The sequence below is a fragment of the Gossypium arboreum genome, chromosome 7 (assembly GCF_025698485.1).
Source record: "Gossypium arboreum isolate Shixiya-1 chromosome 7, ASM2569848v2, whole genome shotgun sequence".
NCBI classification, from domain to species: Eukaryota; Viridiplantae; Streptophyta; class Magnoliopsida; order Malvales; family Malvaceae; genus Gossypium; species Gossypium arboreum.
Window position 1 is genome coordinate 101,547,424 of NC_069076.1, and position 123,009 is coordinate 101,670,432.

The 123,009-nt window shown below is 31.9% G+C and overlaps 7 protein-coding genes and 2 pseudogenes across 12 annotated transcripts; 5 read left to right on the plus strand and 4 right to left on the minus strand.

Moving 5' to 3' along the window:
- Positions 1–7,371: 7,371 nt before the first annotated feature.
- Positions 7,372–32,611, minus strand: LOC108489150 (nuclear pore complex protein NUP205). 2 transcript variants are annotated; one of them, XM_017793463.2, is made up of 46 exons: positions 31,798–32,611; positions 31,360–31,517; positions 31,159–31,254; positions 30,700–30,774; positions 30,487–30,591; positions 30,248–30,358; positions 29,123–29,282; positions 27,108–27,193; positions 26,846–26,968; positions 26,519–26,746; positions 25,897–25,986; positions 24,966–25,121; positions 24,338–24,454; positions 24,036–24,242; positions 22,921–23,022; positions 22,621–22,764; positions 22,166–22,296; positions 21,973–22,092; positions 21,092–21,215; positions 20,369–20,566; positions 19,477–19,595; positions 19,239–19,389; positions 19,005–19,117; positions 18,832–18,913; positions 18,600–18,686; positions 18,411–18,488; positions 17,649–17,852; positions 16,897–16,989; positions 16,706–16,819; positions 16,423–16,593; positions 16,268–16,323; positions 16,115–16,187; positions 15,828–16,018; positions 15,618–15,744; positions 14,140–14,217; positions 13,372–13,536; positions 12,247–12,411; positions 12,031–12,165; positions 10,745–10,888; positions 10,151–10,273; positions 9,931–10,026; positions 9,684–9,821; positions 9,417–9,517; positions 9,065–9,184; positions 8,123–8,255; positions 7,372–7,603 (listed from the first exon to the last, which is right to left on the minus strand). In XM_017793463.2, the coding sequence occupies exons 2-46, from the start codon at positions 31,498–31,500 to the stop codon at positions 7,520–7,522; spliced, it is 5,655 nt and encodes a 1,884-aa protein (XP_017648952.1). In that variant the 5' UTR covers positions 31,501–31,517; positions 31,798–32,611; the 3' UTR covers positions 7,372–7,519. The 2 variants fall into 2 exon arrangements, with proteins under 2 accessions (XP_017648952.1, XP_017648951.1); XM_017793462.2 differs by lacking the exon at positions 31,798–32,611 and having other exon boundaries at positions 31,360–31,789.
- A 15,126-nt stretch (positions 32,612–47,737) lies between these two features.
- LOC108488480 (protein NRT1/ PTR FAMILY 6.2-like) lies at positions 47,738–51,564 on the minus strand. The gene is made up of 6 exons (XM_017792754.2): positions 51,114–51,564; positions 50,906–51,008; positions 49,574–49,791; positions 48,917–49,464; positions 48,496–48,836; positions 47,738–48,419 (listed from the first exon to the last, which is right to left on the minus strand). Exons 1-6 carry the CDS (start codon positions 51,114–51,116, stop codon positions 47,887–47,889), a joined length of 1,746 nt encoding a protein of 581 aa, XP_017648243.1. The 5' UTR covers positions 51,117–51,564; the 3' UTR covers positions 47,738–47,886.
- A 12,216-nt stretch (positions 51,565–63,780) lies between these two features.
- LOC108481017 (uncharacterized) lies at positions 63,781–64,194 on the minus strand (annotated as a pseudogene).
- A 5,147-nt stretch (positions 64,195–69,341) lies between these two features.
- LOC108453863 (protein FLX-like 4) lies at positions 69,342–72,313 on the plus strand. 5 transcript variants are annotated; one of them, XM_017753316.2, is made up of 5 exons: positions 69,342–69,725; positions 70,090–70,171; positions 70,252–70,892; positions 71,470–71,609; positions 71,731–72,313. In XM_017753316.2, exons 3-5 carry the CDS (start codon positions 70,342–70,344, stop codon positions 71,976–71,978), a joined length of 939 nt encoding a protein of 312 aa, XP_017608805.1. In that variant the 5' UTR covers positions 69,342–69,725; positions 70,090–70,171; positions 70,252–70,341; the 3' UTR covers positions 71,979–72,313. The 5 variants fall into 5 exon arrangements, with proteins under 5 accessions (XP_017608805.1, XP_052887157.1, XP_052887155.1 ...); XM_053031197.1 differs by having other exon boundaries at positions 70,342–70,892; XM_053031195.1 differs by having other exon boundaries at positions 69,342–69,754; positions 70,090–70,892.
- LOC128295460 (cytochrome c oxidase subunit 6b-2-like) lies at positions 72,151–74,904 on the plus strand. The gene is given in 5 exon segments (XM_053031045.1): positions 72,151–72,251; positions 73,913–74,059; positions 74,136–74,165; positions 74,167–74,215; positions 74,851–74,904. Coding segments are annotated over 5 exon segments (381 nt in total).
- Positions 74,905–77,761: 2,857 nt separating this feature from the next.
- On the plus strand, positions 77,762–80,813 carry LOC108466707 (ribosome biogenesis regulatory protein homolog; annotated as a pseudogene).
- A 2,999-nt stretch (positions 80,814–83,812) lies between these two features.
- On the plus strand, positions 83,813–85,953 carry LOC108456605 (adenine nucleotide transporter BT1, chloroplastic/mitochondrial-like). Its single transcript, XM_017755545.2, has 3 exons — positions 83,813–84,914; positions 85,105–85,266; positions 85,355–85,953. The coding sequence occupies exons 1-3, from the start codon at positions 84,354–84,356 to the stop codon at positions 85,823–85,825; spliced, it is 1,194 nt and encodes a 397-aa protein (XP_017611034.1). The 5' UTR covers positions 83,813–84,353; the 3' UTR covers positions 85,826–85,953.
- A 15,653-nt stretch (positions 85,954–101,606) lies between these two features.
- LOC108453228 (probable ethanolamine kinase) lies at positions 101,607–106,784 on the plus strand. Its single transcript, XM_017751222.2, has 11 exons — positions 101,607–101,910; positions 102,143–102,234; positions 102,571–102,677; positions 103,173–103,278; positions 103,617–103,739; positions 104,029–104,120; positions 104,304–104,388; positions 105,271–105,376; positions 105,492–105,558; positions 106,163–106,255; positions 106,342–106,784. Exons 1-11 carry the CDS (start codon positions 101,756–101,758, stop codon positions 106,468–106,470), a joined length of 1,155 nt encoding a protein of 384 aa, XP_017606711.1. The 5' UTR covers positions 101,607–101,755; the 3' UTR covers positions 106,471–106,784.
- LOC108453221 (F-box/kelch-repeat protein At1g55270-like) lies at positions 106,348–110,767 on the minus strand. The gene is made up of 2 exons (XM_017751210.2): positions 109,756–110,767; positions 106,348–108,528 (listed from the first exon to the last, which is right to left on the minus strand). The coding sequence occupies exons 1-2, from the start codon at positions 109,780–109,782 to the stop codon at positions 107,269–107,271; spliced, it is 1,287 nt and encodes a 428-aa protein (XP_017606699.1). The 5' UTR covers positions 109,783–110,767; the 3' UTR covers positions 106,348–107,268.
- Positions 110,768–123,009: the final 12,242 nt, after the last annotated feature.

A 123,009-nucleotide genomic window follows, 5' to 3' on the forward strand; every position in this document is an offset into this window, starting at 1 on the left:
AAACCCGCTTCCCGTAGGTAATCCTCTATCAACGGTGATGGAGGACCAGTCATGTTACGGATATAGCATTGCATTATCCGATCTACAGACTTTTATAAGAAATAATAAAATAAAAATTATTTAAATTTGCATAAATGACAGAAATCTTAAATAATATTTAAATATTAAATTTAGCACTTACCATTTGCATTTGTTCAACGGATATGTGTTTATCATCGAAGCGAATTAATTCTCCGGCCATTGCTAACACGATCAATTTTTTTATTTTAAAAAATAAATCTGTAATGACCCAAATTTTACCGTTACCGAAAAAATATATTTTCGGTCTCCGTTTCTGAAAATGGATTCATAAATATTTATTAAAAATATTTACTAAGTAAAATGAGTAGTTAATTAGAGTTTAATTAAGTGAATTTAATTTAATTAAGAGTAATTAAGTAAAAGGACCAAATTGAAAGTTGAATTATAGATTAAAAGAAAATAAAAAGAACTAAAAGGGCAATTATATAAAAAGTATAAATTGAGGCGATTTATCGAAGAAAATCTAAGATTTTTTTATGTTTAGTATATTATTATATAATAAAGATACTTTATGTTTTAATTATATTATATTATATTATATTATATATATAAACTAAAGAAACAAAAGAAAGGAAATAGAAACAGAATGAAACGAAACAGAGAGCAAGGGAGAAAAAGAAAGAAAGGAGGGAGAAAAGGAAAATTGAAGGTTTGAAGCTTTAAGCTTTAATAGGTAAGTCAATCAAGCCCTTTTACTTAATTTTGATGTTTTAGAAGTTTTAGAACAAAGTTTTGATGAAATTAAGTTGATATTTTGAAAGTTATTAGATTTCTAGATATTGTCCATGTTAAATAAAATGATGAATTAAGGGCTAAATTGATAGAAATTCAAGTTAAAAATGATACAAGGATTGAATTGTAAAGTGATTCATAAGTTTTATGCTTTAAGGACTAAATTGAAAGAATTTCGAAATTATGGTTTTATGATGAAAAATAGATAATTATGTCTAAGTTTGGTTAAAAATTGAGTAGAAATAAAGTATGAATTAAGATAGAAAAGTAAGTGAATTTAGTTAGGATTAAATTGAAATTAAAGTAAATCAATATTTTGTACTAAGACTATTTTGGACAGCAGCAGTAGTCTAAGTTTGAAAAATCACCAAAAATTGTAGAAATTGAATTAGAGGATGAATAAAATATAAAATTAAAGCTTATTGAGTCTAGTTTCTTATAGAATAAACGGTATAAGCAATTGAGTTTTAAATTATGATATATAATAAATTTTGTGAGATAAGGTCAGAATGAATTCGGGTTCCCCTATTCTGACTTTGGAAAATCACCAAAAATGGAAGAAATATAATTAGAGGCTTAAAGTTATTTGTTTAGAATCCATAATGAGTCTATTTTTAGGAGAAATCAACAGGAATATTATCCGAGTTCTGTACTGTGAGATAATTAATTTTTAGTAAAGAAGGAACGAAACTGTCAGAATAGCAGAATAGGGGTGAATTTAAAGAATAAACTGTACTTAATGGCTAAACCAAAATTCTGAAAATTTTATTGTAAGAAGATTTGTGAGTCTAGTTTCAGGAAAAATTAGCGGATCTTAATTTAGAATTCTGTAACTCAAGATATGAATTAGTAATATATTAATGATTATGAATTGCATTAATTTCGTAGTCAATGTGGTACTGAAAATCTCGGCTAAGAAAGGACAAGACAAAGTCAACGGAAGTTAGCTCGAAAATTACGGTTTTTATTTCTATAATCCGAACTTAGTTATTATTTGTTATATTATATACATATGGCAATTGTTAGTGTTAGAATTATGATGTTTTACAATTGGAATGGATTGATTTTGGTATGCGATGAATTTATTGAATTTATATTGATTGAAATTATTTTGATTGAATTTATATTGATTGAATTATATAATATATATGATTTATGTAGAAATTTGAATATTGAATGAATATTTATATTGAAAAATATATTGATTGGAAATATGAGGAAATTGATATGAATATATGAGATTGTGATATTTGAATATTTGATATTGAAAAGTGAATTGAATTGTATTGAATTATGAATTAATGTGAATAATTGAAATATATTGTTGAATTGAATGAAATTGTATGAATTGTGAAAATGGGTGAATATATGTGATTATCAGAATGGTATATTAATGAAAGAATTATTAAATTGAGAAAGTGAATGAAATACCCTATTAACTAGTCGGGCTGAGTCGGATATAATTGGCATGCCATAGGATCTGGAAGTGTACGGGATTTGCCGGCTTTACTGATCAGGCACTTTATGTGTCGTATTTTAGGCACCTCGTGTGTCATATCAGGCACCTCGTGTGTCGTATCAGGCACCTTGTATGTCGTATCAGACACTTTATATGTCGATAACGATCAGTCATCGTGTACCGCTTTTAGGCACAATGTGCCGTCATCGGTGTGCTTGGGTTGGAATCGTGTATCCGTCAAAGTCCGGGTTTGTTAAAGGGTAAATAAGTGAAAGATAAATCGAATAAATTTGATTGATCAAGCTATTGAAATGAAACGAGAAATTGAATTGAGAATTGAAAATTTATATGAAATTGAAAATATGAACCAAAGGTTCATGAAATGATTGGAGTTCGAATTGATGATATATGATGCCACTTGATGAATTGAAATGTGATTTGAGATATATGAATCGTATGTATATACTGAAAGCTATCAGGGATAGTAAGTTGATATGACATAAATGAAATTGACTGTTATTGAAATGAATTAAAATGGAATATGATTGATAAGTGTATAGTTGAATATAGTTTAATGATATTGAATTGTGAGTAAATTAAGGAAAGTTATACCGAGTAGTAAGTGAAAGAATGGAGTAAATAATAATGGATTTAGTTAAGAATTGAACAATTATGTTATTGTGTTTATTATATGATTTGTATAAAATTTATATGGTAAGTAGTTGAAATTTATCTATGAATAAATAATTGAATAATTGTAATTGTTATTATGATCTTAAGTATTTGTTATATTATTAATTATTCGAATTATAGAAATACCAGTGAGTATATCATACTCAGCGTACGGTTTGTTGCCGTGCGCAGGTTAAGTAAAGATAGTACGTTGAATCAGCATCCCAGGACGATCCCGAATTCATTAAGGTAAAGTATGTTGAGTATTGATAATGGCATGTACCCAGGATGTTTAATGAGAGTCATTTAGGTTGTAAAAGTATTGATGAAATGAGTAAATTATGGTTGACAACGGTATGTAATATGAATTTTGAAATTTACTAAAAATTAGTAGTGATTCTAAATTAGTCCCGAATTGAAATTACTGTTCATATTGGATCGCGAGGGCCTATTAAAGGGACGACATCTTAAAACTAGGATGTGTGCGAATATTTATTTTAATTAATGACCGGAATTGGACTATACTGACTGATGATGTCTCGTAACCCTGTTTCGGTGACGGTATAGGGTTAGGGGACGTTACAAAATCTAGAAAAAATAAAATTAGAGCTTTTTTGAAAAAAATTAACGAGAGTTTTGAGAGGAATTTAAGAGAAATTTGAGAGATTTGAGAGGAATTTGAGAGAATATTGAAAGATTGAAGATTGAAAGGATTTAAGTGTGAAAAAATAAAAGGGGTGGGGGGTTTTATAGTTTTTTTTGGACTGTTGGGGGGTTACCAACGGTCAAAAAAGTAGCTGTTGCTACTGTTCAAACACGGGGAAAACGCTTCCTCAAGGAAGCGCTTTGCCTACGTGATGAAAGCGCACCTCAAGGAAGAGTTTTCATCACGTGGCAAAGCGCTTTGAGAAGCGCTTCTTTTTTTCCCTTGACAATGCGCTGACGTGGACGCGTTTTGTAAAAACTGGCCCATTCCGGTTAATAATTTCTGACCTGGCCCATTTCGATAAATTTAAAAAAAAGGGGGCTTTTATTGGTAATTTGCCCTACATATTTTATAAAAAATAAAAATTTTGAGTAAATACAGGGAGCAAAAATGTGGCCTGTGATAATATAGAATTTATTTTGGAAAAATATTTTGACTATGTATTGACAAAATACCAACCTAAGTGAAGTGTAAATTTGATTTAGCACTCTGCCTCTATTTATAAAAGAAAATAACACGAGTTTCAGTCGAGTAAGGTGTAACTTGAAAAATAATATTTTTAATAGGAAAAACAACTCCCATTAGGGGAGTACACAAGGGGTGGCGACAATAATCTTTTATTGGATTAGGGTTTGCCACCCATTGCTCTTGATCGAGTCTTATATCTCCTCCTCATTTATCGGGTTCAATTATATGTATTATTTGATCTTTAAATTAACTCATTTAATTTATCTAACTCCAAAAATATACTTTTATGCCCAAAATATTATTTATCCATTAAATTAAATTAATTAATTAAACCAATTAAATTATTTTCTCTAACCCAATTTCATTCTCATTAAAGTCATGACGATTTTACCATACTATAATCTATGAGCGAGTTAATTTAATTAGCTTGTTCTTATTAAACTACAACTTAATTAATTTAATTTTTACTTCAAATTTTAATTATGATTTAGTTAAATAATAATTCAAAAAATTAATTTAATTATCAAGTCATCTCTTGTTCATAGTAAGAAAACGTATTCACTTTGAATAGTGATCCACACGATCTATTTCTCTAATTTGTTTTTTTTCACATTTTCATATCATTGATTCTATTGCAAACCATCAAGATTATACCAAGTTAATGAAAGGATTGATTGAGCACATATAATTAAAGCTCAAATAATTTGTAATTAAATTTCGACTCTTCGTCTATTATACATCATGACTGAGCTTTACACATTATATAACATTACAAAAGTTACTATATCAAATGCTCGTCCAATAAACTTGTCATATGTATGTTAACCTCATAGGACATCATTAATCCTTTTTGGATAAAATTTATTCTCCCAATATGATACTATTTTATCTCATATTAACCATTACATCTTTCTTTATGAAAAAGTCTATTACTAACACATAGTAATTAAATAATTCATCTTAGGATAAATGACTAGTGGCCACATTACTTTTCAATCTACCATGTAATGCTACTGATATGATATCATTTACCCTTATTGGGCTTTAAATTCTACTATATCATGCAAAAGTAATATACCTAACACACCAACTTTCGGCTCTATTACTAATTGAAATTAGGCTTTTAATACATCAATGCATATGAGTCACGAACATATAGTTCGTCACTTACTCAGGATTGAGGTTAGTCGTATTATGAACGTCACAAGTTAATAAATACATAAACAAATTTAGAATTTATTCTATTTAGGTCTTGTCCAAATCACATTTATGTATCTATCTTTTGGGAGTCATCCGCTCCAATATCTAAGATAAGGTATCTCTCCAATAGTACTGGATAGATGATGTAATAGTATTTTAATCGACTTTATCAATTTCGATTAGACTATAGACCTTTTTTAGATTACCTACTAATATAAGTTGTCTTCTCGCATTCTGATCCGACAACATAATACAACTTACTATTAGATAAAAATAAGATGATCAATAAGTCAATATTTGTTTTCATTATGTTTTACGTGCAAAAACCGTTAACAATATTATGCAAAAGATATTAATAATAATGATGGAATTTTATTAAACTAATTTGTTGAAAAAATTATAAGTACATAAAGACAATATTACTACACTAAGGACGTCAAATCCCAAACAGCACTGAGTTCCTCTTGAGGTTTCTCCAACTTGGTTATTTCTTCAGCAATGAAGGACTCCTTTGCTTCCACCTATTTGATCATCTTTGTATGTTCTTGCAACAACTTAGCATTCACATCATAGACTTGTTCCCATATGTCAAGCATAGTCCTACAAAAACTCTTCTCCAAATTCCCCTTCAAATTCATCATCATTGTCAACATCATATACTACAGTACAATAGTTGTGAATGCCACGTTGTTACTAGTGGAATCCTCATCACTCCAGGTGACAGACAAGGATTTTTTTTTTTCGTCTTTTCTAGAGTATTCGCATATCAGCGAAAATGTGCCTAAATATGTGGCACTCATGACACTAGATTCCCTCTCTTTCTTCTCTTTCTTAGCCTCTTCTGTGAACGCAACTCTATTGAATTAATTTCCGAGAAAACCTTTAGTGGTCTCAAACTTCTTAAATCTTTTGGACTACTACTTGAAAGCTTCATTGAAGTTCTAATTAAGCAAAGCTTTTAATTCCTGAATATCTTCTATTACAGTGGACCTTAAAATGGTCATTGAGTTCATAACTTGCAAAGCAATACTCTTTTCTCCTTAAAATTAACTCTTTCCGACTTCAACAAGATTTAACTCAAATGTTTGTAAAGATTCAATCAATTCATTAATCCTTATGTTGTCTATATCCGCCACTTCTTTGATGGCAGTGAATTTAATTGCAAATTTTTCAATAGAGATACCAAAACTTTTCTAACTAGTTTTGAATTGGAATATTCATCCATCAGTGCAAACGTTTGAAGTATTCATTGATGCACTCAAATCAAACTTTGTGAAAACTATTATTAGAATGCTATTTCTTCCCCCCAAGCATAACTCAATTTTATTAAATTATCTTTTTAAATAAATTTTAGCTAATTTTATGATTTCAACCAAATACTTTCGAGTGGTCACGCACAATTTTCTATTGGAACATAATATTCAAATTAAGTATTTAACATAATAATAAACAATTAAAAATATTATATTTTCTAAAATTATTTATGCACCAACCGATGCATTATATTCCAACCGACCAAAATTGATTAAAAGGTATAGACCAAAATTTTCATCAATGCAAAAAAAGTGCTACTGCGGCAGCGCGCATAGGCCGATACAACAGTGCAAAACCGAGTACAACGTGGTCAATTGCCCCTAAAACAATTTATGGCTTAATTCATTCCTAATGGTTTAACATTAAGACCCCAAAAATACTACAAATAACAAGATCAATTTTTATAAGTAAAAATGAAATACATAAAAATGATATCTCTTACTATTTTCTGTATTACTAGGAAACCAACCAAAGTATTTATGCAAAACTGTTTGTCCTGTTTTAACTCCTGAGATATGACACGTGAAATGCTTATACTAGATTTGAAATACAACTTGTTTAAATGCTGCCCACTTCTCCTTGTGTTCTGTCAGAAAACAAGCTTCGGAATCAGAAACGATGGGCAGCTTCGTTCAAATTAAATGGCTGCTTGGGCTTAATCTTATACCCCAACAGAAAACATGAAATTAGTTTCAACACCTATATTCAAATTGTATTCTTCTCCAATACGCTAAAGAAATTTTAAAAAAAATTAAATAATAATAATAATAGAAAGCGTCAAATGCACGAATTGTTGTTACATTCCTAATTTACAGACAGAGGGCAGTGACTGGTAATGTGAACAATTTCGATTACCATCTTTCGAAATACCCTCACTCATTAAACCATCATCCAGCAAACTTTTGGATCGCCATTTCTTTCAGTGAAGCCACTGATCTGCGGAAGACCTTAAGGTTGTGACCTACTTTTTCCTGAGAAGATGAGAAACAACAATAAAAATGAAGTCACCATGTTCCAACAATGAAAACCAAGTGCAGAGATGTAGCTGAAAATGAAACCATGATAACACAAGCCTCAAAGAAATCCAAGGCGAATATAAATTTTTGGATAAACTTTAGACTAAGTGCCTCCATTTCTTTCTAATTTCCCAAAAAAGTTAAAACTCATTGACTGAGTTTCAAGTTCATGACACCGCCATCTTTCCAAACAGACTAATACAAAAAATTTTAACACTGACAGTATTGCCAACTTTCTTTTCATGTCAGTAGCCAACCTGGTGTTCAATGTCAATTTATCAGTAAAGCTATTAATTCAGAATTTCAACCACTACAGTAGATAAAGTAAAGACACATTGTTCCATGTCTAATACTAATTCTCATATGGCATGAGGATATTTTATGATAACAACAGGAGCTCGAGCTCCAAGAAGGAAGATTGTGCATTCTAGGAAAAGGAATGAGGTCTATACAGTGATCAGGGAAATGGCTTACCTCACTTAATAACTCGAGTCGTTCTAAAAGTGGAATTAGCTTTCCGCACAGCAAAGAAATTTCTTGCCCAGAGTCAGGCTTGGAACCATATGTAATGGTTTTCATGCTTCCATTAGTATTGAATACACCAGAGCTGCGATGAAAGCCAGGAATTCAATCTAAGACAACTTGCAAAACAACACAAGTATTGGAAAAGAGAGCTAAATGAGAGAAAACATAACATCAATATGCTGTGCCTGACATTCGGATATCAACTGGCCTATAAGGACAAATCATGCTATAACTGAACCCAAAAAAAGGGAAGAGAGGAATGTGGATGGCAGAGGCAATTTTTTTATAACTATTGTACATTCTAACTTAGATAACTTAGTTCTAAAATATATTATCTACTAGAACTGTTGATCACTCACTATCACAAAAGAGAGCCAGATAGAGAGTTAAAGAACTTTCTTCTACACTTCAAAATCCTACAAATACAGGATTTCAACACAACTTTAACACCTCATCCAACTTGCTTCAATACTCTTACATACAACAGTCTTAAACATCTCATTCCTTGTGGCTTATCACTACTAAGCACCAAAACCATTCAACAAAATAAGATTATTAAAAAAACTAGAGGACTACCCGATATGGGTTCACCAATTTTTGAAAATTACAGAATGATCAGAACCATGTACAACACAAATACTCTTACATACAACAGTCTTAAACATCTCATTCCTTGTGGCTTATCACTACTAAGCACCAAAACCATTCAACAAAATAAGATTATTAAAAAAACTAGAGGACTACCCGATATGGGTTCACCAATTTTTGAAAATTACAGAATGATCAGAACCATGTACAACACAAACTAAGTACTGAGGAAAATAACATCACTCATCAACAGTGCACAATGATAAGGTTTATTTCAAAACCAAGGGGCAAAAGACAAAGCACCTATCCTGAAAATGGATTATGATGACATTCAATATATGCTCCACAAGAGGAAGTAACAGAGAAATTAGCTGATCCCTATTACCAGCTACTTGGCACATTTCGACCATTGCTATATATCGCCTGTAAAACATGAAAACCACATCATCAAAAAATAGAATACATTGAGGATGCACCAGAACACTATTACCACCACAAATAAATGTAATTTCAAACCCATAAGAATATCTTGTCTTCAATTGAGAGAAATTTCTTTAATTTCAAATGCATGTTACAAAACCATCGCTAAGGAAGTTATATATATTAAATAAAACAGAAAAGGCAAAAGCAAAGCAAAGACAAAAAAAATTGATACCTTTTTTGTATGTCATCAGATGCCGAAACCAAATCTTGCCTAACACACATATTTATGACTTCATCCACCTCCTGCCTTGATAGTTCATTTATGTCTCGAATCTGCAAACTCAAGAAAAATTAAAAAGTTAAAAAGTTTTTACTTCCAAGGGGTGAAGAGAGAAGCAATGTAAATGCAGAAAGGATATCCAGGTGCAAAGAACAACGGACATAAATGGCATAAAAAAAATATTGAGATCTTTCACAACTTAATTCAATCCAACAATACCTTATTCAGAAGTAAAGATTTTTCCTCAGCTGCTCTTTCGAGGGAATTTATGACACCATTCAGAAGCGAACAAAGTAAATTAAGTGTTGGCTGCTGCAGGCTAACAGGAGAATGGTATTCAGGAGAGTCATCTGAAACCTGCAACAAGTTGATGGATGAGGCATATTTTTTTTGTATTAAAAGAGTATGCTATAATTAAAAGATATATATATATATATATAGATGAAAGAATTTGCTTCAAACATACCTGCAGCCTGAGGGATTTCTTAGTGACCAAAAAGTAGAGATAAGAACTCAGGCTAAAGCATAATTGAAAAACATTGAGTTCTGACTTCCTCCGATTCTGTTAACCCGTGGAAAGAAAAAAAATAGAGTTCCAAATTCATTAGGTTCTAATCATTTGAAAAAAAAGGATAAAAAATACATGTGTAGCATCTGCAGCACCTTCAGAAGAGACATTAGCATACCTCCGGAGATCTTGTTGAGATTGAAAGAAAGGGTCTGTCTGAATCACAAGAGAAAAGAATATGCATCATACTGAAAAGCCCTTGAACAAAACCATATTCGCCACTTTCTTCATAAGGCCAAACCTATAATGAAAAAAAGGGAAACATGTGTCATCAAATCAAAAGTTTATGATGATATCATGAATCCTTTTCTCTTGTATATTCAAACAGAAAATTTACATGGCTATTTATACTAAAAGAGTAGGGCTATCTAAGGAAACGTAATCAATACATTAAATCAACAATCCTAATTTTAAGCTAATCTAATCCCTAAAAATCAGTAATGAGATTAGCTAAGATAAGCTGTCAACAGTTTATTTTATTAATACAAAAGAAACTACTATCAACAAGAAAGATAAGAAAGATGATCAATATGACATGAAGTCGAGAACCACTAGAAAAGAAGGTAGGGAGGTAGTAATTTTGAATCTTTTAAAGCCATATACCTCCAAAGTGTCCAAAAAGCACCAATCAAGCAGATAATTGCTACCTGATTGCAAGTATAAAAATTTAGAGCCAGATAATATTACAGCAGCACACATCAAAGGTTCTTACTTTGCTAAGTATACCAACAACAAGATTGATCTGCTCCATCAACAAGTCATCAGCTCCAGAAACATCTTCCCGAAGAACGTGATCAAAGACCAAATGATGTCCTTTCACAAAATCAATGACTTCACGAACAATTTTATTCTTCACCTATAAAACAAAGCATACAGGAATAGGAGAAAACCCGCATCAGGCACAACAGAGAATGAAGATCAGGAAAATGACTAATATGAACATAAGAAAGAAAATAAATAGTGGCTCATGAAAATTTGAGAGAGGAAACAAGATTGAATGCAAGGTAATCCAGCTAAAATCCTAGCAGCAATGTTTCTGCTCTTCCATATGTCTCAGATGCTTTAGTTCAGATGAACATGACTTATTGCAGATGTCAAACAAGGGAGTCATAAAGAAGCTATCAATCAAACTCAATTTCAAATATTAAGGAGCTTGAACTCATTCCTTGAGCTTTAGTTTGAAACCATCATAAGCTTGATAAAGATTAATTTAACAATAACGCCAATCATTATTAATCATAATCAGAAATATGACAGCAGCAAGAAGAGTGGCTTAGGATAAAAGATTTGAAGCCAGAGCTCAACTCTTACACTCAAGCTTGAAATCAACTTTGAGTAACAGATTATTATAATACCAATAGCAAGAACCTTAAATGAGTTAAGGCGTTTAATTAGGTTTGGTTATTATTTATATTACATGATCTCTGCTTCCTCCAAAAGCAAAATCATATTTGATTAAAAAATCAAAAAATTGCATAAAATAACACCAATTCTAGCTTAATGACTCAGTATAGAAGCAAAATTATGGTTCTTATTATCCATGACAGTTAAACCACAATTTTCAATCCTTTACAACTACTTCATGCCTTTGATCCACATGCACTTCTTTACTTTAGGTTTGTGAAACAAAAAGGCAAATATAAGTAACAATGAAATGAAGCCTTCAATAAATAGAATACCAAGCTCGAGCGATGTCAATTGGAACCATCTAAAAACTGCTATGTAGCTAGTGGGATAATATTATTTATTATGGTTAGCTTACAAACATGGATACATGTCCAGTATGAGTCACTTTAACTTTCTGAGAGTTTTACCTCAGATTCAGAGAGTCATACCCTCATCCTCATATCTTCTTATGTAATGCAAAAACATTAAAGAGGTGAAAACTTTGTTGAATTCTGCAGTTAAACCAGACTCAAAGGATGGATAGGAATAGATTCCTTTCATTACAAGCAACAAGTGACCACACTTCAAAGACAATAAAGAGTGCCAACTAACCTCAAAAAACTCAGATGTATCAATCAAAGATGTCAAAGAGAACACCAGTCTCAATACAGGAGTTACAATCATTCGCTGTTTGTCAACGTCCACAGCCCCATCTCTCCTCAGCTTCGTCTCAACCCTCAAACTTCCCTGGTGGATAGTTTAATTTCCATCAAATCAAAAACTTCAGGAAAATAAATATCATAATAACCACAAATATTGCAATTTCACCTGTAAGTTAACTGCCCTGCATGAAGCAAGATGCTCCAAAGCACCCATAGAAAATAAAACCTGTGCCCCAGACTTCCCATATTTGTGGCAAATTCTCAGAAGCAAAGCGAGTTCAGCTTCAAGAGTACAAGCCCGTTGCATTGAGTCAAGTGAATGACCACCATCCTGAAACAATATTCATACAGTTCATAATGCAATGCATGAGACAAATGGAGCTTATAGAGGTTAAAGATCTCAGGTAATGCTTCTCCAGATTTTCCTTTTGGGGGTGGGGAGAGGTTGTCAGGAAGCAGAAGGGGGAGCAATTGGAAAACTGTTCAGGAGATAGGAACAAATCTATATTCACATACAAACAATTAACACAAGGGCAAGTACTCTTTTGCCGAAAACTTGTGTGCAAGTCAAAATGACCACAAGCAACAAGATGGAGAGCATTAAAAAAGTTTTAACATTTAAGGCCCTAGCTCCAGGAGCGCATAACCGGGCAAATGGCCTTGGTGAAAAAAGAATCATTGATTAATATCATTAATTATGGATAAAAATAACATGGCAGCATGCATAATGCACTTTAGCCAGCTAATACCAAAATAAATCTTTATTTCCAACTTGAGGACCAATCTAATCACATTTCCCCAACTAATCTTATGATGGGATGATGGAAACTATGCTAGTTGAGGGATTACAGTATTTAAGACTTCATATCTTACAGATTTTTTTCATATAATTAGATTGTTTTATATATTAATTAGTATTTTATTTCTTTCCAAGCATTACAATTTTTAGTGTTATATTTGGTATCTTGTTTTATTAGGGTTTTGAGTTTAGTTATAAATACCTATATTATTTTAGTTTTGAGTGGGCTTTTTATGATGAATATTTGAGTTATTGTGAATAGTGATATTGATTATTGAAATTTACTATTTCAATTCTTTCTAGTTTTCTAGCCTAGTTCTTCTTGTTCTCTTCCAATTTCATTTGTACTTCCTAATTGTTTCCATCTATTTCTGATTTTCCCTCTATATTTCTATATTTTATCTCCTCCATCTTCTCATTCTACATTTTTCATGCTTATAAACATAATATATAGCAAATAATTCAGCAACTAGTTTATGAGAATACACATACCGCAGAAGAAAAACTACTAATACTCATTAAGCAGGACCTCAAAAATCCTCTACTTTGAAGTTGACTTAAGAAATATCTCTCATGATCGATACAAACTACTGCATCCAGAACATAGAGTGATATGGTCTTGCCAGGTTCACTGCCATGAGTTGCATCCTTTATTACCTGCAGTTTGATATTGAATAGATATGAAACCAGAATGAGAAAGAAAAAACCACCAAAATACAGATATATGACATTCCCCCATATCAACCAGAATAAGAATACATTCTATAGAACAGCATGAATCTCCAGCAGAAAAATTTTACAATCAAGAAAACTTTTCAAATTAAGAAACTTGACCTGAAATAAAAGAATTATAGAAAAATTAAACTGCAAAACTATTTAAAACAGTTCATCTGTAAACAATATCAATAAAGAGAATAAACTAAGTTAAACCTGTAAAATAACAAAATCACTGCTCTGATTTTCACATGTATGAATCCAAAAAATATGTCACTAGTTTTTCAGGTTGATAGAATTCAAAAGCTGGAGAGATCAGTAGACTGCGTATATGAATTCAAAGGAGCTGTATGGATACACACAACAAACATATAGAGTATTCCAATGCAGACAAACCAGGAGTTCAAACTCTCAGAAATAACATATTCCAATTGAATTGCTAGATAAGATTAGCAAAACTATTGCAATAAATATTATCAGAGTTCCATACTGTTTTTTTTTTTTTTTTTGAGAGGGGGAGAAGGGGGGGGGGTGTTGCGGACTCACCAAGTCCAAGATGGCTTGAGCCTCCTTCCTTAAGATGGAAAAGTTGGCACGAGCTAGTTCTGCCTGTTCTTTGTCAATCTGCAAAATGTGGATCAGTGCCAATGAAGTATTTCTTCAATTAACTTAGGCTTAATTATATACTTGGCCCTTGAACTTGGCACCTTCTCCTATTTTGGTACCTAATTTTTTTGGACTACATTAGTACCCAAATTTTCATTCCACCAAACCTTTTCTTGTTTATGTAATACCATTTGAAAATTAAAAAAAAAAAGAAAAAAAGTTTAAAATTCAAATATATATATAAGAACTTTTTAACTTTTAAAAAAAAAACCTCCAAAATCAGCTGGAATATCAAGTCTAAAACTTTGTATGATTAAAGTTTCAACATTTTTATTCTGGGAAAAGAAATTGGAAGCTACTCTCTATCATAAGAACAAAAGAAAAACAAAACTGTGAACTAGAGCCCAAAAAGAATTTGAATTCTTCGTTTTATATATACCAACTAGAGGAATCTAAAGCGGTAAAAATCATGCAAGGCAGAGAGGATAACAACACTTCATATCGAACCCATAAAATTCCTGCCACATATATCTCATAGAAATGAAACATTAGGGGCTTCAGAGATTGATAATCAGAAATGAGGGTAAACAACTTTAAAAAACTATAAAACCCTCCCTGATAGCATTACGAAAAGAAAAGAGATATGTAAGGCTTGCAAAGTTGTTTTCTTGAGTGATTATTTATAAAAAAGTTGGTGACTTTTGATGAGATTTAACACTGGTTTAATCTCTATCTCGGTCAACTCATCCACGCTTTAGTCTCTGACAAGGTCTTATTGCAGGGACCTCAATCACCGACGATACAAAAGCTAGAACCGGCTTCAACCTCTCCCTTCCAACCACCATAAGTAGTACATATCTGACGGTTGTTAGAGTCATTGACGGCAGCAATTTGTATCTCAGTATGTGGATCAAAGTGGTGGACAGGGAAAGAAAAAGAGAACGTTTCAAAAACTTGCCCAGAATTTGTCTAAGGTTGATGATGATACCAGCGGTAGTGATGGAGAAGAAGAGTGTGAAGTTTACGGGTTTTAAAGTTTAGGGGGTTTCATTTTAACTAAACAAAAGTAAATAAAATAAATAAAATGAAAGTAGAATATTAAAATAAAATAATGAAAAGTTTTTTTATTTTAATTTATGAATTTATTACATCGTATCTTTTTCATTTTAAGTGATGACATGGCACGCCCTCAAAATGGCGTATCATCACTAATAAACGGCATTACAAAAATGGGGCAAAAGGTTTGATGGAATGAAAGTTCGGGTACTATTGTGGATCTATGGTCCCAAAAGGAAAAATTAAGTACCAACATGGGTGAAGGCGCCAAGTTCAAGAGCCAAATATATAACTAAGCCATTGACATAAAAACTGCAATATAGAGAAGAAATAATCGGAAAAAGGTTTTAGAGAGTACATACCTTCTGGAGATCTAACTCCTCACCATCTTGCTCATCAAGCAGCAACTGCTGAAGAACTGATGTTGGCACATTAGGAACAAGCATATGCTGACAATACTGGAAATAGCTCAGAAGCAAAGCATATTGACTGAAGACAGATACAACAGAAAGGTCAGATAACAACTGAACAACAAGCAAAGAAAAGCACCAGCTCTATAACAAGAACCATACCGCCTCCTCAATGCCTCTGATGATTCATTTCTCAAAATTGCCATGATAAGCTTAAACAGTAGTGAGTGGCAAGCACCATTCGATAATTGTTTCACCATGATAATATCAAGACATGTGATATTATCTGAGCTAAAACCACCAGGGAATAAGAATCTATCATCTCGTAGTTTTGCCATGCATGTAAGAGCAACCTAGCAACATTTCGTGCAGAAGGCAAGTTATTAGAACCGCTGCCATAAAAAGGAAAGCTAGGCAATAAGTTCACAAGTTTGAGTTCAGTAGGTTACCTGGCTCAATATAAACGCCATTTTCAATAAGCAGTCTGGAGAGGCAGAAGCACCGAGACATGCATCAAGAATCCTGACAATCAACAGAGAAATAAGCAACACTGCAAGTCAATTACAAGAAAGATATGTACTAGTGATGATAGGAAAGCATACTGATATAAAATTTCAGATCGATTTTCAAGCGACAAGATTCTTCTTGATACAGAAACCTGCCATAGCACATGGTACAGACATAGGGCATGAGAATATGAAATCTTTTTTAAAAAACAAAAATTGAGTATGGACAAACCAACTATAAGTGGTCAGACCTCCACAATATGTGACCAGCCAGTTAACATATGAAGTTGGGCAGCCTGTTCCTCAAGGTTTTTATTGTATCTCCATCCCCATCTCAACAACTGCTGAATTGTCTCTCTAACCTCATTCAGGTCGGCTTCATTACCAAAGTTACTCAACTGAGGATAAACAGAGTTGAACTTCTGAAATAAAAAAATTAGATCAAACTCAGCGAAATATATATACATATATAACATTAAAGCAACAAAACCTCTTATTTTGAGGCAAGTTTTCTTTTAAGAAAGAGGAGCAGACCTGCCAAAGTTTATCGCGAAGTGAAGCAAGATCAATTAGACGATCACCACGTTCAGAGTAGTAATAGATGCCACCCTTTCCAGAAGTTGATGGATTTCTTAGTATGTCCTCTACCTATGAAAGCAGAAATGAGCAATCACAGATGACAGGTAGTTTCAGAATCAGAGCTACAATCAGTCGGAGAATTTTACCAGTAAATTATATTTCATATTAGAAATAATTTGAGAAAGATTCATAGTGGTGTCTGGAGATCTGAATTGGACCACTTCAAGCAACTCTGACACCTGAAATTAATCTCAAATAAGTGCAACAATGTGAGACATCAAACCAACTTCCCACTCTTCTTAAAGGATATGACACTATTAATACACACCAGAAAATGCATCTCATGCAAAGTATAAGACTAGGATTAATAGCATAGATGGAAACAATAGTCAAAAAGATTCAAAACCCTGCCAATAATGGAACGTAAATAAAGGAACAATGCAACATGCATCAGCATGTATGCAACAAGCATAAAACATAGACTGAACTTTCAAAGGTTCCCAAAATTCTTGTCAAAGTTTCTTGTAACTGTTGATACAGCCAAAAATTAATAATTAAAAAAGCAAAGGAACCACCACTTTGAAACAAGCATAAAACATAGACTGAACTTCAAAAGTTCCCAAAATTCTTGTCAAAGTTTCTTGTGACTGTTGATACAGCCAAAAATTAATAATTAAAAAAGCAAAGGAACCACCACTTTGACTCATAAAACATATAACTGGGGAATCGAGAAGAGGAAAAACTACATCAGTAGCAATAGCAGTGAAAAGAACTACTAGAAACTGAAACTAAACTCACTTTTTGATAACCATCAACTTCCTTTTTTTTTTAAGATCATCAGCCATGTGAGGAAATTTATTTATTCCAAATTGCAATAGATACAAGTAACTGGTAATACCTTGGTCTTACTGATGGTTCTGGTTGCAGTATGTTCCTTGTTATTTTGCAGAATTAAGGACTGAGAGATTACATCAGTGCCAGTTTCAACAAAATCCAGCCCAAAAAGGTGAGCAAGGATACTCTGACAAGCCTCTCTATGATGGGGACTACTCATGTAAGCAGCATGTAATTCAACAGCTAAAAGTTTCAACAGCCATGCTCTCTGCCGAAGACAAGGAGCAAAAGTTAAGAAAAGTAGTACAATATAGCTCACAAGACATTTTCAAAAAATAGAACTTAATTCTGAATCTGTTGCGGATGAAGCTTGCACCATAATGACCACTAATCAATGTAAAATAATACCAAACAACTGGTTTCAAAATATATTTAACAAACTTCAGAAAGAAAAAAAGGTAAAATACAAAATTGTTTAATAAATGAGCTTAGAAAGGCCTGACACAAGACTAGGGTGCTTTAAGCAAAACAAGGATTATTTAATCTTGTTGGGAGTAAAACATAAGGCAGGTTACTGAAATGATTGTTATCAAGTATTAATCAAGTCAAGTGTGAAGGGCCAAGCTCAAATTATAAATTTAATTGAGAAGATAGTCAACTTCCAATCATGAGGGAAGTTGCCAAAAAAATTTTAATCCAGAAAACAATGCCCCATCAGATTTGCCTCAGTTGAATCTCACAATAAAAAAGAAAATGGCACTACAACTTGGTCAAAACGATGCAATAACAAAAGCATAAAACTAAATTAACCAGGAAAGAAAAAAACCTGATGCAGAGAACTGATACGAAGTGCCTGGTTGCTATTTCGTTTGGGAAGTGGAGCAACACCTACAGAATCAAGATGCTGCCACATAAAAATGCATAAGATTTAGTTCCTTGAAACAAGCAAGATGCATGAGAGAGAGAGACATCAATTAAAATCATTAAATCTTTAAATCATCAAAGCATGTTATACCTTTACAAAGAAATGGTATTTTTTGTTACTCAAAAGATCCAGGGTAGGTCCACATGTTAAAGGATCCAAACACAACTCGTAAAGAAGCTGCATCAGTGGACAAGTAAATTTTTCTAAGAAATAATCCCACTTCTTTGGAAATTTGAGAAGCTATGAATGAGAATAGATCTAATCTGAATGCAAGAAACTTTCCATTTAAGAAATCTAATATACAAGATAGAGTAGCTCTAACCTGAAAACCAAATTCATGAATCGATGCATTTACATCTGGCTTTGAAAGGTTCTCCAAGATTTCAAGGATAACCTTCAAACAGCTGTAAGATAATAATGAGTGTATTGCAGAAGGGTCCAAGCGAACATTTACATAAATAAACATGAATGTATTTGAAAAACTAGCAACAAAACCTGAAATGGAATTTTGGCTGCAAAAGTGTCTGCTCAATGGAGGTATCAAGATCAAACTTAAGCAGTAAATGTGTAATATTTGGTGCGGGCCGACTGACATTATCAATCAGGAGCTGAAAATATCACAAAAGTTACGCAGAAGTTCAAGACACTGCTCAAAGCACTTGAACTACTAAAGACCGCAATAAATAAATAAATAAACAAAAAATACACGCACTACAAATCCAGATTAACCTGCATTATCAGAATTCCAGGATCATCACGACCGTTCTCTATAACCTGACATTCTTGTGATCGAAACTCAAGGCAAGAAGCATAGTCCTCAATCAATGAAGTTGCAACATTGGATTTCAGCAGTAGCTGAACCAGCCCAACCATGCGAGAACTTCACCCAAGGTAGAATTAAAAATTTAAACCAAATTCCAAAGAATCAGAAAGAGAGATAAGAGAAATATTGTCCAATAGAACCAACCTTAGAATGCTCATGATTTTGATAGAGGATTGCTGAATTTGTGGTAGAAAATCATATCTGACATACTCCAATAAAGCAACAATTTGGTTATAATCTTGCGAGAGTACAACATCCAGAGGCTGCAAGGCAACATGCAAAAATTGAGGTTGTTTTCTTCCCTCTGATCTAGTCACACACGTAGCTAAAACATGGAAGCTACTATCAGGAAATATCAGTTGGCATCGCATGTGATGTAAAATATACTACTTTGGGTTCAAAAAGTTAGCTGAGAATACACTGCAAGTCTGCAACCAACATGAATAGGGATGAGATGTACGTTCATCAGCTAAATTCAAACGTATCAAAGAGTAATTTTTATGATGGCCAGATGTTTCCCCAAGGAAAGACATTCACATTATTTCACAATTATGCTCTTCAAAACCTTCTCCTAGCATTTTTACAGGCTAGCTCAAGTTTGAATTTGCATGCAAATCTTTTCTAGACACAGGGAACATGAGAGATAGAGAGAGAGTATAAAAAGGAAAAAAGCTCACAGATTAATAATAACCCATAATCAATTAAAAGCCAATGGCCTTAATTCAGAAATATAGAAACAATTGACTTTAGAAAACATGCACTCTTAAATCAAGCAAAGCACCTCATTGTTTCCAAAACAAACCACGGGTCATCAACAAAAATATGTGGAATTAAAAAGCCGGAGTCAGATATAGAAGTCATTACCAACTTGGTTATCACCAGAAAATTTTGCTTAGCATCCAAACCTCTCATAAAAAGTCAGAAAAGAATTCCAAATCTCAACCTATTTTTTTTGCAACTTAACAATATTCCACAAAGTCCATCCTAAGCTATAGAGAAGAAAAAACTAAAGATATAGCACAGTTGGAATAATTACCTGGTATAGAGGACGCCAAAAATCAGCTAAAAGTATATCCTTTTCCAAAACAAGGATTACAATTTCCAATGACAGCTGCACAGCCTTCTCTAGAAGTGGCCCATATACTTGACTATTTCTTTCAGCAATGATTGTATTCACCCCTGGCATAAGGATACTCATGATATTTCGGAAAACAGTTTTACCACTCATGAAATCCTGCCAAGAGAACATTATGTTTTTTTTGTTCTTAATATCAATGAGGTGAAAAAAAATCATATCATGAAAAATAAGGAAAATGTTAGGCAACAGGCACAAATCATTCCTATCAAACTTACTAAGAAAAAAACTATAAATAAATTTGAGCAAATTACATGCAAATTTTAAACTTGAGGAAATTATTCTTGAAGTCCAGCACAACTTTTGATGCAGTTTGTTTACAATATTAACCTTAGAAGCACTAGCACTAAAATGCCACCTTGGCAAGAAACAGATCACAGAGTCAAAGCAATAAGGGATAATTATACTAATATTGTTCAGAAGTATAATTTCCTATGCAGAAAATAATTAGATGGCAATTAAATAATTAATGGTTGCATTAGGAAACATCAAGAGATTGCACCAAGGATAAACAATTGTGCACCAAAAGTTAATAAGTTCACAGGTGAACTTGCTTCAACAGTCTTCAAAAATGGTTTTTAGCCATATAGGAAGACAGAAACAAGAAAAAGTCATGCAACATACTTTCAGCAACTCTAAGATAGGTAGCTGCATCTGAAGTGAAGATGGTTGCGTTACTGCTGAAAGTTGTGATCGGTCAATAACACTATCAATATCTTGTTCTTGAATATCATACATGCTAAGAATCCTGCAAGTTACATTACAAGTAATGCAAAAAAAAAAAGGGGTAGGGGAGTCAAATAAATACTCATAAATTTTGACAAAACAAAAACTGGCATTACTTGGGCTTAGTTAAGCATTGCTGTTGTGGTTGGGAAAAGCTTGGTTTGGAAAAAGTGCATTTAAAAAGTGTCGGTGCTATGAATAAGTGCTATAAGATTTTGTTAGTGTTTGGTATTGTTGTGAGAAGATAAAATGTCTAAAAAGGACATCATGTTAAAAACTGATATTATTAGATTACTAGGAATGATAATTCGATCAATTAATAGTATTAAAAATATATATAATATGTTATGAAAATAAATTTTGAAATTTTATATAAAAATATTTTTTAAAAATAAAATAAATTTCTTTCATCCGAACAATACTTTTATTTTAATAATTTTAGAATTTGTAAATATATCATAAGTGAATAATGTTTTGTATTTAAAATAAAATCTCAAAATATAATTTTATACAAATTATGCAAATATGTGATAATTAATCATATAAAAGTAAATACTTAAATAGTGTTTTTACCAACAGCAAAAGCACCTCAAACCAGCTTTTGCTTTTGGTTCAAAAAGCACTTTTGAGGCCTTTTGTTTAGCAATGCTTTTGCTTCCAAAAAGTACATTCGGACATTAAAAAGCAATGCTAAACAAGCCCTTACTCTACATGAAAGTACCAAAAATATCACAAAGGATTTCCAGAGTAAAACTATAGGAACTATAAGAGATACTCACATATGAAAATGCTGAAGACAAGCTACAACCAGTTGCCATTTCTCAGAAGGATCAGCATAGGCCCTTTGAGGGAATGGCCCAAAAACATGATCATATATGAACCTGAAGATGCCAAAAAATCTGCAAGAAACACACCATGAGAAAGGCAACAGAAAGAAAATTGAAACTAAGAATGCAAAGAAACGGTCAGTACCTACGCCCTCTATCGCTTACATCTTTTTCTTCAGCAATAAGAGCATTTAGTAGATTAAGGAAAGATATAGTTGAAGGATATTGTTCTCTCCTTGCTTCTATCTCATTCAACTCAAATTGCATATCATAAACCTGTGAATACAAAACTCAACATGAACACTATATGTATTGAATAAGCACAACACACTTCTCTTGCCAAAACTCATGGTCATATCATACTTATTTGCCTGGAAATTTTGACGGGCATATTTTAACATGAACACTTCATGTAAAATGAGCAGTTGCTTCAGGATAATTTGTTGGACTCATATGATTCTATTATTAATTTTGTTTGCAAAAAGTAAAGTATAGATCTCCACATCTGATACAATTTATCAACCACCTAACCAAACAAAACATGAAAGCCAATACCTAACACCTTCACATCAACCGTTAATACCAAATAGAAAAATTAACCTGGGCTGCCATTGGTTGGCCACTAATCCCAACTTGTGACCCAACAACAACTGGTAGATCATACTGCTCAAGAAAAGTCCAAATAGTATCTTTGAGGACTGGAGAGACACGAACAAAAGTAGCGATTGTGTTCCGCAACGCACCCTGTGAAAATATATAAATATTCTTAAAAGCAATTCCTTAAAACATCCAGCCAAAGCAGAAGTCTGGGAATCATCATCAATAAATTCAGATTAAAACGACATAAAGGACTTAAATAGGGAGAAAAGAAAAGACAAGGGATAAAATGATAGAACTAACCTTGAGATATGTCGGCACATTCTCATAACTAAGGAGCTTAAATAATGGTTCAATATCTGGAAACCAATTCTTTCTTTCAATAGGATTGCCATTTTGCACAACCTGTAACCAATCACAGATTACCAATTATTCCATCAATGGGAAAGACAGAAAGAAGATAATGTACAATTCAGTCTATAGGAAGACAAAGATACCTAACCTAGAACAAGTAAACATTATTAGTTTAGGACAAGAAACTCACAAAGATAAATAGATATGCATGCACAAAGAGGGATATGCATACAATATAAACCATGTGAGTATAAGCTACAAACAACAGAAACTGGAAAATGCACAACCAAAGAGATTAGCTTTTATAATCGCAATTCACCAATATATACACCAACAAGTTTATAATTGGACCTAAGCAGTTTTTACTTCTTGACGCACCCGTTCACCTTGTTTTGTAATATGATGAAGGAACATGGAGATTATAAAATTAAACAAACATTTATGATATGTACTGCAGTGACATCTTCTATAGGAAAGGTCAAGAAATCAAAATCAATGGAGAAACCATTTCTGAATTAAAAATTCTTTATAAATCTGGAGTACTAAAACAAAATTTGAAATCAAACCAAAAAATCCAACAAACTAGGACATAGGATGGAACAATATCTAAAGGAAATTCATACACCCAACCCAAGAATTTCGATCATATATGTTATCCATACTTTCTCCATAACATTAATCATTCAAGAAAATCTTAAAAGAAACAAGTGAAAATTTCTAGTACATGCAATTTAATATATTTTTATATGGGAGACCATAGGTGATGTCGAAAACCTTTGCGCAAGAGAAAATCTTACTAAATCATAAGTTTTAATTTGTTGGTGGTCAAGTATTTTCAAAGATCCTAGAAAGATGTTCTTGAGATAAATGAGAGAATGAAGAGGGCAAAAGAGAGAAAGCTAGAAAAAGCAAAGATATAAAAGGAAAAAAGGATGAACGGAGTGGCGGCCTCTATGGAAAATATAGGGGAGCAGCCAGCCAAACCTGAATACTTCACCGGAAGAATGAGCAAATAAACGTTAAACAACACACTAAAGATTGTTAAAAAAAGAAGAGGTCAAAACCTTCTGCAGAACATTCAAATATGCAACAAGAGCCTTTGCATCTCCCTCCTGGAACTCAGGTAACATGGCCCCAGCAGTTTGAAGAGACTGTTTATACTTCTCATCATAAATTGAAAGGCAATTAAATAATGTACTCCACCCTATAGAGCGGAATGCTTTACCCTGGAGTAACTCATAAACCTTTGAAGCACCTTCTTGACTAGAAGCCTGCAAAGGAAATCCGATCAAGAAAATCCATAGTGCAATAAACCCCATAAATACAACAACGGATGCTTTGCAAAACAAATAATAAAATTAAATACCAGGGTACTCAGCATGTTTAAGAAAGCCACAAGAGTTTGGAAATTAGTGTGATCCTCTCCAGCAAAATTCACAAATGTCCACAAGACATCATTGCCAGACAAGAGCTCTGGTTCCTTCTGAAAGATTCACCAAATGTTAAAAGTAGGCTAAAATGATATAAGAACTACAAAAAACACCAACATGTCAAAGGAGGAAGGCCATCTCAATGGGATTGAGAGAATATATTCAACCACAAAAAGGGAAGTTAAGCATCATTTCAAGATTCTTATTGTGCGTCACAAAAAATGGATTAATTTGTTTTTCACAAAAGAAATGACTCAATCTCATTACAGGGAGGTGCAGAACAGCAGCAAAATAAAAAAACACAAGCATATCCATTCATCAAACAGAAATGACTTTTTTTGTGAAGCAAAAGAGAGAGTAGTAGCTTAATCAGATTAAGAATTTAATAATCAGATTACCAAAAGAAACAACTTTCAATCCTTTATTTTCAAGTAATGAACACAATTCTTTTCCTTTTGGGTTTATAAACATCAACATTATACTGAATATCAATGTGTCCCAAATATACGTACAAAGCTTTTTGCTTTTGAAATGAATAGATCATACACAAACTGATGAACCAACCTGATAAATTTCACTCACAAACTCCAAGAGAGACACAAAAGGTAAAGGAACACCTTCAGCAGCTTGTTCACCTTGCATACTGCCATCATGCACAAAATCTCCAGCCATGCGATATGTATTAAGTGTGATCATAGCCTTCTCCTTAGATTCTTTTACCTACAGTGAAGTGTTGCAATTAAAAGGTCAAGCTGACAATGATGAAAATAAAATGGACTTTCCGATGTAAAAAGCAAATAAATCTAACACAAACATATTATAGAACTAGAAGTCAAGGATAAATCGAAACAGAAGGACAATGGTGAAAAAATTTTCTAAAGTAATTAATAATATGCCCTAGACCTAGTAAGTATTAAGCACACTCTTCTCCAAGCTGATTTTCCAAAAATATCTCCTCAAAGACATCATCAATGTGAAGTAATTTTCCTACAAATCAGGTCTAAGTAACAAAACGCATATAAAAAGCACAATGATAATCTATCATGCACAGAAAAAAGCCAATATTGTTAAATGAGATAAATTTAGATTCATTGCATCATTATCCTAAAATACATGAAAGAAATAAAAAATGTACATGTTTGTTATGTAAAATAGCATTTTACATACACTCAGTTCGCAATAAATTGATAAGTTGCATGAAATCAAGAAAATAAACCTAGTGATGCAGGTACTAAGCACAAACCGTGATAACAAAAAATTTATCTAAGCCACCTGCATATAAACAGAAATTGATTCAATGCCCACCTACCCCAACCCTAAAGTACAGGACAAAAAATTAAAGATACCATATTGAAACAGATATCGAAGTTGCCATAATTTAATATCATAAAAGGACTGACAACAGAATCTGACTGATATTAGTTGTACTCCATTCAAGTTTCTTTCAACATGCAAGCCATAAATGAGATCAGAAAATTTAAGAATTTGAACTAACCTTATCTCGGGCAACTGGGTGAGATAGAAAGCAGGTGATTAGCTTGTGCAAATAAGCATTATACATATATACCATATCCTCATCATCATTCTGCAAAAGTCACAAACAACAAGGTCAACTACCTTAATTATATGCTCTAAGCGAAAAATATAAAGCCCATCACAACATCCCCAAAAATTAAAATAAATTGTTGCTCTATCAGTCAATGAGGCCCTGGCACTATTGACAGAGGCCGAGATCCCAGACTTTGAAGGTCGGGGTTCAAGTCCCACCATCTGCAATTGTGATGTGTGAGTGTCCCTCCCACCATGTGCAAATGCCTTGTGTGGGTTTTGTCCGATTCTTTCCAGATTGGTCCGGCTTTTGTCCAGTTCTTTTTCCGCTGCGCATTGTATTGGTCAGATTCTACATTGTAGTTGGTCGGACATATATTTGTACCTGTCTTATACTTGTAATTGTACAGTCAAAATTTGTTGCTATATCAAAATGATGACAACAATTAAGAAAATGGAAAAATCAATATGAAAATCCACTATGTAAAGGGGGATGGTGCAGGTACTCCAAATTAATAAAAGCAAGAACCAGGAAATAGAGAACATGTTTTCAAAAGAACTTTATCCACCTGATATGCTGCACTTCGAAGAACCTTTTCCAGCAAAAAGTGGAACACATTCTTGGCAAAAACTGATTCCAAGCAAAAATTTATGTAACCAAATTCATTTGAAGACACAGTTGACACTGCCTCACCAAGGCCAATCTCATCATGTATTAACATCAAATGTACAACCCAAGCGAGCCTTACGCCACCAACAAAGCCCTCAGAATTTGGGTCATTTACCACAGCCATCACCTAAAATGTTCAAGTGTTTCAGGAGAATAACACCATGATTTTCGCTAAAAAAATCAAGTCAACAAGGGAAAAAGAAACTGAGACAGTAGTTCATCTTACAGTATCTTGGAATTCTTTTCTAAAAGAAGCATCATCAGAGAGGATGGATGATTTATCAGATAATGCACTAAGAGCATCTGATACGAAAGCAATGACAAGGAAGAAAAGAAGACTATGTGTAATCTGCATAGAAATGAACAATAATAAGTGTCTGGAAGCATACAGAAGCATGTGCATATATAATCTGTCTGCACATATTTGCAAGACGAGAAACATAAAAGGAAAATCTTTTCCACAGAAAATTATAGAGAAAATGGCATGCCTGATGTTTTATGGTGTCACTGCTCTCACTAAGTTCAGCAGCACTATCTTTTAAAACAGAAAAGACATCCTTAACATCTTTCGGACCTACACGATAAAAATGTATAATTAATTGTTAACATCAGAAAAAATAAAATATACAGGCTGTGCAGATTTGTTAAAATCAGTAAAATGTCAAATAAAAAGGTGGCGTGCAGAAGAAATGTAGACACAGTGTACATCCTGTGATTAGAATCCAGGTCTTAGAAGAAGTTCCAGTAATAGCCTAGTTCTTTTTTCCAGTATTTGGTATATTCATGGATTAAAATATAAAAGATTTTCCCTTTTTTGTATTAATTTTACCCCTTTTCTATCAAAATGAAAAACAAAGAATAGAGATTACCACATAAATTCGTTAAACCAAGACCAATAAGCTTCATAATAGGCTGCGATGGGAAAATGACCACTAAACAAAACATAGAACCTCATAAAACCATGAAAATCTTCTTACTTTGTGCAGTGTAATTTTGAAGTTGGCAGTTAATATTCAATTTGAGTTGAGCGTTCAGGATCCTACAACTTTTTCTTTAACATGGCTTTGTTTTTTTCTACCATCAGGATAACCAATATTAAGTTTTCAAACTTCATTCAAAAATTTGGGCAGATACTACCAGCATTAATCACAACAAAGGGGCAATGTATGGTCTCCTATGATAAGATCAAAGCAAATCTCATGCTACATTATCCTAGCCAACAATGCTCCCAACCTAGTTATAGTTTATGATGTTCAGTCTTTCCATGTTGAAAACCTTTAAATAACCACCAAACAGGGGGAAAGGTCTTGAAGAATCAAGATTTTGGTGGCAGAACCGGAAAATGACACAGAAGCTCCACAATATCACATGAAGCATACAACTAAACCAAAAGAAACCCAAGTCAAAATGAGAACATCACGGATGGACATAACATTTCCTACTAATTAGTTTATAACCCCCAACTCTATATCCTAAAGAAGCTACTCAAACAAAGCAAATAGCTCAGAAATTATTTTACTGCTGGTTTATAGGTTGCCCATCATTGTTAGTGTTACTTCACAATTCAAAAGCATCACAACTTGAAACTGAAATTACAAGAGCTTGAAGTTAGATTTTCTATGCAAGAGAATCTTAAAGTTAGAACCCTGAACTCTCAACATCATCCAGGATTCCAAGTTACAGCAGCAAAGGCCACACCCTACATTCGAAAATAACCCCTCATAAGAAAAGTTTATAACACAAGTTTTGCACTCAAACATACTTCAAATCCTTCAAAAGAACCATATCCATCTAGATTAATATCTACTTCCATCTTGTAGAAATGCTAAATTCCTCCTACACGCTGCATTACCAATTTTCACACACTATTGCAGAATAACGTAAACTATAGACAATGAATCAGCCAAAAAACCAAGTAGTGGGGTTTGCATAAAATAGTACCAAAAAAACAATTTCAACAAGAATTGGAAACAAAGCTTTTTGAGTCTAGATGGTCTAACCTCCTTGCACACTCCTTTCTCAGATTTTGATTAATGAACGGGACTAAATTTAATCAATTAATGCAAAAAGTAAAACTTTATGAGGTACATAAACCAACTATCACAAACTAAGCATTTCCCACTATGTAGGATCTACGAATCATCATGCATCATTGTTGGCTCTATACAAAGCAATATGCTCAATAAGATCAACATACATAACATCCTTTATAAATCCTCTTTGCTCTTTCAATCCTTATCATGACACGGGTACTATATCAAATCATATCTTCTCTACATGTCCCTCCTTTGCATGTTTGAAACACTATTTAGTAGTACTATTTTTAGCCAACAGACTGGAACAGTAACATTACTTTAGAAGCTAAGAAATGACATTAATTTAATATAATGCGGGCTATAAGGATGACATGCAGAAATCACTGAAAAAGCATGTCCTACCATTCAATCAAATGTGGATTACTGCCATATGTCACTGCAAAAAGTGCATTGAATTGTCTGCTTACCTGTCCGCACAACTAGAACCGAAAGGACAAGGCAATGTCCAAGTAAAAGCCGTTCCCTATAGACCACTGCTCGCCGCTCAACAAGGGCACCTCTAGAATCAAGAAGATAATGTTCAGAGAGAGGCCCACCTAGACCAGCTGGTTCTTCCCGATTGAGTTCCTAAGCCAATGACAATTAATTGCATTTAAAAGACCAAACAGAAAAGTACTAGAGCAAAGCTCATATTTAACGCCAACAAGAAAGGGAAAGTTATCCTAAAACCAATCACCTACGATTCACCAAAGTGAAATGAGATAAAGCTCAACTAAATGCATCTTTAAAATGACGGTTGTACTCAAATATGAAATCTCATAACATATAACCTGACACCACTTACAACTACTTCACAAAATAAATATGTAAAAAAGGTGGGTTTTCAATTCTGCAACTCAAACTATAAATCAAGTTGACAATCAGGCTAATTAGGCCATTCTATTCAGAAAAGAAAAAAAAAATGATTTAAAAAAATGATTTAGATTTAAAGAAAGTTAAACTAACCAGGTGGTAATGCTATAAAGTTCTATAAACTAGATTACAAAAGAACTTCACTTAGAAAATTTCCAATATAATGTACTTGTTAAATGCTCAGAGACATAGGTACATCATTCAGCCCATCAAATCCACTAGAAAACAGATCATATTCACGGTTATCTACATCATTGGGCATGCTCTATATAGTTCCCTGGCTCTATAACAAGTAGTTCAAGTAGTGTTTACTAGTAAAACTAAAGGAAAGAAACACATATATTATACATTTACCTTTAAGCTATATGATTCTCAAATAAACCACATATCTGATAGACATAACTATTAAGTCATTTATTCCATCTTATCATGAAAAATACGTAATGGACTAGTCAAATGAAGACCATCACAAAATCCAGAAATAATGATCAAATCAAATGTTGAACCATTCAGAACAATAATGATGGTTAGGCAGATTATGGACAATTGCAATGAGCTATCAATTCTCTCACAACTGGACAATATTAACAATCTAAAAGAAGAATAAGAATTAATGCAAAAAGACAGAGCCATTCTCAGAAGGCATACTACGAAAGCAACCATTTTACAAAGTTCCACACCTTTATTAGAGAAATCAATCGCTGTCTAAGTCCAGCATTGATAAGATCTTCCAGGTACTTCTGAATATCAGCCACAAGACCAGCTTCAAGTCCCGGATCAATCACAGCAGCCTAACAAAAAAAAAAAAAAAACAATTATCAGTTCTTACAACAACAGCAACAAAAAGAAAAAAAAAATGAAAGAACAGAATTGCAACCAAATGATGCAGGATGTTGAATGGCATTAGGGAGGGAATTACACTCAAAAGTGTATAGAGAGACATCATTATATCTCGCCTCTCAGAATACCAAAGTCCTGCTGCAAGGCGTAAAATCTCTAGAGGTCCTCGTCCAACTAAGCCCCACTGGAAATTTTTCATAATAAAACATAAATGCCCGAACAAAACATTAGTATACAAGCATGGAACAACAGAATTATTAAAAATTTGCACATACAGAAAGGACAAAGATACCTCTTGGTTGGCAGAAACAAGCAATTGAACGCAATCTATCTCATTTAGATAGAGCTCATCACTCAATTTCAATGCCTATAATCAAAAGTAGCATGGTAATAAGATAATAACATTGCAGATGATAAAGAATAAATGGCATAATCAACTTAGTTCCAACAACGGCGTCATAATGCAGCAATTTTTTCCACAGTGAAGAAATTACTAAAACTGAACCCAATGGAACCACATCAAGGTTGGTCAATGGACTCATGAAAAACAAAAAAACACATAGTAATTCCCTCTCCATCCAAGAACCACGATAAACAGTACCGACTAAAAGTATTTCACCTAACTTTTAAGCCAATTTCTAATTAACTGTCCAAAACAAAACCTAAAATCAACGCCTCATTTTCATAAGAAAAGAAACTGCAAAAGGAATAGAAAATAAACGGCAAAGCATTAAAGCAAAATTCAACTGACAATTTGAACATCTTGATCGTCAAGCGAGATTGGCGGAGAATTCGGAAGTCTCACTTCTTTGGACCGAACCTGCGCCCGGTCGGAGGGTCTCGGGGGCTACAAAATCCGCAATTTTTTTAAAGAATTAATAAAGGAACGAACAATTTAGTAGCAAACAAAAAAAAAAGAGCTTTCGTACAAATTGTAGAAGAAAGAAAATACCGGATAGGAGAGGAGAGATTTGAAAGAGGGAAGTAAGGTTCGAATGGCGTGAAGGAGCTCGATTCGCTGCGCCGGCGATGGAGGAAAAGGACTGACGACAGAGGATTCGATGATGGAGAGGAGTTGCTTTGGCGTCACCATCTTTGTTTAATGAAACCCTAAGAGAGAGAGGACGAGATCTTGGAAATGAGTAGCATATAGAGGAAAAAAGAATGAGAGGAAAACAGAGAAAGTGGACAAGTAAATGGATGTCGGAGGGTAAAAAAGGAGAGGGATGGACTCGGCAGAAAGGAGAAGACAGGAAAAAAATAGAAACCCTCCCTAAGCCCTAAAATCTAATCTAACGGGTCGAATTTAAAATTTTCCCGTCAGTTTGATCACAGGAGGGAAATTTTTTTATTTTTTTATTCTTTTATTTTATTGGTTATTGAACCTTACATGTAGCGAAGTCTCCGGTTAGGCAGCTGACTCATCATGCAGTTGCTTCATGACTTCATTCGGTGGCGTACAAAAACATGTGCTTCTACTTGATCGAGTAACGCCATCTTACTTAACCTATTAGCGACTCCATTGCATTCCCGATAGCAATACTTCATAGTAACAGTCCACGCTTTGGCCAACCAATCTCTAATCCTTTCCTGCAACCTTGGAGAATCTATAGAGGCCTCCTTTTGCAACATTTTGGCTATCCATAAATTATCGGTCTCAAGCAACAGTTTATCGATTCATAGACTTCAAGCTCGTTTCAGTCCTTCAAAAACCTGCCCAAATTCAGCACCATTCGTCGAGCATATGCCTAAAGGCTTGGCAAAGCCTTCCATCCAATGTCTGTTCTCATCCCGTATCACCCCTCTAGCAGCTACCACACATCCAACTGTCGAGAGACTCCATCCATATTTAGTTGTACACCAACTAGCAGGGGGAAGACCAACACAATTGTTGCAATACCCGAGCGACACCTGCAGACGAGTAAAGATTTTGTTCATTGCAACCGTCAGCTCATTACACTATCTAACACTCCATTGCAAAACACCTTCCTTAAACCCTAGATCAGGTTCAAAAATCCTCTTGCATATGAATTTCCAAGGCCCCCAGTGGATAAAACCAAATAGCAGCTTCCAATCAGGAATAGTCGAGAAGGAACTTGGTTTACAGTGATTGGTCATAGGCCAATCTTTATCATCCATAGCAAGGACTTCATGCAATTTCTCAGGGATTATGATTGATGACCAATGCCTAAGAGCATAAGGACACCACCTTAACACGTTTTATACTTTCAGCAGTATTTGGACACCAAGGACAATTTCCATTAGGCGCAATGGACCGTTGAAAACGTTCAAGATTAGTGAGTAATTTACCTTTGCACGCTAGCAAAAGCAAATTCTTCAATCTTGGCGGCCCTCTTTAATGCCCGAGATGCTTCCACAAATCACAGTCATGCACACTATCTTGACGTTGAAGGGATCGATATGCTGATTTTACTGTGAATATCTTCTTATCATCCCACGCCCAACCACAATCATCATCAGAATCAATTGCTGTTAGGGGCAACGTAGCTACTATTCTTAAGATCATATCCTATGGCAATAAATCCCAACACTTGCTCCACTCCTAATCATGGTTCGCTGCTACCATAGAAGCAACAGAAACGAAATCATGGGGGATAAGTTCCCGATTATAGCATAAATTCACAAAGGGGTTCTCTCTCAAAATCCACTTATCTTGCCAAAAATCAATATTTCGCCATTTCTCACATTCCATATTAAGTCTTCCTCGAGCTTACTAACAATTTAGCAGACCCCTCGCCAAAGACGCAAGCTATGGTGTACGTTGCGGTGAAAGGAAAACATCGGTCCACTTATATTTAGGACGAAGAACTCGCACTTAAAGATGGTTAGAGCTTTTGAGCAGCTAGAAGTCGATCTTCATCAAAAAAGAAGTGTTAATATGTTACATACAATGCAGACCAAGTCCACCTTCATTTGTTGGTTTGCAAACTTCCTCCCAACTCACTAGATTAATTCCCCTCTTGTCATCTAGCTGACCCCAAATGAAATTTCGAATGGCCCTGTCAATAGCATTACGTAAGACGTAATAACAGTTCAAATAGATATACCCAGGATTACTCTGCCCACCATCGAAATATGGTGAGCTTTCCAACTAGTAAGTTTATTCTGAATCCGTTGCAACAAGTACCCATAAGTTTCCCTTGTAACTCATTTGTGCAGCAAAGGAACACCCAAGTACCTACCTAAATCATTCACTTTCGAGAAGCCAATCCCACAGCTAACAGTCTCTTGCAACTCATCTGACACATTATTGGAGAAATAAATTTGAGTTTTCCGGATGTTCACCTTATGCCCAGATGATTGGCAAAACTCATCGATTACCTTGCTTAAGACTCTCATTTGTTCCAAGGAAGCTTCAGCAAATAAAAACAAATCTTAGGCAAAAGTAAATGAGATAAAGTTGGGCCTTCTCTACTCAACTTAATTGGCTTCCAATTACCCCTACTCACCTCCTCCCAAGTAAAAGAATGAGCCAATCTCTCCATGCAGATCACAAAAATGTAGGAAGAGAGAGGATCACCCTGTATAATGCCATGCAAGGGTATAAATTCATCCATAAGTACATCATTCCAATTAATCCATATTATAGGAGTTATGACACATTGCATAATAAGATATTTCAAATTTCCCAAGATCCCCACGTCAAACAGAGCCTCGTTAATAAAATTTCAGCCCTCGTTGATCATATGTATTTTCCATATCTATCTTAATAGTCATTCATCCTGTTTTTCCCAATTTTCTATTAATCGAATGAATAATCTCTTTAGCCCCAATAATATTATCAGAGATGCATCAATCGGGCATAAAACAAACCTGATTCGAATGGACCTAACTGTTGGAAAAATCTGTTTATAAAATAGTGTTTTTAAGCATGGTAAAAGTTTAAAAAGTTTCTTAAAATTGAGCATTGTTATATTTATAACAATAAACTCTTAACCAAAAACGGTTGAAAAAATTGATTTACAAAATAGTGTTTTTAAGCACGGTGAAAGTTTAAAAAATTTCTTAAAATCGAGCCTTATAATATTTATGACAATAAACTCTTAACCAAAATTATACATGTGCTTGAGTTAAAATCGATTTAGCTTTCTACCGAACAGTTTGTTAGATCTAGTGTCTTTAGTGTAGTATTTTCATCTACGTATATTTGTATTTTTCTAATAAACTAATTTAATAAAAATATTTAATAATTACTGTTAGAGTTGTGTGAATCAAATTCTAAGAGATTGCTTACAAGTCAAGTTAAACCAAATATATTTTTTTCTAGAAGATTTAGTATTTATTAGCATAGTTATTTGACCTACTAATTTAGTCTATAAATAGGTTCTTTTGTAACCTTAGAAAATACACCCATTAGAGATTAGAAATCATAACACATTTAGAGAATTTTGTGTTTACGTTTTGAAAGTTTTTTGTTTTTGGATTTTCGGGGTTTAGTTTTTATCTCCATCTTTTGTACTCTTCGTTCTTTTGTCATTATAATAAAATTATTTTTGCCCGTGATTTTTTATCCTCTTTGGAGGGGTTTTTTCATGTTAAATTTGTGTCTTCAATTTCTCAATTTATTCTGCTATTTTTCTTTTACTTGTTGCTTAATCGGGTCGATCCTAACAATTATATTAATATTATTGTATATTTTCCTCAATAGTTTTTGCACACAAAAAAATATATAAGCAAATGTTGGGTCACTAGTTATCTAACATTTAACTAATACTAAGCAATATTACGTGGTTTGATTGTAATATGAAAAGACAACTTATATTAATAGATAAAACTAAATAGGTCCTTAATTTAATAAAAAATGAGCAAATCGATTGAAAGACTAATGTCATATATCAAGTCTAATTAGGGAGATGTTTTTATCTTAAGCATCGAGGCAAATGACTGCCAGAAAATAAGATATAAATGTGATTGACTAAATTACCAGTACATCAGACAAGACCTTAGTAGAATAAATATTACATCTATTTATGGATCTATTCACTTGTGACGTTTATAATGTGACATACTTTAATCATGAGTGGATGATGGAATATGTATACGTGACTCGTATATTTTGATGTAAGTAAAAGTTTAAGTTCAAACAGATAATGAACCAAAAGTCAGTGTGTTGGGTATACGACTTCTGCAGTATGTAACATCACTCCAAAATAGCGGAATTAAAAAGCCGAACTAAATGGTAAATGATATCCTCTCATCAACATTACATGAAATATGAAAAACAAATGTGATCACAAGTCATTTGTCTTTGTGATAAATTATTCTATTACTATTTGATAGTAATTGACTTTCCATAAAGAAATATGTAATGGTTACATGAGATAAAATAGGATTATATTGGGAAAACGAATTTATTCCAAAAAGATTAAGGATATTCTATGAGGGTAACACACTTACGACAAGGTTATTGGACGAGTATTTATTAACTAGCTTTTATAATGGTCTGTAATTAGGGAGAGCTCAATCACAATACTTTAGTGAAATAACTTCGTGACTAAATAAGTTTATAATTAATAATAAAAAAAGTGTAACTTAATTATAAATTATTTGAGTCCTAATATATATGTCCAATCAATCCCTCCACTAACTCGTTGAAATAAAAAATGAATTGCATGAAGAACCAAATGGCAAGAAATGAATGGAAATGATGAAATTAGAGAAACGCGTCGCATTCACAAACGAATGTGTTCTCTCACTAAATGCAAAAATGACTTGAAAATTAATTTAAGTTTTTTAAATTACTATTTAATTAATGATTTACTCATAGATTCTTTTATGGTAAACTTATCATCATTACTTTGCGAAATTAAAATTGAGCTTAGAAAGTTATTTATTTGAAAAGTTAATTTAGTTAATTTAATTAATTAAATTGATTGAATAAATAATATTTATTTGGAGAAATAAAAAAAATATTGAGTTGAATTAAATTATAAAGTGTCGGATCAAAAGTTTAAGAAGCATGTATAAATTAACTCACTACATGAGAGGCCCAAACTCCTTCGTATGATAAGTGTGGGGCAACAACCCTAGTATTTACTAGGGTGTGTTGCCCATCCCTATTCTAACTAGAGTAGGAGTGTGTCTTCTATTTAAATAATATTATTTTACAATGACTTGTTCAACCAGTATTATTGTATCTCTCCCTATAAATAAATGGCATTGGTTGACCTAGAATTATAAGTTTCATACACTGCATTTCTGCTAGAAAATAATAAGAATATATTGTCTAAAAATGAATTTTGTTTTCTGGGAATTATGATATTTACAGGTTTATATTGAGAAAAAATGTTTTCTTCTGAAAGTAATTACATCATTTCTTTTTCTGTGTTGGTTTGTGTTGCTCAAGACCACACTTGGTGCAATTTGGGGTACAATGATAGTGAAGAAGGTCATTTAGTCGAAAGTTAGGATCAACTCAAATTCGTTTCACACAAAACACATATACATGTCGGTTAAGGTTCATTGCCATAAATGTCACAAAGTGGCTTGATTTTGAAAATTTTTAAACTTTCATTGTAACTGTTATAACCTTTTTCTTAACCAAATTTCTCCAACACAGTCTCATTTGCTATTTTTGAACTTCGAATTGCTTTGAGTGTGAACTCAAACAAAACAAATCAAGTACATAGAATGAAAACTTTTCTTAACTCTCAGTGAGAAAGTTAATTTTATCTATAAACTAGAAACTATTAATTTTTCTTAAAAAATAAAATTTATTCTAAAAATAAATTTTAACTATTTTTTGATAGAATAAGACGCTTAATAATATTTCTAAATAATTTGACTCATATTTCCTATCTATAGAGAAACGAAACAAGAGCTTTGTTTGAATAATGTCTAATTAAATAATAATAATTTAATATAAAATACAAGTTTTATGCTAAGTAGTACATATAGGGGGCGACGACATCCCTAAAGAATGGTAATGCCTCAAAAAAAAATTTATGTCATGTGACGTAATTTTGGGGTCGAATACTGAAAAAATTATGAGATAATTTATGGAATGACTTGGATAATAAATTTTAGGAAAGGAATATGACGTTGAAGACGAGATAAAGTGAAAATAATTGAAAATGTGACAAAAAGTACTAAAATTCAAATTTTAAAAAGAATTGTACTTTTCTTATTTTTATCGGAAGCAAGTCAAAGTGCGATTTCATTACTCATAGAGTTATAATAAAGATTTATGGTGAGTAAACTTAAATTGATTTAAGTATTAAATTTTGAAAAGAAATTACTAAAAGGCAAAATGAACATTTTTTTCCTAAACTATATGATATGCTTATATTATATATGCATGAATATACTTTTTCAATTTAATTTCATATCATTCTCATATAGCTATAAGATTGCAAAAAAAATGACACTAGCTCTAATTAACCAAAGCTTTCCATGATTTCATCCTAAAGAAAAATAAAATAATTAAAATTACAGTATTTTTCCAAAGTAATTCTTTAAGTCTTTTGAGTAAAAGTCAAATAATTTACGGATTCCATTAAAAATTCCAAAAACCCGCAAATTAACCTATTCGTCAAAAATAATCCCAAAACTTGAATAATTAAACAACAGAGGGTTTCACCGTTCGACCACTATCGTCAACCACCACCGGCTAACGCTGTCGTCAACCATGGTCGATTGACTTAATGCCAGGCATCCTCGACCATCATTGATCAGCTTACCGCCAGCCATCCCCGATCAACTTGCATACAAACTTAATAATTTTAATTTAAATATAACAGAAACCATTTTAGGAAAACAGCCTCGTGAAATTATATTTAATAATAAAACATTATTAAACATACATATTTATATTAGATGGTAGAATTAATTATTATTGATATAATTTATTACCTTAACAAACTTATTTAATATTACAACTTCGTTTTAATAACAAATCTTAAAATTAGAAATAAATTTAAATTTTAAATATTATTCTTAATACTTTATTGAAAAATATTTTATATTAATATTTTAATAATAAATGTATATTACAATTTATAAATATTTAGTAATAAATATTTTATAGTATAAAATATGAATATATGCTTATTTTAGCTTTATGTATTCTTTCCAACTTTAATATATCTACATCCACTCTTGTGTATATATATATATATATATATATAACTTCAAATTAAATTTTAATTAGGCAAGGGTTATTATTAAAACTATTATAAGACATTTTTATTATAAAGTAAATTCCAATTGTAAAAAGTAACATATTTTTCAATAAATATAATCTAAGCTATGCTTGTTTCACTATATATTTTTAAATATTTTAATAAATTTTGTTAAACAATAAAAAATATTTTTCATATAATCATCTAACAAGATATCAGCTTTTTAAAATATTAATTGTAACACCCCCACGCCCGAAACCGTCACCGGAGTCAAGCTTGAGGTGTTACTAAACTTATCTTACATTTTAAACAACTCTAAACCACTTATTTTAATTTTCAGAATAAACTGTTTTTCTGCATCATGGTTGCTTAAAAATTCATTTCTCGAGTTTCAAAACTCGAAATTAAGATCCGTAAATTTTTCATGAAACTAGACTCATATATCTATCTACTAATTTTTTTCTAGAATTTTTGACTTAGCCAATTAGTACAGTTTATTAGTTAAAGTTACCCCTGTTTCAGAATTCGACTGCACTGGCCTCTACTTACTACGAGCCACTTTTCTCTCTGTACAAAAATCATATGACTATACTGTTTGTTTCTATTAAAACTAGATTCAATAAGTATTCTAACCATATAAAGTACACCACCTAATTATTTTTGTAAAATTTATGGTGAATTTCTAAAGTTGGAACAGGGGATCCAGAAATCGCTCTGGCCCTATTTCACCAAAACTCAGATACCCTATAAAATACAAAACCTTTACCTGTTTTGCTTATTCCATATGAAAATAGACACAACGAGCTTTAATTTCATATATTATTCACCACCAACCCATGTCTCTAAAATTTCTTGTGATTTTTCAAAATCTCGTTATTTCTGATACTTGAATCTGTTTTTAAGTTACTTTTACATTTTTCTTAGTTTTCATGTGATAGTTACTACTTAATCATATATACTATTAAACATGTATATCATCAGCCACTCTATTCGCTAATCACTAGCAAGTATTTACACATCATTCATTGATCATATCATATCAAAAGAAACCAAGTTCCTATACATGCCATACACAAAACGAAACGTCTAACTATACTAATGTGATTTCTTCGATAGTGTGATCGGGTCTCCGACGTTTCCTTCGATCCCCGAGTGGCTTGACAAAAACTATAAGAAAAAGAAAATAAAGAGAGTAAGCACTAGGCTTAGTAAGCTTACAAGCAAATAAATTACAACATTCAACATAATGAATAATTATACATAATGTCACCTAGCCTCATAAACTTTCTTTACTTCTCATTTTCTACCTTCTTCTTTACTCACTTACCTTCTTTCTTACTTGACCTTTCACTATTCATAAATATAATCTACCTTCCCTTTTGCTGATAATTCACTGTAATTTAACATGTACAATGACCCGTTGAACCACTCGGAATACTAAGGATACTAGGGTCGTTCCTGTCTATCAATATCCTGCCAATGCCATGTCTTCGACATGGACTTACATAAATTATTCCTGTCTCCAATGCCATATATATATACATAATATGGGCTTACATGGCTCATTCCTGTCTCCAAAGCCATATAACTGATATGGACTTACATGGCTCATTTCTGTCCTGTCCTGTCCTGTCAACCCCAATACCCTAACATTCCTAAGGTTCAAACAGGGCTTCCTAATGCTTTTTCTCTGTCACTTCGCCTTTAATTCGACTTTAAATATTCAAAGAAAATAAGTATATAAATGCTGGAAATTGACAATAATAATGTAAAATAAAAGAATATTGCATTTATTTACTGTAAACTTACATCGATACAAAATGTGACTAAACTTTACAATTTAGTCCTTTACTTTTTCTTTTCCCCGATCTACTCCCAAATTTCGCTCTTCTTGATTATGGAGCTTGAAAGCTTGAAACAAACCCTAGCTATGGAGAACCCTTGAAATTCCGTGCTAATGAAGAAGATGATGAATTTTGTGTTATTTTTCCCTTTTTATTTCATTTAATATCCAAATGACCAAAATGCCCTTCCTTATTAAACTTTCAAAAATTCCATCCATGTCCTATTTTGTCCATGAACTTAGAAATTGGTCAAATTGTTATTTAAACCCTCCTAATTAATATTCCAAAGCAAATTTATACTAAAAACTTCTAGAATGCAAGTTTTGCAAATTATTCAATTTAGTCCCTAATCTCAACTTAAGCACTTTATGCATAGAATTTCATCACGAAATTTTCACATAATCATACAATCATATCATGAACCTCAAAATAATAATAAAATAAAATTTTCTACCTCGAATTTGTTGTTTCGCAACCACTGTTCCGTTTAGGCCCTATTTCGGGATGTTACATTAATAATTGTTCATAAATTATTTTACTGAAAGCATTTTCACTTTTCAAGGAAATCCAATACCTTTTCTTTAACCTCAGTTTAACCTTATTGTAAGGTGAATTAAAAGTTTCCACAACCTTGTTGATGTGTCATATTTCGATATGACAAATCATGCTCTTTAAGCATGTAAAGAGCTTGTTTTCATGTAATTAGTTGAGCCTTTTATCGTTTCTTCATATTTAGGGTAGATTTTAATTTCAATTACAATTTCTAGTCTGTTTTATGTTTAGTTGAATAAAAATATCAATTATATGTTTTTATGTACATACTTGAAGTTTAAGACCTTTTCAAATACTTAAATGAGGAGAGTGATGAGGCAAGTAAGCAGATAGATGCAATGTTACAACCAAGAGTTTTTTTTACCCTAAGTTCATGACATTACCTATGAATGTTGCAACATTGCTTGTTATCCATTTGCTAAGGAGCCTGCCCTTAAAGCTCCTACATTCAATCTTCAAAGTTGCAACTCTGAGCCCTTTGAAGTCACCGCAACATCAACCTCAGCCGTGGTGTGGAAGAATCGAGTAAGGTTACGACCACACCCTCTCAATTTTGCAACCTAGAGCTTCCTGATGAGAATGTTGCGACATTAGACATGATGTCGTGATGTTGAACTTAACGGAGTTAAAATCAAGAGGGCAACATGAAGACACTCTGGGTCAAATTTTCCATCAAGTTTATAATTAATTGTATTATTGTAATTGATAGGTTAAAAAACTTTTTCCCTATAAATAGTACTCTATAATAGCTTTTAAGGGGGGTTAGAAATTAGTTTTAAAATTTTTATGTTAATTTTATTCCAGCTATTGATTTTTTTCTAGGGCTTAGAACGGGATAGGGACTATTTTTGAAGGTTAGTATTTTTACTTGAAATTTATTTGTTTCTATTATTCAATTGAAGATTTTAGCAAATGGGCTTTCATCAATTTTGTGGAATGAATTATTCTTTCCATTGAATCAAGGAGCTTCTGCACAAATCCCAAACTTTTCTCAACTTTGCAATTTCATCCTTTTTACTTTGTATTAATTGTATGAAATTGAATTTTTGATGTAATTGTATGATGGATAGTAATTAAATTGCTTGGGTGATTGGTAGTATATTAAGTACTCAAATTTATATTTATATATATAAACTCAAATTCAAACCCAATACCAATCAAGCTTAAACTCAAACCTAAGTCCATTTTAAGCTTTATTCAAAATCCAATCTAAATAAAAGTAAACTCATTCCAAATTAATATATATATATATATTTGGATCGGATTTATCTTCGACTTGGGCCAAATTGGTCTTAGACTCAGGCTTTCTTGGGTTCGGGTTTTGTTGAGCTTGGATTTTCTCAAGTTTGAACTTTCTTGAACTCAAATTTTCTCGAGCTTAGATATTTTCTTGAATTTTTTAGGGCTCAAATTTATTATGAACTCAAGTTATATTAAACTCAAATCTTATGAATTTGACAAACTTTTGAACTCCGATCTGTCAACATCCATGTAAAATAACATTTCAACACCTGATATTAATAAATAATATTATATTGAACAATATAAAAGTAAAAAAATGTGACAGTAGTTAAATCTTCTTTTTAGAAAAAAATGAAAAATCCTATTAGATAAATATTTTACACATAATTAGTAAGGAAATCCTTTGAAGTGATGACATGATTGGAATCAAAATTACGGTTATCATCGACCATTTCTTGCTTTCAAATCAAGTTGATTTAAACGACCAAACATATATACAAGTTGTGATTTCAGAGGTGTACGTTGAATCTAAAATAAAACTAGGTTACTAGACTTGTCAACTCCTTCAAACCTACAAATCATCTCAGATGAGCTGCCCTCAAACCCTTTCTACAATTGTGTACCATAATTGGCCACGTAACTACGTATATCAATGGTTGCAGACCATAAGAACAAGTGAGCAATCCCTTTGCAGGAGAATAATATATCATCATCAATCAAACTGTCCATTTCTCACCCAGCTTTTGTCTCGTCAAGATTTGACACCAAAAGGCATAATAAAAAAAAGAAGGGAAGAAATAGGACGAATGTATACCAGTCATAATTCCATACTCAAAACTTGGGATAGTACGGGGTTTTTACCCAAATAACATGAAAAAGTTTTTTATTTATCAAAATAACATAAACCCACAATTATTGATAGAAATAATATGGAGGGCAAATTCGTTAAATTAGTTAACAAGTTAACTTTTTTTTTTTAATTAACGGAATAAGTCGATATCTTTTACCCAAATAACATGGAAAAGTTTTTTATTTATCAAAACCAACTGGACATATTTTTATTGACTTTGTAGGAAAATATAATAAAACATTTATTATATTTATGATAGTGTGTTTATAATATAAATATTTTTAATGTGTTGGAAAACTTTTATTTTAATATTTTAGTGCATTATATATTTTAAAATAAATTTAAATAAAATTAATCTAAAAATTCAAATATGAACTGGTCAATCGAGTCCAAGTTTACTTTTTTTAAATCAGATCGAGTTTAGGCAAAAGAGTAAGCCCATTTTTGGGTCGAATTTGGCCCATTTTTTGAAAAAGTGGTCTAAATACCTTGCTTAGGCCAACCCAAACCTGACTCGACTTGACCCATGAGTACGTCTATCTATAGTTGATAAATATTCAGTGGGTTAGAATTTGATTACCATACCACCCAAAGTTCGACCAGTCTGTAGGAAGTCATGAAAATCTTGAATTTGGTCTTCATCACATTCGTCATTGGAAATTTCATCTTAATCTTATTCTCTAAATTCATCAACATCGACATTTGGGACCTCTTTATCTTCCTTTTCTTATTTTATTTCATCTGGTAACCTTATGTTGTTTTCAAACTTGACGACTGATGGTTAGGTATAGTTAAGGTTGCCACCAGATGCTGGTGCCACACTACATTAAGGTGGATCAATCCAACCGGTGTTAAGATCGAAATCGTAGGGGTATTGAGCTCTAGGATTTTACTAATTTACTGGAGTAGCATCAATTACAACATCCGCCAATGATGTCCATTGAATATCTACCTCCACTTCAACACTGTTACATTCTAACTCATTATACAACTCAGTAGCATAGAGGTCCTCGTATTTGGTATGTACATATGCCATTGTATTCACATCTTCATCGCCAACAAGTTCCAAGGTATTAAGATACGAGGATTAGATGATATTGGATATATGTAGAAGAATCTTGATATCATCCTTCCACAACGGCGGGATATTTTCGCTTCAATCTTTCTTCTTACTTCATCAATCCTAGCATCACAATTGAACCTTACACCGATCTGTTGGTTGGATTCAAAAACAACAACAACTTTAGATCGATAAATTTTGCTTTCGTAGTATACATAAGCAACAAAATTTTTCACAAGTGTTTTTTCTTTAATATCTTAACAAATGATATATTTTTTTGGCTAAGTGAGGTCTTTTTTTTTTTTTAAGGTTATTTTGAATCTCAAACTGTAACTTTAAACCCAAGTTTTTTTTTTCTTTGATTCCAGCATTTCTTCTTAGATTCCCGCAATGAAAGGGCTTGTCAATGTCAGGGGAGTAGGGACATAGACTGGCATACCACAATTTCGCATTGGTGGTGCCGATTTGCACAGCAAATCGAGTGCCGATTTTCGCGCACATACTATTTGGGCTATTTTACTAAATTGACTCAAAAATTTTTAATATATACAAAAATGATCCAGGTTAAAAAACAATCACCAAAATCACTTGAAATGAACAGTAGAATGGGGTTTTGGACTGTCAATGGCTACAAGCAACTTGTATTTTGGACCCATGATTGCTTGATAATTGTGTCAGGCTTTAAAATTTTTTTTTTTTGGTTTTGGCCTGTCAATGGCCATCACCAAGGTATTTTTTTTAAAATCGTATCATACTGGTATACAAAAATACCAGTATTTTAAAAAAAAATTGGTGCTGGCCTGTCAATGGCCGGCACCAAGTACACAAAAAAAAATCAAATTTTTTTGATGCTGCCCTGTCAATGGCCGGCACCAGAGTACGAGTTTCAAAAAAAATATTTTTTTTGGCCGGCACCAAGTACAAAAAAAAATCAATTTTTTTTGGTGCTAGCCTGTCAATGGCCATCACACAACCGACTCATCATCACACAACCGAGATCCGAATCCGTTGCGAGAAATTCCTCCATCGTTCGAGGATATTTTTGGTGACGACATCGAGCCTCAACATTCGACACAATTCGGATCGTCCTCATACCACCTGGAGATGCATCCCGAAGCACGTACACTCACCATTGAGGATATTTTTCTATCGGCACCTCCGGTCACGCCATATCCATTTACTCTCGATTATGGTGTATATAATTTTTTTTTTAAAATTCGTACTCTGGTGTCGGCCATTGACAGGGCAACATCAAAAAAATTTGATTTTTTTTTGTACTTGGTGCCAAATTTTTTTTTAAAAAAAAATCATACTCTAGTGCCGGCCATTGACAGGCTAGCACCAAATTTTTTTTAATACTAGTATTTTTATATACCAGTATGATACGATTTAAAAAAAAATACATTGGTGATGGCCATTGATAAGCCAAAACCAAAAAAAATAATTTTTTAAAGCCTGACATAATTATCAGGCAATTATGGGTCCAAAGTACGAGTTGGTGGTGGCCATTGACAGGCCAAAATCCTATTCTACTGTTCATTTCAAGTTATTTTAGTGATTATTTTTTAACTTGAGTTATTTTTATATATATTAAAATTTTTTAGTCAATTTAATAAAATAGCCTACTATTTGATTCAAAAACCCGAAAATATGCTACTTTTCTTCGATATGATGTTGGAAAAAATGGGATCTCTTCTGACAAAAAAGATGGAAGGCTTAGCTACTTATTCCAATTTGTAAGATACCAAACATGGGGTGTAGAATCAATACAGCCCTGTTTAGAGATAGATATATACTGTGTTGTTTAGATTCTCCATTATTTTTTTTTAATAGCTTAAAAAGTATTTTATTTAATACATCTATTTGATATAATATGGAAAAGATTATATATCTTTTTATATTAAATAGGAATAGTATTTGATATACTTATAAGTATTTTTTAATATTTCACAAATAATTTTAAAATTTATCATATGTATTTTTTCAAAATATTTTACTATATTTTTATAAGACATACGTAAACCATGAAATTTACCTATAAAATTTAAAATTTTACTCATGATGTTTAAAAACTTTATTAGAAGTATACCAAATATTTTCCTCGTTTTCTTTCTTCTTTCAAAGAATATATTTGTGTTTAAATTTTATCCTAACTTATATAAAAGAGAAGCAGGGCCTATGATATCATAGATCCCAAATCTTTTATGACTTAGCTCATATTCCAATTCTAAATTATTTTGGAGTGGATAAGAGGATGTAGTTTCAAGCAAATTACCATTAATTAGAGTTTCTTTTCATTTGGCTTTTGAATTTTACATTAAATTTTAAATTTTAATATTAGCTTTTATTAAAATTAAATTATTTTGATTAATTATGAGATGAATTGAAATATAGAAAAAATAAAATAATTGAACATATTACGTCATGGAAAAATTATGTGGATGACATAATATCCACGCGTAAAAATTTAGATATAATTTTAAAATTATATATAAATTTATAAAATTTTAAGCACATAAAAGAACACAAACAACAACATATTATGAAAAAATAATATAAACAAACACCAACATATAAATGAGTCAAAGTAAACATAAAACAAATTGTTATGCATGGAAAATTTTGTTGGATTAGAATCTTTTCATTCTTTTTTTATATAATTTTAATTTTTATTATTAATCTCTATTTTTTTGGATAATTTTTAAAAATATTATTGGATTAAGTATACTTAACTACTAGATGCTACTTATAAAGCTAAAGTTAAATTTAATTGGTATATAATTTTAATATTAATTAAGCGATAAATAAGATGCTTAAAGTTTTATTCAATTAATAATTTTATTTTATATAAATAAAATTAGCACAATTTTAAAAAATTATTTTATAATAATTTTAAAATTAAATTATAATTATTTTAACTAATAATTGTAAATTAAATAATAATTATAATTTTACAATTTCCTTATATATTTTATTCTTAGAGTTCTATTCAAGTGATAATTTTATGTCACTTTTTATCTAATAAATTTAAATCAAATATTATAATTATTTTTAAAAGTCAAATTAGTAAGATAATGAAAATAAAAATCATTTATGAAACACTTAATTTTTAGTTTTACAAATTTATGTTTTTATGTATACATTATAGTTTATTTCATATTTTACGAAATACTTAGACATTTTTTATGTTTTGAGCTTAAAGTGAATTGTTAAAACTAAACATCAATAATAACAATATAGAATGATCATAAAGTAATAAAAATAAAAATAAAACACACGAAATTTTTTCGGGAAAAAATCACGAGCAGAAAAGAAGAAAATTTACTATTGTTGAAAATCGAATAATACAAGAAAAATCTACATTTATTATTTGTGGCTTAAGCCCTGCACAGATCAACTAGTTTCACCACTGTATTATTTCGTTAACAACAATTTGAGTCACGCAATTTTAACATTTGTATTTCATGGAATAGTAAGAAACTGGGCAATATAGACGGTTGTTTTATTTGGCATGAGTCATAAATTGATTTAGAGGTTGATATTGTTTTAAGCTAAGGGTAATCTCATCATGACTTATGATTTTCCAAGAAGAGTACAAAGTGGCGGCATATTGTGGTATAACGGCGTAGGGAAAAGAATCCTTGTGATGAAACTGAAACCTTGATTCTCTATTGATTGTAAAAGACAATAAGAGAAAGGAAACCAAACCCAAACCAGTTATTAATACACAAAAGAAGGCGATGAAACTAAAGTTACAACAACACCAACAAAATGCAATTATAACATGTTTCTAGCACTTATTCTCAGCAGATGAGCCATTGACAATGGTCTCCATCTGTAGGGCTGGTTTTGGGTTCTTTGGTTTATACCACACCGCACAAACAAGATACAGTACGAAGTTTATCACGCCTAGAACTGCTAAAAGTCCATAAAAGCAATCAAGTCTCCCATGGTTTATGTTATCCGCTAGCCATCCTTGCCCATCATTGCTTCCCGTCACTTTTTTCACTACTGATACCAAGAAACTGCTGACGAAGAAACCCAGCGATAGTGTCGTGAGGAAGAGACCAGTGCTCATGGTTTTCATTCCTTTGGGGGATTGAGTGATGAAAAAATCAAGTTGGCCTGTGTAGATGAAGGCCTCACCAGCCCCCACTAGGAAGAACTGTGGGATCAGCATGAAGACGCTTATAGGCAGCGTTGTTGTGGTGGCACCCACGGTTCTCGCCACTGCCAATCGTTTCTTCTCGGCTAGTGCCGCGACCGCCATTCCCAACGTTGATAGGACTAGGCCTATGGCAATTCTCTGTAGGTTGGTAAAACCTGTTGCAGGAAACGGTAATTAGTTTAAGACCATTGAAACAGTTATCATAGCAGATTTTTTGTGTCATATACTTGCCTGGTTTTCCTTTTAATTTCTTCCATAATGGCATAATGAGACGGTCGTATACCGCAAGGGTGATAAGTATAGCTGCTACGAAGAAGACGGTGAGGGAACCGGCAGGAATTAGGAAACCTCCAATTGATCTTTCCATGGTGGAGGCTTGCTCCACTGAGAAAGTGATCATCTGGGCGTAAGTGGTCCAAAATATGATGGTTGTGGCCCACACCGGCAAAAGCCCCACCATCATTTTCACTTCCTCTACCTTTGTGACAGAACAAAGTTTCCATGGATTTGGAGCTGAAACAACATTTCTTTCGAAATCTCCTTCGGCAACAATGGCTGCCCTGTCCAAGAACCTAGTGTAGAGTTATATTAGCACAACAACCAAAGAAATAAATCATTAAGTAATATATTTACTCCCGTGAAATAAACTCACTGGAACTGATCTGTGTGATGAATTCTTTGAGCCTCTGGGGTGTCCTCATATAACAATTCAACACTGTAAGGGAGTTCCATCTTCCTCTTATTTATTGCAGCTACAATAACCTGGAAAATCTGAACTATTGGACTTCCTATACTTTTCTTATATCTGTATCTTTTAGTCCCTGATAAGAATATCAAGATGGCTACAAACATGGAAACAGAGCAGATTCCATAACTCCAGCTTCGACCGACTTCATCTTGTAAGTAGACGAGCACCGTAACCGCCGTCAGGGTTCCGGTACTAATGAAGAAGAAGAACCTGTTGAAAAAATAGGTCATTTGGGCTTTCTCCTTTTCATCTTTGTCATCAAACTGATCAGTTCCAAATCCTGAGACACTAGATTTTAGGCCACCAGTGCCTAGTGCAATTAGATATAAGGCCACGTATAAAATCCCCATCTGAAATCCATTGGCTGGTTTGCATGTATGGGATGCCGACGCATGGCATGGTGGTGGGCGTAGTTGTGGCAGTTTTGTAGCTATTGCTAATGCCCCAGTCCCCTAAAATCACCATTACCATCAAAGTCAAAAAACCTGACATGCTGCAGAAGATTGAAATAACACTTTTGAGTTGTTTTAAGTTAAGAAGGGAGCTGTTTAAAACACCCACCAGTGTCTGTATAGCGGCAAAGATGGCAATCGTCTTGTATCTGCCAAGGAATGAATCAGCAAGGAAGCCTCCAAGCAAACACAAGAGGAAAGATGTCCCCATGAAATCTGTCACAACATTGGCTGAAGTTGAACTTGGCAAATGCAGTACACCAACCAAGTATGTCACAAGGTTAACTGCAATTCCCATTGTTGAAAGCCTCTCACAGATCTCAATCCCTGTGAAATCATTTCAAACTTATTTTTCTTTACTTCTTTATAAATGAAAAAAAAAAAGAGCTCAAAAAAAGAAAAGAACTCGGATACAAAAGAAATCATTTTTATCAGCTTTCTCCTTTGCTGGTGAGGGATACAATGATTTAAAGCTTTATATCAGAAAACCCTAGGATGCCATGTAAAAACTTGATGATTAAGGTTATTAATATTACTTAAAAAGCATGTTTTAATTAAGTAAACAAAAGAATAAGTTAAACCCCTTTTTTTGTTCTGTTTTTGGGTGGATAAGGAATGTTAGAAGAAAAGTGAAGGCTATATAATAATGTTGTAAAAGTGGAGTCATATTAAATACCACAAAGAATGATATTGGAAAGCAGATTTGCTTTGAGGAAATCTCAATAATTTAGAGCTTCTACATGCATGAATGGCCCCAGACAAATATCTTCCTTATCCCATCAAACTCCAAGCAGAAAATGACATGAAATTCATTATCATTTGAAGTAAGTATATATGGATTGTTGTAAAGGGTCCCATGTGGCTTGCCCCCCCCTTGCCTCCCTTTTCCTACACTCCACTCATAATTAAAAGTGAATCGAAGTGATAGAATAAAAAATCAGGTTATGTCAACCAGCAAAACGGTTCGATTCCTAGCATCTACAGCCCTTTTCTCTTATTCCGAGCTATTTATTTTCTTTTAACTTGTAAAAGGGTATCATGTATAACTGCTGAATCTTCTAACTTTCTGTTTAATGATTTATAATTATCTTATGAAGACATGAAAGCCCCATCAGACCATTATCTTGCATGAACTAACTGCTTGTTGCTCTGATGGAATATCACCTTCTTTTATATATTTTTTTTACCAAAGCTATTGTCTTTTAACAGAAATTTATACTTTGTCCTAGATATGATAATAAATGTTGTCACATGGAGTGCTAAATGGTTGTCCTTCAAAAAAACAAAAAAAACATGATTGATTTTAGAAGTTATGGGGAAACAACTCTGGATCTAGTCAATACTTGTTAGTTCATCTTAATTTCTTCTGCATGATTGAAAGTTTACAAAAATGATCAATAATCCAAACCAATATAAAATGAAGTTGATGCAACCAACATACCTAGAACGAGTGCAGCCGGAACCCAACCTCCGGTTTTCGACCTGTCAGCAGGGAAACCCTTGTAGTCCACCGCATCCGCCACCGTCCAACTCATCTTCCCTTCCTGGAAAATCCATGAACAAAAACATTTCAGAAGCTTTGGTTATGTTAATATAGCCATTGATACAATACTATATTTCATAGTGTCATGGAAACTCAGAAAACTGACCATGTTCTACTATTCAACAAGTGAGATTTAGCTGAAAAAGAGAAAGACAGAAGAGAAGTAAGGTGTAAGAATGCCTTTAAACTTCTATGCTAACTTTAACTCACAACTTTGATGTGTTTGGAAACTAGGTTCCCCTTTTATAGGCAACAAGTGATAACAAATAAATGAATAAAATGTTGAAGTTAAAGGGAGTCTCCACTAAGTAATTGAGACAGATCATTGTTCATGTTTCTTGAAATAATTGAAGGTAGGGCGTTAGGTTTATCAAGTTAATAGTGGAAGGCTCTACCACTGATTACAACCATTGTTTTTTTTATTTTAGAAAAAAATATATATGGAATTTTAAAGGTGATGGTGATTGAGGATGGTTGAGAAGAAAATTGGAATCTGGAACACGCAAAACCAATATATGTTCTTCAATCTCTATGGTAGGATAGATTAGCTTTGAATTTTTGTGAAAATAGTGAACCACATTGGCAGCTTTGTTAGTGCCTTTGATGCCCCACAAACCAAAAAAGGCTCCCTTGACCCTTAACCTTTTGTTACTGCATGAAAACCAGAAGTGAGTTTCAAGAGAATTATGAACCCTTCTTTTTGACATGAAAACAATAATGTTACAACAGAACCAAAAGAAAGCAAACGTTTCCCTTAAATGCAGCCGAAAGAGAATGGGGTTGTAAAGTGCTTCACCTTGAAACACAGTGTGATCTTTTTCTTTTTTCTTTTTTTGACATGATAAGAATGTTTCTATGATGCATGAGTAATTTAACCTTTTTTCATTTCACAGCAACCTGATAGTGCTTTAAGCTTTTTAACTGTCAATTTCGATGAAGGAAAATGGTGCAGCCGACTTTCTTTGCTGTGAGAAACAAGATCACAGATGTATCAATCAACAAAAGTTTCCATGGCAAGACCACATTTATAATCATCTTAATTAAAGTTGATAATATACAGAAATTAACCAAAGAAACTGTATTGCACTGCTTGCGATTGTAGTACCTTATGATTTAACTGCTACATATAGCAGCAATTCAAACAAAGAGAATTAAGCAATCTGTCAGGAGAAAAACTAATGATTTTTCCTGAAATCACAAGCAACTAAATTGATACACTCAACCAACTCCAATCTATCATCTTATCATTAAGGTACTCGAAAAAATTAATACAAGTTCCTACTCCTTTATACAACTCAAAACTTTGATAATAAGTTGATTCATTGCATATAATCTCCATAAATCTGTGATGGGATCATATAGATTAATCCCCTTTGCTGCTGCAAGGAGCTCTTTGTATGGTTTTACATGCACAGATACCTTGACCTACAAGTCAATTAAATAGGGTTTGAAAAGTTTTGAGAAATACCCTTTTTACTTTTTTCATTATAGGGCTTGTTAAAAGTTGAACCTAACAAGCTAAGATTTAGATACCTTTCAATCAACATGAAGGTATGCTATCAGTCCTACCACTATATGAAGACATTATTGTGGAATCAAATACATTGAGGGGAAATGCTCAAAATCTATGTTGACAATAATAACGACTGTTGAGTAGGGTCAATGAGAGTTGACAAAGAACTCATCTCTACCCCCTCACACAGGCATAAAAATCACAAATGCTTTGCACCCAGGTGCTTTGCACGTGCCCTCAAGGTCTCACGTGCGATTGAATTATGTAGATGTAGCAGCACACGTACCAACAGACACCACTCGAGAACCGATCAAACCCACCGTCCATTGCCATCACATGGTTCATGAAAAAAGAGACTTTCCACTTGAAAAAAAAAATCATTTAAGGCCAAATGAGACCCATAACTAGACAATACTCTCCCATGGGACCCTTTTTTATTTCTCATTCTCTCCTTCCCTTTTCTTCCACTATCAGTTCAAGGATTTATTTAATCTCATTTGACTTGTTATCAGGCATATGCCACAGCATCCACAACCACCCCCATTTTGTATATGATCTGCCTGGCTTCTTCCCATGGCCCTACGGCCAACTCTTTCATCTTTTTGGCCACTTGTCTCTCTATAGAAATGATCCAAGTGTAAAGGAAAGATATCATGGAATGACTTGCTTCAACTGTTGTTCCAATTTATTGGCATTACCATTAAGCTTGTTCCACCAAGCCATTGGAGCAATCCATAGTTCCCCGCAATTATGCTGAAGCATTGGCACTTTGTTCAACCCTGACTTCAAATAATAATATTCTCCGACCAGTGCCATAACAAGAAAAGCATTTAAATATTGTCTAGAGGGGGTTAACCAGTTAATGTAATCAAGGGTGTCTCTTTGATAAATTCAACCAAATGAATGATTCTACCAAAGGATGTTCAATATGTGTATGGATGCATTGATGGTAGTTTCAATCAAAGTTGCTTTTCTTTCTCCTTCTTCTCTCTCTCTGAGATATACCTAAGCCTCGTGTTACATTTTAACTTAACCTTCAATCACATGAGATATATAGTTTAGTGGAGGTTGTTATGGCTTGCATAGGCTCATAGTGGTTGTCTTCTTTTTATTTTAATTATTATTTGTTAATATTCATTTTTTGTGTTGTATAAATATACAGCACTAATTTGTGTCGATGTTGATCTTGTTGTGAGCTAACCAGAGCCACAACTTCTCTATCCAAAGACAAACATTCTGTAATCAAAAGCTTGTCTTCAAATATTCGTCACAAATTTGAAACAATGATATTAACATTAATATGATTTGACAATATCAGGTGATGTTCATGTGTTTATTTTTTTATGATTAGCTGATTACCGACATTGTTTCAATCTATAATTCCAATAAAGTATGATAAACCAGCAAGATTTTCCTGGAGAAACTACTTGGTTTTTTTTTTTTAATTTATAAAAACCATATCCCAGATCCCAAATGAAATAACCTTCGCATGCCTTTTGGTCTACATGTGTAAAGCAGTGCTTAATTTAATAAACAAGAATATCAGAACCTCTTTAATGCTGATTAGAAGCTTCCTGTAGCTAATTAAGATAACAGATTTTTTTCCCCATGCACTGCTTTGGATAAGATTTATTAATGAGATTTGCTCCTTAAAGTTTGTGGCATTCCACCATAATAATAATAATAATAATAATAATAATAATAATAATAATAACATATTTGGTTAAAATTGCTCTTTTTATCATCAAACTTTTAAAAGTTACTACGTCACCAATGTTATCAATTTACTTGTTTTGGTTACTCAACCGTTAACTCTCGTTAAAAGTATAATGGCAATCAATGTAGTACCTTAATTCCATTATTTTGTACAAAATTTTAGGTCAACCTATATAACTAATCCCTCTAAATTTTCCTTTCAGCAAATTTAATTCTTTTTCTTTTATTTTATTTGGCTTAAATACACATTTGGCTCTTGAGTTTGACACATTCTCTCAGTTATACTTATAGTTTAGAAAATTCTAAAACTATATTAAAATTTTAAAAAGTATAAAATCCCAAATTAATATAAAAATCTAGAAATTAAAAAAAAAATCATGTTTTAACAAATTGAGAATTTGCCCAAATTTATTTCATGAATCTATAAATCTTAATCTTGTTCAAGCTAGGGTGTTGGAAGTTTTAATGTATTTCAAAGAATATCACAATTCCACATCCTTTAAATAATCTACTTGAAATGTTTATATAGCTTTATTTTACATTGTGCCGAAACATGAGGATGGGCACACGCCTAGAAGCTCGATTCAATTTAAACAAGTAGAATCCCTCCTCCCCTTGTGTGTGATACTAGGTCGAAGATTGGTTTTGTTTTTACATTTTATTTTTATTATTATATTTTAAAATTTTTTGTTTTAGTGAAATCAGGTTATCTGAAAATCCCTTAATTTTCTCATATGAAATATCAAAATCAAATTTTCTAAATCTTATTTAACAGATTTTGCCAAATTACTGACTTCAATGTTTTTTCCTCCTGTGTCTCAATCTTCTTCTTCCCCTTTTACCTAAGTATTTAATTGATAAGTTCTTCCTATTTTGTTTTACTTTAGTTAACACAAGTGTTTGTTGAATCTTTAAAGATATACGAATTCACAAACTATCCTTAAGGACAGTACCTGCTAGCACTACCGCTACTTCCATGATGCCCATTGTTCCATATACGATACATTTTCTCATCTCTAAGATCAAAGTGTTTTATGGTAACAATTTCAAGAGTCATATCAGTAACACATTTTTCTTCGTTCTCAACATGTAAGGGGTAGTTTTTTCCAACCATCATCTGACGCTATTGATATACTTGCTGCTCGAGATTTTCATGCATCACTAATAAGTATAAAAAAAAAAGTGTGAGATCTAATATTTTCGAATGGCTACAACTGATTTAATTTGAAAACAAATTGAACGCATGAATCAATTATTGAAATTCTCAATTAATAATGATATGAATTTACTCTAGACTTAATTGATATAAATTTTATCTTTAATACGGATTAGTCCAAACCTCAAGTTAAAAAAAGACTAAAGTTTTAATAATAAGATTTTAGATTGTAGCTGTGATGAGAATTTTTGTTTACCATGTTTATTGAATATGTAATTTTAATTTATTTTGTATATATATATATATATATATATAAGTTGAGTTTATTTTAAACATGATAAATGATGTATATATAATGGTCAAAATCCACATAAAATTTTGAGAAAAGAAGAAGAAAAAAGGAGATTATTTTGCATGGTAAATTCATAGTATTGGGAAAATCAGTTAAGAAAACAATTATTATTGGTCTAGTAGAAGTTTGAAATTTTTCTCAAAATCAATCTATTTTGTGATATTTATAGTAATAAATTATAAATTGAAATTATATCTATACTTTGTGCAATGTGGACTCAAGTTGATATTGGCTTTCAACCAAACGACCTTCTCTGTTATTCTTGTACCACGACTAGCATCGAGTATAGAGGCGAGTCCAGGGGGCTAGCAGGGGCCTCCGCCCCCTAAAATGGAAAATTGTTGTTTTGGCCCTTTAGAAAATTTTAAATTAGTAAAGGTAAAATTACACTTTGGCCTCCTAAAATTATGATAATTTAATTTAATCATTTAAAAATTATAAGATATAGATTATTAAAAATTAAAATTTCATTTCGGCCCACCTAAAAAAATTTTCTGGCTTCACCCCTTGTCGAGTATGAGGTCGAGCAACACGAACCAAATCATAAAAAGGAAAAGATTTACTTACTTTCAGTAGAAAAGTAATTAACCCAAATAAGAAAATATATTTCATCGTAACGCCCCAAATTTCTATAGTTTCGGCTTTTGTGATGGCTGGGCATAAAAGTATCTGAACTCTTGTTTTGTGATATTTTGACTTAAAAGATTTGTTGGTTTAGGTGGTTATGTGCTCTGGGGTGTGTTTGGGGGAGAGGAGTTCCCAAGTTCAAGCTTTAACTTGGGCTAAATTTTGGTTTTTATTTGAATAAAGCATGACTTTAGGTCAGTGGGCTTTTAAGGAATTGTTGGTAAGATTTAACAGAATGGGCTTGCTGTTCTAATGGTTAAAAGGAGTGTTAGGCTGCTCAAGGTCCTGAGTTTGAATCCTTGCAATGGCTTTGGAATTATTTTGCTGCAAGTTTTGGCTAAGAGTTGGGTTTTATCAGAATTCCGAGTTGGGGGTTTTAGGGAAGATTAGGGCTTATTTCCTTCTTTTAACAAAAGCTTTTCTCGGTCGTCTTCTCTTTTTTTTTCCCTAAATTCCCCTTGCTGCCGAAAATTCTCTTCTCTTTTTCCCCCTCTCTTTCGTTTTTCTTCTTTTTCGATAGGTTTGGGCGTATTGCTAGCGGTTCTTTCGATTCGGTAAGTATCGCTTTATTAAGTTGCGTGATTTTCTTTGGAGATCGTTTAAGAGGGTTTTGTTTGCTGCTTAGGGGGTATTCAAGGTTCTATGGGTCATTAATCGGGGTTCTAAACAGCGAGGAATCACCATATTCATTGAAGGTAAGTAGATCTCTCTTTCGGGATTTGGCAGTTCTTAAAGAAGCTGATTTCAGTGATTGATATTGGGCTCGGTTTTGTCAATTTTAGGCTTTGGAGGAGTGCTCGTGGTTGGATTAGCAGTGAAAACGAACCAGGTGTGTACCCCAATTACGTAAAAAATGAGTTTCGGTGAAAGCTGAAAAGTGGCCTGTCGACGCCACACAGGCGTGTGGTCTGCCCGTGTGGTAGCCTGCGTCGCGAGACATGGGCATGTCACTAACGAGCTAGGCCGTGCGCGTGCCACACGGGCACGACGGACACGGGCGTGTGAGGCTGGCGAGGCTGTGTGCGAGGCACGGGCTCGACTATTTGGGCCGTGTGGTCTACACAGGCGTGTGGGTCACAAGGGTGAACCACACGGGCGTGTGGAAGTTTGGGCCAGGCCGTGTGATCCACACGGGCAAGGCCAACCTGGGCTGTGTGAGCCACACGGGCAGGGCACACGAGCGTGTGAGCCCAATTTGTTTGAAATGTTCTGTAAGGTTGCACGGGTCGCCTAAGTCGACTGTGACCTGACTGTAGGGGCGGTAAACATTACTTAGACCCTATACTCTGTTTCACTACTACATTGTACGCGGAAGTATGATAACACCAGCATGTATATCTGTCTAATTTCGTATATCTGTTCTAACATGATGTATGATCTGATATCTATATATAAGCATGCCATAATATTTGTGTTACATTGCATTGGGTTGGGATTGTTGTGAAGAGAAGGAAGTCTAAGAGGCGGTTAGCCTGTTATCTGGTAGTCATGCTGCGTATATTTGTTATGTACCGTTTTTACGGTACCAGTTGGTGTGTAGGGTTGGATGGGTTTATTATATCCTCATACTTGAAGTGTAGGGTTGGGTGGGTCGATTTTATCCTCACATGGTGTGATAAGTTGGACAGAGATGGTGTGCAGGGAATGATATTTCTGATATTTGATCTGTTATGAATGCGATATCTGTATGACTAAGGCTGAATAATTGTATTCTGTTATCTGTTTGTATGCATGCTGTTTGTGGGGATGTACACACTGAATTTGCGAAAACTCACCCCTTTGTCTATTTTATTGTCAAGTAATCCTCAGCAATAGATGGATTGGTGTGACGGAGGGCTCGATGGTGACCACTAGTAGACATTTACGGATTTTTTAGTAACACTTTATTTTGTCTGCTTTATTTAAATATTTATTTTGGGATTAATATGTATTTGGACTCGAACTATTCTTGGGCTTGTTTTGAGATTTTAAATTGTTAAATTATTGATTTATGAATTAATGATGTTTTAGCTTCTGCGTTAATGATATTTTTTCACTTAATATTTGGAATACAGATTTCACGACTTAAGTAAAGATAACAAATTAGACGATTTTTAACTTGCCAAGGTTTTTCTAAAAAGCACTCACATGTGACGCCTCTAGATTCGGCGTATTACATTCATAATTTGACACAAATAAATAATTAACCTAACGCAAGTGAGGGAATCATACTAATGAAAATAAATGTATATTTTCATTTCTTTAAAAGTATATAAAGGAATTAAAATCGAAATTTTATTTTAAAAATAATTTTATCTTTTATATAAAACGTAAAAGAAAAAATACTTTATCCATGATAAAGTTTGTGCATTTCATTTTATTATTATACAATTTTTTATTTCAATAATATTTTAAATATGAGCTAAGACAGCAAAACTATTTTGTGATATATGAGTCAAAACCTTCTATCTATATGAATGATGGCAATGAGGGCTGGTGTCGAGTGATTGGTTTCTCAAAGCTGTAATAATTGAATCCTGTCACAAATTTCTATTTTGTATACTGTCATCTAATGCTTATAAACTATTTCTTTTTTTGGATAATTATTATTTTTCTCTATCATTTTATTCATAATTGCACAATAAGAAAATTCAAAATCCTGTTTGGGTATTGGTCCTAAAATTACCAGAAAAGGGAAAGTCTTTAAAACAAACTTCCTAGGGACACCAGGATTAGATAGACAAGTTTAAAAGTCAAATTTAGAAGATAATTATATTTTTACTATAAAAGTGTGCAATTTTTGTTTTGTATATTTAATTTTAAACCAAGCATGTAAATGTAATAAGATTTAACATTAAAGGATTAAGTTTTAATTTAATTGGTAATAATTAGAAAAACATGGGTTTAAGCATAAATGTTTGGGAAAGTTTCATGTAGTAACAAACATTATATTAAAAAATGTTAAATTCTTTTTATTTAATGAAATAAAATTTTCAATATTTAATATTTTAAATATGTTTGGTTATCATATTTATTTTGAGAAATTATATGGTACATTACTAGTAAATTTTTAGACTCCATCATTAGGGTTAGGGGTTGACAAGTGTATGGTAAAATATTAAAAATAAATATTTTAAAAGAGAGACACATGTCAAGTTTTTAATATTACTTATGAATAAAAAAAATACACTCTCAAATACTAACCCATTTATTTTTTATTTGAAATAAAATTTTAACCAAAAATCTATTGAACAAATAAATAGGTAGATGGTTGCTTATCACTTAACATTGAAATTGCTAAGTTGATTTTATTTTTATAAAATTATATTTAAAATAAATAATCTCTATTTAGAAAAAGACATTCAAATTACTATATTTTATTTTATTCAAAATTATACAAAAATAATATACTAATAAAATTAAAATTAAAAAATAAATATATTTAGAACATCAAGATTGATTTTCAAGCAACAAAATTATATTAAGTACTTAATTAGTAATTCAATACTTAATAAAAGTAATACTAAAAATTTAACATTTAATTTTTTAAAAAAATACCAAACCACATGTAAGTTTAATGTCCTCCCAATCCATAGCTTTTATCTATTTTGAATAGAGTCCAACGCTAGTACATTTTCGGTTAAATTAATTAAATATGTCGAACAAAGAACAAGTTATTTAATAAAATAAGTTGATTTTTTAAAATTTAAAAAAATATGTCCTTTTTTTATAGGATGCGTGAAAACGCGTCCAACTGTTTATTAATTTATTTGGTCAGATAGTTAAATGTTAGTAGTTTTGTGGTTATTAGTTTATTTGGTCATATAGTTAAATGTTAGTAGTTTTGTCCTTATGTCTTAAGTTTAATTCACCTCCTACTCACGTTTGTATTTTTTATTTCATGTTATTTTAATCTTTTATTATTTTTAATTAATTTTTAGTATATCAGTTCTTTTGGTTAAAAATTAAATAATAATTTTATTTTGAGTCCTAGATTCAATTCCTCTTCTAAACACATTTGTAATTTTTATTTTTATTTCAAGCTTTTTTATTTTTAATTAATAACTCTTTTATTCGTAAAATCAAATAATAAATATGTAATTATAGGGATTTTTACTATAATAATACCAAAAAAAACTAAAATAGGATGTCTTGAAAATTATATACGAAAATAGGCTATTCCAAGTGGTGGAGGGTGGTGCATAGGCGGCACCACCCTCAAATTTTTGCCATTTTCTGACATTTTGCAGGTAAAAAAAAAAACTATAGGTCGGAAAAAAATAATAAAATATAGGTTGAGTGTACCCCATAAGCAGCACCGGTGCTGCTGCCATGGAAGAAGAAGAAGAAGAAGAAGAAGAAGAAGAGGGCGGCGGGAAAGGAACGAAAGAAAGAAAAAAAGAAAGAAGAGAGAGGGAAGGAAAGAGAAAAATAAGGAAAAAAATTAAATGAAAGGAAAGTTTAGAGTTTAGGAAAGAATAATTTAACCTGCTTTAATTGCTGTAATTATTATTTCTTTTTCTTTTCTGTTTTTACAAGAATAATTAAAGTGTTAAAAATATAATTTTTTGTTATAAAATTTAATTTAATTTAATTATTATTGTTGATTTAATTGGAATTTAATTGGAATTTATTTTTAAATTTATTTTATAGTGTATTATTTAGTTAAAAGAGTTATTAAGGTATATTTGCATTTATTTTATATTTTTATTGATTTATAATTTATTTTTAAAATAACAATACATACAATTGTACATATAATATTTCTATTGAATAAACTAAGAGAAAATAAAATAAATATTACAATTTTGTAAACTTAAATATTTACCGATAATAATATTTCTATATTATTTGTATATGTAAATATTATAGTTTATAAATTTATAATATTTCTATAATAATATTTCTTTATTGTTTGTATATACAAATTAAATTTTATAAAAAAGTTACCTTTTAAAAACTTTAATTATTTTTCCCTATTCCCTAAACTTTCCTTTCATTTAATTCTTTTTCCTTATTTTTCTCTTTCCTTGCCTCTCTCTTTTTTTCTTTCTTTCTTTCCTTTCTCGCCTCCCTCTTCTTCTTTTTCTCTTTTTCTTCCATGGCAGCAGCATCGGCACGCCTATGGGGTACCCTTAACCAGTGCCGCTTATGGGGTACCCTCAACCAGTGCCGCTTATGGGGTACCCTCAACCTATATTTTTTTTTTTCTGACCTATAGTTTTTTTTTTACATGAAGAAGGTCAAAAATGGCAGAAATTTGAGGGTGGTGCCGCCTATCCACCACCCTCCACCACTTGGAATAGCCTATTTTCGTATATAATTTTCAAGGCATCCTATTTTGGTTTTTTTTTAGTATGATTATAGTAAAAATCCCGTAATTATATAATAATAAGATATATTTTACATATATAGTTATGTTAAAAATATTTGAAATTAATAACTCATTTATATATAATATAAATATCAACTAATTTTTTATATATAATATTTATATGTCAAATATTTTTTCCACGTATATTGTGGGTATGATAATTTCTAATATTATAAAGTGAAATTATTATTTTTATATGTAAATTACGTCAAATATCATTGTTTTTCATCTACATTGTGAGTATGATATTTCAAATATTTTAGATACACATACAAAAATATATAATACTAAAATTTACTACACTCATGATATGGATTGAAAAATAAGTATTACATATATAAAATTATATATACTAAAATAATTATATTTTTAATAATTATTTGATTTTATAAATAGAAGATTTATTAATTAAAAATAAAATTTGAAAAAATATATTTATTAATTAAAAATAAAAACTTGAAACAATATGAAATAAAAATTACAAATGTATTTGAAAGAAGAATTAAACTTAAGACTCAAAGTTGAAATTATTATTATTTAACTATTAAACTAATAGAGTTCATATGTTAAAAATATTAATTAAAAATAAAAAACTTAAAATAGCATGAAATTAAAAATAAAAATGTGAGTGGAAGAGAATCGAACTTTAGACTAAAGGATAAAATCACTAATATTTAATCATTTAATCAAACAAACTAATTATATTAAAAATTCAAAAATACAACTTAAGAGGAAAACGCATCACCCAACTAGATGCACTTTTACACTATGTTTTAAAAAACGATATATTTCCTTAAATTAAAAAATTGGACATATAATTTTTTCTGACATATTTAATTTATTTAGCCAAATATGATTTAATATTTTTTTTCTGAAATTTATGTCTTTTTATATGTTAAATCCTACTTAAAATCGTTCTTTTTTAGATTAGCCCTTCTCTCGCAAAGCTATACAGATAGAAATTACTTAGGAATTAATGTGAAAGTGGATTAGCTGTCAAATAAATAAATAAGTTTCGTTTGTTGTTGTTGCTGTCACAGTGTCACTTCCTTATTTTGTTTTCGCTTGAATGTGCGTTTCAAAATGGCTGAGAGCTTATCTCCATCCGAAACACCCAAGAAAAGAAAAAAAGTTGAAGCTTATCCCAATTGGTGATGGTCACCAAAATTGTAAATCTTGAAGACGGTCAAACATTAGTGATTGTCTACCATGAATTTAATGCCTTTTGTTTCTTTTAGCATGTAGCACATGAATTTAAAGGCTTGTTGATAGACCATGTTAAAAGTATGATATTGACATGGAATGTTCTTTACCAAAAGAATATAATAAATGAATCTAGCATTTCATGAATTGATCAAGAATGCTCAACTAATATTTATATTATAGGATTGAATTTGTTTCTATTAGTAATGTGTGACTTATACCTATATATAATAAACATATTAAATAAAATACAAAATTGCTATTATAATTAGATTAAATTTGGATAACTTTAATATAACCTATTAGTAAAATATATGTTTTGATCACTTAACTTCAAAAGATTATAAAATGTTATAAAATAGTCATTGAATTATTCAAAAGTTTTCATTTAAACAATAAACTATCTGAAAGTTCTCATTTAAGTCATTGAGTTGTTAAGTTTTTTTTTTTTTAAAGTCTAGTTAGTGAGCTTCAAGCAACGATTCAACAATTAGTACGGTAAATTAGTAGTCATTAATAAGTAAAAGAATATACCTTAAATTCAAGTCGATCTGATGATTAATGTTAGATATCGGATAAGAAAGCTGTTTGGATTTTAATTCGTAGACTCGTGATGTTCAAAGTTATTTCATGAAAAAAAATTGAACTATTAAAGAGAAGGGAAACAAAAAAGCTTTTGATTGGTGCAAACGGTGAAAATAAAAAAGACCATACAACAATGATTTTAACAACCTAATGACTTAAATAGAATTTCACCGATTTACATCAATATTTGCTAAGAAAGCAAATTAAGCTTAGGTTTCCTTTGATCATAGGCATTTTATCAACTAAAAAGTAAAAACAAACAAATTATCTAAGCTCTCTCTCCTCTAATCCTCCTAGCAAGTTGAATATCCTTAGGCATGATTATAACCCTTTTAGCATGAATAGTGCAGAGATTAATATCCTCGAAAAGCCCAACGAGATAAGCCTTAGGAACTTCTTGAAGAGCAATGACAACACTACTTTTGAACCTTAAATCGATTTTGAAATTTTGAGTGATTTCCCTCACCAACCTCTGGAACAAGAGCTTCCTTATCCGGAGTTCAATGCTTTTCTAGTACTTCTTGATTTCTCTAAGAGCCATAGTTCCAGGCTTGGATCGGTGAGGCTTCTTCACTCCTCCGGTTGCCGGAGCTAATTTACAAGTTACCTTTGTGGGTAGCTACTTATGAGAAGCCTTGCCACCAATTGATTTCCTAGCTGTTTGCTTGGTACGAGCCATTGGAAGAACACTTTGAGTGGCAATGAAGAGCATTTGGTTTGTGAGAAAGTGAGGAAAATTTATAGAGTAAGCTTTGATTGGGTAAATTAAAGTGAATTAGAAGTGGATATATAAAGGGAACTTGGGAGAAGTAAGAAGAAGTGAAAATTTGTGCTTCTTAAGAAATATTTTAAATGGGTGAATTTAAACGACTAATAAGATTGGCTATTGATGACTTGACATGATCCTTTACCATTGCAACATATTTGAAAAAATGGTACGCCATCTCATGTAAAGTAGACAATTTGTACGAGGGGTTATTAATGATGTGGTACTTCAAATTTTGGTTTGTGGTGCTAGCCATAAAGGCTTGAATGGCCAAATTATCATAAATCCCTTTTGCGACAATAGTTGTTGCATTAAATCTTCTTATAAAGTTACTAAGTGACTCGTTTTGTCTTTGACGGGTGGACATAAGGTAGACAAGAGATTGCTGAAAAGTTTTGTTAGCAAAAAATCTACTAATGAATAACCTGACCAATTAATCAAAAGGACTAGATGAAACCTTGAGGCAATGACAGGTACCACTGTCGGGTAATGTGTGAGAGAGTCATGGAGAAAGCCCTGCATTTAACAGCATCAAAGGCACCGATGATGCTCATGTGGTTGTTATAATAGGCTAGGATTTCCTCTAAGTTGCCTATGCCATTGTAGGAGAGCTTCGAAAAATTGAATGAGGTAGAGAGATTGTAGGTTAACATTTCTGAGGACAAAGGGCTCGATAGAGTAACTTCAAGAAGTCTCTTTAGCTTTAGACACACAACCTCTTGCAACAATTCTAACTTGTTGGTCGCAATCTGCTCCTCTATGAAAGAAAGATTGTTTAGAGCGTCTCGAGCCTGAGGATTGGCTGGGTGAATTTCTTTAGCAATCATATCATTATGATGGATTTTGTTTTTATTTCTGCGGAAGGTGGATTAAGTAGAATTTTCTAGGTGGTTGCAAGGCAGTGGACCATTTCTTCTGGCAGCATCTCTAACTACGTGAGGTCGGTAATTATCTACTTATTATTGGCATTCGTATGGTTAAGGAGATGATGACGCTCCTACTGCTCTTGGACTTAGTGCTGTTACTCAATGAGTTGTTCTTCCATGCGCCTAATTTTTTTTCTTGCATCTTATTGACATGTTGAAATCTAGATGATTATTACTGCTGAGAGGCTTGATCCGCGGGGATGGGGATGATGGTTGAACAGAAAAATAGGCAATGGCTTGTTGGAAGTATTGGCCGAGTTGTTTTCTAGGGTCAATGGAGGAGATGTTAGAGGATGGGTGTAACTTGGTGACTACTAGTAGGACAGGGGTAGTAGGTGGGACAGATGTAGATGGGTTGGAGGCCAAGAGAGTGTTGAGGGTTGCCATGAACTGCGCAAAAGGATGAAAAAGGTTGAGAGAGCGACAGGAAATGTTGGTTCGATAACTAATCCAATGGAGCATTCTTAGTGAGGTTTAGGGTTAGAGGGAGCTTAGAGTTTACAAGGTTGATAGGATTTGCCAGAGTAAAGGAGCTTGCTGGGTTGGTGGTGTAACACCCCTAACCCGTATCCATCGCCAGAGTAGGGTTACGAGGTATTACCGATCAATTCACAATATATAGCATACATTTATCAAACATAAATCATTCATTCTCATAAATCATTCAACACAATCATATTGTGTGATTCGGGACTAAACCGATAACATATGAAAATTTTGGAAGCTTAGAAAAATTTCAACCATACAGGGGTCACATGCCCGTGTGAACGGGCTATGTGCCTCACACGGCTCCAGACACGCCTGTGTTTCAGGCCATGTGGAAACAGGGCATACATACTGACTTGTATCACATGGCCGAGGACACGCCCGTGTGCTAGGCCGTATGAAAACTTGAGGGTATACTGACTTGGCCACACGGCCGATCACACGTCCGTGTGTCTAGGCCGTGTAACTCACTGACTTGATTTTAAAGAGAGCTTCAGGGGACACACAGCTGTGTACCATGATCGTGTGTCACACACGGCTGAGACACCGTGTCTCTACTCGCGTGGACAAAAATAGGCTATTTGCCAAGCCATTTTGCCACTAAACCAATTATACCTATAAAAGAGCAAATGGTACAATTTCATCATACAATTAGGTAGCCAAAATCATCTACCAAATGTACAATTCATATCATTATAATTTCATCTATTCCAAATCTCAAATCACTACCATTTACTTAGCCAAATACATGCCAAAACAATATCAAACAATATGGATCATTTACCATAATTTACACATACATAACTTACCCTACAAATAACCAACACAACATCTAAAATCATATTTTATCAAGGCATTTCTCCAGCATTTATACTCCACAAATCAATTAACCATTTGAGCAACTATAAAACCATAACCACATTCATACCAAAACATACAAAAATAAGCCATCACTTATGGCTATATATACAAACCAAAACATATACATTTACAAGCCATTTTAAATGGCTAACTTCATAAGCTTCACATATACCATAATGATCAAAGTCCCTATACATGCCATATACTCAAAGCTTAACTCAAAAGTACCAACTTAGATGTTTGATAGTGCGATGATGTTCCCGACGACTCCCGGATCCGAGCTAGCCTTGATTCACTATAAAATATAGAAAAATAACAAGAAGTAAGCTTCATAGCTTAGTAAGCTCGTATGTGAATAACTTAATTCATCGAATCAATGCAAATCAACCAATTACACATGACAAAACCATATACACATTAACTACAAACCTTTCTTATGTCTCAAAACATGATCAAATACCATCTCATCGAACTTTCACTATTTAATACTCGAATAGGTTCTGTACATACATGTATCACTTTGTACTAACCTCTTCCTCAACCACGTCGTTCGTTCACCCATTGAACCATTTGGAATAGAAATCAGATACTCAGGAGTCTTGTACGATAAGTACCTATACCGTTGCCCATAGCCAAATTAAGATAAATTATCCAAAAAACTATTATCATGGCCCGAAGCCAAATCATCCGATATGCATGGCCCGAAGCCAAATCAGTAAAATATGCACCCGAAATGCTAATATCATAGCCCTAAGCCAACTCAACGTATCACTTATTGACATGTCAATAGTATTCAAAACTATTCTTAAGGTTCAACCAGGCTTTCACACTTTTCGTTTCTATTATCGAATACATTTGTAAAGTCGTTTTCACAATTCATGCATTATCCATAATCCCATTTTAACAAATTATGCAATATTAAAGCATTTTAACATACATTTATAATGTAGTAATCACATACGAACTTACCTCGTATTTAGAATTGACGGATAGGGTCGACTACTCGATAACCTTACTTTTTCCCCGATCTAAATCCGAATTCGTTCTTTTTTGATCTATATGAATTCAAAATTAACTTATTTAGTCAGCCATTCATTCAATTTAGTCCAAAACATACATTTAGGTCTATTTCCACATTAGCCCTTAAACTTTCACACTTTTAACAATTTAGTCCTTATTTCTCGAAACACAAAATTCACATAATTTCAATAAACCCAAGCTTGGCCGAATTATTTATAGGTTCCTAGCAGCCCAAAACTTTCATTTATTTCACATTTCAACCACATAATTTGCACATTTCACAATTTAATCCCTATTATGCATTTTCATTAAAAATCACTTTACAAAACATGAAAATCTATCATCAAGCTTTCATATTTCAACATTAAATATCAAAGAACACATAGATTCAAAAATGGAAACTCTTAAAATCTTTAACGGTTTCGAAATTAAAGATACGGGCTAGCTAGATTGAGTTGCAACGATTACAAAAACATAAAAATCATCAAAAACTGAGCTAAAACCGTACCTTAATCAAGCTAGGAATGTGCCGAAATTTTGAAACCCTTTTAATGGTGTTTTATTTCTACTTTCGGCTAAGTAAAGAAGAAAACAAGATGATATCTTGTTTTTCTTTAATTTAATTCATCATTTAATACTAAATTACTTTATTAACCTTATTATAAACCATTTAAAATCATCATATTAATGTCCAATATTGTCCACCCACCATTTTAATGGTCTAATTACCATTTAAGGCCACCATAATTAAAAGCCAAAGCTATTTGACACATTTAACTAACAAAACATGCATTTTACATTTTACGTGATTTAGTCCTTTTTACCGAATTTTAAGCATTCAAACAGTAAAATTTCTTTACGAAACTTTCACACATACATACTATCATGCTATAAACACATAAAATAATATTAAAATGATTTTTTGACATCGAATTTGTGGTTCTGAAACTACTATTCCAATTTAACCAAAATCGAGCTGTTACAGAGGGAGTTGGCTGGGTTTGTCGAGTTGATAGGAGCATCATTCTGAGAAAAAGTCATTGTAGGTCGTCCACGTTCACCAAATCAATTATTGATACTAAATACAAACAAGGGACAAGACAATAAGGAAGTTGTGGTAGTATGAATGAAGGCTGGTTCACCTAAGAAGGGGAAGAGCTGAGAAAGACAAGAGGACAAGAAGATGGTTGTGCGAGTTAAGGAGGTTGATTTGCGGTGAGGGTAAGGATTCAAGGATTGCTCAAAGGGGAAGATCATTTTCTTATCGTTTAAGAGGGTATTTATAAGCGAGATCCGCTTGGCTACTTGCATGACGTGGAAAGGTGGTTACCATCATGGAGTACTGAGAGACGTGCATATTGGGGCCTCTCTGTTATTTTCTCAGGCAATATAAAGTTGTTATGTCCAGATGGGTCCCAATAGTCCCCGAAAGGAGTGCTTACACTAAAAAGTAGGTGGCCTAACCATAACGAATGAGTGGCTAGATGGAGGGATGGTGTCTCTTCTATTAACGAGTAGCTTGTGGTGGAAAGTCGATTTGGGGGGTTGAATTAGCTAAAGACGACATGGCAGATGGTGGTAAAGGGCCATCCTCAAGTACTCACTTGAAGCTCTTTGAGTGCGCCATAGGTAAGATTTGAATAACGGTATAACAATTATCTTGGAATATTAAACAAATAATAATTATTTAATAAAATTTAGTTTAAAAAATTTTATTACAAAATCAAATTAGTTATAAAAAGAAATTGTAAAGTTAAAACTAGAAATCAAGTAAGAGTGTAAAACGGGCAAGAAACGGATTGTTATCCGTGGGATATTAAGCAGCCCACTTATTCTTCCCCCTTTCCACAAATTCATAACCTAATGGTTTACCACCTAAATTAGTTTTTGATTTATAAATTACACCCTAATTTGTTTTTGTTCATTTTTTTGAAAAGTCATTTCTCTTTCTTGTTATCATCTTCCTCCTACCATCGTTCCCATCGTTCATCTCCTCTCTCGTCTCTGCAAATCAGTTTTTTTCCTCTTCTCTTCTCATCTCAATTCTCACCCACCGCCGTGTCCGCTGGTTTTTGCCGGATCTCTGTCGGAATCCGTGTCGGATCGTGTCGACACCGATACTGCACCCCAAATTGCCGAGTCCGGGTAACGAAGGTAGTGATGCATGTAGATGACTCCTCACTGTGAGAATCATAGTTCATTTCTGTTTTTATTATGAGTCATGCTATTTTCTAAACAACTAAATAGTTATTGTCTTGTATTTGAATTAATCTGATAAATGGAGTTGAATTATATTGTTGTTGCTAGATGTATTATAGAGTTAAATCCATCCAATAGAAGTTAGAGAATAGAAAGAAAGAAAAGGAGGCTTGTATGTTTCTTGGCAATTATTTTCTAATTGAGAGAGGATTCTACGCTGCACATCATACAATTTTGCTGTAGTTTTCTTTTTCTTTTTTTCCTTTTTTTCCGTTGGGTATAGTTTGAAGGACATTCTTCCTTCTGTGACCTGTATCAGGGCTTCTCTTTATACAATTTGGTTGTAGTTTGGGGGTACTTGGTCTTTCAAAATTTTGTTCCTATAATGTGGTTGTAGAAGGGTAAGCTCTTTTCTCCATTATCATATACGTGGCCTTCATTCCTGTGACTGACCCTCGCCCTTTTTCTCTCTTTACCAAAGAAAAGAAGAGCAGTTAGTATCCATACCTAAGGTGTTCACTATCTAGATTACCATTTACATGTGACCTAGTCTGAGTGGATTCTGAGACAGATGGATTCTAGAAAAATCCGATCAGCGTATGAGGGACGTTCCATCCAGGCTCCAAGTGCGATACGACATGGTTCACTTGCTGGCTCAGGTCCTTCTGCTGCTCGTGGGGCTTTGGAGCCACTTCTACGACCTGAGCTTTTAGAGAACAAGATTGCTTCTCAGGCTGCAGAAATTGAGCAACTTGCTAGAGACAATCACAGATTGACAGCTAGTCATGTCACGTTGAGGGAGGATGTTGTGGCTGCTCGTCATGAAGCACAGAAACTCAAGGAACACATTAGAAGCATCCAGAATGAGAGCGATATTCAGATCAGGGTTCTGCAGGAAAAGATTGCAAAAATGGAACCGGATATTCGGGTTGGTGAGAGTGTTAAAAAGGAGTTGCAACAGGCACTTATTGAGGCACAAAATTTAGTCAAAGTGAGACAAGAGTTAATTGCCCAAATTCAACAGGCCTCGCAGGAGTTGGTAAAAACTCGTTCTGATGTTAAGTGTCTGCCGGAGTTACATGCTGAACTTGAAGATTTGAGGAAAGAGCACCACAGATTACGGTGAGTTAAACAATCATTTTGTTGCTTGGTGTCTGGAACCCTTCAGTAAGTTATCATATTGAAAATATTTTGCTGCAATATTCACTGTTATTGTGGTAAAATGTTTTGTTATTAATATGATAGTGTTTGTCCTGAAAGAATACCACGGGACTTTGTAACTGCATTTGGTCATTCAAATTCTTGCAAGAGCTCCGTAACTTTTAAATATGATTTATTTGCTCTATTGTTCATCTGAATTATAAACTGCTTGGTAACTGTTAAAAAAATTGGCATGTTGAATATGCCGATTGTTATTATTGCCCCATGCTCCAGCTTTAATGTGGCATGCTGTTTTAAGTAATCAATAGATGGAAATGGTTGTAATAAGCCTTGATAGCACCAGATTTATAGATTGATTATCAAAAAATTATTCTGTGAGCCCAGAGTCATAGGTTACGCAAATGTTCAAGCAAGCAAAATAATCATGTTGCTTACTTCAAGATCTCTTTGTTTCATATTTCATTTGTGGGGCTTTCCACCACCATATAGTTGCCAAGAAGTAGGCTCTGATTACTTTTTTGAATTTGTTTAAATGTAGCGTTACATTTCAGCATGAAAAAGAGTCAAACATAGAGCAGGTGGAGCAAATGCAAGCTATGGAGAAGAATCTAATCCGGATGGCAAAAGAAGTTGAAAAGCTACGCGCTGAAGTCTTGAGTGCTGAGAAGAAAATGAATGGTAACTTTCTTTTCCCATATAAATGGTACTTGGCACACAATCTGGCTGCTTCTTTACTTTTTCTCCCACCTTTTCCCTCTGCTAACACTTGCATTGATGTTGTGTTCTTTAACACAAATAGGAATGGTACCATATGCTGGTGGCTACATGAATCCTGATCCTTCATATGCACCACCTTTTCAAGGTGGCACCACCTATTTTGATGGCTACAGTCGGCCTGTAATGCAGACAGGTCTTGGGCCAGTAGAGGGCCTAATCCCTTATGGTAATAGTACCAATGTTCCAGCTGCTATTGCTGCAACCGGTAGTCAAACTGTCCCTAGCTCAGTTTGGGGAGCACCCTACGATCCATCACTTGCTCAGAGGTAAACTAGGCGAAGCTGCCTTGAAAGCCTCACCTTGACCCTGGATTGTTAGCTTTATGCTGTTAAAGATATCAGCAGTTAATAAAGCACCACAGATTACAATATGGGCATCCCATATTTTACCCTCAAATTAGCAACTCGGTATCCATTGCACGCTAAACTGTTCAATTGAAACTATGTATGCTTTTAGAATACAGAAAGGTGAAAGAACTAGGTCTTCCTTGCGTTTGAAGCAATTACAAGATGAATGGCATATTAGTCCCCAACTTTTGCGCCTGTAAATATGATTTCTGGATATAATATTTAATAATTCCAAGTATTTTGTTTTATATTCTCAAACATTTAATCTAAGGGGTGTTGAAATAGTTAGTTTGATCCATTGTTAATTGAACTATAATTAACTAAACCCTTAGTTGAATTGAGCTTTTTTTGTTAAAATAATTAACCGAATCGAACCAACTTCAATTAATTTTGTCGGCTTTCTATTTAATTGTTGTTTATAACTTCTTTTTTCTTTTGGTTCAAAGTTCATACCATTTTGAAACAATTATTGGCAGACATTACACTAAAATGGTAGTGTGCATTAAATCGGAATAAAAATATGACAAACAATGGTGCATTGTCATATATTAGAACAAAAACATTATAACATTACATTACAATGACAGTTGGAACGAATTTGATAGGTGTTTAATTAATATATGTTTTAGAGTTAAATTCACTCTTAGTTTTAGGCTCTTTTTAAGTGAATTACTAAGTTTAATATTGGGTTTTAGTAATTAGATAGATTTTAGTTAGATAGTATTATGTTTGTTTAATTTTAGTGTTAGTGCCATTTATCCTCGCTTGAGTTTCGCCTACTTTTAAGTAGCCCATCAAAGATTCGAAACCTGATTTTTCTTCTTTGCTCATTGATTGTGAATGTTCTCATTCCTTGCCAATGCTTGAACAAGAATTGAAATACTATGAATTTTAGAAGAATGTGAAAGTTCATTGCTGTACGCAAAAATTTATAAAAAAAAAATTACGCAAAAATCTATAAAACAAAAAAAAAAAAAGTCATTTTTAATGCGTATGTCACATAAATTTACGGTGTCTAGCACTAATGGCATCATTATATCCACGATTTTTATCATTTTCCTAATTAGCATCCATTCACAGGTCAAATGGTCTGTAATTTTAATTATAAAAATTTATAGAAATTTAATTTGGAGAAAGACTGCTGCAAATGTAAGAAATGTAGACACGGGTGATATCCAATTCTTACTTATAATTAGGGCAGCATATGATAACCTCAAAAGTCTTAACAGTAGTAAGCTTTATGGCATTCCTGAATTAGTCAAAGAACACTGGATTACTGTAGTGGATTTATACCACTGAAAGTATTATCTAAAAGGAAATTAGATATTTACAAGCAGAAAGTCAATTTCCAGCATAAGGTGTTTATAATTTTAGTTTATACCCTTCTTTTTTCTATGTTGGAATGTATAGCAGGAAAATCAAATACTAGTTTGTTCTCTTTTAATGACTTAATACAGATACTTTTATGTATTTCTTGGTTTATCTATGATTCAAGGAATTTGTGATGTTGGACAGCTTTCCTTTTAGGGGCTGTTCTGGTATTATGGACCTTGTCTGTGAACATTAATTGATGGTTTGGTGGGGAATTAGATGACACTTTGATTCTGCAGTGAGAGTTTTCAGATACCCTTTTGTGGGATTTTGGAACTTCAATTATCTTTTATTGTATGTTTCTCTTGGAAGCCTGTTGGCTGTGACTAATTCTTTATACATATTCATGCCAGTTGGCTTCTAATGTTATCTCTCTATACTTATTCTACCGTATAATTTCCTTGAAAGATTAATCTATAACCCCTGCAAAGGGTTTCAAATTTCTCTTTTGCTTTGACAATGATTTTGCGCTGTCATAATTGGAAGTTTCACTTTGAACTCTGACATTTCTTCCACACCATTTTTTCCTTGTATATTGTCCCAGATTGAACTGAAAACGGCCCCAGCTGACTTTCTTTTCCGTACAACAAATCAAACTAGACATCGTTTCGGCCGCTACATTGAGTTTCACAGGTACACTTCTTGTTAGGAAACTATCAAATGTTCCCTCCCCCCCTCTTTCTTTTAATAATCTTAGAATCAATTACAGGTGCTTGGCTGCAAAGGATGAAGAGTCATCAATGCGAAAAATTTGCCTAATACTACCGTTCTCTTTGTCCTGGTGAATGGGTGAGTATACCTAGTTTTTCTTATCGTCATAAGTAAACCAGAGTTTGCCTTGTTGCAATGGAATTGATGCTGTATATAAGCTTTATATCATGTGCTTTTTATTCTCCTAGCTTGTAGTACAAAGCTCTATTGTTCACAGGCAAATATGCCTTGTATACGTCATGTCTCTGTTGATGAAGCTTGTTACATATTCTGTACTTTCAGATATCAACTGATTCATATAGAAATATGTTATTCTTAAGGAAATAACTTGAAACTCTGACAGTAAGGGCATAAGTAAATTATAGGTGCTTTTATTGCTCACCAGGTGTGCCCTTTATTGTGCTTCTGTTCTTTTTCTTTCTCACTATCAGAAGTGATGTAGCATGTTAGTATACTACAAGCTGCTCTATACGTCATATTGGTAGAATTATCATTGATTTGGCTGATGATGTTTATTACAAATATGAATGAAGTGTCTACTTGAACATGTTATTGGTTTAGGAACAGTTTTGTAAATTATTGTGATTCTTCTTTAATAACTACAGTGCTTGTATCAAGAGTTACTTGTAAAGGAAGTATTGATAACTTAAGCCATTTTATTAAACTCGTGTTTCCCATTTTAACATCCTGGATGATGCTGAAATTGATGCCAGATTGAGAATTGGAATGAACAGAGGGAGCATGGTACTTTCCTGTGTCCTCTGTGACTGTGATCACACATTGGAAAGTGGGTGAACCATTGCTTCTCTGGCATGGAAAACTTGTCTTTAGCTACTTCCAATAGTTATTCTTGAAAGTTTCGAATTAATAAGGTCGATGAGTTGTTAAAAAACTGGAATATGCTCAGATGCTTTAATTCATGTACCTTCTTTTTCAAGCAGATTGTTTCCATCTTCATTTACATTTTAGTGGTGTGGTACTGCTTTCATGAATTTTCAGTAAGTTCTTTTTCTCGGTAACGTTTGCTCATATACTGCTCACAGGCAAGGAAAATGATTTATATTTGCATTAAGGGTGGCTTTGATAAGTCATATAATAATGGTTTAAACCACAAATGGTATCTAAATTATAAAGCTCAGAAAATAGACTCGAGCTCAAGAAAATCTGAGTCTAAGAAAGCTCAAGTTCGAGAAAATCTGAGTCCGACAGATCCTAGCCCATAATAGATCTGAGACTGAGACTAATTTGGCCCAAGCGCAAGATAAATCTAACCCAAAGCTTGAAAAAATTTAAATTTATAACTGAACAATAATAATTGACATTAATAATTAATATAATTTTATGATTTACTTAAAAAAAAAGATAATTCTTTATTTTTGAAAATATATTCATAAACATTGCATATTTATTTTAAAATTTTATTAATAGGAAAAATAATTAATAATGATTTTTTATGTTTAATTATAAAGTGCAATAAATATTTAAAACATTAATTTAATATAAAATATCTTTAATTATATAATTATATATTATAATAAATATATAAAACTAATAATTATTAAAAGCTATAAAATTAAATTTTAATAGTAATAATATAATATATTATATAACTATTATTGAAATCGATCACCTAAACTGATCTTAAATTAATATATTAAATTAGTATATTATTAATACATATAATAAATATAATATAATATATTTTAAAAATATTAATATATATATATATATATAACTATTATGATATAGATTATAATAAAAGATATAGTATTACATGATTTTATAATTTTAACTATTGATGCATATATATAAACTATTAATATATTATATACCATATAATATATTAAGAGGGTTAACTTTTAAATGCAGAAAAATATAGGAACTTAGAGCATATTTCAGTCAATATAATAATATATGATAATAATTAATATATTATGTATTACTATAGTAAGTGATATATGGCAGGCTAAAAGTTATTATCTTGATGAAAGGAAATTTAATATTAAAAATTCAAGTATATTGTCATGGAATTCGCTTATGATACCAACTTAATCAATATGGGTGAGAGAAAATATTTAATATATTTTTAATTTACTTAAAATAATTACTAGTGTACTGGTAAAATAACTAGTTTATAAATTCATTAAACATGTGTTTGATCCTTTGATATATTAATTTTAATTTTTTATTTAAAGATTATATAAAAATATGAAAATATTAAAATATCGTTAAAAAATAATAGTAGTCATTTAATATAAATGAAATATTAACTTTTCTCAATTAAATTGGAACTCAATTAACTTGTGAATAAACTTAATTAAAGGTTTAAATAATACTATAGAAAAATCAACTCAAGTAATAATCTTTTAAGTCAAAACTTAATGTTTGATTTATTTTAAGAATTCTTTTAAAGTTATTTTAATTTTTAAAAAGTATAAATTACTAAAATGTGTAAATATTTGTTATTTTAATAAATTATATTTTTTTACCCATTTTCATATTAATTAATTCGTGACATTAACTCAATTAAGGATTTTATAATTAATATAATATAATATTATATCAAATATATTAAAAATTCAGCTAAAAAATTATACTAAAATTTATATTAACTTATAACATGAACTTAAGTAAAAATTTATAAATAGCAAAAAGAAATCATATCTAATATATAACATTTAATTTTTTAAAATTGTCATTTTATTAGTAATTTCTTAAAAGAAAAACTTTGATTGCTTTTTTTATCATTATAATATTGAAGAAAGCTGAGGAAGGGAGAGGATAATAGAATTTAAATTTGTGTTATTTAAATTTCAAAAGATATAAAATTGTAAAGAAAATATTATAAAACTTGTTCAACTATTTTTAGCCTAATGTGTATGGGTTTACGGGTTCACCAATTTTATACTTTTATCAAATCGATATCTTAATCAATTTCTAATCTGACAAATTTATTTAATTTAGACAATATTAATTTAATAATGGTAACTTTAATAATCCCTCCAAACAAATTTTGAAAATCGATTTCTTTAAAAGAATCATTCTCAGTCTCAATTTTATTCCAAATGAAATTGAAATTTGAAATACACAAAATCTTTGCTTTCAAATAAACTTAAAATATTATTTTAGATTAATTTTGTAATAAATATACCAAAGAATCAAGATTTTATTATAAAATAAAAGACAGAGAATAAAGTAGAAAGAGAATGGGAGACTAAAAGATTTAAGTCTATATTTATAGACATAAAAACATAAATGAAATAGAACTTAAATACATTAAACGTTATCTTAATCTTGATGGAAATCCAATTAATAATAAAATATTCATAATGATTTAATATAATATAATATAAGTTTTGTTATAATATTATTGATGTTTTCTCTCAAAAAAATATAAATTTTAATATTATTTGTAAATACACTTTAAATTTAACATTTGATTTTCTTAAATTAAAATTTTAGAAATAAATAATAATTGTAATAAAGATAAAGTAATCTTTTCAAATCTATTCCATAACATGCATTACGTAATTGAAGGTTAAGTTTCCGACGAGCTGGCTCCCAATTGAAATTTAGGCCCAAAATACATTGAAAATATTTTGGGCCAGAGATTTAGGTGTTCTATTTTTGAAAGAAATAACGGAGTAGTACGCACTGTTGTTTAGAGACGTAAATGGGCGCAGTCCTCGCCTGGCTTTGCCCTCTCGTTATTAGGTTTTAAGAAGCCGAATTAATAGCCTAGCTTAGCAGCAAGCACTACATACCAACGCCAGCTGAAGATGGAGACGGAGAACCAGAACCCTTTTCAACTTGATGTGGGAAATCTCCTCGCTTTTAATCCTTTTCACAACTTTCCTTCCCTCCCCACTTCCAGGTTTGCCCCTTTTGTTCCTTCATAATAATTATTGTTTTTGTAGTAGTTTGCCTCAGTTTGATTTTTTAGATGATCTGTTATATGTATATTTTTCGTCTTTCTCTTTGGGTTTTTATTTATTTATTGGAATCATGAGAAATTTCTTGGGGGCAAAGGTGATTTGGAGCTCTAAACTAATTTGAATAGCCATGCACTATGATAATTATTTCCTTCAAACTTGGTTAAGATAATTTTTTTTCTTCAAAGCATGAACTGCAGATTTTTATTTTGCTTTTTTTTTCTTCAAACTCGAATTTTGTTCCTTTATTGATCTATTGATTGCCGCTCTATATGTTTAGGGATGAACTAGTTAAGGAATGTTTACAAGAGGGTACCAAGTTAGTTCAAGCGGTTGCTGATAGTCTGTTTAATTTACCTTCAACCGAGGATGTAGATGGGCCCCTTGTTAAGCTGCCTCCTCCAACTACAAAACTTCCAAGGGAGAAGCATGTAAGCCTGACCTTTTACTTAATTTTCTTGAAAGTTGGATTTTGTATTAGTGTATATAAGCAATGCTTTATGTGGTTGTGTTTCTTAATTCTTTTTATACTAGTACTGCCAAGCATATTGGCGCTCTCGAAAGTCTAGTTGATAAGCTGCCATGAGAACTGAAATGCTTTATTTGCTTGTCTTTTCAGCTTCCAAAGCCTAAACCTCCTACAAAATGGGAGGAGTTTGCTAAAAAGAAAGGTAATCCGTTTCACCTGTTATACTTACATGGTTCTTTTAGAGTGCAATCTCATTTTCCATTGTCTGAAGATTACCTGCTTTTGCCTTTTCCTTTTGGAATATCTTGTAGGTATAAAGAAACGTAAAAAGGACAAAGTTGTATGGGATGAACAGACTGGTACATGGAAACGTCGCTTTGGTTATGATCGTGTCAATGATGATAAAGACATACCCATCATTGAGGCCAAGATGACTGATGGTGAGTATCGAATGGACTTTTTTCCTTATAGAAGATGCACTCATGTTATATATATTTGACTTTTTGATTACTACAAACACAACATAAATGCTTTTGCAGGAAATAAATATATTACACATCAAGTGATAGATAGACCTTTACTTCATAAGTTTACAAGCATCTAATAGAACATATTGGAAATGTTTGATTGTGTTGACCATGATTGTTGTTTTTTCCAGAGCCAGGAGAGGATCCTTTTGCTAAAAGACAAGATGATAAAAAGAAACGGGTTGAGAAGCAAGAGAAGAATCGTTTCCAGAACTTGAAACAAGCTGCAAAACTTGGTGCTCTGCCAAGGTTTTACCCATTATTTGAATATCTGTAGAAATTGACATTGCTGTTTTCTAGAAGTAGAGATTTTTTTGATCCTTTTTTTGGTCAATATCTTAATCATTTTCGACACATATTGGTACAAATAGCCCTCTTCTTATCTTATTCACGCAATGCTATTAGTCCTATTCCAACCTGCAATTCCCATTCTTTGATGGCATTCCCTTGTACCCTAATATTTATGTCATTTTAGCAGTTTAAAGGTTAGCCTATGATTTTACAGATCATGCTTATGGGTGTCGATGGTTGCTGGAATTAAACTTCGATCTCTTTTCTATAAGCATCATTTTCATCCAAACTTCCTAGTTCTTCATGAGGAAGTTTGGACACTTTAATAAGCTTGCATTAAATAAAATAGATCTTTGGTTGAGTCTTCCAATTGTTGCCAGACTCCTTGCTATCATTTTATATCACTATTTCTGGTTTAAGAATTTGGCTATGTGTTATGTTTTTGTTAAGTTGATTTTACTTTAAATGGTTTGCTGCAGCCATGTTCAGCTTGCTGCTACGGCTTTGCCCATAACAGGAACCCAAGTTCCACCTAAGAAAGTGACCAAAGATGAATTGGGGAATGTAGCTGGGATGGCTGCTACATCTACAGCCAGTGGTGGGAAATTTGATAGGAAATTGCCAGGAGAAAAGCCTGCTAAAAAGCAAGGAAAGCATCGCAAGGTTTGAACTCTTGGGTCTCTTGACCTGTGTTTCAATGTAAATATTTCTCATAAACTACATTATCATGCTCTAATATTTTCCTCTTTTTTTGTTCAGTTCTTACCAGTTGTTGAAGGGTCAGGGATAGGCTCAAGGAGAAGGAGCAAACTGAGAATGTTCTAAACAAGCTAATCTCTAAGCATTCACATGAGATACTCAACGTTGACAAGGTAGGTTTGAGCCATGTATTTTGGTCGATTTGGTTGTAAACTCAATTTGTTGATAATCTGAGCCTTATTATTTTGGTTTTTTTTTTTTCTCTTCTGAAATCAGGCTGTTACGATGTATAATGTGAAAAAGAGAAGAAAGCTAGAAATAGAAAGAATCAAGAAGGGAGGTCATCATCAACCTCAAACAAGTTGAAACCCAAAAAGCAACTTCATAAGAAGGGTGCAAAGAGAGGACCAGGATCTTCAAAGAAAGGCAAGGCCTAATAAAATTATTAGGTTCAAAAATTCTGAAAAGCTTGTAGAGATTTGGGATATCAATTTTATTAACAAGAGAGTTATTTGTACCAAAGGTTCTATTTGTTGAGACAGGTTTAAGTTATTACATTATTTGATCTGCTTATATTTGTTCAAGGAGGTTTAGATAGAAAACGAAAGGGTCTGTTTGAAAAATGGGTTTTGGAGCATAATTGTTTTGTTTCGGCTCCTTCTGTTTTATCATTACCAATAGGATAATTATTCTGTACCTCATACTGCTCCATATTTATCTGATTATTGAGTTGACTCCCGTCGTATTCAAGTAAACAACCTCTAAAACTAGAATCAAACTCTCTTCATCACTGCTAATATACTTTTTTACCAAGGTTTCTACAAAGATCTAATTCACCAATCATACTTAAGACCATACATGCCGTAAGATGGCCCATTCATATTATTATTATTATTATTATTAGGCTTAATTTGTTATTTAGCCCCTGAATTTAATTTTTAGGCATAATGTCAAAAAGGCCATTAGCTTTTACACCTTTGTTCTAATTGACCTTATTCTTTAAAATTCAAATTAACCAGTTAAACTCATTTGATTTATATGTATGTATATATATTTATTAATGACATAATTTTTTATTCACTCACTTTGTGAATGAGGCTTGGGGCAGCTGGCAGCCAAACTGCATCTACAAACACCTTTATCTTCACCATTAGAGACAAGACTGATTTTTGAGATGCTAAGACTCCGCCCAACCATCCACAGTTAACACGGTTCCACGCCGTGTAACCATCGGATGGTGGTGCGGCAACTGCATTTAATGGCGAGCTGAACGGGGGGCTTTTAAACCATAACTCAAAGGGCAGAGAGAGTCCGGATGTTAAGATATGGCTCTAAAATTTGAGAGATGTAGAGGTCCCCTCAGTCAGCAAGATATAAAATTTTATCTGAATCTTGTGGCAACAAATGCAGCATCTCTTCTCGTCAGAATCTAAGTAGAATATAGACAAATTAGCCACTCACTTCCCTCAATATATAAACCATTGGGTGTTAATACTCTAGTTTTCAACACAATGAAAACGAAATAAGTTGTCAATAAAATAGAGTGGAAACGATACGTGTGATGTATGAGAACAAAATAAATAAATAAATAAAATGTTTCTTTTTTTTTCAGAGATAAATAAAATGTTTATCAATAAACCATATTCGGTAGAAGAAATCGTAAGACAGAACCAAAGGAAATTATTTTTATTGTATAATATTTACCATATCCAAATCTTGATTTTTATAAATTTTTTAATCTCATCTTCGACTAATTCACATTTAAAAAGATAAGAGACTTATAATTAGACGTATTTATAACATATTTTTGTATTAGTTTTTAATGTTTTTTACTCAATAATTTGAATTAAGCCTTTAACAAACCACTGCTTACAAATTATTTTTCAATGTTGTAATTAAGCTTTAATGGTTAAATGTGGATTAAATTTTGATATTATGTTGTATTCCTATTTGAATGAAAGAAATTACTATTTCTTAAAAAAAATTGATATATTAATCATTTACCATTATTGACTCGGTATGTGTTACTTAATATTTTACATATCATTTATTAAAAGTAATTGTATTTAATTATTCTAAGACATTCGATGTTTCAGTAACTATATTGACATTAATTAAATAACCCTTTAATAAATGAAAATAAAATTTTCCAAATATGGGACGGATTTATAAGGAAGTGAAATGTAAATATAATCTAATAATAATAATAATAATAAACAATTGAATATTTTCAACATAATTTATTTACAAATAAACATAAACTTAAAATATAATGCCATTTCTTAAAGTTGGATATCCTAAGCTTTACTCTACAATTTTGTACTAAACTGAAGAGGTTTTTGAAAGCTATTGAGCTATATCCTTCTTGCTATATGCCACTAAATAAATCGAAATAAAATCATCCTCTATTTTATTTTAAAAGAAAATGCTCATTCAATTATTTTTCATGATTTTCATAACTAAAAATGTCTCTAAACTAAATTAATTAATAAATACCAAATGAAAGATATAAAATATAGTGTCTAAGCTACCACATACCACAAGGCGTTGTAGGTGGATCCCATATATGCATTCTCTAATCCATTTCTCTCTTCTTGTTGATGCAGACTTAGACTCAATTTAAAAATTTATTTGATAAATCATGTAGTAAAATTTAAGTGGTAGATTATAAATACTTAAGGAAAGTGGTAGATTATAAATTCATAATTAATATATTTTCTTTTCTATTTTTAATTGTCATGGGATTGAAAAAGAGATCAAAGGGTTAAACCATTGACCACAGATTTGATGAATTTGTATCCTTGACTCAGGGAAAAGAAATAAAATAAATAAATTAAAATCAACCCAATAAAATAATTAGACCTTATATTTTTTTGAAAATGAAATATAATTATTGGACCATAAAATTTAATTTCGATATCCCAATTTACAACCATATTTGATATAATTGGTAAAGTTTACAATGAGTCTTTGTATTATATTAAGAAGTTCATTTTAGTCCTTCTATTATTAAAAAATATTTTAATTATTATACGTTTAAAAGATGACATTTCAATCCCTACGTGTTAACTTTGTTGCTAATGGAGTAGCATTGATTTTAAAGTCATTGACGTGACATTAAATCAAATTAAAAGGCTTATTAATCTTGAAAATAAATAGAATAATGTGACTTAATGATAGATAATATGGACCAAACTACAAATACTTTAAACACAACAATTGTGTAAAAAACAATTTGAGGTAAAAGTAAAATCAATTTCTTACATCTATTTATTCCTCAAAATTATTCTTTAGCCTATTAATTTAATTTAATATTTGATTTAATGTCACATCAGTCACTATTAACTTATGTCATTCCATTAACAAATTTGACATTAAAATATCAACTTTTCAAATATATAAAAGCTAAAATATTTCTTTTAATAGGAGAGAGACTAAAATAAATTTTATAATAAGATAAAATTTTATGGGTAAAATTATACTTTGACCCTTAAAAATAATAAAATTTGATTTAATTTTTAAAAGTTATAAATATATAAACTATTAAGATAGTGAAATTACATTTTACTATTATAAGAGTTATAATTTAATTTTTAACCCTATTTTTTTTCACCCTTGTTTTGATAAACTTTAACTTGATATTAATATTTTGAGTTTAGGAATTAAGAAAAATACAGGCTCGATAAAGGCAAGAAAAGTAAAGAGCCAATAAGAAAATAATAAAAAGAAAATAAAAAATCCAAGGGCCACCGCCCACCGCCCTAGATTCATTCCTTCTCTTCACACTAATTTTTTTCTCGTACAGGAGACAGTGATCATACCCTCCAACTCAATTCTCATTTAAATTATTTCCTTTGAATCAATTTATTTGGTATATAATAATACTTTGAGAGTAAGATATTTCCTTTCTTAATAAAATTGACGTAGCACAGCTATTCTGAAATTCTGACCGTTCAATTAACCCAAAAAAGAGAAAGAAATTGTGAAGAATGTTTCCACTTGCAGCAAAGGAACCCTACCTTTTCACAGCAAGTGTTAGGCCGACCCTCAACCCTCTATTCTTTCATTCATCAGCGCCATTGCACAACTCTTTCTTCTCCTCTCTCTCTCTCTTTGGCCCATCTCTTGGCTTTGGAGAGACTGAGAGGAGAGAATCTCAACTACCCTTTCTTCATGCATCTATTCTTTCTTGTATTCCTCTGAATTTTCTTTGTTTTGTCTTTTTAACCAATTTTATCCAACATCCATTTCCAGTTGCAGAAAACCCATTTAATATTCAAGTGTTTTAGAAGGATTAAATGGCTGAAAAAAGTTTCCCACTTCTTCAACATGGCAACAAAGATGTGTTTTTTAGTGATTCAGGTGTCAAGATTGTTGAATGTTCTTTTTCTCTTAAGAGAGTTAGTTTGAAAGCAAATGGGTTTTTTGCTAGTGTTAATCAAGCTGGAATGGGTTTTGCCATCTCACCAAACCCTCAAATTCCACTCCAGAGTACTGCAAAGTTCCATTTTGCCAGTCTTGTTTCAATCTCTGAGCCCGGGTATCTGGTTTTGGATGATGAACTTGAGATTGCTGAGAGGTTAGTGGAGAAGAAGAAGAAGAAGAAGAGTGGATTTAAATTTAGAATTAAGATAGGGAATACGTCATTAAGGAAGTTGATGAGTGGGGCAGTCGCAGGTGCGGTATCAAGGACTGCGGTGGCTCCATTGGAGACCATTAAAACGCATTTGATGGTGGGGAGTTGTGGGAATTCCATGGCTGAAGTGTTTGATAACATCACCATGAGTGAGGGATGGAAAGGCTTGTTTAGAGGCAATTTAGTAAATGTCATTCGAGTGGCTCCAAGCAAGGCTATCGAGGTATGTAGTTAGGCACTTCATTTATTGTCCTTACACTTTTGTTAATTGTACACCATGCCTTAGGATGCCAGTTATCCTTCATTCACTGATCTTTTTTTGTGTGTGTGTGTGTGCATTTTAGTCTTTGAAGGATTAGTAGTTTTCTATGTTCATCATCAATTTCTATCTTGTTTCATATTCCATTGCACAGTTATTTGCATACGAGACAGTCAAGAAACAGTTGACGCCTGAACATGGGGAACATCCCAAACTCCCTCTGCCAGCCTCATTCATTGCCGGTGCTGTTGCCGGAGTTAGCTCCACATTGTTGACGTACCCTCTCGAGTTGCTCAAAACTCGTTTAACTGTCAATGTAAGCATGAATTTTGGTGAAGAACTAATGAACTAATTCTTCATTGAAGCATCTATCTTGACCTGTTATAGCTTTGCTTTGATTGCAGGAAGATTACAAGAATCTATTGGACGCGGTTGCGAAAATTGTACAGGCGGAAGGACCGGGAGGACTATACAAAGGCCTCACTCCAAGTGTGATGGGAGTTGTTCCTTATGCTGCCTCTAATTATTTTGCTTATGATACACTAAGAAATGCTTATAAAAAAGCTTTTAAGAAAGAGGAAATTGGGAATGTTATGACTCTTCTAATAGGATCAGCGGCCGGTGCGATCTCGAGCACGGCAACTTACCCTCTCGAGGTGGCTCGGAAGCAGATGCAGGCTGGTGCTATTAATGGAAGACAATGCCACAGCATGATTCAAGCATTAACAAGCATAGTTGAGAAAGAGGGGATGGCAGGGCTTTATAGAGGGTTGGGACCAAGCTGCATGAAATTGGTCCCTGCAGCTGGGATTTCTTTCATGTGTTATGAGGCATGCAAGAGGATATTAGCAGAGAGCGAAGAAAAAACTGTGTGAATGGTATCCTTGAAAGCCAGAAATCCTTCCTTTCAAAGCCAAGATCAATCCTTTTAGATTTTAGCATTTTGTGGTGCAAATACATCTATCTATATATATAAATAAGATGATTTTTTTTCTTCTTTAAATTGGCATTCAAAGAATTGTTCCTATATCTCAGGCCATTCCAGTTTATATGGCGAAAGACCGATGGTAATTACAGGGTTCATGGTGCTCTAACATCCTCCTATATGGTTTAAAAAGAGTGGAAACATTCTGCAAGCCATCTGATATCTTCTTAATTGCAAAGCTGCTGACTCCTCAACTAAAACATGTCAGCTAGGTTAAATCATAATTACAGCTTTCAGTAACTAATATTCATGAAATTTGAAAAGTTACTTCATTTTATCTCTTCTCTACTTCAAAAGTTAGTCACTCTATTTCTATTCTATTGGTTAGAACTTAGTCATTTATTTTTGTTAAATTATTATATCTATACTTTTTAGATGATCATATAATGGTTAAATTTTAATTTTAATCTCTTTGCTTTTTGAAATTATATACGAATGGTTAAACTTTAGTTTTGATCTTTATATTTCACTAAAATTTGAGTATTAAACTTGAAATTATTTGGTACCTCAATTCTTATGATATCATCAGTTATTGATGTGACATTTGAAGAATTGTTATTATTGTTAAAATTTTCATTAAATTTAGGTTCATTACAACATCATTTTGTTACATGAATATCAAGTATTTTTTAAATTTTAAACACACTAATAAATTTAATAAAATAATTTTAACAGATTTACAAATAGACTTACTTCAAGTAAACGGATTAAATTTCTAAAAGTATGAAAATTTAATTCCATTTATATGAATAGTACAAAAACTTAAGAGTATATTACAATATTTAAAATTTTACTCTATAATTTAGTTAAAAATTTAATATTTAAGTTAAGGTGAGGTGTGGGTGGAAACCATAGGAAGGTCAACGGACCTTTCTTTGCTGACATGCCTAAAGCACTTTTTTCTTTTACATTTTAAAAATGATTAAATTCTAGTTTTAGTCTTTCTATTATACCTAAAATTGATATTTAATTTTTATCTGATTTGTTATATTTTTATACTATTATTAATTAGTGTCAATATTTAATATAGTTAACTTTTTAATTAAAATATGACATAGTTGTAAGTAATTTTAATGCCTTAAGAGTGATATTACAATGCGATGATCAACTTTTAAATTTGGCCCTTAAACTATGTTAAAACTTGAATTTTAATCAATATAATTAATTTGACATAATTTAATCTCTATACTTTTATAATGTCACTAATTAGTGTAAATAATTAATATGATTTTTATTTTTACATGATTACAAAGTGTTTTTTTTCTAATTTCAAAATATCATACCAGGAATTTAAGAAAAGAATTTTATTGGTGGTAACAACTAGATCAAAATTTTAAATCTAAAAATAGAGGACTAAATTTCAAATCAGGATTTAGGGCATATTTTAACAATAAAAATTTTACTTTTATCTTTAACTTAAGTATCAACCAAAGATTGAAATTTGTTAATTCCTTATATATAAATTTTCAAATTATGAATTGATAGGTCAACAATAAGATTTGACAACGTTAGCATTTGGATTAATTTTTTAATGTTTGGAAAACCAAATCTAACGAAATGAAAGTAGAAGGAAGAACATTTAATTTTTGTAAAGGAAATGAGAGGATGCTAAGTGGATGAAGCATGGAACTCGTGGGGCATGAGTGACGAGCGTATGGTCTTCAACCATTTCAATCTCACTCGACCACCATCGAATCCTCCTTTTGAAACAACAGTGCCCAGTAACTTGTTGCACTAAACCTCGTTAACTGCATGTAATCAACTGAAAGCGCAACATTTTTTTAATCTTATCTTGCATTCTCTGATTAGAAGATGGAAATTTGTTATTTTATCAAAGCCCTAATCGTTTTTGGTACCCAAAAGAATTCCCAGTATTTGAGATACATAGGAGGTCATATAACATGCCCAAATTAATTAGAAGATATTTATTAATTGGCTTTGAAAGTTGATGAACCAACCCTTCCCAATAACCTGAAACATCCTTTGGAACCTCACTCATAATACTTCAATTGGATTCAATTGGATTGAACATTGTAGTTGAGTGTTGATGGATGAGGTGGGAATTGGATTTCGTTAATTGAATCTCACGACCAACCAAATAAACTATTTCTAAGTTAAATAATATAGTAATACTTCAAAATATATGATATAATTATAAAGCAAAATAAAAAGAGTAAACAAAAATCCCATGTTCACTGAAATTCGTCAAACTTGACTGTGTAGCACAGGCATCATTCTTCAGCCTTAGGTACTACACGGTCTCTTTTTGGCAGGCTTGGCAATTGATTAAAATGAAAAAAGAAAAATATTCTGAACTTGGTAACCAGTCTAGAGGTGTGCATGGCCCGGCTATCCGGCCCGGCCCGAAGGCTAGCACAAAATGTGAGAAGGTTTGGGTAAAAATATAGGCTCGAAAAATAGGTTTGGGTAAAAAAAAAAGCCCGTTTAAAAAATGAGCCGGGCCTCGGATAAGATATTTTTGGCCTGGGTCCGGCCTGAATTCACGAAATGACAAAAAAAATCTTTTTTCTTTAAATTTTATTTTCTTATTATTTTCTCTCTATTTTGTTACTATTTTACTATTATGTTGCTACTATTTTGTTGTTATTGTTTGGATATTGTATAAAACTTATTTTTTTATTAATTTTTTTTATTATTTTAAAGACATTTGCTAATTTTGTTATTATTTTAGAGGCATTTGCTTGTTAAGTTGCATCTATTTTAGTGTTATTTAAGTATACATATTTTTAAATTTTATTTTCAATTTATTGAGAAATATTTATTTTGATGTTTTTAGTATTTTTGATGGTTTATATATATTTTAAAATTATATAAAAATAATATAAAAATTAATATGGGCAGGCCGAGTCGAGCTCGGGTTTTAACATTTTTATTTGGACTGGGCCTGGGCCTAACAAACGGGCCTAAATTTTTAGTTGAGTTTAGCTCAAACCTGGCCTGGCCCAGCCCGGCCCATACACACCTCTAGTTGGTAACCACACCAAGTCTTAATTTTTAGGATTTTCTTTAGGATTAGTCCTCAGAATTTTAGATGATAGGTGAATAAGATTTTTTGTGTGTAGCTTGTTAGGTCCATCTAACCAAGCAACGTTTCAACAATACCCATGTAGTAATTTCTAAGCTTTAGACTTGAGATCTGTTCTAGTTGCTGATGCCTAATGATATGGCTTATATTTATTTCATGTTTTTTTCTACGTTATTCCTTAGTGTGCCATTTTTCCCAGTATAGCTTAACTTTCAACCAAGCGTTGATGCCATTTTCTTTTATGTGTATACTTGGAGTTAAATCGAATTATTTTGATTAATTGGTCATTCACGGTATCTAATTCGATTTGTTACCGTACTTAATTCAGTTAGAAATTAGTTAAGAATTTCATTTTTAAATTTCAGTTAACAGTTAAGTCGGTTCGAAATTAAATAATTAATCGAATATTTTGAACCAAATTAACCAAATAACAAAATATTATAAGTCCAATATATGTAAACCCAAAATATAAAAATTAAAGAATGGGCTTAAAATTAATTGGATTTATACAAATTATAATAATGAGGTTAACATCACAATAGATTTATATATTTTAAACTAAAAAAAATTTAAAAGAAAGAAGTCTTAAATTTTTTTCCCATCATCAAACTCAAAAGAAAGTCTAGGTGGACGCCACTTGACGCCAGACCATCTTCTATTCTTCTAGTTGTTTTCGCCTTCTTTTTTGAATTCGAAGCAAAAAAAAATTAACATTGCAATGGTATTTTTTTTTCATATTTCAAATTTACTTGAACAAAAAAAAGTATTTAAAAATTTAATTAATTTAATCAACTGGCTAAATTAACTGAAATTATTTAAGTTGGTAGATTTTAAAAAATTTTGATTCAGTTAACGTTAAGACTTTTATAATTTTGATTAATTTAGTTAATGATAATTCAATTTGGGTATTAACCAAATCATCGTTAGAATATCTCTACTTGTACTCCTTTCTTTTGTAATGTTTTAAATATCAAATTTATTCTTCAAAGAAAAAATTAGATGGTGCATTTCTAAATTATAATTTCTAAACGAGAGAAGTAATAAAAATTAAAAAGTTTAAAGGTAAAAAACCCTTAATAAAAATTTAAAAAAAATTAAGTTTTTAAAAGAATTCAACCTATTGACCCTCAATGAAATAATAATAATAATCATCAACTAAGCTTTTCATTAACAAAACCGTTAATTAACCAATTTAATTGTTAATGATGTTGATGTGGTTAATGATATGCACCAAAAGATGCCACATAAAAAATGTTGACAACATCAATAAAAATATAAAAATTGATAAAATGCGCTCCTAGAATGAATTTTAATAAATATTAATAATTATAAAAAAATTTGAACTCTTTAATTCAAACACCAACAATTTTAAAATTAACCAATATTTATTTTTGATAATTCATGTATTTATATATATAAAAGAAAACATTATTAAATATATTAAATTTTAAATACAATATGAGATATTTAACCATATCATATCAAGCAATGATGTAGGAAGAGGGCCAGCAAAGACATCTACCTCCTTGCCTTTTGTATTTTTTTTTTCTCGAGTTTCAAATTTTTGGTAGAACAATAGTTAAAACTAGTTTAAAAAAAAATTTCCAACCCTTCAAAATTTTGGATTTTGATTTTTTTTTATCATAAACCCTAACTTTGTATCTTGTATCAAGTCTATTAACTATTTGGTCCAAATTCATACTAGATTTTTACTTTTATAATTTTTAAATTATTAATAATTTTAAGTTATTTTAATAATTTTATAATTTCTAATTTTGTTTACAGTATTATACTCATCTAAAAGGAATTGAGACTAATGGTTATCAAAATTCAAATAAACCTAAACTACCATTTATTTAGTATCATTCTATATGTATGGGTTTTATTAATTTTAATATATTTTAAAAAATTAAAATCTTCCCATGTCAACACTCTTTTCTGATGCTTGTCGTTATTTACGTTAGAGTCGTCAATGGTCAAACCATTCAACTGACCATTTCTGTTAACAATTGTGTTTAGTTTATTTTGTGTGTGTGTGTTTTTTTATTAAAGATTTAATAGGTTGAATTTTTTAAGGGCTAAAATTTTTAAAGGCTTAATTAAATTTTTTCTTGAAAAGAGGTAAATTAAGAATACAATAATTTAAATAGTAATACAAATAAAATTTGTTTACGTTTGATTTTATGTTTTTAAAATGATTTATAAATAATTATTTTCATATATTGAAATTGGAATCATTTATTATTATAAGGGTAAATTATATTAATAGCCACTCAACTATTAGTAGATTTTTTTTGTCATCCAACTATGAAAAGTTATAAAATGATCACTCAACTATTAGTAATTTTTTTTGGTCACCCAACTCTAAAAAGTTATAAAATAGTCACCCAACTATTCAATTTTATCTTTTTTGGTCACTGGCTGACTAACGGATAACTTTTAAAATTGGCATAATAGCAACTTTAACTCTCTACATCTATAAATTATGTCAATTTAGTTTTGATTTAAAAAAAAAACTCAACATTTATACATTGTTTATTTTGATATTTTTTTACAGTTTTGTTTTTGTTTGTGATGTTGAAGGTTAATTTTAAAAGAATGAGAAAATATGAAAATTATTATTTTGGATTTTTAGGTGTTTCCATTTTTGTATATTTTCAATCAAATTTAGTTGATAAACTTGTTTTTTTCGCTTTTAAGTGAACGGATCACAAAGAAAAGCAAGACTACAGAAAAGAAACCAATTTACAGAATCTATAAATGTTGAGAGTTAAAGTTACTATTTTGCCAATCTATAAATGTTGTTGGTGATAGAAAAAAAAAACAATCGAAATAATAAGTGACCATTTTATAATTTTTCATAATTGAGTGACCAAAAATAATTACTAATACTTTGAATAGCTACTAATGTAATTTACCCTTTATAAAGAATACATTTTTTAAATCTTATTTATACTTTTTGATAACTTGTACCAAATTAGCAAGTGACCATAACTTGTACCAAATCACCAAAAAGAGAATCCAAAAAATATTTTTTAAATTCATTTTTCAAATCACAAATTTGATATTTTATGGTTATTTTTCTAATTAAAAGATCAAATTATTCATGGACTTGACAAATTTGACTCAAATTGGATTGTGTTTAAACAAGGATTATTTTTCTTCTCAATTGAGTTTGTGCAAAATTGTGAATTGATTACGAAGGCAATCATTTAATAATTTTTTCCCTTAATATATAAGTTGGAAATTGAACTTGGCAACTTATTTTATAATGGCTTCTAATTTTTTTTAAAATTATTTTGGTCCTTAAGGTTGGCATATGTTATACAAATTGGTCCTACACTAATATGCGTGTTAATGTGGATAAGCATGGGGCTAACATGTGAAGAAACAAGGAGATAATACGTAAATTCATCTTCAACCATTCTTAAAAAAATATTTTTAAAAAACCTTAAAATTTAAAAAAAAAATTAAAATTATTTTTTTCATAAATTTTATTTTATTAATATATTATTTTAAATGTTTTTGACCAAAAAAGTAAAGAAAAAGGAAATTTATTTCAAGGCCCTTCTATTTACCCATTTACCTAACCCTCATTCCCACTTGGTGTCCACTCATTGGCCCACATTTCAAAATTTGATAGAAATTAACATCGTCAACCCCATGTACCAAAATGTTAGACGATAAAAAAAGTTTGGATACCTAAATAGACAAATTAACAGGCAATTGCCACATTGACAATTTTTTCAAAGTATAGGGGGAATTTTTGCTAGTTTCCCATTTAATTTCAATTCTTATAACAAGATTTTTTTTTGTAAACTACACCAAGAACACTAAATTATAGTAACTTACGTATTGGTCACTCAACTTTAAAAAATTACAAAATAGTCATTAAACTTTGAAACTTTTTATTTAAGTCACTAAACTGTTAAAATTACTATTGTGTAGCTTTTTTGTTACACTGCCTACATCAATCAAAAGCATCCTACCCATTCTCTTTTATAGTTTAGTTTATTTTTATGAAATAACTTTGGTTGTCATGAATCTGTGAATCGAAATTCAAATAGCTTTTTTTTCCGATCTATGACACTAATCATCATATCGACTTGGATTTAAGGTATGTTTTTCTACTCATTAATGGGCAGTGATCCACTGTACCAATTGTTTAATTGTCACTTAAAACTCACTAATAATTTAATTAAATTTTTTTAAATAAATTAATAACTTAAATGAAAACTTTTAAAAAATTTAATAACTATTTTATAATTTAAAATTGAGTAGTGAAGTTTCAAAAACTAGATTAGAATGATAAGAAAAAAAAGTTGGGAATCATGTTCCCAAACAATAGGTGAAAAGTGTAGCGTGTGACACAACGCCAAGTGCTTGTGGGAATAATTCAATAAAAATGTCTTCTCACAACAGATCCGAGTTAGATTTTTTATTTATTTTTATGGACATAAAATAAAGTGTTCGGTTTATGATTAAAATGTTTGAATTCATGGTGCATATTCTCCAACCATAAAGTAAGAATCCATCGATGGATCCAATTGAACATAGGAAAAGAGACACGTGTATGTTAATACATTAAAAAATCATATTATTTTAGTAACTTCTTGCTTTACGATTTATATTTATATTTTAGTTTTATATTTGTCAATGACGACAAACATTGCACTTTGTTTTCAGAAAGGGACTGCTGCTTGTACACATTTCAATAACCAAAATGGATTTATTATCAAATTTGCCTCAACACTGTCAAATTTCACGATAAAAATTGCTTAATAATTTTTAAAATTTACACTTAAATTTTTAATGCATACTTTAATATACACAATTTTAATATTATGTATGCCGTACTAAATCAATTGAAAATTGTTAGTGACATTTTAATAAATTAAAAACATATGCCTACATTTATATTATTTCCATGTTGCTACAATATAAAAGCTTATATTTATTAATTTATAAGGAGATAATTTATTATTTTTTAAATTTAATAAAATGCTATATAAGTGATTTCTATATGAAATAACAAAAAATGTGCCACACGGAATGTGAAAATTAAATAAAAAACTTAAGTTTATCTATATGATTGCATCAAATTATAGTCGGCGAATAATTTTGCATATTAGATTAAAGTTTGGTAGAGGTTGGCGTATGCACAACTTTTAATTCAAAACAAAATTTGAAAAGTTATTGACAAATTAAATTGTTATAATACAAAGATCGTGGATCTTGTTATTCTAGCACGCTTCTGTTTGTTGTTTTTAATAGGTTTTTGTTTTCATCATTGGTGCTTTTGTTGGCGGGGTTGAGCTTGGTTCGAATTCTTTCTTTCGTTTTTACATTATGGTTGCTTTGTTTTTTTTGAATTATGAAGAGAGAGTTGGCAGATCTATCGTTGGATGATGAGGAAGACAAAATATTCAGGCACAAACAGATCCTGATTCTGTGCCTGTGGAAATTGATCTCTATCTGGTTTAGTTTTTTTTTTTATGGCAAGTGTTATACATTTCCTGGAAATGAGAAGTACAATGGCAAATTTATGACATCCGATAAAAGAGGTCCAAATTTCAAATCTGGAGGAGAAAAGGTTTTTATTCAAAAAATTTCATAAGATAGATCTGGAGAGAGTACTAAAGGGATCACCGTTGACTTTTAATAGCTAGTTTTTGATGTTACATTGATTGGAGAACGAGGAAGATCCGCTAAAGTGCCATTAATCTTTGCGAATTTTTAGGTACAAATTCATAAAGTGCTGTCAGGTTTTTATACTAGGACTTTAGCACGTCAAATCGGGGTTTTCTTAGGAATTTTTTGGAGTTCAATGGCGCCAGTCTAGGAAAAGGGTTGTGTACCTATTTGCGTATAAGGGTATAATTGAATGTTAGGAGACATCTGAAAAGGAAGAAGAAAGTTATGTTTTCGACTGGAGTTTGTTCCTATGTTAGTTTTACATACGAACACGTTTGACCCTATTTTGTTTTTTCTGTGGACGACTAGGGTACAATGATTCTTTCTATTAGGCTAAAATGGCGCTAGGGTTTGATGTAGCTGAGATGGGTTAGGATCTGTCATTGTGAGCTCAATCTAGAAGAGCCCTTACAATGAGCAGCGTATGGCTACGAGAAGATGGGGAAGGGGTAAAGAGGGGGAACACTTTTGTAGATCGTGACTTGAATAGGCACATTGATTTGATGTTATGAGTAAATCTAGAGGGGGATCTAAATCTCGTATCTCGTTTCGATGGGGGTCATAAAAAATACATGAACAAATGGATATGGAGCATGACTCGGAAGAAAGCGTGATTAAAGGGGGTGATGGAAAAAAAAAACCCAGAAATGAGGGTGACAAATCTGCTAATGGGGAGGAATTGGGATCTCTTGTTGCTAGGAGTAGGAGGATGTTGAGAGGTAACCATATTACATTGGCAGTTGCTAAAGGGCAAGCCAATCGATCGTAATAAAAACATTCTGTTAGAACGTCCGCGGTTTGGGGAGGCCACGAGTTCTTAGGAGACTTCGACATGTGTTGAAGGTGTATAATCCCCAAATTGTTTTCTTAATGGAGACTAAATTAAATTCTAGAAAGATGGAGAATATTCGTAGGAGGTTTGGTTTTTTTAACGAGATTGATGTTGCAGTTGATGGTTCTCGAGGGGATTTGAGTCTAGCATGGAGAAGAAATTCCACTATCACTTTGAGGAGTTTCTCAAAACATCGTATTGATATTGAAGTTAAAGAGGGTGAGGAGAGTAATAAGTAGAGATTTACAGGTTTCTATAGGACTTCAGATTCGCATCATAGGGATGACACATAGAACTTACTCAGGACTTTAAGTCACTCCCAAATCTCTCTTGGTTTGTGAGAGGTGATTTTAATGAGATTTTGTACTCCTTTGAAAAGAAAGGGGGGCCTCTTAGGGAGGAAAGGAAAACGGAGGCTTTCAGAGAGGTTCTTAGTGATTATCAATTAGTGGATGTATGATATTCTGGACCATGGTTTACTTAGGAGAGGGGCAACCTCTCGGAAACAAATATTATAGAGAGACTAGATAAGGGTAGCAAATGAAGGTTGGATAGCTCTATTTCCTAATACAATGGTACATCATCTCCTACACTCTTTTTCTGATCACTATCCACTTCTTATTCAGTTAGAACAAGATGGATATAATCTTCGACCCAAACGTTTTCGTTTTGAGGCATGGTGGGTGTTAGAAGAGACTTTTGAACAAGAGGTTAGGAATCTTTAGGAAGAGAGCGACGATGATATTCTTGTTAAGTTAGAGAGGGTTCGAGCTAGCTTGGGGAGATGGGCAATGGAAACTAGATAAAAGAAAGTAGGGATAAAAAAGAAATTAACAATAAAGCTTGGAGTTTTGTTGAAAAGGGATAGAGAAGATGATAACCTTGTGAAACTGATTGATACTAAAGTTTAGTTAAATTTGGAGATTGATAAAGATGACTTTTGTTGGGAATAAAGGGCAAGGGCGAATTAGCTAGGGTTGGGGGAGAACATGACTTTTTTCCATAATTTTTACTCTCAAAGAAGGAGAATGAATATATTTGGTGGCTTGTAAGGGAGGATGGACGGTTAATGAGAAGGGAGACTAAGATGGAATACATTGCTAGGAATTATTTTCAATCTCTTTTTGAGTCAAAGGGGATTGATGATGCGGGTTATATTTTGTCTGGGATAAGAAATGTATCTTTATGAAGCAAATGATTTGTTGACGACACAATACACAAAGAAAAAAGTCTTGGAGGCACTGAATGGTATGGGTATTATGAAGACATCAGGGGACGATGGCTTTCCGGCTCTCTTCTACCAAAGGTGTTGGCACAAGAAGGATATTTCCTCTTAGTAAGGATATTTCCTCTTACTGTCTGAAGGTACTAAATGGAGATAAAACTTTAGTTCCTTTAAATGTTACAAATATTGTGCTGATTCTTAAAATTCCTTACCCAATGAATTTAGCGAATTTTAGGCCAATTATGTAACAACCTAATTTCTAGTGGTGTCGGAACAGTGATTCGAGATCACTAAATCCGACAAATGAGTAGGAAATATTATTAATTTAGTGAGTATAAGTTAAATGTGAAGTTAGGAAAAATTTTGAAATAGTGAATAGTATACTAAAAATAAATACTAAAATAATTAGAATCGAAAACGAGGTATCGAGTGTTAATAAGTTAGTATTAAAGTTTCGTCAAGAAATTTTAAAGTTCTGATAGTTAATTGAACAAAAAGGACTAAATTGTATCAAATGCAAAATTGTGGGAAATGATTAAATAGCTTAAATGATAAAAGAAAGAGGGTTTAAAAGGAAAATAGACCCAAGGTCTATTTGGGCTAGACGGCAAGAGCATGAAATCAGCAAGAAAATAAGGAGAATTAAGGGCAAAATTGTAAAATTGCAAAATTTACTTAACAAAGCTAGGACTAAAGTGGAATTATCTAGATTTCTCTTTATTTTTCTGCATTCTCATCAGCAAAAACGCCATGGAAGAGTTCCCTTAAGCTTTTTTTTTCATATTTTTACTTCAATTAAGTTAAATTCTTGATTATTTCTTGAAATTTTTGTGTTTTTATGACTTTTACAACTAGGTCCACTTGTTGAATTCATTAGTTTTTGATTCTATGAAAGAAATTGAAAGGTTCTATGAATATGTGCTGGAAGTATATGATTATTTGGCATGGAATTAGAGCTTCAAATTGTTTATATGCTGATTTTTTTGAAAGAATTGAATAGAAAGTGAATGTTTGGGACCTAATTGTAAAAGAGTTTGAATTTAGAGTTTTATATGGAAATTATGAATTTAAATAGTTATGAAATAACTTATAATGTCTAGGAAAAGTATTAATTGAGAAAATTATCTTAATTGAGGGGTTAATTGAGCAAGGACTGAATTGTATGAATTGTGAAATTTGGGGCAAAATGGAAATCAACATTTTGCACTAAAACTGTTTTGGACATCAGCAGTAGTCTAACTTTGAAAAATCACCAAAAATTGTAAAACTGGAATTAGAGGATGAATAAAATATGAAATTAAAGCTTATTGAGTCTAGTTTCTTATAGAAGAAATGATGTAAGCAATGGAATTGTAAATCATGAGATATGATGAATTTTGTGAGACAAGGTTAGAATAATTTCGGGTTCTCCTGTTCTGACTTTGTAAAATCATAAAAAATTGGATAAAAATAATTATGGGATTAAATTTATATTTTTAGAATCCTGAATGAGTTTATTTTCAAAAGAAATAAGTGAAGACATCATTCGAATCCTGTACGAGAAGATAATTAATTTTTAGTGAAGAAGGGTTAGAACTGTCAGACAGCAGAACAAGGGAGACTTCAATGAATAAACTGTATTAATTGGCCCAATCAAAAATTATGAAATTTTTATGGTAAGAATACATATGAGTCTAGTTTCTGGGAAAATTTATGAATCTTAATTTGGAGTTCTGTAGCTCAACATAAAAATAATTTAGTGACTATGACACAGATGGGCAGCTTGAATATTCATATAAGTAGATAGTGAAAATTATGGATAATGTTACCTACAAGTGTGTTGTTTATACTAAGGATGTGGATAGAGAGGAGGAGGAGGAAAAATATACATATATATATATATATATATGAATGACTCGTGTATAAATTGATCACATGCCCGATTATAATCAATAAGTGTTGAATTAGAAATGATATAATGATTTATTTGGAATATTTATTATGAAATTATGATTATCATTATGATACAAAAATTGAACTTGTGAATTTATATGGCTAAAATTTTAGTGATTATTTGTTAATTTTATGAATTCCATGATGTGTTATTTCATATGTATTGATGATAAAATCGTGAATAATGTAAAAGCATGAAAATTGAATAAATGATCAAATTGAGCATTTCAGTTCAGTGACAAGATGAACTGAAGGAAAAGACCATGGTTGGACCATGGCAACAAGTGATAAGTGATAGCTTCGGCTACACTTATCTGATCAAGGAAAAGTGAATGTGATAAGTGATAGCTTCGACTACACTTATCTGATCAATGACAAATGACAAGTGAAAAGTGGTAGCTTCGGCTACCTGATCAGTGAAAAGTGGTAGCTCCGGCTACCTGATCAGTGAAAAGTGGTAGTACCGGCTACCTGATCAGTGAAAAGTGGTAGTACCGGCTACCTGATTAGTGAATAGTGGTAGCTTCGGCTACAAGTGACAAGTGATTTCCGTACAAGACCATATCTGGGATATGGCATCGGTGTGATATATGCTACTGTATAAGACCATATCTGGGATATGGCATCAGTGAGATATGTGATTCGTGTAAGACCATAGCTGGGCTATGGCATCGATATGTGATATGTGATTACGTGTAAAACCATAGCTGGGCTATGGCATCGATATATGAATATGTGTAAGACCATAGCTAGGCTATGGCATCATTATGTGAAGATGTGTAAGACCATAGTTGAACTATGGCATCGAGAAAACGAAGTACTCAATTCCGTAAGATGTTCACTAATTTGAAGAAGTTTGGTAAGTATTACATGGAATTATGCGACATAAGGAAATACGAGTTGATGAGACATGAGTATAAAACTTGGTTGATGAATGAGTTCATTTGTGATTATATATTTCTACGCATTGAGTATAATATCCGTATGAATTGGTATTCCAAATGAGTTAATGAGAAAACTTCTAGTATGAAATAATCTGAGTTCGAAATGAAATATCATGAAAATGTACTTGAAATACATTGGTATGTCTTGTATATGCTATTTGAATTCATAAATGTAGAAAGTAAATGTATGTGGAAATATGAGATGATGATATCTGTACATGGAATTTATTGATGAATATGTACATCCAAATTTATATGATAGATTTTAGTGAACAATGAAATTGGGCTCAATAAGTGATTTGGCAATTTAAATCGTGATTGGTAGGAAGAGTTAATGAATTGCATATTTATGAATTGTTACACGTATTTGTCTGAAATACGAGGAAGTGATGGTAATTGATATATGGAAATATGAAACTATGATATATATAAAAACATGGAATATGTTTGATAAATGTGTTCATTCCTAATTATGGAATTATGTATCTCATGTGTGCTATTTGCATAAAGATGATATTTCAAATACTTTGGTGAATAAAGCTTAAATATGAAATAGTATGAAATCGAAACAAATTGTAATGAAAATGTATTTAAATTATCTGTAAGTGTTTCGTGCTTCTCGATAATGCCTCGTACTCTATTTCGGTGACGGATACGGGTAGGGGGTGTTACAAATTAGTTTATGCACGGTTCTTTTTAAGATGATTGCTAAGATGGTAGAAAATCGATTCCAAAGGGTGTTGGAAGATTACATTGATGGGGCCCAGAGTGCTTTTGTGTCAAGCCATTTAATTTTAGGTAATGTTTTATTGGCCTATGAGATTTCACATACCTTTCATCAAAAGAGGGTGGGGAAGAAGGGTTTTATGACACTTAAACTCGACATGAATAAAGCTTATGATTGAGTGGAATGAGATTTTCTGAAACAAATGATGGAACGTATGGGTTTTGCTAGTAGATTGGTGAAAACCATTATGAGGTGTATCTCATTGGTCTCATACTCGGTGATATTTAATAGAAAAGTAGGGGAGAAGTTTGCGCCGAGTAAGGGGCTTCGACAAGGTGATCATTTAAGTCTGTTTCTTTTTCTGATATATAGAAGGGTTATTTACTATTTTGAGATTGGCTTTAGATAAAGGACTAATTAAGGGTGCAAATGCTAGTGAGAGGGGTCCGCAAATAACACACCTTTTATTTGCGGATGATTGTGTTTTTTTGTTGAAGTTACAGATAGAAGGGCTACTACTATGAAACAGATTTTGAAGGAATACCAATCAGTTCATTAATTATGAAAAATCCATTGTGTGTTTTAGTCAAAATACTTCTAAAGAGGGATCATATTCATCTAGTAAGGTAATCAATATTGGTGCTGTTAAAATTAGGATGCACGATGGGACGATTAGAACACTCTTAGATGTCAGGTATGTACCTGATTTATGAAAGAATCTCACTTCCTTATGTACCTGATTTACGAAAGAATCTCACTTCCTTGAGTATTTTAGACTCGAAAGGTTGTAGAATCAACATTGAATCGAGCGACATTAAGGTGTCGCGTGGGACTCTCATTTTGTTAAAAGGTAAAATGATCGACAATCTTTATATTTTGGAAGGTTCTACTCAGTGGCAAAGGTAGAAAATTTTTTTCACTATTTTTTACTTGTTCATTATTTAATCAGGTTGATCCTGAACATTGGTCAATATTTTCAAACTTTGAATTCAATTATTTTAAATATTTTAAATAATTAAAATTTATTTATATTTTAAAAATATTTCATTGAAAATTTTATAATATATTTTCAAATTTTTATTTATAATATATTTTAAAGAATAAAACATCAAAAATAAAATATTTTAATCACTAAAATAAAAATTCGGCAAAATTTAATAAAATAAAAATAGAATCATAAACTTTTGAAAAAAAATTAATTCAAGGTGTCCTAATTCACAAAATTCCAAATATAGGCCCATTAGCGTCTTTTCAGTAAAAAAAACCATCATTTCCTAATTTTCTTAATAATTCCTCCCTTTATGAAACGAAACTACCCTTTCCCGGTAGACTGGAGCCACCCCAAAAATTCTCACTTGTGAAAAATTGTTGCCAAACTTGTTCAATATAAGCTCTTAGCATCAAAAAAATAAGTGCACCAATGGGAGCAACGAATAACATCTGGACCGCCATGGAAGCGAACCATGCTAAACAAAGCCACAACGGCAATTCAACCTTCGATGATCATTCAATCCTCCACTCTAATCTCTCAGTTGATACCGCCCTTCCTTTTCCCCTTATGGTCCCTCGCGTCATGTTCGTCTTTTTTCCTCGTCTCTGTTTCTCTTTTTTTTTTCTTTTCTTTTTTCATTTCGAGCTGTTAACTTAGCTTATTTTAGGGCTTGCTTCTCGTATTGATATTTTCGGATTTTCAATATTTGTTTTATTCTATTTAAGCTAAGTACGACCACCTCAAACGCCAGGAAATTCGAATTTGTGTTGGTTTTACTTTTATGACATTTTGCTCGGTTTTATACTTATTTTGCAGCGCCTTGTGCAAGGATCTGTTTCGGAAATGGGCTAAGTTGAACGATTCTTGCTTCTCCGTCGACACTGTATCAGGCGGCATCACGAATCTTCGTGAGCACTTTGCTTTTTGATGTTTGTTATATTCTTTCATGGAAAAAACTTATTGCTTTCTGTAGAGTAGCGACTTAATTTGTTAGTAGTATGTATTTTTATTAGATCGGATTTTCCAACCAAACAGTAAACATAAGTAATCGCGTTTTAAATTGGAAAGGTGAAAACTCAAAAGAATAAGAAGGAAAAAAAGGCCCGTATTCCGAGGCTTCAAAACAGTCGTTTGGATTGGTTGCCTTTTGATGTTTATTTTATACATTATATTTCTGGTTCTGTTTGCTGCTTTTGTTCGATTTTGTGGCAATTTATTCGCTAATCACGAACAATTTAATGCAGTGCTGAAGGTTTCTGTCAAGGAAGAAAATGGAGAATATGTGTCTGTAACAGTTAGATTGTATGGACCCAACACTGAATATGTCATCAATCGGGAACGTGAGTTACAGGTATTCTCGTTGCTTTTCGCTACTAATTATATGTAGAAAATCTTCCTTAGGGATAATCGCTAATTTAGCTGATTGGTTTTGGTTGGTATTATATTGAAGTGCTAAAACCTTGCTTAAATATTAACGTAAAACTCGTCATTGTTGTGTTTCCTGGGTCTGAACTCTGAAACTTCTCTGGAAGTGTTTTAGTCAACTAAGTTGTCAGTGACTTAATGGAGAAGTAATCTAATCTTACCCAAAGGAATTGTTTATTATGATTTCTTTTGAAATGTCTTGCTTAAATGCATGTATCAGGGTGGGTCAAGGATATGCTAATAGTTTCAAGTACAACGGGAATTCAAATGATGATTTTATATGTCTTTTGGTGTTCTTCTAAACTAAATTGTTTCTAGTTATGATTCATCCACCGTTTTTATCCATTGGTTCCATTAACGCCTTTCTGTTTGACGGCCTTTTCATTCCATTATAAACTTGTATCTTCATATTGTGTTTTAGGCGATCAAATACCTCTCGGCTGCAGGATTTGGTGCCAAGTTGCTTGGTGTATTTGGAAATGGGATGGTACAATCTTTTATAAATGCACGTACCTTAACTCCAGCAGGTAAGCATCAGAGAGATAAACTCCGGGAGTAGGACTTTCACATGAAGTTGTGTTCTTAAGACATCAGTTATTTGAGAGGGTTTATGCCTTCAAGCATCTTAGTCTCATGTTCTGTGCTGGCGGCATCAGTAATAAAGTTCTTTGCCTCTTGAAGCTTTTACGGTATTATAGATATTTGGCCTAGGTGGTATGATTAAATAGTCTACAAGGCATTGACTTCTGTGGCAACTAATTTCTACCTTTAATACTGACAATTGTTATTTTAACTGAAGCACAAAGTATTGCTCGGTCCACAAGCTGTGTGCTAATATACTTTTTACCTATTTTCCCCTTACCAGATATGAGAAAGCCAAAGCTGGTTTCTGAAATCGCGAAGCAACTTCGAAGATTCCATCAAGTGGAAATTCCAGGTTCTAAAGAACCTCAGCTATGGGTTGACATCTTCAAGTTCTTTGAGAAAGGTTTGAGAACCGACTTCTTTTACACAATGTTCTTTTTCCATAAAAATCGAAATGGACTATCTTCCAGTTGGAGTTGCCTCAATATCTGTCTTCTTGTTCTTTTCTTCTTTTTTTTTCAAATTTTGGATTTTAACAGTGTTGCTTTTCTGGAGTTTTGACTGATTACAGTCTGCTACAGCCAATTGTCATCAGTAACATGGGGGCTGGGGCTCATATAGTTTCTTTCTTCTCAAGATTATTACCTAGCAGTACCAGATGCATGTCTAATGCATGAGACCTTCTTTTGCAGCATCTACTCTCCAGTTTGAAGATACTGATAAACAAAGGACATATGAGACAATTTCGTTCAAGGAAGTGCATAAGGAAGTTAAAGAGCTGAAGGTAAGATCTCTTTTTATATTTGGTTGATTCATCCGGTGCTGATGAAGGGAAGGTGCTATGTGTTTATTGGCTCGGCAAATGCTTTCTCAGATCCTATTTTGTTTTTGATTTCTGATTATATGTTTGATTCAATATTAAGAACTTTACCCCTGTTTATGAGAGTGTGTCCTGATGATGGACCAGGAACTGACAACCCTTCTCAATTCTCCAGTGGTGTTTGCTCACAATGATTTGCTTTCTGGGAATTTGATGCATAATGATGAACAAGGTATGTGAACTTATAATTTGAGTTTGTTCAATTTGCTAAACTGCCATCTTCTTGCTCTGTTGACTCTCAAAGAAGCTCCTCTTTGCTGTATTCACATTTTGCATTCTACATGGATGTGCACCCTTTTTAACTCCTATATTTCAAGATGAGTGTAGTGTCCTCGTCTCTAGAAAATTTCCATATGTTCATAATGGATTTGTTTTTTGCCCTTTTTTTCAATCCATAGATAAACATATTATCAGTAGTGACAAGTGAACCAATGCTGCTTGTTAGGCATAACATAAATGATATCTATAAACTGTTGCATGATAGTTTTTAAAAATAGAATACTTCGGGGTGGTAGATATGAGAATACTTAATTTCAATAGGAAGCTCGGTTGGATATTGGGGTGGTAGATATGAGAATACTTAGTTCCAATAGGAAGCTCGGCTGGATTAGGCATAGATGTCAGTATGGATGCAGTGCAGTGTCTTTATCCAAAGCAATTTCTAGTTGCTGATATTGGGTTTGACTGTTGCTCTTGATATAATCCCTAGATAAGCAAATTTATGTAGTGGAAGTGAACCAACACTGCTGGTTAGACATTTGAAGGAATAAGAATATCTATAAACTATTGGATAACATTCTTAAAAACAAAACACCATTGCATGTAGATTTGAGAACATTGTGATGTCGATATGAGATCTAGTACATATAGGCTTTTCTCAAAGATAAGGCATCATTCAATGAATCATGAATCATGAAACCTGTAACCTAAAGACAGAAAAATGTGATATTGTGTTGGTGCCTAATTACTGGATGGAACATAAGAATATTTTTCCTGCTTACCTATAAATTCTTCCAATGTCTGTGTGTTAACTGTTTACCTCGTTGATGTCCAGAAAAGCTCTACTTGATAGACTTTGAGTATGGGTCTTACAATTACAGAGGCTTTGACATTGGAAATCACTTCAATGAATATGCTGGCTATGACTGTGACTATAGCTTGTATGTTTCTTCTATATTTGAATTGCAATTCTCTTGTGTTTTCTTGTGCAACAATAATGAGTTCTTGAACGGATTGGCACCTACCTACTGATTATTGAACATGGTGTAAATGCAGGTATCCGAGTAAAGATGAACAATATCATTTTTTCAGGCATTATTTAGAACCTGAAAAACCATGCGAGGTAAGGATATCTGATTTGTGCATTTCGGTTTCAACAATGATATTTCAAGTTTGACAAGATTGCCCCTGAGATAAAATACGTTGCTAGTCTGTTACAACTTAGCTATTAACAATGATTGAGTAAATTCTATATGCATTATTTGATCTATATGGAGGGTTTATTTATTTTATCTCACAATTAATAGGAGCTACTGCTTCCTATTAACTGGTGTGAATGTTAACTGGAACTTATTGTTGCGTCTTAAGATGAGTACTGGAAACTGTATGTATCCTAGATGGGATAATAGAATCTATTAGAGTCACTCTTATGACTGATCTTACTGTTAGCAAATGTAATACTACATATTGAGATAAAATTTATCCATTATTATATTAGAAGGGTCTTAGAACCAGACCTAGGAATCCTGTAACTTTTTATCTGCATGTGTTCAAACAATCACATGCTTATCATCAAGTTTTGTTTGTTGAAACTATGAAAAACACATTGAATATTGCTAGAAATTGATCTTGTTTACATAGTGGCCTTTAAAGAGCCTTTTGTACTTGAGATATATTTTGATAATTAGATTTGAAATTAGTACCTTATATTGTGTTAACTACAACAGGTATCAGAAAAAGACCTTGAAGCTCTGTATGTGGAGACTAATACGTTCATGTTAGCTTCGCATTTATATTGGGCGTTATGGGCCTTAATCCAGGTATCTTCATTCCCTATCTATGTTTTTCATGCCCCAGAAACTATGACATTCATCTGAGTCTTGTCATTTTTTTCTGCTAATCATAGGCAAGGATGTCACCCATCGATTTTGATTATCTGGGGTATTTCTTCTTGCGGTACAATGAGTATAAGAAGCAGAAGAGAATGTGTTTCTCCCTTGCAAAATCTCACATATCTGGTTCTGGAAAAGCATAAGACTCTGATGGCGTTCTCACGAACAGCCGGTTTCTGTATGTCATGGATTTGTATGTTTGAGCATTTTGATTCCGTGTGTGTTAGTATTCTTGTAAAATATTCTTCCCTAATTTGTATACCTTTATGAGAAGGAAACTAAAAAACAAGATCGAAAGAATAAAGCAATTTCGGGGTCACCCTGGTTTTAGCAGGGCAGGTGACTGTCCTAGATGTATCTTTTCGTCTTTGATAATCATGCTCTCTATGATGTCTACTTTCGGTATTTTCTCACGGTTTTTATCACAACGTATTACGATATCGAATTAGATAAGAAATTTGGGTAAGGAATTTTTTTGACTTTCATTCTGATTGATTGCTCGAGTTCAATGGATTGATAATTAATGTCTCGTGAAGTAGCTTAAGTCTTCCCGCACAATTTTTTTTTTTCAGAAAAAGGCCTCCTCTTACGGTGACAGCAAGCTCAAACTGGCTCATTGGAAGAGTTACTAGTATGATCATTTGACAGAGGTCATCTCAAACTATAAATGGAGGTTTAAGTTACAACAACATAGCCAATCCTTAATACGGCAAAACCATATTCGCAGTCATTTGAAGAGCTAATGAACATTTGAACAAGCATTTTCAATTTTCTATATTTAACAACTGTGTATCATATAAATCTTTGTAACCCTAGCAATCTAGCAAAAACAGAAATTCTGACAACATGAGAAGCATCAACCTGGCCAAGCTGTTGGCGCTTCAACCCCCATCATATTCAAGAGATACCGCAAGGCATGAATGGAAAACATTACGGTCGCGCTATGCTTGGAGAACCTGGCAGTGAACAATGTGGCTTTTCAGCCGGTTCCTGCCGGCAAGGCTAGACCAAAGATTTGTAACCAAGGTTTTGAACTGACCTTTCCCTGCTATAGTTTCCCATAAATGTTGAGCAGTAGTTCCCTTCAGATCATTGGACTTGGAAATGTCAACCAGAGATATACTCATATTATTTCGAATGATGCAAAGTTTTCCATTAAGTGGAACAAGCGCTGCCGCCTCCAGAGCCCGAGAATTGCCCAAGTGTATCTTACTGTCAATATGCTTACTCCAAGAATCACCCACTTCATCATAAACCCTCAACTTACAACCATCCTTACAATCCAAGGCATAGAGCTGCCCATTTAAGGAAGCACAGGGGTTCCTCCAGCCTGCAACCATTCCATTATAGAAAGGGTACCAACTGTCTGTTTCGGGTTGGTAGATCTCACTCATCACTTGCCGGTGAGGTCCAAGTCCCTTCAAAAACCACTTATCCTCATACACAACCCCAATGAAGGGCACCATTGCAGTGCTCATATCTGAAATAAATGACCATCTATTCTTGTTGGGATCGTAAACTTCAGCTGATCTCAATGATCGATGCACTCCCTCATTCTCTCCACCAGCAACATACAAGCGATTCTTTATCACACATGAACCGAAAAAATGCCTTCGACGAAGCATATCTGGAGCACGGTGCCATTTATTTGTCCTGGCACTATAAAATATGACTCGTCTCATTGATCCCTTTAATAGATCCTTACCACCAAACAGATAAAGGTGACAACCACTAAGGACGGCACATCCAAACCCAAGGGCTTCAGAATATTCCTTAGGGACTGGAGGGAGTGGCTGCCAGAGCTGGTATACAGGATCAAAGGCATGCCAAGAAATTTTTCCCTCTCGATCTCTCTTAATGATGTAAATCCATTCTTCTGCAATTCCAAGGCTCTTTCGGAGTGAATAAAAGAAGTTACCACATAGAAGTCTATACCACCTTTTGCAGACCACACGTAGCTTCCTGTGCTCAACTCGGGGAACCCTTACTAGGCAAGCGATAGCAAGATCATCGGGGAGTCCTGGGAGCAGAGGAGATTGGTAACAGCTCCTATTACTACGTGCTGCCTTGTTTCTTGTTGGATGAATGGACGGTTTAATACTGGGTTGGAGACACAGCTTTGTACGTGGTACGTATTTTTTTGCTCCAGCAACAGTTTTGAGTCCAGCATCTACTCTACATAAACAGGCTGTTGTATCAACCTGCCAAAAACATTCACAATGGATGAACAGTTTTTTCTTCCCTAATATTGTCTTGCTATAGGTACAGGAAGCTTGAAAGATGCACTAGGTTAACGTCAGTATCAACAAAAACATGGAAACCCTAAACCCTATCACTTATCTCTGATGAGAGAGAACTGTTCTAGCATGTATAATCTGGCTAATAATGCGCGACTTTCAATGTTATGATATCATATTTTATGTTAAATCTATATGCCAGCATACAAGCAAAGATTAACATCTTGAGCAGAGATGTCTAACTTGTATGATGAATTTGCATGAAACAATACTACCCAAAGAGGGAACCAGAAATTGATACAATGCTCTAAACTGCCAAATAACGAGTTGAAAGAAAACAGATTTTCAACTTTGTGGACACTAATGTACTTTCAAAACTAAAACTGGATCGTACAGATAGCAACTCGGTCTCTATTACAATCATTTGAACTCAAAACACCTCCTTGAGTTGGTCAACTCTTTGGCTTTGACATTTTAAGTGCTTAAGGATTCAGAAAACCAACTTTTAAGTTTGAAAAGTGTTTAGGAGATAGCCATGAAGGATGTAAGTCCAGGAAACATGTTTCTAAGTACATTTCTAATGTTATTATGGCTTAAAGTACTATTGATGCCCTTATACTAGGAGTCAGCTTGGATTTTGCCCCCTTTACTTAAAAAATGAACAAATTCGCTCCTGTATGGTAGATCAAAGAGCAAATTGGCTCTTTTGTTAAAAATTCCATCCATTTATACAGTTAAAAACTGACTTAGTTGATAGAATAATCAAACAGCTACACGTCCACGTGTACTCTACGTCGACATGCAGGGATCAATTTTTAAGGGTAAAAATATGTAAAAATTTTAACAAACTCTTTCATCGGAGAAATCTGCCATTTTTTGAATGAAGGGAGCAAAATGCATTTTGACTCATAGTATAAGCACCTCATGGTACTTCTCATCTACATATATGCTCGCACATGAAACATCATACCTTCAATAAGATAAGAATTCAGTCTACAGGTGAACAAATTTTGAGGTTAGACTTCATCTAAGAACTTGTAAACCATCTATAACACAACTATGGCATACACGATGAATCACAATTGTAAACCATTTAGCTCTCATCACCACAAAACCATTAAATAACGTTTTTTTTCTAACAGATAATATGATTGAACAGAAGGCAGAAAAAGGAAGGACTAATTAACTTACCAATGGAGGTTGAACCATTCTGTCCATGTTTTCCTCTTTCAACAACTAGCCAACACCAAAATCACCACAATCCACTTCGAGGAAACCAGCTCCCTACCTCACAACCATCATTCTTTGACCCACCAAACGTAAACCAAGAATCCAAAGTTCACCATCATCAAGAATTTTCCATATTTCAGAAGGGCAATCTCTGAGACTTCGTTAGAACAAGGATTATGTACAAAAAAAGAAAGCGGCTGATTTTTAATCTTTTCAAAATCCACAGCTTGAATTGAGAATCTAAATTGAAGACCTGAACCTTAAGGATATAAAAAAGATGGAAATTTTGCAGAGAGAAGTGAACCCATAGTTCAGAAATCCAAAATTGTTACCAAGACCCACGTCTAAAACCAAAATCCCAAATGCAAAAACCCCATAAAACAACCAGTGATGGTCTCAAAAGGGAGAAAACAGAAACCTCAGAATCTTATGTTTAGCGCATTAAGAGCTAAAAGTAGAAAAAGAAAAATTAAAAAGTGAGAGAGCAAACAATATGGGGTCAAAGAGAGCAGTGAAAGACGAAATGGAGTACCATTAAAATGTTTGAGTGGGGTTGAGGGCCCATTTTACCTCAATTGCACAGCCTACCAAGCACAAGAGTGTATTCAAACGCCAAAAGAAAGGAAGAAAAGCAAAGGTGATAACATAAAAAGGAGGAGAGAAATATGAGGGTTCAATGATGACACTTTGGTGTTGGTGGAGGTGGGACTGTTCTTATGGGAGAAGCCTAGAAATGTTAAACACCAAACCACAAATGGGAAAATAGCTGTCGCCCCGTAGTTGAAGTATGAACAAGTCTTATAGTTTTAGGACAAAGATTTTGGTGAGTTTTCTTTCTAAATTATTTTCCAAGAATTGGACAAGATTCAAAACAAAAAACTGTGGGTCTCACCGCCTCCACAATTCCAACAAATAGACTTCTTTACTTTTTTTTCTTTTAATTTTTAAGTTTACAAACATAGAAAAAGAGATTTTCTTGTTCATGTTGAACCACCCGACATTAGTTTATTACACATCATCTACACCTGCTCCACAAACTGGGTTTTTTTTATTACTTTAATTGTTTTTTAATTCTCAAAATAGGGTTGTTGGGGAAATAATTTTAAAATATATTTTACACATAATATATTGTTTCATTAAAATTTTATCAGAAAAATTCAATGGAACAAAATTTCAATTAAGAAAAAAGAGTGTAAAGCTTATTTACTTCCCTCGTGAAACAATCACATATTTTTTCGTATTTTACGTATTCAATTTTAAATATTAATTTTTCAAATGACTATTTGAATGTATTTGATAATCATTTATATTACCATTCTTTTAAAAGTGAGAGAAAATTAGAGAAATATATTTTGATATCTTCATGAGATTCAACAATAATCATAACAAACTTTAATTATAATTCTTTTATAAAAACATAAATAGGTATTTTGGATTATTTTATAATTCTCCTTCAACTGCTATTCACTAAGTCAAATTTACCACATATGTTTAAATCATTTCAATTCATACAAATAAACAATTTCTAAAATTTCAATATGCTTCTAACATTCTAAATCCTTCAAGGATTTTAATATAAATTTTACTATATAGTGATTCATAAAAGGTTATAACAATAATCATTAGATGTAAGTTAAATCTTTTATAAATTATCAATTTAATAATATATCTAAAGATTATTACATCTACTACAAATGAATATTATATTTTTCATAATCAATGTCACGACTTAGCAAAAAACTTCATATTTTTATTCCACTTTTGCAAAACTACTTCAATTGCACTTTCACTGGCTTTATACATTTATATATTTGGACTACTGGTCCAAAAACTCAACAAATTTTAATTGTACTTGAATTACGTCTTTCTATTTTGATCAATTTATTTCATATTTATATTTCTCAATAGATTTATTCAAGATCTTCCTTTTATTTCATTATTTCAAGAACAATATTGCATACAAAATCATTGTCGATCACTTTTATTATTCGGTTCCATATTTTCTCGAATTGACATAACTTATTGAGATCTTTTATTTTCATTATTTTAATATTCAGTTTCAGGTACCTGAATCTTTTCTGAAGTTTTACTCATTAGTTATGTCTTAGGCTTCTTTTGGAGCACCCGCCTCCACTATATGACCATCTAGAAGAATTTTCATATTTGAAACCGATCAATCAATTATTTATTCTAATTGATAATCTTACTGGAACTTTGATTCAAATTAAAATATTAGATGGTACATAAAAATTGGTTATTCTCATTAAGTTTGTAAGTACATCTAACAGTTAACTTATAATAAGTTATCCTTGTTGAACTTCTGATTCAAATTACTCTCCCCCTAACTCATTATAAGTTATTATTTCTCTCCCTCTAATATCGGGAAAACTATCAAATCAAAATTGTAATCACAAATCATGTCATAATTGAATTTTGAATACTTTCAAAATATCTAATAATATAAAGAAACTTGTAATTAATATATATTCCTAACTTTCTTTGAGGATTCACTCATCTTTATCTTTATGTATTGTGGTGGAACAATTGGAACATATACGCATATAAAAAAATTCAAAGATTAGAAATATTTAGCTATTGATAAAAAACCAATTGTAATGGGAAGTATTTATAATTTATTGGCTTGATGCGTACAACACGTAAATTAACATAATCTCATGTTTAAATAGAAAGTTTAGTTCTCATAAGTAATGGTTTAGACATTAATTAGAGGTGTTTAATCAATAATTTCTCTAAACCACTATGTGCAAACTTTTATAAAAGTTTTTTAAACTCAATCAATAAAAGATTAAGATATAAACTCATCAATATTAGCAAAATAAATTGTCTTAATTGCATGATCTGAAATTAATTATTTAAACAAACAATTTTACAAATGACAGGTTGCAAATTGATAACACATATGTGATTATTTTGTAAATGCATCTACCAAAATCATATAATATCAAAACCATCCACATTATGGATGAATAGACCCATATTCGTTTAAAAAATGTAAGACATTAAATCTCAACTTTATCTATTGAGTTTCTAACAATCAATTTTCATTGAGAACAAAAAATAAATGAGAATTCTTTAAATTAAAGAATCTTCTAGTTCTTTAATAAATATCCATATGAATTTTCAATTAATTTCCGCATCATATATGATCCAGGATGGTCTAACTGGTCACGCCAAGTAGTAAAGTATTAGTAAACTTCTGGTTTACTTTAACATGTGTTTCTGTAACAGCCTAATTTTCAGTGGTGTCGAAACAATGATTCGAGATCACTAAATCAGAAAAATGAGTCGGAAATATTATTAATTTAGTGAGTATAAGTTAAATGTGAAGTTAGGAAAAATTTTGAAGTAGTGAATAGTGTACTAAAAATAAATATTAAAATAATTAGAATCGAAAACGAGGTATCGAGACCTCGAGAATTTTAAATCGAGCCATAAATATTTTTATAAATATTTATGGAGTGTTAATAAGTCAGTATTAAAGTTTCGTCAAGAAATTTTAAAGTTCTGATAGTTAATTGAACAAAAAGGACTAAATTGTATTAAATGCAAAATTGTGGGAAATGATTAAATAGCTTAAATGATAAAAGAAAGAGGGTTTAAAAGGAAAATAGACCCAAGGTCTCTTTGGGCTGGACGGAAATGGCATGAAATCAGCAAGAAAATAAGGAGAATTAAGGGAAAAATTGGAAAATTGCAAAATTTACTTAACAAAGCTAGGACTAAAGTGGAATTATCTAGATTTCTCTTTATTTTTCTGCATTCTCATCAGAAAAAACACCATGGAAGAGTTCCCTTAAGCTGGTTTTTCATATTTTTACTTCAGATAGGTTCAATTCTTGATTATTCTTGAATTTTTTGTGTTTTTGTGACTTTTACAACTAGGTCCACTTGTTAAATTCATTAGTTTTTGATTCTATGAAAGAAATTGAAAGTTTCTATGAATATGTTCTGGAATTATATGATGATTTGGCATGTAATTAGAGCTTTATATTGTTTATATGCTGATTTTATTGAAAGAATTGAATAGAAAGTGAATGTTTGGGACCTAATTGTAAAAGAGTTTGAAGTTAGAGTTATATGTAGAAATTCTGAATTTCAATAGTTATGAAATAACTTATAATGTCTAGGAAAAGTATTAATTGAGAAAATTATCTTAATTGAGGGGTTAATTGAGCAAGGACTGAATTGTATGAATTGTGAACTTTGGGGCAAAATGGAAATCAACATTTTGCACTAAAACTGTTTTGGACAGCAGCAGTAGTCTAACTTTGAAAAATCACCAAAAATTATAGAAATGGAATTAGAGGATGAATGAAATATGAAATTAAATCTTATTGAGTCTAGTTTCTTATAGAAGAAATGATGTAAGCAATGGAATTCTAAATCATGAAATATGATAAATTTTGTGAGACAAGGTCAGAATGATTTCAGGTTCCCCTATTCTGACTTTGTAAAATCATCAAAAATTGGACAAAAATAATTAGGGGCTTAAATTTATATGTTTAGAATCCTGAATGAGTCTATTTTCAAGAGAAATAAAAGGGAACATCATTCGAATCCTGTACGAGGAGATAATAAATTTTAGTGAAGAAGGGTCGGAACTGTCAGACAGCTGAACAGGGGAGACTTCAATGAATAAATTGTATTAATTGGCCCAACCAAAAATTATGAAATTTTTATGGTAAGAATATATATGAGTCTAGTTTCATTAAAAATTAGTGGATCTTAATTTTGAGTTTTTTAACTCCAGATATAAATAATTTAGTGACTACGACACGGGTGGATAGTCTAAATATTCACATAAGTAATTAGTGAAAATTATGGATAAGGTTACTTACAAGTGTGTTATATATGCCAAGGATGTGGATGGAGAGGAGGAGGAGGAAAAATATATGAATGACTCGTGTATAAATTAAACACATGCCCGATTATAATCGATAAGTGTTGGATTAGAAATGATATAATGTTTTATGTGGAATATTTATTATGAAATTATGATTATCGTTATAATACAAAATTTGTACTTGTGAGTTTATATGGCTAAATTTAGTGATTATTTGTTAATTTTATGAATTTCATGATGTGTTATTTCATATGTAATGATGATAAAATCGTGAATAATGTAAAAGCATGAAAATTGAATAAATGATCAAATTGAGCATTTCAGTTCAGTGACAAGATGAATTGAAGGAAAAGACCATAGTTGGACCATAGCAACAAGTGATAAGTGATAGCTTGGCTACACTTATCGATCAAGATAAGTGAAAGTGATAAGTAATAGCTTCGGCTACACTTATCTGATCAAGGACAAATGACAAGTGAAAAGTGGTAGTTTCGGCTACCTGATCAGTGAAAAGTGGTAGCTTTTGCTACCTGATCAGTGGAAAGTGGTAGCTTCTCCTACCTGATCAGTGAAAAGTGGTAGCTTCTGCTACCTGATTAGTGAAAAATGGTAGCTCCGACTACCTGATTAGTGAAAAATGGTAGCTCCAGCTACCTGATCAGTGAATAGTGGTAGCTTCGGCTACAAGTGACAAGTGATTTCCGTATAAGACTATATCTGGGATATGGCATCGGTATGATATATGCTACTGTATAAGACCATATCTGGGATATGGCATCATTGAGATATGTGATTCGTGTAAGACCATAGCTGGGCTATGACATCGATAAATGAAGATGTGTAAGACCATAGTTGAACTATGACATCGAGTAAACGAAGTACTCAATTCCGTAAGACGTTCACTAATTTGACAAAGTTTGGTAAGTGTTACATGGAATTATGTGATACAGGAAGTACGAGTTGATAAGATATGAGTATAGAACTTGGTTGATAAATGAATTCATTTGTGATTATATAATTGTTCATCTTGAATGTACTGTCCATATGTATTGATAATTCAAACGTATTAATGAATAAAGTTCCGACATTGAATAAATTGAACACGAGACAAATAATTATGAAATTGAACTCGGAACTCATGAAAATGACGGTTATTGATATATGGAGACATGAGACATTGGTATATGAATATGGAAAATGTTTGATAAATGTGTTTATTCATAATTATGGAATTATATACCTCATGTGTACTATTTGCATAAAGATGATATTTCAAATACTTTGGTTATTTAAGCTTAAATATGCAACAGTATGAAATCAAGATAAGTTGTTATAAAAATATATTTAGATTACAGAGTTGTGGCTGACATATGTTGTATGATTACATAACGTGAAATTGTGTATATATATATGAGAAATTTAATGAGAAATGAGCCATACACGTTTCTTGTTATTTATATGAAGTGTACGATTGACAAGAGTGATGAAGTTATAAACAGAGAGTTACACGGGTTGAAAACACGGGCGTGTGACTCTCCAAAGTGTGAAAATTTTCTAAGTGTTGCAAAAGTTTCATATGTTTACGGTTTGGTCCCGAACCACCCTGAATGTATGTTTTGGGCCCCATAGGCCCATATAAAGGACGTTAAACATATGTATGAAAGTTTTTAATTTAGAAGAAATTTTATAGTTGATTTTTACATGATTGATCATATTAAGTTCGGTAATGCCTCGTACCCTATTCTAGGCTCGGAATACTGGTAGGGGGTGTTACAGTTTCAATTGTACTAAATTGTAACAAATTAATAATTTTACTTTGTATCCACATATAAGTGCTATTGTGACATTTACTACTGGAAATGTCTAAATCAATGTGAATATTATAATATCATTAAGTCAACAAAATAAATATAATTTCCAAACAATTATATGCAATATTAGCTTTAGGGAATATGCCAAAATCTTCAAATATCTAAAAAAAAATTTGCAACTTCAGGTGCATCCAACCATAATGAGCTTTAGATAGAATTATCATATTTTATTACTCATAAATAGATCTTTCACAGTCAAATATTTTGCTTCCAACCTCTTAATAAAGATGATGACAAAAGAAGATCACAAAGATTATAAAATAAATATAAACTAATAACTTAATCATCTTTTCTTCATCCTTTCAAAATTGATATTTATAACAATAGTGATGCATATGAAATATAATATTTTCCTCATTCAAAATCTCAATATAAGATCCATTATAAATATCTTTTAAAACCAATGGATTAACCATTGCCGAAACTATTTTTTTGAAAAAAAAAAGGAGTTAGACTTTGGTTTTGAAAATGATAAACGAAAATTGGGAGTCGCCACCAATCTTTTTTGTTTAGGTGCGATCGGATCACCTAAAAATTTGGTCATTTTAATAAAATATTTTGATTTACTAAAACAACGATTTTGGTCTACGAAATTTGAGAAAATGGGTTCGGAAGTCGGTTACGTACGAGGAAGGATTAGCACCCTCGTAATGCCCAAAATTGGTACCTAATTGATTAATTAATGTCTTAATATCGAAAATTGAAAAGATTTTAAAATAAATTTTAAAATACGATCCCTTCTAATGAATTTTGGATAACTTGAAGTGGATATTAAGATTCTCTTGTTTCGAAGAAATAAAATATCACATCCTGCACGTAGGACACGACATTTCAAACTTTCGTTACCAAAATCATCTCGTGATTTCCAAAACTCATGCATTGAAATTTTAAAAGGTTATTCGGTTATTTGGGTCAAACGAAAAAAAATCGAAACCCAACACGTAGGGCACAATCTTTCGAATCCCCAAAAACAGAATATTGCCTTATTTTTTTAAAAGGTTTTTGAATAATAGCAAATACGATATTTAAACGATACATATTTGATTTGGAGTATGATAAAGTCGCTAATTATGTATGAGTATGTCGAAACATAATTCACAATGTGATTTGAACGAAATAAAATATAAATGTAATGCATAACATGTAACAATATTTGTAAATAATATGTTATGTTAATGAATGTCAACAAGATGAATATAATAACAAATGATTTATGGGGCACGTAATGAAAATATTCACATAATACACTATTTTAAAATCGACATTAACAATCAAAGAAACGAAACAAAGTAATATATACAACAATTCAAGTAGATAACATATATAGAGTTAAAATAAATAATATGTGAAAGAAAAACAAATTTTAAAATAATTAATACGGAAAGGGTTCAAAATGCACAAATATATATAAAATTGACAAAATATAAAATAGTTTAAAATAAATAACTTAGATCTATTTAACATAAATAGTATATACAAGAAACGAGATATAAAAATCTAAAGTAAATTACATGCGTGAAACAACTAAAATGAAATAATGTATATAGCGGTAAAAAGGAGAATAAATAATATATGAAGCCATTTAGAATAATTGATATTTAGAACAATTTGAAGATAAGCAACATAAAACAGTTTCATGGTAGTATATAAAAATAAATAAATGAAATAGTTTAAAATAAATAATATATAAAAGAGTTTAAAATAAATAACATGTAAAAGAGAAATTTGAAATAAATAATGTATAAAAACCGTTTAAATAAAAAATACATGTATATATATGTATATAAATGATCCAAAATAAATAATATATAAAAGTTTAAAATAATAAGATATATAGATAATTTCAAAATAAATAAGGTAAAATAGTTTGAAATAAATAATATATGTAAAATTTAAAATGAATGATAGTTTAAATATATATAATATGTAAAAACCTAAAATAAATAACCAACAAACGATTTAGAATAAACAATAGAATAAATTAATAACATATAAAAATGTAACAAATGGGATATAAAAGCTGTTTAGAATAAATAATGCGTATAAAAATGCATAAATAAAAGAAAAAAGATTAAAATCAAGCTGATTAGGGATTAAATTGGAACAAAAACTAAATTTGAAGCAAAAACTACAACAAAATAAGAACACACCGGGGGAATGAAAAACGTGCAAGGTCTGAGGACTAAATGGGCAAAAATCCCAGGCTCTGGACAAGTGTCCACTATCCATTGCGTCCACGTGTTAGGGACCGAGATGAAAATCGAGCAGATTTGTATGGCTAAATTTAAAAATCAAAGAAAAATGGACGAATGGATTAAATGAAAATAAATAAAAATGAGGAGGGACTAAAGGGATAAATATCCCAAAAGAACAAAACGTGCAGATCCCCCTGGAGCGGGTCGGGTCGCGCACGGATCTGCCCTGAACGATGCCGTTTCGGCACTAGGGCATTGGGTGCAAAACGACACCGTTTTTGTGCCCTTATAAAAATCAAATTTTTTTTCTAAAATTCATTCCCACAGCTTCTTTAAAAAAAAAAAATTGGAACCCTCCCTTCCTTTTCTCTGCTAGGGTTTTGAACCCCAGCCTTGCGCCGCTGTTGCCTCCTGAACCTGCCGTGGTTTCCACCGTGAACGATAGTCGAAGTCGTTGGAATTCAGGTTTTTAACCTTTTTAAAACAATCTTGAAGGCCATGCCTTCCTTGCCCCAAAAATAAACCGAGAGAAAAAGGCCCTTCTCCCTTTTGAATTCGACTTCGACAACGGAGATGAGGTCTCTGACGACAGGGCTGCGAGGATCCGGGTAAGTTCTTCCTTTCTTTTATTTTTTGTTTGAAATATGTTTATAAAAAATAAAATAAGAAATGAAAAAACAAAAATGAAAAAAGAACCAAAGGAACACGAGAAAATGGAAATTAAAATCAACCTTTTCTTTTTATTTTTGCTTTTTTGATCTCTGAAATCTGAGTGCAATACAATGTTTTGTATTAAAAAAAATCCCCCCTTTTACAATCGTTTCTCTGGTGGCTTTATAGCCGAAAATATTACAAAATGTATTATCTATTTCGTTACTGCTTCTGCTGCTTCTTTGTTGTCTGTGTTGCTTGTTTTTGTTTTTGTTTTTGGTTCTTGCAGACGCTGACGAGGGCGGAGAAAAAGGGTTCTTTCTATTTTCGTGCAAGGTTACAAATAGACCTCGGGACAAGGCACGGGCAATGTGGTCGAGGAGGGAGCAGTGGATGGTGCGGCGCACATGGGGAAGCTAGGGTTTCCTGCTAGCTTAAGATAGTGGGCCATGTGGGCCATTAGGTCTTTATTTATTTTGGGCTGTGTTTTTGGGTTAGGTTTTAGACTTGGGTTGTGATTTTGTAACTGGATTGTTAATATTGGGCTCGGGCAAAAATGGGCTTTTACAACCATCACAAGATATTAATATATTAGCTCTTCTAGAGCTTTCGACTAATTTTGTACTATCAAATATTGGAATAATATTTGTTTATTTTAGTACCAAATAAGATAAATACTTTCTATATATAATGATAGAATTTATTTAGAATTTATTACTACATTATCTTATCATTCTTGAAATAATATTAATTTAGGCATATGCCACATATGTGACCAATAATATTTCGTATCACATTGATAACATAAGTTATCTTTACCCTTTGAAGAGTTATCTTGAGAACTCCCATTGTTCTCTTATTTATTACTATGTTCCCACTTTTAGTGGCCAATGATTCTATCTTTTATTTCCTTTATATTTGTATTTACTTTGGGGAATGTAATAAATCTAGTAGGATAGACTTTTAAACACCTTCATTGATTCTTTATTTCATAATTACAATGGCAAAACATTCGTGAATTTCAAATCAAAATATATCTATTCATTTTGTCATGATTAGTCTCCAATCACATCCTCAATTACAACAACAATCTTTTCATTTTTCGTAATTATTATGTACTATTATATTCACTTTAGGGAATGAAGCAAAACTAGTTGGAATAATTTCATAGTTTTTCATTAATAACTTATTATTTTGCTTGGCCACTATAATGTATGAGATTGTTCAAACTCTTCGTTAAAGTCATTTTCACAATATTGTTGCTGCATGAGCACATTAGATATTTCAATTATATAGTGTAATGTATTCCTTCGAGAATATATATAATACAAATACATTAATATCTCATGTTATTTATATAAATGGTTTTAATGAAAAACACATGAATGTTTTATTCAATATATATTTTCTTGATCTGAAAAATAATATTATATTTCATAAAATTTTGCATCACAAGGAGTTAAAATATAAGCTCTTAAAGGCTTTTTACAATTTGATGCAATATTAGCTCTTCAGAGCATCTAATCATTTTATTATATAACTTTAACGAATGCTTAATTTATTTTAAATAAAATTTTATTTATTCATATAAAATAAAATGAATAGGTATAAATAAAACATATATTAAACATAAAAGTAATAACTCCATGTCACTAATAAATCATTGTGGTTATATACTATATATATTTTATATATCATACCACAACAAAATACAAAATATTTTAATGTCAAATTAAAATAACTTTACAGCTATAAAAGTTTAAACATTTTAACCTCCACCTCTTATGACTTAATTTCATCTCAAATTTTACAATGTTATGAAATTATCATAGATGCAGGTGAATATCTCAAAGTTTATGACAAGTAAGTATTTTTACTTACATTTCGCAATAATTATATATCTTAATCAAAATCAAAATTAAGCTACTCAATTCTATTAAAAAGGAAAAAATATTTATCTCCACATAAAAATCTCAATAACTAAATGTGTTAAGGGTTTTATAAATTCATAGAGATACGATAGTGAATTATATAAATTAAACTTTTTAATAGAAATCAAATCAAATTTCAAAAGAAGTTGATTAGATGGACTTACGTTACCATGGATGAGAAGTAGTGATTATAAACATCTTTTGTAATGAAGAAAAAGAGATCATCTCCAAGAAAATATCAAAAAGCAAACTTTGAGAGTGAATCTTACTTCTCGATTTCATACAGATAACTGTATCAAATCTTTCACCATCCTTAAGAGCAAAAAGTAAAATAAGTTAATCAAAACAATGATAACATATAATGAAAGAAGAATGAAAAATAATAATCAAATATGAAATATTAAATAAAAGAAATTTCCTGTAAAAACTTTGCATCTTACCGTCAAAGATATTGAAAATAATGAAGGATAAATTTGACCGTCGATAAAAGGAACTATCACTTTGAGTAAGATCATGCTGATAACGTGTTGTAAAATAAAGAGAGATAGAGAGAATAAAGAATAAAGAAAATATGAAAGCAATAGAGAATGTACTTTATTGATCAATTGGATGATTACAATGCTTCATCGGGGTTTCTATTTATAGGCATAAGAAGTATAAAAGAAGTAGAGATCTAATTCTAATAACTATTAGAATTTAAAGTACATTAAAACTTTATTTTGATTATGATGGACATTCATTTAATAAGATATTCATAACAATCAAACATTTATAATTTATCTAACAAATAGTTATTTTCTATTTTAAAAAAGTTAATTAATTCAAATTAATTTTTCCAATTAAATTATTTTTCAATCAAATTCTAATTATGTTAAAGTCATGACAACTTTATTGTATTAGAATCTATGAGGAAATAAATTTAATTACCTCATTCAATAAATCTATGACGACTAATTAATTTAATCCTTACCTTAAATTTCAATTAATTAATTAATTAATAATACAAATAAATTAAATTAATTTCTAAGTCATCTTTTATACTTAGCGAGAAAACGCATTCATTGCGGATAATTATGCATATGATCTATTTCTCTTATTTTTCGTTTTCATTCATTACATATTGCCGATTCTACATGCAATTCGTTTCGGATTATCTCAAACTAGAGGATGAACCGATTGGACATATATAATTAGGGCTTAAATAATTTGTAATTAAGTTTTGACTTTTCGCCTATTAATTACAACATTATTTACTCATATAGTCATTCCACTATAATACCATTGCTGAATCTCCCTTATTATATATATCGCTATGAAAGCTACTTATTAAGTGCTCGTTCAATGACCTTGTCGTAAGTGTGTTATCCTTATAAGATATCATTAGTCTCTTTGGGATAAAATTTATTCTCTAAATATGATCCTATTTTATCTCATAGTTTTCATTACATTTTCTGACATGAAAAAGTTAATTACTAACACATAGTAATTAAAACATTTGCCTTATGAAAAATGACCTGTGGCTACGTTCCTTTCAAATCAATCATGTAATGCAATGAGAGGATATTATTTATCCTTATAGAGCTATGATCCACTATTGTAGAATGATGCTAAATCATGTAGAAGTCATATACCCATCATATCAGCTTTTGGTTACTAATCTATTTGAATTTAGGCTTTCAATACATCAAAGTATATGAGTCACG

Bases quoted from the DNA above. Each gene is read 5' to 3' on its own strand.
- LOC108453221 (XM_017751210.2), bottom strand. From the start codon at position 109,782: ATGGACAGAATGGTTCAACCTCCATTG. The intron at 108,529-109,755 runs GTAAGTTAATTA...TGTTTTTGGCAG, and splicing joins GAATGGTTCAACCTCCATTG to GTTGATACAACAGCCTGTTT.
- LOC108453228 (XM_017751222.2), top strand. From the start codon at position 101,756: ATGGGAGCAACGAATAACATCTGGACCGCCATGGAAGCGAACCATGCT. The intron at 104,121-104,303 runs GTAAGATCTCTT...ATGATGGACCAG, and splicing joins AGGAAGTTAAAGAGCTGAAG to GAACTGACAACCCTTCTCAA. The intron at 104,389-105,270 runs GTATGTGAACTT...GTTGATGTCCAG, and splicing joins GATGCATAATGATGAACAAG to AAAAGCTCTACTTGATAGAC.
- LOC108488480 (XM_017792754.2), bottom strand. The intron at 49,792-50,905 runs GTATGTTGGTTG...ATGATTTCACAG, and splicing joins TCCGGCTGCACTCGTTCTAG to GGATTGAGATCTGTGAGAGG. The intron at 48,837-48,916 runs GTGAGTTTATTT...ACTCTACACTAG, and splicing joins CATCACACAGATCAGTTCCA to GTTCTTGGACAGGGCAGCCA.
- LOC108456605 (XM_017755545.2), top strand. From the start codon at position 84,354: ATGGCTGAAAAAAGTTTCCCACTTCTTCAACATGGCAACAAAGATGTG. The intron at 84,915-85,104 runs GTATGTAGTTAG...TCCATTGCACAG, and splicing joins CTCCAAGCAAGGCTATCGAG to TTATTTGCATACGAGACAGT. The intron at 85,267-85,354 runs GTAAGCATGAAT...CTTTGATTGCAG, and splicing joins AAACTCGTTTAACTGTCAAT to GAAGATTACAAGAATCTATT.
- LOC108489150 (XM_017793463.2), bottom strand. From the start codon at position 31,500: ATGGTGACGCCAAAGCAACTCCTCTCCATCATCGAATCCTCTGTCGTC. The intron at 22,297-22,620 runs GTTAATTTTTCT...TTGTATTCACAG, and splicing joins GCCAACCAATGGCAGCCCAG to GTTTATGATATGCAATTTGA. The intron at 12,166-12,246 runs GTGAAATTGCAA...ACTATCCACCAG, and splicing joins GCAGGGCAGTTAACTTACAG to GGAAGTTTGAGGGTTGAGAC.
- LOC108453863 (XM_053031195.1), top strand. From the start codon at position 70,342: ATGGATTCTAGAAAAATCCGATCAGCGTATGAGGGACGTTCCATCCAG. The intron at 70,893-71,469 runs GTGAGTTAAACA...GTTTAAATGTAG, and splicing joins AAAGAGCACCACAGATTACG to CGTTACATTTCAGCATGAAA. The intron at 71,610-71,730 runs GTAACTTTCTTT...TAACACAAATAG, and splicing joins TGCTGAGAAGAAAATGAATG to GAATGGTACCATATGCTGGT.